This window comes from Girardinichthys multiradiatus, chromosome X, assembly GCF_021462225.1.
Source record: "Girardinichthys multiradiatus isolate DD_20200921_A chromosome X, DD_fGirMul_XY1, whole genome shotgun sequence".
Taxonomy (NCBI): Eukaryota; Metazoa; Chordata; class Actinopteri; order Cyprinodontiformes; family Goodeidae; genus Girardinichthys; species Girardinichthys multiradiatus.
In genome coordinates, this window is record NC_061817.1 from 39285396 (window position 1) to 39420529 (window position 135134).

The following is a 135134-nucleotide window of genomic DNA, read 5'->3' on the forward strand; positions in this document are numbered from 1 at the left end:
AATAATTAATCGTTTTCCTTCAACATCCTGTTGATTTCTGAACCCCAAATCTTTGATGTGGTTTAATCCGGCCATGTTCTACACGTTCTTCCTGACATGGATGTTCTCTGCATACAGAATGTTCTCCTGTCCGGTCCAGGTTTAATCATGTTAGTGCAATTAAAGACTTTAATGGAGGTAAATCCAGAACTATCCTGAAGAGAAAACCCGATGGAGGCTACAGAAGACCTGGGACTAAGGTGAAGGTCCACCTTCAAGAAGGACAACCACCCTGAACATAAAACCAGAGATGCAATGGATGGTTTAGATCAAAGCAGGTTCGTGGGTTAGAATGGCCTAGTTAAAATTCAAATCGAAATCCAAATGAGACTCTGTGGGCAGTCTTGAAAACTGATGTTCTCAGATGTTCTCCATCCATCTGACTGAACTTGAGGTGTTTTACAAAGAATTCAGTCTGTAGATGTTCAAAGCTGGTAGAAACTAACCCCAAAAGATCTTCATCCAGAGATGGTTCTACAGAGTTCTGGCTCGGGGGTTGAGTATGAATGCACACCACAAAGCCATGTCTCAGTTTTCCTGCACCTCATAATTCTGATCTACTGTGTTGGTCTGTGACAGAAGCGTCCAATAAAATATCAGAATCAGCTTTATTGCCAAGTTCGTACATACAAACAAGGAATTTGACTCCGGTACACTTTGCTCTTTTGTTCTGTTTTTGCATTACAGAATATACATATTTACAATGTACACATATCTAATAGAAAAGGTGCATTTGCAACATCTGTATATGGAGGACCGATCCTGACAAAATTAAAAATAAAAGCAGAAATATATATATTTTGTTTTTCCTTTTCCTTACACATGCGTTTTTCATCAAGAACATTTCTTGATTTTTAATTTTGTTCTCTATTAAATGTTCAACAGAGAAACAGCCTGGGGGAAGAAACTGTCTTTGTGGCGGCTGGTTTTAGTGAACAGTAGACGTTTTTGATCGGGATGTGACGAAATGCGACGAGGGGTGTAAATACTTCTGCCAAAGAACGTTGTAGTTCTCGATTTGATCGCTTGGTGGCAGCGTTTTATTTCCCACCTTCTTTTAGAGGTTGTCTCCGGAAACACGTGATTAACGTGAAGAGGAAAAACAGTTCCAGCACATGTGTTGGAAATACCTGCTACAGGCAGAGAATAAGCTGGAAACCAGCGTGTTTCTCCTGCGGGGTTAAAATCCGCTGGTTTCTGTAGGGACTTTGGTGCAGCCTGCGGAGGAGACATGGACGACACGAACGTTATCAAGCTGCCGGTGGCCGACCACAAGAAAACGGCTACGAAGAGAAACAGACCTCCGAGGTTAGACTCGGAGGAAGAGGAGCAATTGCGACAGCAGAACCGGAAGAGGGTGGCGGTTCTGGGAGAAGAGGACGACTCTGTAAAGCGGCTGGAGACGCTGGTGTTCGGGGCAGAGGAGGAGCTGCTGGAGAGGCTGGTGGAGGTGATGCTAGCGCCAGACTTCATTCAGAAATCAGATCTTTTAGAAATGTCGCTCTTTTCCTGAGTAAACAGAAACGGTGGCGGTCATGTTCCTTATTCAGAAATCAGATTATGATACTGAGAGAGATTCTGGTTCTGTTTAAACCACAACCAGTCTTTATTGGACCAGAAACTGTTGGCATTGTTCTCACCAGTTTACATTCAGAAATCCTTTGTTTTTTAGATGCTCACCGGTTTGAGAATTAAAACGGTATTTTACAGCAATTTGTACGTTATTAATAATTTCATTCATTTTGGGAAAATTCGTCTGACTTTTTAAACTCGAAAAAAGAATTTCTTTAACTTGTTGAGAGCCATCTTCAGGTAACATTCCCGTCATTGGAAAAGCTGGAAGTTCAGTTTCCTCCGACAGAGAAGTTATTTTCTTTCTCTGTCTGCAAAATTTCTCAAAAAGTTCTGAATGAATTTGGGTGAAATTTTCACACAAGGTGCATATTAGGACAAGAAACATATGGTTAGATTTAGGTGGAGATCCACCATCTGGATCCAGGATTTGTTTGAAGGATTGTTGATCGTTGCCAGGTCGTAGTGCAATAACTAGGAGTTCCCACAAGGTTCCTCACCCTGTCAGCAGCTCACATGCAGAGGCCAGAAGTCATCCAGAGTAGATCTTGGTGTAGAAGAAAGCTGGCCCTACTGCCTTGGTGGAGGTCTGCGCCTCTATGAAGCTTTTCTAGTTTAATTTACATTCAGTCTCAGAGTTTAAAATCAGAGCTTTACAGCGAAATATTTATCATTTTATTCATTTCAGTTACTGAGGGAACATTCGTCTCACAGCTTCCGCTGTTTGAGGTCCTTTTATTGATTCTTTTTGTACATTTAGGACCAGTTACTGTAATTTTCCATCTTCAGATGTATGTAATAAGATATGTCTTAGGTGATGTTTAGTCTCTATTTCGCATTTTCTGCACACTAAAGTTGATTGTGTTTTTTAGCTATAAAAGTCTGTTTCCTGTTGTTACAGGAGGATGTTGAGGAGCAGAACAGAGGACTGCTGCTGGAGGATGGGGATGAAGACGCTGATGACTCTGAGGAGGAGGAAGGGCCTCGTCAGCAGCTGCAGTCCAGGAAAGCTGCCTGGCTGGACGAAGATGATGAGCTGGAGGAAGAGTTAGTCCCACTGATTAAACATTGTCTTCCAGTTTTTCTGTATAAAGAGTTCAACAGTGTTTGACTCTGTCTGTGTCAGGGTGGACATGAGGCACCGTTACCGTAGAAACCTGATGAAAGGAGAAGCAGAGTCCGTCATGTCCAAACAGAAACTGCAGCAGAGGATGAAGGAGCAGTGAGTCTACCTGCCGGCACCCTGAACACACCTGTTCGATCTGACAAATATGATTCTAACTTTTTAAGTGTTTGCAAAGAAAAATGAAAGCTGACTGGTTTCAGGTTTCAGAAGTCAATGGGAGGAACTCCATCATGGGCTCAGACTAACGTTCATAAGAAGAAGAAGAAAGGTAAATCCAAATAAGACTCTTATAATATTTCTTTAGGTTTCTGGTTCTCAGACTGTCTGTGTGTTCCTGCAGCTCATGATGAGGAGGAGGATGAAGATGAGGACGACCTGCTAAGGCGGACGGGAAACTTTGTGGCGTCTTCAGAAAGTCTTCCCAGCGGCATCCTAAAGGTCAGTGAGTCTGAATGATCATGGATTTATGGAGGTTCTCTCGTTGAAGGCAGATCCGGATCTCGGTGCTGAGTTGATCGTTGCTGCAGAAATGAACACCTGAAGTTAACGAGCTGGTTGTTTGTCCCTCAGATGAAGAAGTGTCTTCACGCTAACAGCGCCCGTCCCTCAGAGGACAAACTGACCACAGTGCAGTTCCACCCCTCGGCTCAGGTCGTCATGACGGCAGGGATCGACCAGTCTGTTTCCCTCTTCCAGGTACAGGCCACCTCCAGCAGCTGAGATGTTAGAGGTGAGCATGTGAATTTAACCCGGTTCCTCTGCAGGTCGACGGTAAGACCAATCCAAAAATCCAGAGCATCCACCTAGAGCGGTTCCCGGTCCACAAGGCCCAGTTTAGCCAGGACGGAGAGACTGTGATTGCCACCAGTCTAAGGAACAAGATGTTCTACCTGTATGACATGATGGAGGGCCGAGTGGTTCCGGTCCAATCCGTCAGGGGTCAGTGTCTCTTCCAACATCCCCCAAACATCTGACACTGTGGCCGCCCTTTCACAATAAAAGCTTTTCCTTGTTGTGCTTAGGCCTGAATGAAGCCAGAGTGAAGGAGTTCTCTGTATGTCCTGATGGGGGCGCTCTTCTGCTGACGGGGACCAACGGATACCTGCACCTTCTAACACTGAAGGTCAGTCTTCTTCTGCTGTTTCTTTTTCACGGTACGATGTTTAAGTCATCTGGTAAAATTCTATGTGAATCTTTGTTGCAGTTCAGACTCCTGGGTCCGGTTCTGACCCGTGCAAAAATACATCAGTGTGCAGCTTGATCAGTACGGGAGGCCTCAAGGGCCATAATCCACTAAAAAACGTGTTTAAAAATATATTTATATAAGCGATCAGTTAAAAAATTATACATTTTCTGTATGTTAGAAACTGAATTAAACTTTCGTTATGACTCACCTATAGACTCTAACATCTGATTGGCTCAGCTGCTCACCAATCACCTTGTCTGACAGATCCAATAAACACAGGTGTATTGATAATCCCAGCCCAGTTTGGACCTCCATATTTCTGCCATCCGTCCCATCAGAACCATCAATAAAGTTTAATCGGGTCACAGAAGGTTGGACTTTACCTGACTCTGAGCCGGGCTTTATTCACTCAGGGGTTTCTTCTTATTGCTGTGGTGGAAAGCTCCTGGTTTCTGTGGTTTCTTCACATCAGCCACTAGACTGCTCTCTACTGCCTCATTCCATTCAGTGGCCAGTCACTGTAACTGCAAGTAAAGTTTCCTCTGAATCCAAGATGGCTGCCAAAATGCCACAGTTGTAATATCCTGTCAGTCCTTCTAGAAGACTCCTACAGATAAAACAAATATGGTACTGCACAGTAACATCTAAGTAATGCTTTAATTCGTTCAGTTTTTATAATGCATCATTTAAATAAGTAGTCATTAGGAATTAACCATGTGTCCAATGAAGTGGAGAACCATGCACAAGTTTGTTGATGATTCCAGTCAAACAGTTGTTAAATCTTTCCTTGTAACCCAGTGGATTTTTGCTATATCTTTCAGCGTTTTTATGCAGATTATGCATCACTTTTAATTTTGTCATATTTTGTAGACTGTGGTTGCAGCACAGAGAGAAGGGAAAGATATAGGATAGTCCTGCATATTCCTTCAGACTCCAGCCATGACGAGTTGCTGCCAGAGAATAGCAGCGGAGGATGATGCTGAAAGAAGGGTCCGCTTCATGGGGGAGCTATGAGAGATGTGCACATGGTACCAGATCACATTCAGACCCGCCAAAATGTCCAAGTCAATTACTCTGATAAAGACTTGTCTCATTTTCTTGGAGACTGAAAAGTAAATGTTGAGGAAGAGATCCAGTAGATTTCTTTAGGCAAGAAGAAGGAATGTTCGTCTTTTTCAGAGACCAACATGGTTGTGGGATACATTCGTTGTCCTAGAACACGGATGTCATGGTTCTAGTGGTTCTGGTTCTAGGGTTGGCCTTAATCTCATGGTATCTGCATACGTCATGTCTGTGAATACGTAGACTAGCGGGTCTGATCTCATTGATCAGAACTTGTTACTGCCAATCCGGCACCCATAGAGAAATATGGACCCAAAGAGTTGTTCTTCTAAGTGGAGACATTAGAAACCTGGAGTTATCAAATATAAACGGGTCACAGCGGTGAGCTGTTCACGGCTTTACCATACATGAGTAAACAACCTTCTAAATTAGGCTATGTTGAGTGTTCAGGAGCATGTAGACATCAGCAGAGGTCACACCTGTAGCCCTGACCCCTAAAAAGTACATTTTCTAAAGAAAATATCTAATATTTGTTTGAGGAAACCATTTTTGACTTTCATAATTCCTGCATCAGAGGGGTTACATGAATCCATCATTAAGTCTCTTCCAACCTCTTACCAGCATCTAGCAGAAGATGGTGATGATCGGTAGATCTTTGGGCTGCAGATAGGTGCTGAAATGCTGATATGAGCCTCAATAATATGTCAGAATTTTTCCTTAATCCTGATCTGCAGTTTTTCTTGGATTTCTGCCTCCTCTGTTCAGACCAATGAGGTCGTCTGCAGCATGAAGATTAACGGCGATGTCAGCGGCGTCGCCTTTTCTCGCGATGGCAGCAAAGTCTTTGTAAACTCAGGTGAGTCTGCGGCACTCTGTGATGTCATCCCCAGTTTTTGTGAGTCATGTGACTCACCTGTATGTGTTTGCAGAGGAAGGTGAGGTGTACGTGTGGGACATGCGCAGCAGTCGATGCCTCCACAGGTTTACAGATGATGGCTGCGTGAAGGGGACATCCATCGCTGCCTCGCTGAATGGCCGTTACCTGGCCTGCGGGTAAACTACGCCAGCTTACCTTTCCTGCTTTCTGATTGGCTCAGAGTAGATTGTTATATAAAAGCCCACATCTTACCAAACTTCACGTGTTCACCTCATTAGGTCACATGATTCTGCCGACCTTTCTCTCTTGTTTCAGTTCTCAGGCAGGCGTGGTCAACATCTACTCCCAGGAGGCGTGTCTGAATTCATCCAATCCGAAGCCTCTTAGAGCAGTGATGAACTTGCTCACCTCAGCCACATCTCTGAGGTTCAACCCAACCTCTGAGATCCTTGCCATCGCCTCGCGGGTGGAAGACGAGGCCGTGCGGCTGGTGAGCTGCTGCTGACGGTTACCGTGGAGATGACCATGAGGCTGATTGATGCTAATCCTCACCTGTCTCTGCTCAGGTCCACCTGTCCAGCCTCACCGTGTTCTCCAACTTCCCCGTTGCTAAGAGGAAGGTTGCTTATCGAGCCAGCTGCCTGGACTTCTCCCCACACAGCGGCTTCTTCTCACTGGCCAACAACAAAGGCCACGCCCCTTTGTTCAGGTGAGACAGCCAATCGTTTCTTCTGATTTACACACAGTGAAGCTGTATACATGCACGGCTGCACCAGCACCCTCTAAAGGCTGCAGATCTTTCGACAACTGCAGAGTAATTTGCTGATCAGAATAAATGTGTTTCCCGTTCTGCTGTGTTCAGGCTTGTTTAAAAAAGTGGGAAAGAATAACACTTAAGATTGATTTAATAGGAACAGGTAATGTTATAATTATCAATGATCTGTTCAAGTTGGTGTGGATCTACAGGGACATCTAGAACAATTTAAATATGAAAAAGTTCAATATTCTTTTCCCTTCTTTCAGAAAGTGAAACTCAGATATTCTATAGATTTATTCCACATGACACGGGTCATCTGCATTTTTGGTTCTGGTGTGTCTCATCATCTTCCTCTTGACAATAGATCACCTATGGAGTTCTGTTCAGGTCAGTTTATTGGCCAATTAAACTCCGTGACACCATAGTCATTGAACCCGCTTTTGGTACTTTTGGCAGAGTGGGCCGGTACCAAGTCCCGCTGGAAAATAAAATCAGCATCTCCATAAAGTTTGTCAGCAGTAGGAAGCATGACGTGCTCTAAAATGTCCTGGTAGATGCTTGCGTTGACTCTGAACTCTGAAAACCCAGTGGACCAGAACCAGTAGATGACATGGCACCCTAGATCATCTCTGACTGTGGAACTTCACACTGGACTTCAAGCAACATCGATTCTGATCCTCTCCACTCCTTCTTCAGACTCTGGGACCTTGATGTCCAGATGAAATGCAAACTTTGCTTTTATCTGAAAAGAGGACATTGGGCAACAGTCTGGTTCTGGGTCTCCTCATCCCAGGTTAGAAACTTGTAGCCCATGTGTAGGATCCATCTGTGTGTAGTGGTTCTGGATGCACTAACTCCAGCCTCAGTCCACTCCTTGTGAATCATTTCCAACTTCTTGATTGGATTTTGCTTGACCGTCATTTCAAGGCTGCAGTTCTCCCTGTAGCCAGAGCACCTTTTCCTAACACATGTTTTCCTTCCACTCAACCTTCTGTTAATGTACTTGGATACATCACACTTTAAACAGCTTCCCTAGCACCTGACCTTTTGTGGCATCCACTATGTGGATGAAGGTGTCCATAAATCTTCTGGACAGCTGTCCAATCAGCAGTCTTCTCCATGATTGTCTCCTACTGACCCAGACTGAGAGACCATCTAGAAGCTCAGGAAACCTTTGTAGGTTTATGGAGTTAATTATCTGATTAGGGTGCTGACACCATGAGTTTCCAATTTTGAGCTTTTTCCCAATATTAAAATTTTGTGAGAAACTGAAATTTGGGTTTTCATTAAGGCTTGAAATATTTCACTCTATGTGGAAAAGATCTACATAATATGAGTTTAATTTGGTGAAATTAGGGACAACAATATTGAACTTTTTCATTATATTGTTTTAAGATGTATAACAAAGAAAAAAGTGGCACCAGAACAGAACCTTGGGGTACCCCACATATTAGTCTGACATGTTGGAGTTAATATGGACACTGGGGCTTCAGCTTGAAAGGTAAGATCTAAAACATCCCAGAGATCTCCAACAAACTACTAAGTTCTGTTAATTAGGATGGTGGACTGATGGTGTTAAAGGCTCCTGAAAAGATGAAAATGGTCAATTTTCCAGAGTCTGCAGCAATCATGATGTCACTAAACACTGTAAGCAAAGCAGCTTCTGTTGATGAATTTTACAGGAGTTTGTTTTGTTCCACTGCAGAACAACACAAGTTCCTACATGGTCAACTTTATGATCACAAACAGCTCCAGGCTCTCAATGTTCTGGCTGCCGACTCCCTGCCCAAGCTATCTGCTTTAGCTGTGATTAAAAACTGTCTTGTTTTTCTGAACCATATGTTGTTCATCCCCCTAAATTCAAGATTCCAGTAGTTTTTATAATCCTGAGGTAAAAGTGTTTCCAACACCCAGACTGGGTTTGGTGGTTTAGGAGAAAATGTTCCTCTTCACTGGTTTATTTCCACTGAGCTCCCTCATGTTTCCCACACAGATGGTCTTTTGTAGCAAGAGTTCTCCCTGTGTTCTTCTTCTGTCTTGTCTTTATTATAAAACAATATTTTTCTCCATTTACAGCCATAGAGTGACTGTCCTCAAGACAGTAGCATTACTGGTGCTTTGAGGTGTTTAGTCTCCTTGAATCTGAAGTACTCTGGGGTTTGATCAGAGTTAGAAAACACTTAAACTGGGTCAATGGGGTTTTATGCCGCTGTGTGACTGACATGTTGTTTATGTTCAGGTTGCTGCATTATAAAGACTTCTGAAAAAATCAGAGTCAGAAACAGGACCTGTGGGAATTCTTGCAGAACGTCTGGATGAACCATCAGAAGGAGCAGAACTGGACTCAATGACCCCTCAACATCTGAAATCTGTTCAGAGTTTGGATCAGTTGAACCAACAAGAGACAGAAGTCTTGTGATTAGGTTTTATGTTTGTATGATGTGACTTTATAAAAGGCTTTATGACAACCAAGTTGATCTGGGTTTTTGTTGTTTTTTCCCAATCGAGAACCAAGAAATCTGTCATCCCTTTCCTGCTGTTTAAATGTAAGTAATTTAATTATAATCATAGTTTCTATCCAATATGGTAAATGGCCTGTACATGTATAGCCCATTCTACTTCTAGAGATTCTAGGAACCACCAGTAAACCTGCAGTCTGAGAACAAAGTGCTCTGTTAGGAACATATGGACCAATCAGATCTCTGATGTATGATGGAGCTAGATCATTAAGGGCTTTATATGTGAGGAGGAGAATTTTAAATTCTATTCTGGATTTAACAGGGAGCCAATGAAGGGAAGCTAAAATAGGAGAAATATGATCTCTCTTTTTAATTTTCATCAGAACTCTTGCTGCAGCATTTTGAATCAGCTGAAGGCTTTTAACTGCATTTTGTGGACATCCTGATAGTAAAGAATTACAATAGTCCAGCCTTGAAGTAACAAATGCATGGACTAGTTTTTCAGCGTCACTCCTGGACAGGATATTTCTAATTTTAGCAATGTTCTGGAGGTGAAAGAAGGAAATCCTAGAAACCTGTTTAATATAGGATTTAAATGACATGTCCTAGTCAAAGTTAACACCAAGGTATTTTTACTTTATTATCGGAGGTCAATTTAATGCCATCCAGGTTAAGTGATTGACTAAGCAGTTTCTTTTTTAAAGACTCCGGTCCAAAGACGACAACTTCTGTCTTGTCTGAATTTAGAAGCAGAACATTTAACGTCATCCAAGTTTTTATATCTTCAAGACATGCTTGTAGTCTATCTAACTGGTTGGGTTCATCAGGATTTATGGATAATTAAAGCTGAGTATCATCAGCGTAACAATGAAAAGTTATCCCATGCTGCCTGATAATTTGACCTATTGGAAGCATATATATAGTAAAGAGAATTGGCCCAAGTACTGAACCCTGTGGTACTCCACAATTAACCCTGGAGTTTAAAGATGATTTATCATTTACATGAACAAACTGGAATCTGTCAGACAGATAAGATTTAAACCAGCCTAGCGCTGTTCCCCTGATCCCTACAGCATATTCCAGCCTTTCTAAGAGAATATTATGGTTGACTGGATCAAATGCAGCACTGAGATCTAACAGAACCAGAACAGACACAAGTCCATTATCTGAGACCATAAGAATATCATTAGTGACTTTCAGCAGAGCTGTTTCAGTGCTATGATGAGCTCTGAAACCTGACTGAAACTCTTCAAACAGGTCATTGCTGTATAAATGTTCACACATTTGATTAGCAACTATTTTCTCAAGAATTTTAGATAAGAATGGAAGATTGGATATAGGTCTGTAATTTATTAAATCATCTCGATCAAGCGAAGGTTTCTTAAGTAAAGGTTTAATTACAGCTAACTTAAAAGCCTGTGGTTCTGATCCATTTACTAAAGATAGATTAATCATATCTAAAATGGGGCTGGTAATCAGAGGGAACACTTCCTTAAATAATTTGGTTGGGATTGGGTCTAACATACAAGTTGAAGGTTTAGATGAAGCTAATATTTCTGATAACTCAGGAAGCTCCACAGGATCAAAACAGTCCAAACACAGATCAGGTTCTGCAGTTATTTCCAATGTTGTCTCACTTGCTGAGGATGAAGTAATCATCTTCAGGAGTATGTCAAAGATTTTAATTTTAATATAATCAATTTTATTTAAGAAGAATCCCATAAAGTCATGGATGCTAAGAGCTAAGGGAATGGATGGCTCAACAGAGCTATGACTCTGTGTAAGTTTAGCAACTGTACTAAAGAGAAACCTAGGATTATTCTTGTTCTCTTCTATTAATGATGAGAAATAAGATGTTCTAGCTTGGTGAAGTGTCTTTTTATACAACAGTAGGCTATTTTTCCAGATTAAGTAGGAATCCTCTAGGTGTGTAGAGCGACATTTTCTCTCCAATTTTCTAACATTGTGCTTTAAATGGACTGGACATATATAGCGCCTGTCCAGTCATACTGACCATTCATTAGTGCAGAGGCATTTTTATGGTCTCAACACATTGGGGGCTTTAGCCCAAATCCAAAATCTTTAGATTTCAATAAGACAATTTATAGGTAATTTAAAGTTAAAATAATATAGGACATATTGTACCAGTTCTCTGTCTCGGCTGGTTTTAGACTGAATGTAAATGATTGTGAATCAAATAAAAAAGGTTTGCAATAATTTAACTTTTTATTTCTTTTAGAAACTGAATGAAGGACAAGGAGAAATATATACAGGTCCTTCTCAAAATATTAGCATATTGTGATAAAGTTCATTATTTTCCATAATGTAATGATGAAAATGTAACATTCATATATTTTAGATTCATTGCACACTAACTGAAATATTTCAGGTCTTTTATTGTCTTAATACGGATGATTTTGGCATACAGCTCATGAAAACCCAAAATTCCTATCTCACAAAATTAGCATATCATTAAAAGGGTCTCTAAACGAGCTATGAACCTAATCATCTGAATCAACGAGTTAACTCTAAATACCTGCAAAAGATTCCTGAGGCCTTTAAAACTCCCAGCCTGGTTCATCACTCAAAACCCCAATCATGGGTAAGACTGCCGACCTGACTGCTGTCCAGAAGGCCACTATTGACATCCTCAAGCAAGAGGGTAAGACACAGAAAGACATTTCTGAACGAATAGGCTGTTCTCAGAGTGCTGTATCAAGGCACCTCAGTGGGAAGTCTGTGGGAAGGAAAAAGTGTGGCAGAAAACGCTGCACAACGAGAAGAGGTGACCGGACCCTGAGGAAGATTGTGGAGAAGGGCCGATTCCAGACCTTGGGGGACCTGCGGAAGCAGTGGACTGAGTCTGGAGTAGAAACATCCAGAGCCACCGTGCACAGGCGTGTGCAGGAAATGGGCTACAGGTGCCGCATTCCCCAGGTCAAGCCACTTTTGAACCAGAAACAGCGGCAGAAGCGCCTGACCTGGGCTACAGAGAAGCAGCACTGGACTGTTGCTCAGTGGTCCAAAGTACTTTTTTCGGATGAAAGCAAATTCTGCATGTCATTCGGAAATCAAGGTGCCAGAGTCTGGAGGAAGACTGGGGAGAAGGAAATGCCAAAATGCCAGAAGTCCAGTGTCAAGTACCCACAGTCAGTGATGGTCTGGGGTGCCGTGTCAGCTGCTGGTGTTGGTCCACTGTGTTTTATCAAGGGCAGGGTCAATGCAGCTAGCTATCAGGAGATTTTGGAGCACTTCATGCTTCCATCTGCTTAAAAGCTTTATGGAGATGAAGATTTCATTTTTCAGCACGACCTAGCACCTGCTCACAGTGCCAAAACCACTGGTAAATGGTTTACTGACCATGGTATCACTGTGCTCAATTGGCCTGCCAACTCTCCTGACCTGAACCCCATAGAGAATCTGTGGGATATTGTGAAGAGAACGTTGAGAGACTCAAGACCCAACACTCTGGATGAGCTAAAGGCCGCTATCGAAGCATCCTGGGCCTCCATAAGACCTCAGCAGTGCCACAGGCTGATTGCCTCCATGCCACGCCGCATTGAAGCAGTCATTTCTGCAAAAGGATTCCCGACCAAGTATTGAGTGCATAACTGTACATGATTATTTGAAGGTTGACGTTTTTTGTATTAAAAACACTTTTCTTTTATTGGTCGGATGAAATATGCTAATTTTGTGAGATAGGAATTTTGGGTTTTCATGAGCTGTATGCCAAAATCATCCGTATTAAGACAATAAAAGACCTGAAATATTTCAGTTAGTGTGCAATGAATCTAAAATATATGAATGTTAAATTTTCATCATGACATTATGGAAAATAATTAACTTTATCACAATATGCTAATATTTTGAGAAGGACCTGTACACGGCCGGGCTGCTATAGCCAAACCTTTGGTCACTCATGCCAATGCCAAACGTTGGTTTCAATGGTGCAAGGAGCACAAATCTTGGGCTGTGGACAATGTGAAACATGTATTGTTCTCTGATGAGTCCACCTTTACTGTTTTCCCCACATCCTGGAGAGTTACGGTGTGGAGAAGCTCCAAAGAAGCGTACCACCCAGACTGTTGCATGCCCAGAGTGAAGCATGGGGGTGGATCAGTGATGGTTTGGGCTGCCATATCATGGCATTCCCTTGATCTAAATCTAAATATTATTGAGCCACTTTGGGGTGTTTTGGAGGAGCGAGTCAGGAAACGTTTTCCTCCACCAGTATCACGTAGTGATCTGACCACTATCCTGCAAGAAGAATGGCTTAAAATCCCTCTGACCACTGTGCAGGACTTGTATATGTCATTCCCAAGATGAATTGATGCTGTATTGGCTGTAAAAGGAGGCCCTACACCATACTAATAAATTATTGTGGTCTAAAACCAGGTGTTTCACTTTCATTGTCCAACCCCTGTAGAACTGGACTATAAGACTGGCTGCAGCAATGAGATCAATGTGATGATCTGAAGGACTTTTTAATGTGTTCAGATACGTTAGGAATAAATGCTTTTATTTTGACGTAAAGGACCAGATATTTTCACATTATGAAGCAAATCCAGCTAGAAGCTCACAGAGAAGGTTGCTACTGTTTTCTATCACAGCGACATCATTTAACTTCACCTGTAGCTCAGGTGAAAGTCCCTCATCATGACCCTGAAGATGCTCATTAGAGTGAACCTCCACCTCATGTCTTGCTGGGTGAATCAGTGATTAGCTGTAACCCATCCTGAGTCAGCATTCAGGTTTTACCGCTATCTTCTCCTGGGTTATACCGCTCTGCTTCCACCTGTTCCTGAACACACCCACCAGCCTCCCTCTCTCCAGTTGGCTCCATGGTTCCTCTGAAATGATCTCTGTTCGAGCCGCTCAGTGTAACTTTTCAGGTAATGAAGGAGGCAGGTCGACCTGGAGTAAACGGCTGTTCTGGACTTCTCCAGAATGGCTGTGCGCGTAGTTTTTTGTCTTCTCCATTTAACTCATTGTCAGGTTAGGTGGGGCGGAAAGTGATTATATGGAACACAGTTGAAAAAGTCTGATTGTTTTTAAATAAAAATGTGAAGTCCAATATCATTTTGTGGCTGCATCTTTTTAATACTTCTAAATTTCTTCTATCAAGAAGTTCAGAAAACATCCGGGGCTTCAGCCCCAGAAGCCCAGGTCTAACTACGCGCCTGCACTAGAGCCACTTTAACCCAGGCACACTCACTAACACATGCAAATACACACACCAATACACAAATTAGTAGGCAATTTGAGGTTAAGTGCCTTGCCCAGGGGCACATTAACATGTGGCAGGAGGAAGCTGGAATCAAACCCACAACTTTCAGATTGCAAGACAAATACTCTGAATACTCTTCCTACTGAGCCACAGTCGCCTTTAAAGTAGGCAGCTCTGAATTAAGCCAGGAAGACATCTTCATACGAATAATTATCTTCTTTTTCAAGGAACAAGAGAATCAATTCATGAAGGGGAAGAAACTAAATTATTGTCCTCCACTGTGTTTCTCTGTGATAATGAGGAAATTAAAAGTGGAACAGATTATTTAAAGGTTGTTACAGCATCGCCTGATAATGATTTACTATAATTAAATTTTCTTTCAGGTGTGGATTACTAGGTTAAATTAAATGGTAAATGGACTGAACCTATATAGCACCTTTCCAGTCATACTGACCACGCAAAGCGCTTTACTCTAGAGGCACATTCACACAGACGCACTCACTAACGCTCACACATTCATACACTGATACACAGATCAGTATGAATTATAAAATCCCCCACTATAATAACCTTATCTATATTTAACACTAAATCAGATAAAAGGTCTGAAAACTGATCTAAAAATTGAGAGTAAGGACCTGGTGGACGGTACAAAACAACAAACAGAAGAGGTTTTAGTGCTTTGTAATTTGGATGAGGAAAACTAAGGATTAAATATTCAAAAGAGTTGTAGCTATTGATTGGTCTGGGACTAATCAATAAATCGGACTGAAAGATGGTTGCTACTCCTCCTCTGTCGTAGTAGTCATTTTCTGCTGTACAAAGCGTTCCCAGGCCAGCCGAGAGACATAGTCCCTCCAGCGTGTCCTGGGCCTCCTCCCGGTGGGACGTGCCTGGAACACCTCCCGAGGAAGGCGTCCAGGAGGCATCCTGGACCAGGAGGTAAAGATGCCCAAACCACCTCAACTGGCTCCTCTCGATGTGGAGGAGCAGCGGCTCTACTCCGAGCCCCTCCCGGATGGCCGACCCTTAATAACGGGGCCAATTTATATATGTTATTTTTGTTTACAAATTATGTTTGTCATAGTTTTCATCAACGGACCTTTATTTCACTATAAAAAATTAATAACTAAATATAAATTACATGATGACGATAAAAACAATGATGAAATGAACTGACACTTTTGTCAATGAATATAAACGAGATGAAAATATTGACAGACACAACATCCAATCAGAACTGATCTTGTTTTGTGGAAGGTAGGAATAAGTTAGGCAAAGAGCCCGTCGTAAGTATTCAAGCGCATGTGGAGAGGCAGGACAATCAGAGCTTAGCTTATCTTATTTTAGCTTAGTTTAGCTTAGTTTAGCTTAGCTTAGCTTAGCTTAGCTTAGCTTAGTTTAGTTTAGCTTAATCTTAGTTTAGTTTAGCTTAGCTTAGCTTAGTTTAGCTTAGCTTATTTTAGCTTAGCTTAGCTTAGTTTAGCTTAGCTTAGTTTAGCTTAGCTTAGCTTAGCTTAGTTTAGCTTAGCTTAGTTTAGCTTAGCTTATCTTAGTTTAGCTTAGTTTAGCTTAGCTTAGTTTAGCTTAGCTTAGCTTAGTTTAGCTTAGCTTAGTTTAGCTTAGCTTATCTTATCTTAGCTTAGCTTATCTTATTTTAGCTTAGCTTAGCTTAGTTTAGCTTAGCTTAGCTTAGCTTAGTTTAGCTTAGCTTAGCTTAGCTTAGCTTAGTTTAGTTTAGCTTAGCTTAATCTTAGTTTAGTTTAGCTTAGTTTAGCTTAGTTTAGCTTAGCTTAGTTTAGCTTAGCTTAGTTTAGCTTATCTTATCTAAAATACAGCTAATCTTAAACAACATCTGCAGACAAGTCACTATTTGCTGTTCGCTGTGAAAATAAGCGCCGCAGTTCATCGATGTTTCCAGGTTGTGGGAGCCGGTGCACCCAGAAACGAACCCACAGCAGGGCAGCATTCCTGACATTTGCAGTCTTTTAAGTCAGTCACATTATCTAAGTTATTATTCTGTTTGGGGTTTTTTATCTGTTTTTTTGTTGGATCTTTTTTGGATTTTTTTTTATTTTGTTTTGTTTTTGCTCTTTTTTATTTTTTTGGGAATGATTTGGCTTTTTTCCTTTTTAATTTTTGTTTGTTTGTTTTTTTCTTTCTTTTTAAAAAAAAGTTTTTTGAGGTTCTGTGTGATTTATTTATTTTTGGTTTCTATGTGTATTTTAGATTTTCAGGTATCAGAGCTTTAAAAGGTTTGAGTGTACGGTATTAATAAGCCAAAATAATGTGTGAATTAAAAGGTTAAGCAATACATCGTTACAAATAATCTGATTTAGTACATACTCAGTGACAGTCATCATGCCACTGATCAAAAGACACTTAATAATAAACATTATAAAATAACTGTGGCAGAGGATCCTTAGTACTTCTAACAAAACATTCACCAGCCTAACAAAATACTTCCTAAATGTTTCTCTGATTTTTGCTTGAGCTGCGTTGACAAAACCTAAAGTTCTGGTTCTGGTTGTCTGAAATGCAGCCACAGTTGTTTGGTGTAAAAATGCTGACATTCTTCTGCAAGTTCTTCCAATAGTAGATCCAGCATATATGAAAAGTCTCCCTGGCCATGTCAAGATCTGATCAGTGAAATGTCTGTTCTGGGGTTCTGTTTTGACTGGACCTTTTGACCTTTGTTGGTTATTGTTTCCAGCACTTTGAGGCTGGTCTGGGCAAAGGGCAATAAACACAAGGGTAGCAAGAGACTTGTTCACCAGCTTCTTTTGTTCCAGATTAGATTTGTTTATCACAGTCGGCCTGTAAATTTGCGGTTGAAGCTCATCCCTCTGGTTTCTAGTCTCTGCTGCAGTTTGTTGGTCCTCCAGTTGTCCAGAATTTCCACCTAATTCAGAAGAAGATGAACTTACCTCCTCTGCATTTGTTTGAGATTTGTAGGTAAGAGCTGGCTTTTTTGTTTGAACCAGATTTGAGAGAGCACTTAATATCCTTCTGACTGTGTTGAAACCAGATGCTAGCCTTGTATGAAACAGATACATAACATGCCCTGTTTTTGTCATGATACCGTGAAAGGCAGCTTCCACATATCTGTAGAACATGCAGGTCTGTCTCTTGATCCAGCCGCAAGGTTCAAAAAGTGAAACGCAGGAAGAACCTGTCTGAGGAGCTTGAGTGCTCCAGTGCTTGGCTTTTTTATGACTTTGAAAGACAACATTTTGTTCCCAGCGGGTGGGAGAACCTTCTTTTTGATTTTGAGTTTCGGAGGTTTGAGAAGTGTTGGTAGCTTCAAAATTTAAAGTCCTACTGGTCGTCGTTGATGGATGATCTTGTTGCATACTGAGAGGACAGGGCATTTCTTTTAAGGTGAAGCAATCATGTTGAACTAGAGCATTCTCGAGGTCTCTGACCGTTTCCTCCTGCTTGGCTGCTGGTAACTCGACCTGGGAAGTTTTCACTTCAGTTTGTTTCAGAGGTGTTCCGCTTTCAACTCCAGTGTTTCTTGTTCTCCATATGACCTGGCCTCCAATTGGGCCTCCTGGGCCAAAGCTAGTACATTTCTCCAATAAGCCCATTCTGCTTGTTGTAGGGCAGTTATCCGACTTTGTTTTACCAAACATAAATCCAGTCTTATCCCCAACGTTTCCTCTTTTCTGTCTGTCCTGTCCTCTCATCAATTCTTCTGGATTAAAATTCCTGAATATCTGAAGTAAATCAGCCTTTGCTTGTTGTAGATCAGCCTGCTGCGTATCAGGAAATACATGGTGACCACCTCCACATCTGGTACAGTTCTGCTGGAACACGTCCCTCCTGCAGGCATTGACCGGGGCGCTGGAGTTCAGTGTGGGATTAAATAATCCCACCCCACGTCCAATAAAGCTTAAGGAGTACATGTTCTCAGATCTTTGGTTTAAATTCAAGTGAACAGTCTTTGCTAGAACAAAGACTTGATCTCTGAAATAAAACGAACAAACGTTTCTTGCTATCTACTGAGAAGGAATAAACTCATATAGTTTTATCTTCACATAAAGGGTGACACTTCAAAGGAGAGGTGATGTCACAGCCTTCAAAGGAGGGATGACGTCACAGAGTGAAAGATCTAGCTGACGTCATCGCCTGTTGCGTAGGTGTAGGTACAGGTACAGAAGGCAGCTGACGTTGCCTAGCAACGGTTGATAGTGTGGAAATTCCTAAGGCGAATCACGTGACAGGTTCAAGATCGAACGTGCGCTACCGCAGTGTCACGTGAGGTGACGCGGACTGTGAGCACACCTGTAGCTTCCTGCTCATCCTAGCAGCCCAGTATGACGGATTCTAAGATATTTTCCTTTCAAAATAAAAGCGCATTAATACACACCTGTCAGCTCCAGCAAGCCGCCAACACTCCTGCTGTTGTAGGGGTGTTCACACTGATGGTGATCAGTTCATCAATTGATCAGAAACTCCTGGATCCATGCTTCCCTCACTGATGTCCATGAGATTCCAACCTGCTTAAAGCTGTAAAGAATGTAGCTGAAATGGTGGAGGAGGAACTCGGTGGCAAATATGGGTCATATATCGGAACCGTTTAGGAACAAAGAGAGGCCCTGGACTGGACATCTACTGTAGATAAAATCATTGATCTTAATGGTCTGATTAATAGTCTGCATTTATTACATATGTATTTATTTTTTATATCTTAAATATTTTCTACAATCTTGTTGTTGTTGAGTGTGAAAGCTGTAAATAAGGATTTTAAGAAATTGATCCAATATTTACAGTTATGTTTTGTCTGTGGCTGCTCATCAGACAGATTTTGATCTGAGTTTGTATTAGGTTATGTTTTTGTGCAAACATATGAACAGTTGCATTTAAATTTATCCACCCCCTCTGCAAATAAGGTTTCTTGGCATAATTCTAAATTGTTCTGGTGTTGTCCATAATGAAATTACATTAGAACAGTTTCACTAGTTTGATAAAAGTAACAAAAAAAGGATTTTCTCCAAATTCCAAACTGAATCCCACTTTTAAGGACTGCTGGAGTTATCAGAGCAAAACTTTCAGTTCAGACCTTTATTGTCCCTCAGGGGCCAATCTGGTTTACAGGAGGAGTCAAAGAACCTTAAAAACACAATGAACAAGACAACATCGAATATAAAGCAGGCAACCTTACCAATGTAGCAATAAAAGTTTGACACTGAGTTTGTTGGTATTGAATTAATTTTTCAGAAGCATTTAAATGTTCAGAAATGGGCCAAAGAACTAAGATCCACATTTAAACTGCGTCATGTATCAGTCAGCCCAGGGTCTGGAGCTCTTGTAGGAGATGAAGGTAAAGCAACATCAAGATGTTTGCTAAGATGTTTTTTTTTTACCTCAGTCTGCCATATTTAAATGTAAATGTTAATATTTGATGCCCTGATAAATAAAGAGCTAAAATAAAATAAGAAAAGGTTAGACTCATCACTTGTTCATGTCTTTAGTTTATTTTGTACTAACCTTCTTCGCCGGGTCGTCAGCCTGTCGGGTTCAACCAGCCTCAGAGCACAGAGCACATATCTGCTGTGCTTGTATGTTTCATGCAAGTCCACATGTGTATGCTAGTTGTTTTGTTTGTGAGGGAGTATGCCTCCGGTTGTCCACCAGAACTCTGTGCCGAACCGGGTTGACTAGAGGTCGCTTATGCGTTACATTTTTCTTTGTGGTGTAGATTATTTGTGTTCTGGTTCTGCTCGTTCTGTTTTCCTTCTGTGTTTGTCATGTTCTATCAATTCCTGCTCAGGTGTCTCCTTCAGCTGTTCTGCGTTCCCCTGATTAGACTCACCTGGTTTCCGTGTTCCTCAGCACTCCTCAGTATTTCAGCTCCCTGCTTCTCACTGTTCTGTGCTGGAGTCTCCTGTTGCTCTCATCCTGGTTCTGTGTCCTGTTCTCCTCACTATACCCATCGTGTCTGCATGTGGTTCCTGCTCAACCACCTTACATGACATGAACTGGCTAAGCCAACTTTATTCATAAAGCACTTTAAACAGCAGGCACTGACCAACAAGCTGAACAAAGAAAGTTATTAAAACTGGTTGCGTCTGGATGGACTTGCTGGGGTTGTGGCCTAAAGCACCGCTTCCAAATATCAAGTCGCTGTGCTGCTAGTAACATGAAACTGCAACATTTGCCTGAAGAAGTTAATATGTTGGGTTTTATGAGGAAGTTCTTGTTCCAGCCATGGCAATAATGAGGACAAGGACTTTCCTGTAATTCGTTGCCACAGGAAAAACCACCAGACTTGCCGACGCCATGTTTGGTGGAGTATGCACTTGGCCTGAAGATGTTATGGTTTGTGAGATATAGGACCCCAGAATGCAGACGAGCAGGCAGCGTGATGGTAAGTGAAAAAAAGGTTTAGTAACAAAAACTCACTCACAGCAGGAGGCAGGAACAAAACAAATGGGCAGGCAAGACAGGCATGGCATGATAAAAAAAACAAGACTTGAGCATGAAAAATGTTTCCGCAAAGAACAACAGAACAGGAGTGTATATATGGAAAGTAAACCAGGTGGAGCTAGGAGACAGATTAGTTTGGGCAGGTGAACCGAATAAACTTAATTGACAGACAGAACAAAACGTGGCTGCGGCAAAAACAGAGACTCTTGAACACAAACTAACAGAAACTAGAAAAAACATGAAGCAAAAGCATAACCAGATCCGAAAACCAAACTTGACAAAACATGAACAAGACGACAAAACTAAAGCATGACCAGGAAAATAAAAAGAAACATGATTCAAAATCTAAGAAGAAGAAGAAGAATAATAAACAAAAGAACGAGTCAAAACCTCAACTGTGAAAAACATAAGAAAAAACCAGAAACCAAAAACCAAACAACCCCAAATCATAACAGAAGAAGAAAATCACCAGTAGACGGAAATGCCAACCCAGTTAGAAGTTTCCTTATCGGTTCCTTCTCTCGTTCTGGTATATACCAAGACTTAGATATTTTGGCTCCAACATTATTTTTGAACGCTTGTCAGCAGACTTTAAAGCACAAAACCTCACAGGAGGATTTCTTTTTCATTTTATTTAGAAAGCTTTTAGAAAGCTGATGTTTCCTTTCTCTCAGCCTTCAAGCATGCTTTGTGATTTGTAAATAGTAAAATTTGATTTTTGTTTGACCCGCTCCGGCCATGTCTTAACATTAACATTAAGACATGGATTACTTTTCACACAAGAAGAAGACCCACCCATGACATTTGGACTAAACAGCATCACCTTGGTCTTATTTGTTGTTGAAATTAAAAAATGTAAAGCTATCCAAGCTTTTAATTGTTCAAGACATTCATTTAAACCTCACATCCAGTATTCATCTTCCTGTTCTATTTCATCCTTACTGACCACCAGAGGCTGATCTTCAAGCACTAAGTGATCATTATTGGGCAGTTCGAGTCTTAATGGCAACAAAGTCACCTGTGACATACTGGTGACCCACTGGTGACTCTCTGAGTGCATGTGTAACACTGGTGTGCACCACTACTTTTCTTGTTGCTTGCTGCTAGTCGCGGTCGAGGTAGGAAAAATTCACTGGCCGTCCGTTAACTCTTACATGACTCCTCACCTCTCATCGACTCTTTTAATTTGACACCCCAAAGGACAATCCTCAGTCAGAGATCAGTTGTAAGTTTCCACAAGTTTATTAAAACCAGTCTGAATTCAGAGAGGAAACATCACACTTACACTGGTACCTGGAAACGTCTGTGTGTTGTCTCACTGGGGGCTGCATTCCATTCCGTTTTATACCCCACTGTGGATGTCTCCCCAGCAACAGCATCAAAGAAACAGACATACATTTCATCATTTAATTAAAGAATTGTTTTGCACACATCTTCTAGAAGTTTCTGGGTGGAATAGTTATCAGAAGTTTCAGTCTCTGAAGAGGAGTGGCACACTGCCCCACAAACATTCCTGGCTCCTCGTGGTACAGACAGAAAACACCTGCAACCCTTAACCTTTAATAATGCACACTCATTATGTTATGATACTAGAAGCTAATGTTAAGGTTTTTTCTAACTATCAAAAGCATAACTAAAACTCCTAATTAAAATCAACCTATAAGCAGCAGAGTCCCAAATATATCTTAGTCTTAGCTACTAATGATAATGCGTTTTTATTTCCATCGCCTTGTGACAGGTTCTGGAAGCTGGTGAGTCTCGCCCTCCAGGGAAACTGGTGCAAACTGCTTTCAGTTTCCGTCAGATTGGTTGTGAAGAGCTGTTAAGCTTTATTTCTACTTACGCTGAGTCTTGCGGCCTCGCCTGTACCGAGGTTACTGTGCCCCGGAGTCCCCAGTAACGTTTTCTGCTCGGCTCGACTCCTTTCATTGTTTTTGTTGGTTGTTCTGAGTGTTCATATTAGTTGCAAAAAAGTCTGTGTGGTGGGTCTTGTTTGGCCCCTCTCCAACCTGAGGACGGACATGACTTGTGTCCCTCCTGCCTTGGAGTGGAGCATCTCAGGGAGGCGATCTCAGAGACCGCATGTTCCAGCTGTAGCAATGTGCCCTGGGCGGTGAGGCTGACTCGGTTGGCTGCATTGGAGCAGCCTACTGAATGGACAGTCATAGCACAGCAGAGTCCATTGGCACCAGGGAAGGCAGCATGCCTGAAGCATATGGGAAGAAACTTGTGCCATCAGAAACTGAATTTGAATTGCTCAGACTGAATCTGTATTTGTGTAATTTGAAATTAAATGCATTGGTTTGAAAATGAATTTCACTAAACTGAAACTGAATACAACGGTTTAAAACTGAATTAGTTTGCTTTGAAAATTGCTTTGCTTTGTATTGAAAATTCAGTTTGATTACTTTCATTTCAGGTCTGAAATTCAATTTCAGTTTTTTTGTGTCACACCTTCGGTTCCTGAAGCCACAGATTAATCAAATACAGATTTGCTGATTCATGGATGTCATTCACTATCGCTGTGTCTAAATTAAGGTCTGAATTCTTTTGAAGGACGCATTTGTAGGCTGATAAGGTCCTGGATGAATGCTGTCCAATCTCCAAGGTTCCAACAAATGGATCCTTCTTATCCCCAGATATGAAGGATGGGTCCGGTCAGTGTTGCCAGGTGAGAAATGTAGGATTATCGTACTAGAGACATAAAATTATCGTATTTCGAGGGTAAAATTATCGTACACTCGTCATAACCAAAATAACAAGTCTGTTGATGTGTTGAATAGCGTCTAACAGGAACTCGCAGCTTTGTGGCGTCAGAACGGAATGGATTTATCAACAGCTGCAGCCCCACAGTACCGGGCGATGCTTCTTCTTCTTTTCTTTCCCTCAATCATGGGCGGGCGCAGTGGACTATTCAGCCAATCGTGGCCGTTGTTCTGAGGCCAACGCATCACGTCACTCGTAGGTCACATTTAGAAAACCCCGATTGGCTGGAATGTCCAGCATTTGTTTCCGAATCCGGATACAGATGCCATCAAGGTTCACAAAAAAAACCTCCGACAGACTTTGGCGATTGGCTGATGACGACTGATTACAACGAAACATTCACGGAATGGTCAAATTATCGTACATTTGGCCTTTTTTTTAGGAATAATGATCGTACATCGTACAGAGAGCAAAATTATCGTACAAATATGATAATTATCGTACACCTGGCAACACTGGGTCCGGTGTATCCTCCATGTCCCACCCTATCCCATGATTCATTGCGAGTCAAAGTAGATTGTTCAAACGGAAGTAGCAAAGGTCGGAGGACAGAAAAGCTGTGAATAAAATTGGATATACTGCGCATTCTGTGAAACAACTGAAGTTTTACAATGTTTTTAGATGAGAAGTAGTTGTGTAAACCTAAAATATCTGATCAGTGTATCAAGATATCGCTTAATTGCACAAATGCACTGATGTGTTCGTCCGCTGCCCCAGCAGCCGCTCGCCTCGCCAGCTGTCAGCTGACCGGGTGGTTGAGGTGCGATGAACCCCCAGAGAACAGCTGACTCCCGGCTCATTGTTTTCAAAATCCCGCTGGGTTTCCCTAATGGATGGATATAATTCAGCCAGATGAAATCTAATATTAATGTTTGGTTTATTTATTATAATAATAATTATTATTATGCTCTGCAAATAAACTCATTTAAACTTTGTTCCTAAAGTTAATATGTTAGTGTTTAAGTTGTTGAAGCTTTACAAATATATTAAACAAATGATATTTGTCATCAACGTATTTTATCTAGTGTTAGATTTTATATCTATGAACACAAACATATTTTCAACATTTTAAATAGCTGAACAAGGTCATAAAACAATAACATTTTAAAACAAAACAGCATTATAAGCCATCAGCAATATGTAAAAGGTAAATAAAAACCATGTAGTTATTTACATTAGAGACAGCGTTAACCTTCAGGGTCCATTTGTTCGGCTTCGCAACACGGTTGCTAGGCAACAGAAGTTGAGGTGAGGGCAGGAAACGCAGACCGACGTAACCCCGGCGCCACACTATGTTAATCTGGCATGTTTAGCTAACAGCTACAGGAAGCATAAATGTTACTGTTTGACCATCATTTGTCTACATGACTTCTTATAGACGTTTATTTGACTTGATGATTGACATCAAACTCATGTAGCTGCACTGCTGCAGCTCAACATGCCGTAAAGGAAGTTTAACCTGATATTAAAACGTAAATCGATGAATCTGTGTTTGATTAATCTGTGGCTATCCTCAAGGACCCGGATGTGTGACACAAAAAACTGAATTTTGGAACTGAAATTGAATTTCAAACCTGAAAGTGAAAGTAGTCAAACTGAATTTTTAATACAACAAAATACATTTTAAAAGTAAATGAATTCATAAAATTCAGTTTTAGTTTAGTGAAATTCATTTTCAAACCAATCCATTTAATTTCAAATTACACAAATACAAATTCAGTCTGAGCAATTCAAATTAAGTTCTGCCGGCCTAAATTTATTCACAGTAACATCATTAGTTACACAGTCAGTCTGAAAATAAATTGGATCTTCCTCACTCATCATTTCTGTCCAGATTAACATCAACATTTTCCTTCTCCAGGACTCCACACTGTTACAGTCATTTTCATTAAAACAAGAAATCAAACAGGCAAACTGTTCTCAGAGAAACCTGCTCCCATCCAACACTGAGCTCACAGAGACACACTGTGCTGCAGGAATGTTGTCTGTCCACTCCGTCCATCCTGAAGCTGAAAAACAAGCGTCACTCCCAAACCTGGAGCTCAGAGTCACTGCTGCCCTCGAGCAAGGCACCAGCCGGAGTTGATCAGGAACAAACATTATTGCATTTTTTTATTTTTTATTTACTTTATTGCTTTTGTTGTATTGCATTGTAAAACATTATAAATTATAGATACCTATATAGATATCTATTTCTATATATAATTTTTAAAAATAATTTTTGTTTTTGTCTCATACATTCTTCAAATATTTGTCATTAAGGTGAATGTAAAGCCTGAATACATTTCCTGAACTGTTTCAGCTCATTTGACTGAAAGGTTGGAGCAAACAGGAGCATTTTTAAATCCTGTCTTTAATCCACGCTGCTGACGGCTGGAGATTTCAGACCCCTGATCTGTGATTAAATTAACTTCAAACAGGTGGAGCAAGTGTCTCCACTCACAGACTCACCTGGCCACTTTCTGCACCCACTAGCCCTGCCTACTGATGACATCACAGACCTGACTTTCAGGGTTTGGGGCAGACACTAGATGAGTGACGGAGGAGAAGGTAAGAAATTCAGAGGTTCTTTGCTGGTTTCTGCCGAGTTTAGTTTTTATTTGTGTAGAATCGTGAAGCAGCTCCGATCTTTGTGTTGGTTTTAGACTTAAACTGAAGGTTTTTCTTGAGGAAGCAGCCTGGTTATGAACTCAGACACATTTCTGTTGTGTTTGCTGGTTAAAATCAGCTCCAGAAGCTTCCAGCTGAACCTCATCATTGGTTCATGTGTGTCACAGGGAGGAAACACCTTGAAGCTGCTGATCTGTGGTGATTCATCAAGATATCTGGAGAGGTTTCCTATCCCTTTGGGTTTTGGTAAAGTTTGCCTCACAAAGTAAAAGAACTGGTAGAAACCTGTAGCTGTGCTGCTTCTGTAGCTTCAGGTCGGGTCTAACTGTTGATGTGAGGGACCTGATCCCCTCTGATCTCGGAGAACTGCTGAAGAACATGAAACAGCAGCAGAGTCACCGTCTCAGGCGGAGCAGGAAGGTTTTCCAGGCAAAATGATGTGATGTGGATGAATTTGTGGAAACTGAGGGCTGTCTGCCCCCTGCGAGTCAGACTAGTTGGACAGGGTTCTGCTCAGCAGCTCCAACTGAATTTAAATGAGTTCAGTTAGCAGCAGCAAAGAGGAGATACTTTTTGGACCTTGGATGCTTTTTCACTTGGTTTTAGTCCAGTCTGCAGAAAACGAGGCATACATCAGATGATCGGCTGGAGGTTGAGGTGGCTCCCAGGTTCTTTATTTTGTCTCTGGTGTATCTCTCAGGTCTGACATGTCCTCTTCAGCCTCAGATCCAACAGTTCTGTCAGATTCAAAGGAGTTGTGAAGAAGTATTTACCACCTTTACAGATTTCTTGTTTCTACTTTTTTGTCATTCTCTTAAATGTTTCAGATCATCAAATTAATTTTGATACCAAAGATAACCAGAATAAACACCAAAAGCAGGTTTCAAACAATGATTTTTATCCAAATCAACCTGGTTCTACACAAGAAATCACCCCCTAAACCCAATTACTGGTTGTTCTACTCTTGGCAGCAACATCTGATAACCGGTCATGAGTCTTTAACACCCCTTTGGAGGAATTCTGACCCGCTCTGCATTGCAAAAACATTTTTTATTTCAGACACATTAGAGGATTTTCTAGCATGAAAATTGCTGCATAGATTGAAGTCTAGACTATGACCAGGCCACTCCAAAATCTCCATTTTGATCTTGTTTTTGAAGCCAAGGTGGACTTGCTGGTGTTCTTTGGATCATTGTTCTGATGCAGAGCCCAAGTGATCTTGAGTTTAAGGTCATGAACTCTTGGTTGGGCATTCAGGATTTTCTGCTAGAGAGCAGAATTTCTGGCTCCTTTGAGTGCAGCAAGTCGACCGGGTCCTGAAGCAGCCCAGACCATCACGCTGCCACCACCATGTCATGATGGGTAAATTGTGAGTCGTGGTTACTCCAGTAAACTCCAGTAGTTTCGGCTTCGTACTGACAGATGTGAATTAATACTTTTTATGTTTTAGTCTCTGGACTAAATTAATAACCTTCAGCTACTGATTGTTTTATTAATATTTAAATGAATAATTGGTGCATTTGAATATTTCTGTTTTTAATTCCTGGTGATTGTGAGGTTCTGTGGATGTTGGGCTTAGCAATTTTCTAAAGCTTTCAGCTGCAGTTTCTGCTTAGTTTACCTATCTGCTCGAAAAGAAAGAAGCCAAAGTACGGTCATCCAGGCCTTTATGACCCAAGGAGGAAAGGTTCTGGTTCTGAGCAGTCCAAGGTCAAACCAAGCTCTCTGTGGCTGTTCTGTTCTAGATTAAAGCATGCTGTATTCCTCTCACAGATTTACTGCAGCTCCCATCCTGGCAGTGCAAACACCTCTGGAGTTCAGTGCAGAACGTGAGAAGTTTCAAGCATCTCTTCTTCTCTAACACAGTTCGTTTTCTGGCGAACTCACTGCGAATGACAGATTAATCCTGCCATGAGGAACCACCTCAGTCAAAATGAAAGGAAATCAAGATGGCTGGAAATACTTGGAGATGATCCCCTTCTTCACATTTTCCACATTCAAAGTGTTTCATTCAGATTTTCTGTGTCAAAGCAAAGTGCAGAATTGTGAAAGGAAAATGATGCATAGTTTTCAACATTTTTACAATAAAAATCTAAATTATATTCGGCCTTCTTTAATCTGATACGCATAAATAAAATCCAGTGCAGCCAATTACCTTCACAAGTCTTCTAATTAGTAACCAGAGTCCTGCCGTGTGTAAATTATTCTCAGTATAAATGCAGATGTTCTGTGAAGGTCTCAGAGGGTGCTACAGAACAACAGAGAAGCTGGTCAGAGTTGATGGGGATGAAAGGAGCCAAATTCAGGACAATGGAGGAACACCTGTTAGAGGCTGAAGAATACTTTGGACTGAGGTGGAGGTTCACCTTCCAGCAGGACTCCTAAACATCTAGCCAGAGACACAATGGGTGGTTTAGATCAAAGCAGATTCATGTGTTCGAATGGACTAGTCAAAGCCCTGACCTAAATCAATAATAAATAAATAAAATCCCAGTAAAGGGTGTGGATGCTTCTGAGGAAACATCAAGCTAAAGTGTTCACTAATCAGGACTTTGTTTCTCTTATTTCTGTCTGTTAGCCTTGGAGTACAGAATGGCTTAATTCAAAGGTCATGTAGGTTAGCTATAATTACATTTAAAAGGGTTTCAGGATTGCAGATATAACTTTTTATGTTGAAGAATGAAATTCCTGAATGTGAGGACGCTGCAGTCAGTTGGGTTTCAGCTTCAGTGGGGGAACCCAGATGGATCTGGAGCTGAAATATTTCCTGTTTACCTGAATCCAGGACAGATCTTCCGTCACGTCTTCATCCTTTTTGATTCGTTTCACTAAAACAAACATTCAGCTCCGGGTTTATCAGGCTATCAGCCTCCAGTGCTTCCAGGCTCACAGCTTCAGAGATGCACCAGCATGAAGCTGGAGGGAACGGTTACCTGCCAGGTGGGCCTGCTGACACCTGTACAGTTCGGTCCAGATGCTGAGTTACAATTTCTATTTGTAAAATAAACCAGCTCTTCTGATTTGTGAATCTCATTCAGTTAAACTGTCTCCACCCAGTTCTTACCTGCTCACACCTGTTCTGAGCAGCTGCAGGAGCCCTGCCCACTGCCAGTCAGTCAGTTCTGTTGTGGTTGTTCCGGTCTCAGTGTGTCAGAGTTCTCAGGTTTTAGGCTGGAATGTGATTGCGTGACTTCAAGAAACAGGTCAGATAATTTTGTGAGTCCAGGTGTGACACTCCCAGTTCTGCTTGCTTGCTAAAACAACAGTCTGCAGGTTGTTTCAGACCCGACCTTCAGGATCTGGACCAGAAGGGATGTTTTATTTCTGAATCCTGACAGTGATTAAGAACAGCCAGTCTGTTTGGGGTTCAGCTGAAGGTTTGGCTGGAATCTGGTCTACAGGAAACTGGGTTCACTCCCTGTTCCATGTGTGACTGAAGCTCCATCACCTCTTTGACTTTTTTCTGAAGTTTGGGCCTGCTGAGTGACTGATTGGTGTTGCTTTCACTTTATTTTAAATCAGTTGACATCAGAAATCATCTGAGCGAGTTCTACAGAAGAATTCAAAAGGTCCAACAGTAATTCAGTCTAACTGAAGGTGATGATCATGATATGTTCATGTTAGGAAGTTGAGGAAGATAAATTTATCTTAGGAAAATGTTCTTTTCTCTAAGAATAGAACAGAACCGCTCGGCCCTGACCCACATGTAATGTTCAGTTGGTCAGCTAAGGTGGGCGGGACAGATTCAATTCAGTTTTATTTAAATGGCGCCAATTCACAACACATGTCGTCTCAAGGCTCTTCACAAAGGGTTAGGAATGGTGCGGCGTTGTTTGGGGAGGTTAGATTAAACTACTGAGTGTTAGTTTGGCCATTTTAGAACAGGCTATGTGTAGGTGTACTAAGTAAAATAATAAACTGATAAAGTTTATCCATCTAAGCCACTGATGATCATTGTTATACTAAAAACCACAAGGATTGGGATACCTCTCTCTGTCAGACTGATTATAACCATTGGAAAAGAGAAGGGGTCATACAGGTAGCAGAAATGGAGGGTGTGTTTGGACCTCAACCATAACTGAGCCGGTTTAGGCTAAACCTGACTCCCCCTTACTCCAACCAACAGGGAGGGAGGAAGGCGGAGGTAAAAAATTATTGAAAGATCCAAAGTACTGGTTGGTTGACATTCATCTGGGTTTCTTTAACATTGTTTGGCCTCTGTCCAGCAGCAGCTGATTGATGATGGCAGAGGCACCAGAACTCTTCTCAGAGCAGGAACTGACCTGCTCCATCTGTTTGGACCTGTTCACTGATCCGGTTTCTACCCCCTGTGGACACAACTTTTGTCAGGTAAGCTTCTTCTGAGGTGGGCTAGAGCATCTGAGAGGTTCTGTCTGACTGATGTTTGACCTTTGTGCCATCTCTGCAGGTGTGTATCGGCGGGTACTGGGCATCCAGCTCGGTCTCCACCTGTCCTCTCTGCAAACGGCAGTTTGACGAGCGACCCCAGCTCAGCATCAACAAGGTCTTTGCTCTGATAGCAGATAAATACAAGCAGACCCATTATGGTGCCACGGGGTTTTCAGCACCACTCCGGAATGGGTCGCTGGACGCCATGGAGGACAGTAGGAGTACGAACCCGTTCTTGTCACCGTCTCTGGCAGCAGTAGCTCCAGAAGATGTGGTGTGGTGTGACGTCTGCTCAGGTGTTAAACAACCAGCCACCAGCTCCTGCCTCACCTGCACCGCCTCATACTGTAACGAGCATGTGCAGCCTCATTACAACACCCCCTTCTATGCCAAACACCCACTTATGGACCCCCGGGAGGCCCTCAGGGGTCGCACCTGCTCCGTACACCGACGCCTGATGGAGGCAAGAGCAAACACATCATCAGAACCAAACAACCCAAATCAGACAGAGTTAAAATGTTCAGAAATTACTGATAGTTTCCTTTGATTTTATGTCACACAGTGATACAAAGACAGGAGGTATCTGCTCCTGAATGCTTGTCTTCTCAGTGTCCATCCATTTCTGCATTTCAGCCTCCAACACCTTCCAGAAATGTTTTGTTTCAGTTCAGATTTTCCCACTTTGTAACGTTCCCGTTCCTTCTCCCAACAATCAAAGCTGTTCCTGCATTAAGGATCCCAGTCCATGAAGACTTCCAGGGATAATTTTCACATATTCTTCCTGCAAACATCCAACTGTCCTCCTGTAAAGGACTCGTCTGCAGGCAGGCCGGTCCAGCAGCAGTGTCCTCCTGTACCTCAGCCAGGACTTTGGAATGTGGTTCTCCATTGTCCTGGAGGAGATGTGGTCCTGAAGGCAGCAGATGTTGCTCTAGAATCTCTGCTTTTTCATCAATGCTGCATCACAGAGGAAATGATCCAAGCCCATACCATTATACAACGTCCTACCATCACAGGACCTGGCTGCAGATTGGATACTGCTCTTCCAACAAACATCTGGAGAACTGGTCCAAATGATCCATGTTCCCACTTAGAGATGGACCATCCCAGAAGCCTCTGGGTCCTTCTTGAAATGCTCCCTGATATTCCTCCAGACTCTTTGGATGGTTTCATGTAATTCTGATTTGGAGAAGGTCACTTTCCAGCCTTTCTTTGTTTTTAAGGTTTGAAGACCAGATCTGCATCATCATTATCATCAATTCAATTCAATTCAGTTTATTTATATAGCGCCAATTCACAACATGTCGTCTCAAGGTTCTTCACAACAGTCAGGTTCATACATTCCAGTTATTCTTAATCATTGAACAGTTCAGTCAGATTCAGTTATTTATTCAAATTGGATGAAATGTTTTTCTGTCTAAGGAAACCCAGCAGATTGCATCCAGTCAGTGACTTGCAGCATTCACTCCTCCTGGATGAGCATGTAGAGACAGTGGACAGTCACTGGTGTTGACTTTGCAGCAATCCCTCATACTGAGCATGCATGTACAGGTCCTTCTCAAAATATTAGCATATTGTGATAAAGTTCATTATTTTCCATAATGTAATGATGAAAATTTAACATTCATATATTTTAGATTCATTGCACACTAACTGAAATATTTCAGGTCTTTTATTGTCTTAATACGGATGATTTTGGCATACAGCTCATGAAAACCCAAAATTCCTATCTCACAAAATTAGCATATTTCATCCGACCAATAAAAGAAAAGTGTTTTTAATACAAAAAACATCAACCTTCAAATAATCATGTACATTTATGCACTCAATACTTGGTCGGGAATCCTTTTGCAGAAATGACTGCTTCAATGCGGCGTGGCATGGAGGCAATCAGCCTGAGACACTGCTGAGGTCTTATGGAGGCCCAGGATGCTTCGATAGCGGCCTTTAGCTCATCCAGAGTGTTGGGTCTTGAGTCTCTCAACGTTCTCTTCACAATATCCCACAGATTCTCTATGGGGTTCAGGTCAGGAGAGTTGGCAGGCCAATTGAGCACAGTGATACCATGGTCAGTAAACCATTTACCAGTGGTTTTGGCACTGTGAGCAGGTGCCAGGTCGTGCTGAAAAATGAAATCTTCATCTCCATAAAGCTTTTCAGCAGATGGAAGCATGAAGTGCTCCAAAATCTCCTGATAGCTAGCTGCATTGACCCTGCCCTTGATAAAACACAGTGGACCAACACCAGCAGCTGACACGGCACCCCAGACCATCACTGACTGTGGGTACTTGACACTGAACTTCTGGCATTTTGGCATTTCCTTCTCCCCAGTCTTCCTCCAGACTCTGGCACCTTGATTTCCGAATGACATGCAGAATTTGCTTTCATCCGAAAAAAGTACTTTGGACCACTGAGCAACAGTCCAGTGCTGCTTCTCTGTAGCCCAGGTCAGGCGCTTCTGCCGCTGTTTCTGGTTCAAAAGTTGCTTGATCTGGGGATTGCGGCACCTGTAGCCCATTTCCTGCACACGCCTGTGCACGGTGGCTCTGGATGTTTCTACTCCAGACTCAGTCCACTGCTTCCGCAGGTCCCCCACGGTCTGGAATCGGCCCTTCTCCACAATCTTCCTCAGGGTCCGGTCACCTCTTCTCGTTGTGCAGCGTTTTCTGCCACACTTTTTCCTTCCCACAGACTTCCCACTGAGGTGCCTTGATACAGCACTCTGGGAACAGCCTATTCGTTCAGACAGAAAATGAAGGTCAAGAGAAAATCATAATGTACTGATGAGGCATAACATTATGACCATGTTCCTGCCAGAGGACTGTTTACAGCAGATCTTTTAAGTCTTTTGACGTAGTCTCCATGAATCAGACTTGTTTTTCCAGCACATCCAACAGATCCCTGATTGGGATCTGTTGGATGTGCTGAGATCTTTGGAATCTGGGGGCCGATTCAACACCTCAAACTCCTTGCTGAGTGGATCAAACCATTCCTGAATCATTGAACCACCCTGTCATCTAGGTGGTTTAAAAGAAAACAGGATTCATCTACCAGATCACCTTCTTCCATCGCTCCATGGTCCACGTCTGATTCTCATGTCCCCATTAATGGTGCGTCTGGCTGTGGGCACAGGTCAGCATGGGCAAACCTGATGGGTCTGGAGCCCCATGCGCAACAAACTCTGATGCTCTGCGTGTTCTTGTACCTTACTATCAGAACCGGCATTAACTTCTGCAACAGTTTGAGCTACAGAATCTCGTTGGTTGGATGTCGCTCAGATCTTTCTAACACACCAACTTTGAGGAAGATGATGATCAGTATTATTTCCTTCACCTGTCTCTTGTCGTAATGTTATGCTGGATTGGTGTTTCCTTTTTGTCTGACCTTCTCATGGTCTTCTACTCTGTTCTGATTTTGAGGTTGAAGTAGCGTTAGCGTTTAACCTACAGGGACCTAATTTCATGCTGTTCTACTGTCGGGTATTTGTAAATTTCTCTGGATGAAGACAGGAGAACCTTCCACCAACTGAACATCTTCTGTTTGTCTTCAGGTTTTCTGTAGGACCTGTCAGCGCTGCATCTGTGCCATCTGCGTCCTGGAGGAACATCGCACTCACAAAACCGTCTCTGTCCAGACTGAGAGACTCGGAAAACAGGTAGAGAGACCAGAACCTACTCCTTGCATCTGGTAACTCTTCTTCATCCCATCTTCACGTTGCTCTTCATCTGTGTGTTCAGAAACAGGTGGCGAGGACGGAGCAGGACCTCCTGAACCACATCAAAGAGAAGGAGATCCGCTTGAGTGACCTGAAGAGGAAGCTGGAAGGCGTGCAGGTCTCTTGGTTTTTTACAGTTTAAACTTCTGTTAGAAGTTCTTAAGGTTCTGTTCTTAAGGTCCAATTTAACATTCCTGATCAAGTCCTCGTTTCTTGTTTTTCTGCCAAGTTGTTGGACTTTCCTGGAATGTTTCACGCTCGTCTCAATTAACTGTTCTTCAGAACTCTGAAGGTCTTTGAAAGTTTTGCTGAGGGCTTTGGCTGGTTATTGAGGACCGGGTCAGAACTTTATCTTGGTTCAGATCGGTGAATGAAAAGGTTCTGTGTGATTTGGTCTCAGAACTACACAGACAAAGAACGAGGTGATGTCGAACACCTTCTGGACGAAGTGTCGGCCATACTGGACAGGATCCGGACTCACGTGGTGGGTGGGATCCAGAACCAGCTGGAGGCTGTGATGTCAAAGGGGGAGGGGCTGGTGGACCGTCTGGAGGCGGAGCTTAGCCAGCTGATGGATCGAAGGGCCACGCTCGAGGCCCAGGCCGTCAGTCAGGATCACATCAGCTTCCTGCAGGTAAAAGTAGAACGTCAGATGTTTGAGGTGTTAAAACAGTTAGATGAATAGAGGAGGCGTCTCTTCTTATTCTTCTTTTAATCTCAGAGCTTTGAGGAGGTCACGGCTCCTCTGAAAGAGGAGCAGAAGGATGGCGTGGATGAGGAGACTGAGTTTACTCTTCACTTCCAGCTGGATGATGTGAAGAGCAGTCTGTCCGATGTGAAGATCAAAATAGATGAAATCTGGATGGGGGAGGTCCGCCCAAAAGGTTCTAGAGACTCCAAAGACTCCTGTAAGTCAAAGGTTCATAGAGCAAGTGTTTCCTGGTGTGAGGTCAGAGTCTGAACGGTCTCTTTGACGGCTGTGTTTCAGTTTCACCCGGTGACCTGATGGCAGCTGAGAGCATGATGAGTCTGAGAGGAAGCAGGGGGACTCTGAGGATGAGTCAGTGGTCTCTGAAAGGTAAAACCAGGTTTATGGTCCACCATCAGGCCTGACCTGACACATAAACTCCTTATAATACTGCAGATGCTTTACTGTGATTTCCTTTCCCCATCAGATCCAAAGAAGATGAAACATGTTTCAGGTATGTAGTTTCAACAAAGTTTGAACTTTTTCAAGTTAAACTTAAGCTTGACTTGGAAAAAAATGTCACATCAACAACCATCCCATCGAGATTACTGGAGCTCTAACTGCAACATCTGGAGCTTCAGCTCATAATCCTGTCTCTCATGGATTTAAACTCTAAACACGAGAAGAACAGTTTTTTTCTCCAAGTCGTCACAGTTTCTCAGTATATTAGGGTTTACATCAGGAGCACGATAAAGAAGAGTCAGATAAGAATGAGCCAGAGTGTAGGCTGGAGTTTATCTTCATTCATATGAGCTGCAGTTAGACTGGGATCATCCCAGTTCAAGTATAAGCAGCAAATAAAAAGCAGAAGGTGAAGAAGACAGTGATTGTAATAATAAACTGGGACAGATGAATTCATATTCCTGTTTGCCACATTTATATTCTGCTTGGATCATCTAAACTAGCAGCACGATAAGAATATAATAAAATATAAAAATAGAATATCATGGAAATGTTTGATATTTCTATTTCAGAAAGAGAAACTCAGGTATGATAAAGATTCATTCCACATAGAGGGAAATATGTCAAGTCTTCAATTCTTGTAACTTTGATTCTGGTTTACAGAGAATGAAAACCCAAAATCAATTGTCTTGGATATTATTATAAAATTACATAATATCAATAAAAAGTACACTTTAAACAGAAATGTCAGGGTTCTAAAAGTTTGTTCAGTTCTATGCACTCAGTTCTGGATCTGGGCTCCTGAATTACTGGATTGATGCGGCATGGCATGGAGGGGATCTGCTTGTGGTCCTGCTGAGGTGTTCTGGAAGCCCAGGGTGCTTTGATAGGAGCCTTCAGGTCATCTGCATTTTTGGTTCTGGTGTCTCTCAAATTCCTCTTGACAATAGAGTCTCTATGGGGTTCTGCTCAGGCCAATTTGTTGGCCAATCAAGCGCAGCAACATGTTCATTGGACCAGATTTTGGTACATCTGGCAGTGTGGGCCGGTACCTAGCCCTGCTGAAAATGAAAACAGTTTCTCCATAAAGCTTGTCAGCAGAAGGAAGCATGAAGTGCTCTAAAACATCCTGATAGATGGCTGTGTTGACTGTGGACTGCAGAAAACCCAGTGGACCAGAACCAGTAGATGACGTGGCACCCCAGATCATCTCTGACTGTGGAAACTTCACACTGGACTTCAAGCAACGTGGATTCTGGTCCTCTCCACTCTTCCTCCAGACTCTGGGAACTTGATCTCCAAATGAAATTGAAACTTTATTTTTAACTGAAAATAGGACTTTGGACCACTGCGTAACAGTCCAGTTCTGGTTTTTCTCAGCCCAGGTAAGACGCTCGTAGCTCATGTGTAGGATACGTCTGTGCACAGTGGTTCTGGATGCGCCGATGTAAGCCTCAGTCCACTCCTTGTGAAGTTCCTCCAAATTCTTGAATTGGATTTTCTTGACCATCCTTTCAAGGTTGCAGTTTTCCCTGTAGCCAGAGCACCTTTTCCTATCACTTGTTTTCCTTCCACTCAACTTTCTGTTAATACATTTGGATACACCATTCTGTGAACAGCCAGCTTCTTCAGCAATGACTTTATGTGGCCTCCCCTCCTTGTGGAGGGTGTCAGCGACTGTCTCCTGGACATCTGTCCAATCAGCAGTCTTCTCCATGGTTGTCTCCTACAGTCCCAGACTCAGAGACCATCTAAAGGCTCAGGAAACCTTTGCTGTTAGGATTTAATTATCTGATTAGGGTGCTGACACCATGAGTTTAAAATATTGAACTTTTTCCAATGTTAAAATTTTGTGAGAGACTGAAATTTTGTCTTTTTTCATAAAGGCTTTAAATATATTTTACTCTATGTGGAATGGATCTATATCAGAGTTTCTCTTTCTGAAATGAGGGACAAAGATATTGAACTGCTTCAACATATTCAAATTCTTTGAGCTGTACTTATATTTATGATCTGTTATCATCCCTATAACCCCTCTGGTGTTAACAGGAATGATGGTCATGTTATGGAAGGGCCCGGAAATCCAAGCATGGTGGCAGTAACTGGTAGCACTGGGCTAATCGGACATCTGCCTGGCTGTCCCTCTCAGGGGTAGTTGTGGTGGATCTAGCAGTTCTGCAGGTCCAAGCAGGAAATCAGTTAACCCTTTTATTGCTGCTGTCCCCAAATAAATTCAATTCATTTAGTCTGGGGGAGTGGGGGCGCTGGTGCCTATCTCCAGCAGTCATTGGGGGAGAGGCAGAGTACACCTTGAACGGGTCGCCAGTCCATCACAGGGACAAACACACTTGGTTCTATAGGCAATTTAGAGCGGTTGAGTGCCTGGAAAGAACCCTGACATGCAGGAGGAGAACAAACGCCATGTACTGGAAAAGGCCCTGGTCAGGATTTGAACCCAGGACCTTCTTGCTCTATGGCTGTGGTGGAAACAACTGCTCCACAATGCAGCCCAGCAGGAAAACTAGAGGGACCTAAACTCATCTTTAAGAGTATGCATGGACCAGAGCAGTGATTGCTATAACAACTCTGCTCAAAATGATCTCTTCACACACTGCTCCCACTTGTTGATTTGGTCATCAAATAATCTGATGATCTACGCAATGCATTGAGGAATAAATCAGGGAAATTCATTTCTAGGTTTGAGTTTTTCTTTTGAATGTTTTTTTTTTTTGTTCTGTTTTAGGACTCAAGAAAGCCCGGGTCTACATTGGTGAGCTTTATTTGGAAATTTGTGTTTTTAGGATTTTGTTACATTATAATTCAATGTTTCCATGTGTTACCTAATGGCTAGAGGGCACAGATATTCCCTGTTGTTATCAGAGTTCAGACATTACTGTTCCTTTGTATTCAGTCAAAAACCTTTGACGTCAAGCAGAGACCTGAATGGTCCTGAATGCATTATCACAGTAGCGATGCCTACAGAACATCTTGCTGTATCATCTTATGCTTCTGTAGAGGATGTGACGCTGAACCCAGTGACGGCGTACCCATTCCTGATCCTGTCAGAAGACAGGAAGCAGGTGAAGAGAGGAGAGAAGCTGCAGTTTTTCAGAAACAGCCATCAGAGGTTCGACGTCTGGTCTTGTGTGATCGCGAAGGAGGGGTTTAACTCTGGACGTCACTACTGGGAGGTGAGGAGCAGAATCCTCAAAGTCAACCTCATCAGGGTCTGACTGGACCCTGATGAGAAGATCAGATCAATCTGGATGTGGACTAGACTGATGGGGTCAAATCCAGTACCAGGCTCAAATCTCTATATGTTGTGAATCTGTGTACAGATCAGATTTTCACTGAAGGCATCAAAACTCGTATGGAATTATGTAGCAAATAAAAAATTTTAAAATAACTATAAATATGTTTTATATTTTAGATTCCTTAAAGTAGCCGCCCTTTGCTGTGACGACTGAAATATTAACCTTTGACCTTCTCTCAATGAACCTCTGGGAGGTTCTTTCAAGACTCTTTGGTAAACCATCTCAGGTGACCTCCTCATGAAGCTCATGGAGAAAATGTTAAGAGAACAGCAGTAATCGGAGCAAAGGGAGGCTGTTTGGAAGAATCTAAAATCTAAAAATGTTTCGAGTTATTTCACACGTTTTGTTTACTGTATAACTCCTTGTGTTCATTCTGGTGAGAATCTACAATGTAGTCATGAACAAAGTGTATCTAAACCTCCTGACTAGTAATTTGTGTTCATTGTTTAAGATCGAGGTAAGGCTGTTCAAACTGGTTGTGGTTTTGTTCTCCTGTTGAGAATTGAGGTGAGGGTCGAAATCCTTGTGAGGAAAGATCATGTCCTGAATAAAGCTTGTTCTGCAGGTAAAGATCTCAGGGAGGTTAAGAAGCCTGCCCTGTACACCAATGTAAGGCTCCTGAAGCAGGTTAGGACCTTCTTAGTCAGGATCTTGTCTTGTAGAATCCAAGTGGTGCTTGCATACAATTGTCGTCACCGGTCCAGTTCTTGTTCAGGATTGGATCTAGATGTTGAGTGGCCTCTTGTTTCCCATAAGAACTGCTCCAGAGTCAGGATGGTGTAAAAGCCATCAGAAGATCCGAGTCTACATGGCTTGTCCTATATTGGGATCTTTTCATGGGCTGAGAGATGGTTGGAGATAAATATCTTGTCTGACTGTGCATCAGGGTGAGGGTCAGCCTCCTGCAGTGAGTCAGGTTCTTGTTTGATTGAACTTTATTTCCGAGTCAGAATCTCTCTGAGGATCAGAATGACTGCGGCTTCTGGGGAGGAGTCTGTGTGGACTAGTTGGAACCAGGACAACGATGTAAAAGTCAGATGTGTTATCTCATCGGTAGGTGAGGGTTACACTCTTGTTGTGGCTCCAACTGTAGTCATGGATAATGGATCTGGTCAAAAACAAAAAAGGCCCGAGTCTACTGGGGTTGTTAAATGCTGAGATCTCATTGTAGATGATTCTTGTCGAGATCCAGTGGAATACTGGATCAGGGTGAGGGTCGGACCCTGAACCTCACCCTGAGTCAGGATCTCTTAGTGTAAAAATGTTAGCTTATAGGAGATCATTTTCAGCCTGCTGGGACCTTGTTGATCCTATTTAGGATCAGGTTTATGTGGTGTTGTATGTTTGGATCTGGTTGAAGATCTGAGTCTCACCGAAGGTTTTATCTTATTTGGAATCTGGGTCAGAATCTGCTTGCAGATCATAATCTTGTCACATGTTTGCATCTTCTTGTGTGCTTTGAATTTGTGGAAGATCAGAATCTGTAAACAGAACCAGAAACGTTTCTCTAAGAGACATTCCTTCACCCTGCGTTTTGTCTTGCAGGTTTCTGTTGGGGAGAACAAGGACTGGAAACTGGGTGTGGTCAGTGAGTCGGCCCAGAAGAAAGGCCTGTTTGACATGAGTCCCGCGAACGGGTACTACGCCATCTGGTGGAGCGGCAGCCAGTTGAAGGCACTGACGGCACCGCCTTTGACCAAGGTCCAGTTATAAGCGAACAATTTAGCTGATAAAATAAAAACTAGATGTTAAAAAAAACAAAACATTTTCTTATCAGATTCCAAGGAAAATACAAACCCTGGATATTTCTGGTTTATATTTGACTATTAAGGCTAAAATTAACATTTTATAATGTATAGAAGCTGTAATAAATAAAAACCTGAATGTTTGACAGCTGAGGACATAAACTCACACTGCTACCTGTTGCTCTCCGTCTCCACCCTGCAGGTGAAAGGTCACCATCCGAAGCTGCGACAGGTGGGCATCTTCCTGGATGTGGAGATGGGTCAGGTCTCCTTCTACAACGTGAAGTCGGGCACAGAGATTTACAGCTTCCACACAAACACCGAGTTCACAGAGAGGATGTTTCCTCTGCTCGGCACCGGAGACAAAGAGGTCCCTCTGATCCTCGCCACCACCCAGCAGCATCCCGCCTGAGGGGAATCAAACCAGGACCAGGTCTAGGACTGAAATGAGGCCCAGATTCAGACCTTTGGGAAGAGGAAAAGAGGTGGTGTGGCACTCCTGCAAAACATTTACTGTGAGGAACACCACTGATGACAGGACCCTCAATTATATGTTGCAAGGGAATCATTGTCTCCTTTCAGATGATGTAAAAAAATGTCCTGGATTGGATCGCTTTGATGAAACACGTCTAGAAATGGATATAAAACAAATAATAAAATCTAAACACTGACATGAATTTAACCAGTGAGAGAAGAACAAGCAGCGAGGATTTTCTTTTTAGTGCCCAAGAAGAACTGATGGCTATTTTTATTTGACATCATAAACACACTAAGAACTGCTGTTCTGTTTAAACCACTAATGCAGTGATTTAAAAGTCAGAGTTTATAGACATAGTTATCATGTAGTTGATGGAAGCTTTTTTGTGCTGAGAAGATGTAAAGATCTTTAGTTTGGAACAAATAGAACTACTTCTGTTGAGTGGATGTTATTTGGGTGGAAATGTGGACTTTTTCTTGCTAAATTAATAAAATATGGAAAGAAAACCAGTGGGGATGTCAAATATTTCTTTAAAACCTTGTTTTAAATTCTTTGCCATATTTTCTGGTTTCATCTACATATTTCTATGAATGAATTTAATCACATATCATTGATAGACTGAAGGAACCAGTTTTTGCAGTAGAGCTGATTTAGGAAACGGATGGATAAAAAGAAAATGAAGCTCAGAGAAGAACTGCTGGAATGGACTCCAGGCTGTTTTACTGCAGTTGACCTGAAGAAAACCTTCATGCACCCCCAGTACTTGCATATAATGTGTCCAACGGTTCCTCAGGGGATCATGAGGGCTTGATTGTTCTTTCCAGGTGTGTTTTCTGAATCAGGTTTCCCACTGTTTAACCAGGACATGTTCTGTTGGTGGTACCAGAGATGCTGTTACACACTACCTGTCCCTGAACCACTGAAGGAAGATCTTTGTTCCTCACACAAAGTTAATGTACAGTCTTTGATTTAAAATGCCACCTTTTTGTGGTCAAATTCCAATCAGAAAGTTAAATTTAATTTGATTTTCTTTCCATTTTTCTATGGAAGCCCATTTTCACCACTCTGAGGAAAAAACCACTTGTATCTTATAATTATGATACAAGTGTTTTTTTTTTTTTTTCATGGGCTTTCATATATTTCAATCTAAAAGACAAACAGAAAATGTTATTTTTGTCATCTAGTTTAACTACTGTAGGTGGCACTGTTTCTACTGTACACTTCAACGCAAAGGCCTGACGTTTATTTTCAGCACAAAACAAACATAAAAAAGAACATAAACACAACTAAAATTTGGAATAGTTTGGATGCAGGCAAATATTTTTTTTATTCATATTGTGAGCCCGATGTAAAAAAAGCTCCATATGTGTGCAGTGACATCATGAGATGAAGCAAAACAGGAAACCTTTTTATTTTCCCATTAAAAAATAAAGCATATTTAAATTTTTGCTCACTCATTTTTGAGCACAAAAATGACTTAACTTTCAGTTTGAAATTTTAAAATGAATATCAAGGAGAAAAGGGATGGAAAATGGCAAACATTTCCAAAACATACACACATATGAAGGTCTGCGTCTAATTTTTTTAGGATTTCATTTGTAACAGAAACGCAACAAATATGATAAATATGTTAATATATCCTTCAGTGACAAACCAGTATTCACTGATTTTATGTATTAAATAATAAGGTTAACAAAATAAGCTTAGATATTTTCTATCTGAAACCTTTCAAAAGAAACATTACATATAATATTGAATAAATTATGAATGTAAACACAAGGAATGTGAGCAGCTTAACCTGACCAGTTACTGGGACCAGACCTGCATTAGGTCCATCCACTGGTTTTGATGGTTGGCAGAACAAATCAATTCATGACTTGTTCCAGCAACAAAACCAGGAAATAACTCAGCAATGTAAGATCTGTTTCCTATGAATAAACTGAAGATATTTTAATGAATAAAGCATTTAATTATGCATTAAAAAAAATATTTATGCATTTATTTCCAAATGAATAAAACCTTTGAAGAATAATTTGACCAGTTATTGAATTGTGTTACTGCAGATCTGCTCTGCGAGGAAATCACAGCTAAGATGAACCGGTTATGAACGCCCGTCATGTTGAAGTTCATGAAGGCTCTTATGACCCTGCTGGGTGGAAAACCTCTGCAGAGAAATAAAAACATCTCAGAGCTGATTTTAGAAGAGATTTAAATGTGGCTATTTTGTGAGTCTGGTAGTAAACCTGAAACAAACTAGTAATTCGTTTAAAGTATCAACTTATAAAGACCACCCTGTAAATATTATTGTAATTAGGTAGTTTCTTTTATCAATTCATTTTTAAACATGTTTTCATGCGTTGGTAAAGCAAACATGGAAATTTGACTCATCTCACAGAAAGAAAGCAATGCCAGTGAATTCCTGAACCCTTTTGACCCTAGAAGCTTTTATCCTGAAAGCAGAGATCAATCCAGACAGATCAGACCCATGATACCCCAACCCTGCCGACATGTTCTTAGCGTGTTTGTGTCGTCCAAAGACACAGTTCAAGTTTTCTCGTCATTCAAGTTCATATTTTATTTAACATAAATCATATTGCAGTCAAAGTGAACAGCTGGGGTTTCAATATACACAATAGAATCGTAACATTTTAAGCGCCTGCCCCTGACCCTACCCTAAAATGAAAATCAAAAAGCCCCCCGAACCCCCCCTCATTTAAACAAGCAGCCACCCTCACTAAGCTATGACCCCACCCACATCATATTATGCCCCGCCCACCAGCGTTTCATGGGATTTATTCAGCAGCAAACTCCAAACAGATCAACTCCTTCATGTCCGTCATGTCGTCTGTTGTCAACTTCCTGCAGGAATAAGCTCCTCCCACCCTGATCGACTTGCCATTCAACAGCTACAAAGACTTTAAGGCATGTTTCCTCCTCCACCAGCTACTCCACCTTTACAAGCCCGTCCCACCTGCTACTTAAATCTACTCTATCAAACCCTCCCCTTAAAACTAGCTCCTCCCCTTTACTGAGATGCCCAGCCTCCCCTCAGTACACCTGTAGGGGGCGTTGCAGCCACTTTAAGCTAAAAAACTAAAATTTTTTAAGAAAAAAACTTAAGGCGCATCTGCTCACTGATGTAAAAGCTTTGCCCCTGTTAGACTTCCTGCAAGAGTAAAGTGAAAAGCTCCACCCCCTTTAAGACCTTCTCACAGGTATAAAGCGAAAAGCTCCACCCTCTTTCTGACTTCATTTAGGAACAAAGTGAGAAACTCCGCCTTCAGACTTCCTTCATGAAGAAAGAGAAACTTTGCTCCTCCATAGGCTTCCAGAGAGAAGATCCAACCCATCAGAGACTTCCTGCAGGAAATAAGTGAGAAGCCCCGCCCCTCTGATTGACTTCCTGTCATTACAAAACAAGAAGCTCCGCCCCCCTCAGAACCTTACTGCAGGAACGAAGCGAGTAGTTTGGAATTTGCTGCTTTCTTTCTGATCTTTAACCAATGAATGAAGGCGGTGACAGGGAAGGGGCGTGTCTTTCTGATCACCTGTGTGATGTCAGGCGTCCTGCCACACACGCAAAATAAAAACAGATAATCTGGTGAGCATCATTTTCATCAGTGCTGTGAAGTTGACCACAGCAACATTCACAAACACACTCCCCCCCCAAATCTGTCCATCCACAGTCCTCCTCCATCTTCATCTTCATCCCCCTCCAGATGTGTGTCGTTTGTTGGTGTCCTCCTGTGGTGTCTAAATGGTGGAACTGAAACAGAAATGTGGAAGGAGAAAGAGGAGATGGGAGGGGACAAGTGAGGAAGAGGAGGAGTGGGAGGTGAAGCTTCTTCTTTTGTGTTAAAACAGGAAAGCGTGTTGCGTCGTGCTGCTTTCCGTCGCTGCGGCTCCTGCGAGCAGAACCAAAGACGAGCTGGAGGAGGAAGGAGAGATCAGGAAGAAGGGGTAAAGGGGAGAAGTGGGAGGAGCTTGGAGGACGGTGGGATGGTGAGCTACTTCAGACATCTCTCAAAGTAGGTGGCGCCCACATAGCCGCCCCTCAGAGAGCGATGGACGTTCTGCTCGAAGAGCCGGCGGTTTGTCTGGAGGACCTCTGCTGCCTCCTTGTTCAACGGGTCCTCTGGGTTTGGCTCCTGCAGTGGGGTGGGGGAAACAGGGATAGGTCTGATTACAACACTGAATGGAGTCAGGTAGGACACCACCTGTAGGCTCAGTGAGCAGCCAACTGGAAGCTGAGGATGCTGCACTGGTTTAACCATGCTTCTGTGCTAAGAAGCTGGATGCTCGTTTGGGCCCCAACTGCTCTGTTCTTGCACTGAATGGGCCTGATGGAACCCATTTCATGACTGTCTCTGTCACCTTTAAGTGAACTACGTTATTGAGCAGGGTGCTGACCTGGAACCTGAGAGGTGCTTCATTCTTTAACTGATTGTTTACTGCAGTAATGACAAGTAGCACCTCAGTAAGGTGTAGGAGGACCTCACCTGCTTCAAATTTAACTTATACTACTAAATGCAGCCCATGTACCATCAGTGGTTCTCGTACCACAGTTTGAGAACCATGGATATACTGTAGGTCAGGCTTTCAGATGACTGGACTGGGTCAGGTTCAAGGACTGGAGTGAGAAAGCAATCTGTAAAGACCAGCAGAACCAAATCTGCCTCCCTGAGCCTGCAGGTTTAAAAAACACAAACACTCAAAGAGTCAGAGCTGAACTCACTAGAAATAGATACTGTAGACCGTAGATGATGGAGTTTACTGTCAAAACAGGCTTCCAGTCCTCTCTGTGGACAAGAGACAACAGTTAAACCAGCGTCTGCACTGAGGAGAAGGTTTCATTTAGGACTTTCAGACTGTTTTAAAGCCATTATGGTTTGTTCTACATGAACTGCAAAGTTTCAGCAGCTAAATGAGATGGTTGAGTTTTTAAGACCCAACAGAACCACTGTATGTGTTAAAATCATATTGGTCCAGTTAGTTTAATCATTTAATGGCTTCTGATCCACATCCACCATGATTTTAAGGTCGGGTTTTGGTCAGAACCTCGAAGCTGGTGACTGACCTTAAAATATTAAGGCAGACGTTTCCCTCAAGGTCGATGTTGGGGTGATAAACCATCGTCTCACACTTTACCTTCGGGGGATCGTGGGGGTAACCCTGTCCCACCTGAAACACACAGACTACATGAAAACATCTGGAAGAACAAAGTTCACAGAATCTGAAGGAAAAAGTCCAGAAGAGTAGAAAATAAATCCAGGCGTGTCCTGATTTACCAGGCAGGTAAACGATCCTGAATGACCTGCGCAGCTCTTCAGCCGCTCGACTCATGGAAACACAACAGCTAAAAAAATCCGTCAACCTACAGGAACATCTCAGAAAATGAGAATACCCTGAAAACGTTCAGCATTTTCCGCCCCTCTTTTCAGAAACAGAAACATTATACAGATTCATTTTACATGGAGGAAAATATTTCAACCATAATGTTTATTTATTGGGATTTTGATGATTCTGGTTTATAGAGAATGAAAAGCACAAAAATCTGTGCCTCAGAAAGTGAGAATATTACATAATATCTATAAGAAGCAGATTTAAAAAATGTCAGACTTCTAGAAACTATATTGAGTTCAATGCACTCAGTTCTGGGTCTGGGCTCAGGGGGGGCGTGGCATGGAGGAGATCAGCCTGAGGTTCTGCTGAAGTGGTTGGGAAGCCCAGGTTGCTTTAATAGCTGCATTGTTGGTTCTGGTGTCTCTCATCTTCCTCTCGACAGAACTTCACAGAGAGGTGGTTGAAGTTAATTAGCTGATTAGGGTTCTGACACCAGGAGTTTTCATTCTCTGTAAACCAAAATCATCAAACTTACAAGAAATAAATGCTTGAAATGTTTCACGCTCTATGTGTGATGATCTATAGAATATAAGACTTTCTCATTCTAAAACGAAGGACGAAAATATTGAACTTTTAAACATATTGGAATCTTTTTGAGTTGCTCCTGTAAGAATTGAAGTATTTCTGGGATATTTCAGGAGTTCAACCACTAAGGAAAAGAAGAATGAGGAACTGTTACCTTAAAGCTGAAGACAAACTTTCCTCCTTTGTAAAAACCCTGAAAGAGACAAAAACAATGAATCTTCAGCATGAGACTCAGTCTGGAAGCTGAACTTCCTCCTATTCATCTGATCCACACTTTCCCTGCTGATCTTCTCTCTACCTGCATCTTAACAATGGAATGGGCACAGCTCTGCTTTGACTTCTCACCTGATGGACTGACATGTTCTACCTGCTGAATTCATGGTTCTGACTCATGTTTGTTGCAGAACCCAGATTTCCAGCAGATAGTTGGACTGTGGTTGTGCTTTTTAAATGTTTTCTGAACATCCCACAAAGAGCTAATCTGACTTCTTGTTTATGCTGAACTTCAGAGTTTTCGTCCCAAACTAAGCAGATTAAAAACAAACTTCAATTATTCAAGGAAGCCAAAAATCTTTGGATCATATTTGAAGGAAAGAATTTCAGGTTTTAAATAAATGATCAAACAGCAACTTTAAGACTACCGTATTTTCTGCACTATAAGGCGCACTTAAAAACCATTAATTTTTTCAAAAATGACAGTGCGCCTTGTAATCCGGAGCGCCTTATATATGGATCAATTGGTTAATTGGTTGATCCATACTGGTTGTACACGGCGCTCTGTCAAAATGTTTCAGTACGACTGGTAAACTACAAAGCCGCACCGCTTGCAGCATTACGGCTACCGTAGTCAGGGGCGTCGCCGAAGTAATAGCGGTAAACACCTGTACTGTGCTTACTCCTAGTACAACACCACTTGTGTGTGTATAACGTTTGAATGTACTGTTGCAGGAATTGCCCCTGAACTATATGTGATTAGAAGCTCAGTGTGTGGGGTGTATGTTTCGTGTGTGTGTATGGAAGATGTTGACATTACTCCTCCGGACAGAGGTGGCGCTGTGTGCTGCCGTAGCTGAGAATCAAGAGTGAAGGAGTGACGTCGGTATTATTGTGTGTGTGGGGTGGGTAGAGACGGCGACCGGAGCAGCGGTGTATGAGTCTGTAAGCCCTGTGTTTTACGTGCTGCAAAGTCATTAAAAAGAACCCCGAATCTCGTCAACAACTCAGTGTTTTGATGCTGTTTCTTCATGTTCAACTCAGCAACGTATGAGTGAGGGAGTTAACCCCGAGGAAACTAGTAACTTCGGCCCTGGAGAAAGCGTCTCCCCTGTGTCATCAGACTACGGTCAGGGGACAGAAACAGGAAAGGTTAACAGTACTAACGTTTGATTTAGTGCATCAAACTGTTTCTTTTACGTGTTTACTGAATCAGGGAAAAGTTCCCTTTCACGTTTTAACTAACGTTTGATTTCAACTTCAACTTCATAGACTCCAATGCATTCCTAACGTGCGGTTGGTTCTATTCAATAGATTTCTATGTAGAGGAGACCTTACCATGAGAGTGAATGGAGTTATCAGAACGCTGGTTTGTAGTGTATTAATAAAGTTTGACTGACTTATCTGACTGTTTTGTTGACATTCTCTTTAACACAGCTCCATCTAGTGGATGCATAACGCAACCCCAGTCAAACGTTTGACTGCAGTAGCTTCTATTCTATGCGCCTTATAATCCGGTGCGCCCTATATATGAAAAAAGTTCTAAAATAGGCCATTCATTGAAGGTGCGCCTTATAATCCGGTGCACCTTATAGTGCGGAAAATACGGTAGTTCCATGTCATTAAAAGGGAACTTGGGTGATGAGATAGAACCGGGTTTACAGTGGTACCGTCACTCATCTACAGCAGGTAAACTTCAAGAACATATTCTTTACTTTATTAGACTCAGTAACAACCCGGAATATTCTGCATTAGTATCAACCTCAGAGCTGCCAGCTTTTCTTCTCCTTAATCCAGAAGAATTGAACATAACACTCCAACGTGCATTGAATGCAGCAGTGTCACTGAGATGCTAGAGTTAAACCTCCTCCTGACCCGAAGGTCTTCCGGAAAAGGGTTCATCATCAGGATCCAAATCAAATCCAGAGCAACCAGAAGGTATCCGACTATAGTTTTCTCTAAACAGCGGCAAAGTGAAAACATGATTTCAGCCATTGTTGCGACTCTAAAAACTGAGTTCAGGTGCATCATGTTTCCACTGATCATCCATCAGATGTTTCTTCAACATGTTTGGGGTCCACCTGTGGTTGGAAAGGAACACAGTTGTCTATAAAAGGTCTCACAGCTGACAGAGCAGAGCAGAAACCAAGGAATGAAGTCAAAGGACTGTGTCAAAGCTCTAATCTGAGGAAGGTCACAAAGATTTTGGCATCAATGAACGTCCTAAAAAGCTGTGTGGTCTCCTGGGAATGGAAGAAGCTTGGAACCACCAGAACCCGTCCTAAATCTGGCTGCCCGACCAAACTGGGTAATCAGAAGAAGGGCCTTGGTCTAAGAGGTGACAGAGAACCCAATGTCTCTAAGGTGGAGCTCTTGTGTTTATTTGTGGACATAGGAGACCCACCCAGAAGGTCAACCACTGTAATGCACTCCACCAATCAGGCCTTATGGTAGAGTGGTCAGAACAAAATGGCAGCTTGCTTGAATTATGCCAAGAAGCTCCTTGAAGATCATCAGAGCAGGAGAAACAAAAACCCTTGGACCAGATGGAACCATAGTAGAAGGTTTTGGTCTGAACTTCAAGTGTCATGTCAGGAGACAACCAGGCACTGCTCATCACCTGGTGAACACCATCCGTACTCTGAAGCATGGGGGTGGCAGCATCATGCTGTGAGGAAGTGGGTGACCAGTTCATACAGAAGGTAAGATGAGAACAACAAGCGTAGTGAGATTCTTCTAGAAAACCTGCTCCAGAGCGCTCTGGACCTCAGGCTGAGGTGAAGATTCATCTTCCAACATGACAATGAGATGAAGTACAAAGCCAAGAAGACCAAGGAGTTGCTTCAGGAGCATTCTGAATGTTCCTGAGCCAGAGATCCTGGCTCTAAATCCAGCTGAACATCGCTGGAAAGACCTAAAGTGTCTGCCTAACAACAAGCCATCCAACCTGACCGAGCCTGAGAAGATCTCCAGAACATCTGCACACAAAACAGGTAAGCCAAGCTTGTAGAGACGAATGCAGAAGATCAGAGGCTGAGACTGTGCTGAGCGAAGGCTGTGGATTCCTCTGTTCAGGTGATTTTTTTCTGTAGTTTTAGTTTTTAATAAACTTGCAAACACTTTAAAGGTCTTTCACTTTGTTATTATGGGATGTTATGAGAAGAATGTGAGGAAAAATTTAAATTTAACCCAGTCAAGAAAAATGCTGTAATATAACAAAATAAGGAAGAAGTGAACCACTGCAGAAACGTCTGGATTCGCTGAAAAAACTACGGATGCACCAAAGGAAAGGTGTCTTATAATAATCTAATAATTTTATTATATAATCAAAAACACAAAGAAACACAGAAAGCATAAAAGCCATTCCTAAGGAGAAATGAGAATATGCAGGTGAGAGCTTTCCTGAACTCCTCTCACCTCATCAGGTGAGATGATGAGTCTAAAGTTGAGGAGGTCGTCGTCATCTGGGAAGCTGATTTCACAAGTCTTTGGCAAGTTTAGTTCATTGATGTCTGCAACACAAACACATCATCATCATCCTGAGTCAGCTGGGACAAACCATTGGATATAAACTGCCGTTTATCATCGCCATGGTTACAGCCTCGCTAATTTAAATGTGTCATAAGGTGTGAGGAGGTAAACACTGTCCTGAGGGAACCCTGCCTTAGAGATGTTTTCAAGAAGCTCCGGAACCACTTCAAGAAGAACCAGCAGGCAGTGGGAACCTGGTGGAACTAAACGTAGCTCAGAGTGAGAGCTCTGAAATGTTGGTAGTCTCAGGACTTGGATGTCATTTTTGGTTTTACAAAAACAACCTCCATAACCTCTGATTACAGAAGGTTAGCTGGTTAAGATCCCCCTTAGCAGGTTAGCTGGTTAAACCTCTGATTACAGAAGGTTAGCTGGTTGAAACCTGTGATTACAGCTGGTTAAGATCCCCCTTAGCAGGATAGCTGGTTAAGAGCCCCCTTAGCAGGATAGCTGGTTGAAACCTCTGATTACAGAAGGTTAGCTGGTTAAGATCCCCCTTAGCAGGTTAGCTGGTTAAGAGCCCCCTTAGCAGGATAGCTGGTTAAGAGCCCCCTTAGCAGGATAGCTGGTTGAAACCTCTGATTACAGAAGGTTAGCTGGTTAAGATCCCCCTTAGCAGGTTAGCTGGTTAAGAGCCCCCTTAGCAGGATAGCTGGTTAAGAGCCCCCTTAGCAGGATAGCTGGTTGAAACCTCTGATTACAGAAGGTTAGCTGGTTAAGACCCCCCTTAGCAGGTTAGCTGGTTGAAACCTCTGATTACAGAAGGTTAGCTGGTTAAGATCCCCCTTAGCAGGATAGCTGGTTGAAACCTCTGATTACAGAAGGATAGCTGGTTGAAACCTGTGATTACAGCTGGTTAAGATCCCCCTTAGCAGGTTAGCTGGTTAAACCTCTGATTACAGAAGGTTAGCTGGTTGAAACCTGTGATTACAGCTGGTTAAGATCCCCCTTAGCAGGTTAGCTGGTTAAGATCCCCCTTAGCAGGTTAGCTGGTTAAGAGCCCCCTTAGCAGGATAGCTGGTTAAGAGCCCCCTTAGCAGGATAGCTGGTTGAAACCTCTGATTACAGAAGGTTAGCCGGTTAAGATCCCCCTTAGCAGGATAGCTGGTTGAAACCTCTGATTACAGAAGGTTAGCTGGTTAAGACCCCCCTTAGCAGGTTAGCTGGTTGAAACCTCTGATTACAGAAGGTTAGATGGTTAAGACCCCCCTTAGCAGGTTAACTGTTTGAAACCTCTGATTACAGCATGTTGGTTGGTTAAGACCCCCCTTAGCAGGTTGAAACATCTGATTACACCAGGTTAAGACCCCCCTTAGCAGGTTAGCTGGTTAAAACATCTGATTACAGAAGGTTAGCTGGTTAAGATCCCCCTTAGCAGGTTAGCTGGTTGAAACCTGTGATTACAGCTGGTTAAGAGCCCCCTTAGCAGGTTAAAACATATTATTACAGAAGGTTAGCTGGTTAAGATCCCCCTTAGCAGGTTAGCTGGTTGAAACATCTGATTACACCAGGTTAAGACCCCCCTTAGCAGATTAAAACATCTTATTACAGAAGGTTAGCTGGTTAAGATCCCCCTTAGCAGGTTAGCTGGTTGAAACTTCTGATTACAGAAGGTTAGCTGGTTAAGATCCCCCTTAGCAGGTTAGCTGGGTGAAACATCTGATTACAGCAGGTTAAGAGCCACCTTAGCAAGTTAGCTGGTTAAAACCTCTGATTACAGAAGGTTAGCTGGTTAAGATCCCCTTTAGCAAGTTAGCTGGTTAAAACCTCTGATTACAGCAGGTTGGATGGTTAAGACCCCCCTTAGCAGGTTAGCTAGTTGAAACATCTGATTACAGCAGGTTAAGACCCCCCCCTTAGCAAGTTAGCTGGTTAAAACCTCTGATTACAGAAAGTTAGCTGGTTAAGATCCCCCTTAGCAGGTTAGCTGGTTGAAACCTCTGATTACAGCAGGTTGGATGGTTAAGATCCCCCTTAGCAGGTTATCTGGTTGAAACCTCTGATTACAGAAGGTTAGCTGGTTGAAACCTGTGATTACAGCTGGTTAAGATCCCCCTTAACAGGTTAGCTGGTTGAAACATCTGATTACACCAGCTTAAGACCCCCCTTAGCAGGTTAGCTGGTTAAAACATCTGATTACAGAAGGTTAGCTGGTTGAAACCTGTAATTATAGCAGGTTAGTTGTTTGAGATCCCTCTTAGCAGGTTAGTTGGTTAAAGATCTGATGACAGCAAGTTAAAATGTATCCAGTTCTTAACAGCTGGTTAAAATCTCTGATTGCAGAAGGTTACCTGGTTGAAACTCTGACTAAAGCAGGTTACCTGGTTGAAACATCTGATTACAGCAGGTTAGCTGGTTGAAACCTGTAATTATAGAAGGTTACTCTGGTAACTGGAATTAGGCAGGTTGTGGTTATAGTTATATCTGTGTGTTAACATTTTAGCTCCGGTTCAGTTTGTTTTTAACTGTGACAGTAGGAGCTAGCCGCCGTTAGCTCCTAGCTGTGGCGCTAACTGTTAGCCTCATTGGGTAACAACAGCCGGCCTGAACGCACTGATCCCCAGGCTGAACTGTTGTTTTTTTTACCCTGTGTTTACTATTCGGTGCCCGGAAAACAAGCCCCGCTGTGGGGCAGGGCAGCTGGGCGAGCCCTGGTAGGGTAACTGACCCACCTTTCTGTATTCGAAGCTGGGCCGCGCTGGCTTTCTTCCCCCCGGCTCCGGCTCTGTTTCCTCCAGCAGATTCCTCGTCTTTTTTCTGCTGCTTCAGGGAGAACAGCTTAATCATCTTCACCTGTTTGTAAGCTGATATCCAAACTCGGCGTCCCTTTACCGGGCGTGAACTTTCAGTTTGGTCGCTCGGAACTGCACCGTACTGTGGATGGAGCCGGTGCGTCTCAAACTAACTAACCACACCGAGAGAACCTGCGAGCCGCCGAGCCAGCTTAGCCTGTTAGCTGCGCAGAGGCCGGGCAAGGAGGAGCCATGGATGCTGATGCGGCGCGTCAGCGCGGCCGCCATATTGGTAGGGTAAATTGGAACCTGGAAAGGTGTTAAAAGAAGAGGGGAGCTGCAGTTTTGTCAGAATTAAAAACTATGAAGGGGTTTATATTGTTTTAACATTGTTGGATGCATTATGTATTTCCGTCCAATTTCCGTGAGAATGGAGGATGAGGAGAGTGAGGTGAATTCAATTTATTTTGGCGATTAATTATTGCTTTGTCCAAAAAATAGAAAATGTCCAAGTTTCATGATGAAGAAATGACCAAAAGTTAATTAAACTCAGGATTACAACTGGGTTTTCTCACCAACCCCAACCTTACAATCAAATATGGCCGCCATGCATTTGAAAAGCATTATATGATATTATTTGCTGTAAAAACTATTTACCTGCATTTCTAGTTGTTTGTGACAAATATATGACAAATATATGTAGAACCTTTCTTTGTGAACATGTTCCTTTAGTGTTTGAATGCAAAACATTCTGAGACAATCATCGTTACTACATCGTATTTCTAACACTATTTAGCATGGTTATTAAGTATAACAATTGGTAAATTCCACTGATTTTACTCTTCACCAGAATATGGTTAATTCTGGTTTCATTTTTCAAATTTTCTTTTCAAAACAATATAAGTTTACACCAGGAATTGTTCTCGTTGGTTCTTGAAATATTTTCACTGAACTTCACCTTTGAGTCGTATCTATTTAAAGCAAGGATCAATGTGCTTGGACTACTTATCCTTTTGGCTGTTTGGACTCATTAACTCTACATAACAGTTAATTTGCTTTGGACAAACATTGTAAATAGTTGATACCAACATTGCCTCTGGGTACCACTCAAGGCAGTCCATGTACCACCAATAGTTCTTGTACCACAGTTTGAGAACCGTCGTTTTATTTTTATTTTTATGTTTATTTTTGTTTGGCTGTTTTGTGTGTACAGTGCCCTTGGGTGTTGTGAAAGACGTAAGATAAAACGTCTAATAAAATTATTTATAACGGGTTTTATAGAATCAATTTATTTCTATTAATGTGGATTGTTTTAAATGTATAATTAGTGACAGACTACCGCATCCTAGTGGCACAAAGAAGCGGTATCCCAGCTCCTTCCTCCCAGCAACAGTTAGACTTTATAACCACCGCTGCTCCCAAAAAGCCCATGAAATGTTTACATCCCTGCTGCTATTTTCCGTTTTTCAATTTTTTCTAAATAGTCTATCGTTGTTTTCATGCACAATTATATATGCATATTTTGTACATTTTTAAAATCACTCAGCTGCACACAATCTAAATATGCCATTTGTAATCACTGTATAGTTTTTCTTTTTTTATGTAGTAAAAACGTCCCTTACTGTTCAGTCTACTCTTACTTTTAGATTATTTTTTTTTACCTGTGTAAGTACCTGCATGCTTCCATTTGCCTTTTACTTTGCTGCTGACACACTTGAATTTCCCGACGGAGGCACAATTGAGGCTAATTTCTCTTCTCTTCTATTCTCTTCTCATTTTGAATCATATTGTTTTGTCAATTAAAAAAAAAAATGTCTTTTTTATCATAATTATAACTTTTGAGTTAAACGTATTTATTTATTGTAAACTGTCTGGTTATGTTTGGGTATATTCTAAAAATTACTCAGCCATAAAAATGTACATCAGTTGTGACGTCATTACGCAAAGGTGCGCAGTTTTCCTGCCCATATTTTATTTACTACATTTGTTCCTTCTCTTATTTATTTATTTTAATCGCTCCAAGAGTGAAGAGGCGCGCTGCATCACCTGTGTGATGGAATCAATGCGGCGGTTAGAAACGTGTCACAGATGACAAGCAGGCTGACAACAACCACGCACGACCCGCAACAAGCAGGCACAATAGACACCAGAACAAAAGCCGTGCTCTGCGCTTCAACTGAGTCATGTTAATGCGCGAGGACTAGTTTTTTGGCGGAGGGTTACACGGGGTTAAGGAAGGCAGCGCCTGGTGAGACCGAGGCGCTAGTGTGTGTGTTTTTGTGTTTTTTGGAGCCTCACAGGAGGAAGAGAAGCAGAGTGTGTTTGGAGTAGAGCGAGGCGGACTCACATTGCGGAGAAAGAGAGAGAGGAGTGAATGGGCTAGTTCCTCAGCAGCGCTGCGCCCTTCACTTTATTCACATTAATCGATTCGCTAATTGAGACACTTCGACCCCCGCGCGGGTCAGTGAGGCTGGCCCGGCTCAGGAGCTCGGCGGAGCGGCGGAACCAGCGTGATGGGACGTGAATGAGGCAGCAGCCTGGAGCACAGAGCAGCTGCAGCAGCCCGGCGGAGGAATAAACAAGGAAGCGCTGAGCTGAAGCTAACGGCTAATAGCTGAAGCTAACGGCTAACTGTTGGCTAATATCGATTCTAATGAGCCAGCGAGGAGCATGCGGGCTAGCAGGAAGAGGTAAGAGGCCGCCGTGTGTATGTATGTGTTCGCACCCGGGGGTTCTCCCCTCTCTACCTGCCCCGCTGCAGGTGATCAATGACGGGTTACTGAAGGAGGAAGCAGCCGCAGGGGGTAAACAACCTGCTAACACGTTAGCATGCCTGTCGTCGGGTTTTCTTGCAGGTATGAGGGGGGTGGGGTCGAACTTTGTGTCAGTACAGGTGTGTTTATAGTTTAATGAACATGACAAAGACGCGTGTAGTCGCTGCAGGTGGCTGAATGGAAGCTGCTGTAAATCGCTAGCGGTTAGCTGGCAACATGGAGCTAGCAGGCTTCCAGATCAATATTCCTTTTATTGGATCAGATCCGGTAATCATTAACGCCCTATTTAAGTAAATCAGAGGAACTGGTTGAAGAAAGACAAAAAAAAAATAACTAATATCGTCAATTTAGTTTTTTACACGACCACTCTGAAGCTGCAGGTTTTTATTACTGTCACTATCAGACATTTTGAAATTAAAACCAGTTTGGCAATGAATAGGTTTGTGAAACAAATGAGACATCAAGGAACATTAAGACATTTCAGAATACACCAAAACCATGCTACAGAGTGATCCAATGTTAAAACATGTTTAAAGGCAGATATTCTGAGCTAATTTACATCCCTCAGTTTTCAATGCTAAAAGTTGTGACCCGAAACCAGAAATTGCTTCATTTCACTTTTCTTTTTAAATAGTGTCATGGCATGTTCACCAAATCATCTCTGAATGTCCTGCATTTTAGTGGTTAAAATAAAGTGCATTAAATGAAAGAAGTCTTATTTAGCAAAAACAATCACGTTTGCATCTACATAAAGCTGTAAAATGAATCAGATTGCAGTCGCCATCATAATTTCAGTGTGTGAAATATGGCAGTCAAAAGGGTCTGCTTAGAGGCAATGTTTGGTAGGCCATAATATTTCAGGGACCAAGCATTTAAATAACTACGTTTTAATATCAAAGATAAAAACTGAGTAAAAACAAAAGGCAGTTTTTAAAGGATGATTTCATGTATCAAAGGAAAGAAAATATATCCAGAACAACCTGGCTCTGTGTGCAAAAAGTAATTCCCCCAAAACCTGATAACTGGTTGTTTCAGCTTTAAGCGTTCATGATAACTAGCAGCAGGTGTTTTATGTGTGGAGGAAATTTGACCCACTTTTTTATTCAGCCACAGTTGAAGGTTTTCCAGCATGAACAGCATTATTAAGGTCATGCCACAGCATCTCAACCGAATTTAAGCTCAGAATCGGACTATCATTGTTCCACTGGAGAACCCAGGTGTGCTTGAGTATAAGGTAACTAACTGATGGCCCGACTTCAGGATCTGCTGCTGGAGACCAGAATTCATGGTTGCATCAATTATAACAAGTGGTCCAGGTCCTCGAGCTGTAAATCAGTACGGATTATCTTACTGCCACCACTGTGATTGACTGCAGGTATGAGGGAATTTTCGGAAATGCTGTTAGTTTTACACCAGATGTAACTGAGCGCACGTCTTCCAGAAAGGTCCACTTTGGTCTTGTCATTCCACAGAAGATGTTTTATTGTGCGCCTGGTCCACCTTGGCAGGTAGTCATCCACTGGTAATGACTATGAACTCTAAGGAGTGTGTCTGCTGACCAGAGACGTCATATCATTCTCTAAAGTCCATCTGATCTGTTATAAAATATGGTTATTAGCAGAATCTGATGAAGATAACATGCAGCACAGCTGCTTTGGCTGCCTTTAAAGCACTGAATGCATGTGGACAGCATGCATCAGGGTCAGAATACACAGAATGATGTTATCAGAGGTCACAGCCTGCATTTGAGGAATGTACTTTTGGTGTAGGCTCATCCAGCCTGGATAGTGTTAGAGATTTTGAAATGGAGCTGTTTTCATTAGGCCCACTAGAAGTTCAAAACTTTCTGGTTCAGCTACGGTTCTTATTTTTGTAGGAAAATCTGAACAAGCAGACTGGTTGCTGGGAAAGGAATGTTGTCCCAGTCCGGTCTGACTGGATTCTGGCTGATCAAAAGTCCAGGGTCTGCATCTTTTTTATTTTGCGTTTAATAAGCAGTTCTGCAGCCAGGTCAATGCGTCACCCTGAATTTGAGATGTTGTGTCAAGATCTCCACGTGAATTAAAGGTTGATTTACCTGTCGAGAGCAGTTTGCTCTTCCACTGTTTAACCAAGCTGTGGTTCAGAGAAGACATTCAGGTCTCTGGTTCAGGCTCAGAGATGTTTTGCTACATGAATCTCAGAGCTTTGGCATTTCCTCACGGTGACTGGTGCTGGTGGTGGTTCCACAGGAGGTTGGGCTGTACCCAACCAGTCTCAATGGATGAAGACCTGGGGCCTCATGTACGAAGCGCACTTACGCACAAAGATCTTCTGGCGCAATGTTTTACGCACAACACAGCATGTACTAAAATGAACATTTCATGAAAATGTGCAGAAGCCATGCAAACGTTTTAAATCGGCAATAATAAACAACAACAAACCAACACTCATCCAAATACACTGAAATATGACTTCATTCAGTTTATTTAATTGATGAAGCATCAAACCTGATGTTTCTTCATGAGTTTGAGCTTTTATGGTTTAAATCAGAGCGATGAAACTGAATCACATTCAGCCTCAATAACGTAACACATCTGAGAAAATGATGGAAACTGAAACTTCCTCTGTTTCTGTCACCTGTAGATGAAAATGCTCACCAGTCTGAGCGCTGAGGAGCAGAAAATGCATGAGAATCATCTGAGGGACACTTTCATTCTCACTGAGAATAAAACGGTGTCGGATCAGCAGATGAACTCCTAACAAGTCAGGTTTGATGGTTCCTAAGGTGGACCAGCTGGAGATAATCACACATGTCCATAAATAGCTGCTAAAGTTGCTCCTAACTGTGGAACGATGGCAGCTTTGGTTCAGCTGGAGGACATCACCAATGGAAGAGGTCAGAGATCCTCCTGACCTGCTGGGACATGATGATGCATGGCTCATCAGCTGGATCAGATTGTCCAGGACAATCATGTTGGAGCTCTGCATGGAGCTGACCTCAGTGGTCCAGAGGGAAACCAGGAGGAACCGTGGGTCTCCGGTACCAGTTCCAGTTCTCACTACCCTGCGGTCCTTTCAACCAGAGCTTCTCAGAGGGAGCTGTCTGAGAGGTCGGGTATTTAACAGTCATCCCAGAACAGGGCCGTGTCAGCCATATGGGTCGGCCTCATCCAGGTGTTGCTCAGATATAGAAAGTTCTCCTAAACTGTGGCTCTCATTGCAGCCAGGAGCTGATTTCTGAATGTAATCAGAGCTACGGACTGGACCCATACTGCTATAAGGGCCCCATCTGGAAGTCGGTGTGCTTTAGAAATTGAATTCAGTATATGTGCAACCTATTTGTGATGCACAGATGCAACTCATGATTCTTTTATACTATCAAAATAATTATAATTAATCTAATAATATTAGTTGTGTTGGGAACAAACCACCTTGTGTGATGGAGGCTTCTCTGTAATTTTCAATGGTTGTAAAGATTTAAAGTTCTTCAAACAGTGTGTGGTGACAGTCTTTCTAATAGAAACAAAGAAGGCATATTAACATCATTATAAAGATTAGCATTTAGCTATGAATGAGCTCAGTGCAGCTGCTAGATGGCGCTGTTTGGTTTAGATACATTGTAGAACTAAACGGGTTCGACCCGACAAACATCTTATTTTCAGTCAGGTTTGAGTCTGATGTCATTGAAGAAGTTCTTGGTTTGCTGTAATTCACTACACACATCCCTCATGGTGTGCAGACGCAGTCTTCCTTAGCGTTTTTCCACCGAAAGGAACCGGTTCTTTGACTGTCACAGCACCGCTGCCACAGTTATTCGGACACGTGATGGGTGCCTTCCGGTTCCTGATACTACTTTGCCTATGTATTTAGGGGCGGGGACTGGGCGGTCCACATGCAGCTACGTCTAATCCACCGCAAATTGAGGTGAATGAAGGCTATGTGTGCGGAGACGTGTCTGTGCAAGGTTTTGTACATCAGATTTTTTTGTGCACTGAAGTTTCAGAATTTCTTTCTACCACAAACCTTTAGTATGAAAGCCGTGCACTCTTTTGTACATGAGGCCCCTGGCCACCAGGCACTCCTTGGCTGACTCCCCCAGGCCTGGCTCCAGGATGAGGCCCCCTCTACTGTGGGGGAGTTGACCACGAACACCTTACCAGGGACATAGATGCAGCGGCAAACATGGTTTCTGAGGACGTTCAGACCATAAAACCTTCTCTGAAGTTCTGAAGTCAGGACAAAGTTAGCTTACAGTGCCTTCAGTAAGTACCGTATTTTCCGCACTATAAGGCGCACCGGATTATAAGGCGCATAGAATAGACGCTACTGCAGTCAAACGTTTGACTGGGGTTGCGTTATGCATCCACTAGATGGAGCTGTGTTAAAGAGAATGTCAACAAAACAGTCAGATAAGTCAGTCAAACTTTATTAATAAACTACAAACCAGCGTTCTGATAACTCCATTCACTCTCATGGTAAGGTCTCCTCTACATAGAATTATATTGAATAGAACCAACCGCACGTTAGGAATGCATTGGAGTCTATGAAGTTGAAGTTGAAATCAAACGTTAGTTAAAACGTGAAATTCAGTAAACACGTAAAAGAAACAGTTTGATGCACTAAATCAAACGTTAGTACTGTTAACCTTTCCTGTTTCTGTCCCCTGACCGTAGTCTGATGACACAGGGGCCGAAGTTACTAGTTTCCTCGGGGTTAACTCCCTCACTCATACGTTGCTGAGTTGAGCATGAAGAAACAGCATCAAAACACTGAGTTGTTGACGAGATTCGGGGTTCTTTTTAATGACTTTGCAGCACGTAAAAACACAGGGCTTACAGACTCATACACCGCTGCTCCGGTCGCCGTCTCTACCCACCCCACACACACAATAATACCGACGTCACTCCTTCACTCTTGATTCTCAGCTACGGCAGCACACAGCGCCACCTCTGTCCGGAGGAGTAATGTCAACATCTTCCATACACACACACGAAACATACACCCCACACACTGAGCTTCTAATCACATATAGTTCAGGCAATTCCTGCAACAGTACATTCAAACATTATACACACACAAGTGGTGTTGGACTAGGAGTAAGCACAGTACAGGTGTTTATCGCTATTACTTCGGCGACGCCCCTGACTACGGTAGCCGTAATGCTGCAAGCGGTGCGGCTTTGTAGTTTACCAGTCGTACTGAAACATTTTGACAGAGCGCCGTGTACAACCAGTATGGATCAACCAATTAACCAATTGATCCATATATAAGGCGCTCCGGATTACAAGGCGCACTGTCATTTTTTGAGAAAATTAATGGTTTTTAAGTGCGCCTTTATAGTGCGACAAATACAGTAAGTAAAAGTTTTATTTAGCACTTTTCACAGACAAGGGATGGTCACAGAGTGTTTTACAGAAAGTAGACAAAAATACATGTTGGTCATACAACCCTGTCACTGCTGCAGTTAAAATGCTTGGAGAAACAAGTGTGTCTTAAGTTTGCTCAACACAGTCAAGGGAACATAATGGAAACAGGAGAGCCTCGGAGCAACGGCCTGGAAGGAGCAATCTCCTCGGGACTTAAAACAGTTGCGAGGGACCGTGAGAAGGTTCTGATCCAATGACCTCAGCCTCTGAGAGGGAGTATAGAGTATAAGATAACATTTGTTCTGATTATGGAGTTTTGATCAAAGGTAAATCAACCTGTCCAGAACACACTTGATCCAAACACTTTAGAGATGAACCTTTATGAACTGGGAGCATCTCCCATGTTCAATTTCTGATCTGATCTCTGAGCTTCATCAGGGGCCACAGTCCTGCAGGTTTTATGTTTCCCTGCTGCTGCACACTTGAATAAATGGGTGATAGTCGGGCTCCTGCAGCACCTGATGGAGGTGAGGCGTGCTGGAGCAGAAACAAGTCTTAGACGTGAAGGTCAGATGGTCCTGAGAAACACTGAGGCAGATCTTCATGACATATGCTGACTTGTCCAATCAGTGATGTTAAAATGAGCTTTTGATGATGTATTTTCTACAGTTTGACAGTGAAGATGTTGTGATTGGTCTGTTAAGTTTGTTCTATCTGATCATGTGTTCTTAAGAAAACCAGGACATGAAGCCAGAGAGGCACACGGTGACAGAGTAGCAACATGTGCAGACCTGCAGAGATCCAGTCTGATCATCTGTGTGTCAGAATGATCTGCATTCACTCATCTATTGGCTCAGTTCAATGCAACGCCAGGAAATCCAGTTTTATTTTAGGTTCTGGGATGTGGGTTTAATTTGCCAGAAGAGTTGGGTTCTGGGAGGCTGAGGAGTGTGATCCCCCTGTAGTTGGAACACACCCTCCGGTCACCCTTCTTATAAAGGGGACCACCACCCCAGTCTGCCAGTCCAGAGGCACTGTCCACGACCGCCACGCAATGTTGAAGAGGCGTGTCAACCATGACAGCCCTACAACATCCAGAGACTTGAGGTACTCAGGGCGGATCTCATCCACCCCCAAAGCCCTGCCACCGCAAAGCTTTTTAACCACCTCGGTGACTTCAGCCTGGGTGATGAAAGAGTCCAACCCCGAGTCCCCAGCCTCTGTTTCCACCAGGGAATGCGTGATGGCAGGATTGAGGAGATCCTCAAAGTACTCCTTCCACCGGCCGATAATGCCTTCAGTCGAGGTCGGCAGTCTCCCACCCCACTATAAACGGTGTTGGCGAAGCACTGCTTCCCCCTCCTGAGGCGCCGGACGGTTTGCCAGAATCGCTTCGAGGCCAACCGGTAGTCCTTCTCCATGGCCTCACCGAACTCCTCCCAGGCCCGAGTTTTTGCCTCTGCCACAGCTCCTCCTCCAGCGGATCCAACTCACCACCAGGTGGTGATCAGTGGACAGCTCAGCCGCTCTCTTCACCCGAGTGTCCAAAACATGCGGCCGAAGGTCTGATGATACGACAACAAAGTCATTCAATGACCTCCTGCCTAGGGTATCCTGGTGCCAAGTGCACTGATGGACACTCTTATGTTTGAACATGGTGTTCATTATGGACAATCCGTGACTAGCACAGAAGTCCAATAACGAAACACCACTCAGATTCAGATCGGGAAGGCCATTCCTCCCGATCACGCCTCTCCAGGTGTCACTGTTGTTTCCCACGTGGGCGTTGAAGTCCCCAGCAGAATAATGGAGTCCCCGGGAGGGGCACTATCCAGCACCCCTGACAGGGATGGCAAGAAGGCCGGGTACTCCACACTACTGCTCGGCCAAAACGACAGTCAGAGACCTATCCCCAACCCGAAGGCGCAGGGATGCGACCCTCTCATCCACTGGGGTAAACCCCAACACGAGACGGCTGAGCTGGGGGGCAACAAGCAAACATGAGCTGCACCAGTAATGACTAGCTCCAACACCAGTAATGACTCTCTCTAACTCCGGTAACGACTCTCTCTAACTCCAGTCTGAGCTGAAGTGTTGATAGTTGTTAAAGAAAACCACCAAAAACAAGTTCAGAAGATAAAACCAGGACTCTGCTCCTCTTTCAGACAAGTCAGATCTTTTCATCTCCGACTGACTGCCTATGTTTTATTACCTTCACCATCCTAAAAAGTAGCACAGAGGTGGGAGTGTCATGATGTGGGTCTGCAGGGTAACCTTTAGAATAAGGTGATTGTTTTGGAAATCTTTAACATCTGAGTCAGCAGTGTGGTGTGACATCCAGGTTTTTCCTGTGGTGGTTCAGCAGGTGAGAGTTTAGATCAGGTGAGCTGCTGCTGACTTTCATCAGCGCTCCACAGCTTGATGCTGGTGCATCTCCAGCTGTGTCAGTAATTTACAGACATGTTGAATTTGTTCAAACAGCAAAAGGTGCAAATGGAGCTCCAAATGCGTCCATGGATGCTTGGACGGTGGTACCTGTTACTTCAGAACCAAGGCTCCAGGTGCTTTGTCTGTGATATATTTTGTGATGCCTGTTGTTTCATTCAGCATAAAAAGTTTTAGAAGGTAAAGAGGTGGTGAAGTCATTAAGAAACTAGAACCAAGTTAATTAGAAGATGGAGATAATGATTTCTTTTCCAGGATCTGGACAGATGTATCATCACCTGAGGTCTATGTTTGCAATGAACCCAAAGCGGAAAGTCAATAAAGACGTTTATATTGTTTTTCACAAGTTATGATTATCATGCAGTAACCAATATTTTATGGAAGCAAATCGTTACCATATTTCAAATGAAAAAGCATTTCCAGAAATGCATTTTCATTTTCAGATTTTACATTTCAAATTGAATTTTTGTATCTATTTGCTGGGGTACATTTTGAAAAATAAATCTCAAATGTCTTTTTCTTTTTAATTTAGTGAAGGAATGAAGAAGTCTTGAAGAAGCAAATGCAAATAGGATGATTGATTACTAATTTCATTTATGAGTCAAACAATGCAGCCACATTCTTAAAATGAAAAAGCATTTCTGGAAATGCTTTTTCATTTGAAATATGGTAACAATTTGCTTCCATAATATTTTTGCGTAACACATTTGTTTCCAATATTGTGCAGCCTCAATGCAGAGGAGGAATCTTCCATTACAATAATGATTTAAAGCAAGCCACAAACAAGAGGTTCTAAGAACCACAAAGCTTTGACCTGAATAAGTTAATCACCTGACTTTACGTCGGTGGAGGGTTTCTTGATGTCTTTGAAGCCAAAAGCAGCAAGAAGCAACCTCTGAGGAATATCACTTCAGAACGCTGCATGAGCAATAAGCAGATCTCATGGTGTGGATGGTAACCTGTGTCTCTGTCTGTGTCCAGCTGACTTGTTCGGGGATGTCGGGCAGTAAGGCGCTGGGCGGAGGGGCTGGCAGCGGGGCAAGGCGCAGGCGGACCCGGTGCCGGCGCTGTCAGGCCTGCATGAGGACGGAGTGTGGAGAGTGTCACTTCTGTAAGGACATGAAGAAGTTTGGAGGGCCAGGGAGGATGAAGCAGTCCTGCCTCCAGAGACAGTGCACGGCGGTGAGAAACACACACACACACACAGCAGGGTGATTTTTCAGGTTGGTCTGTGGTCTTTGTAGTCACCTCGTAGAAGAGGAAATCGGGTAACGTTTAGGGATGAACCAGAGTGGTCCTGACTGAACAACTAATTCCCCAAGAAGCTTTTGGACTTTTAGGGTCTTTTATTTTAACCAGTAGCCTGTCAGGGAGACCCAGTTGGTCCCATCCTTCAGCTGTTTGATAAAGCCTCATCAATGAAGGAGTGGCTGTAAGACATATTCCCAGTGATGGGAGGAGAAGCCATGTTATGACATGGTTTTGTCTGGGCTTCAGGACAGAGGTGCATCTTCATTTCTGATAGAGAACAAGAACCAGGTCTAGGTTCTGATTTAAACCTGCTTTTAGCATCACTGGAATCTCTTGATAAGCATTTAATCAGAACTGTGGTGCTGAACAGCTCATATCTACATGATGACCCAGTCCTCCACTACACCTGCCTCTTGTTTCTGATGTCCCCGGCTGGTTCCGTCCAAAAGTCAGGACCGAACTCAACATCCTCGCAAACATGAAGAATCACTTCCACTCTTTTGCTTTCTGTGTGGAGCTTCTTCAAATAGCATCAGTACGAGCCCGAGCCCAGCAGGTGATGCTGGGTTTCCGTGGCAACCGCAGATGGTTTCTGGCTCCAAGAGTGAGCGAGCGCTGGCTTTGGTCCATCTGTTTTTTTAACACTGAAGAAGGTGCTGGTGCTTGTTTTGTTCTGGAGCTGATTGGGTTATTTGGACCGAGGACACAATGCTGTTGGAGAGGAGGGGTGGCAGCAGAGATGCCCTCTACAGGCTGCTGAGAGGAGTTGCAGGCGCGTGTTCCAGGTTTTTCTGCTTCAGCTCCAGCTTGATTTTTAGGTTCTGTTGGCACCTTAAAACCAGTGTTCCCACCTTAAAACCAGTGTTCCCACCTTAAAGCCAGTGTTCCCACCTTAAAACCAGTGTTCCCACCTTAAAACCAGTGTTAAAACCAGTGTTCCCACCTTAAAGCCAGTGTTCCCACCTTAAAACCAGTGTTCCCACCTTAAAACCAGTGTTAAAACCAGTGTTCCCACCTTAAAACCAGTGTTAAAACCAGTGTTCCCACCTTAAAACCAGTGTTAAAACCAGTGTTCCCACCTTAAAGCCAGTGTTCCCACCTTAAAACCAGTGTTCCCACCTTAAAACCAGTGTTCCCACCTTAAAACCAGTGTTCCCACCTTAAAACCAGTGTTAAAACCAGTGTTCCCACCTTAAAGCCAGTGTTCCCACCTTAAAACCAGTGTTCCCACCTTAAAACCAGTGTTCCCACCTTAAAACCAGTGTTAAAGCCAGTGTTCCCACCTTAAAGCCAGTGTTCCCACCTTAAAACCAGTGTTCCCACCTTAAAACCAGTGTTCCCACCTTAAAGCCAGTGTTCCCACCTTAAAACCAGTGTTCCCACCTTAAAACCAGTGTTCCCACCTTAAAACCAGTGTTCCCACCTTAAAACCAGTGTTCCCACCTTAAAGCCAGTGTTCCCACCTTAAAGCCAGTGTTCCCACCTTAAAGCCAGTGTTCCCACCTTAAAGCCAGTGTTCCCACCTTAAAACCAGTGTTCCCACCTTAAAACCAGTGTTCCCACCTTAAAACCAGTGTTCCCACCTTAAAGCCAGTGTTCCCACCTTAAAACCAGTCAATTGGTGTTGCCGTATTTCAGAGTTGGATGCAGACTAGGATAGATGGAAATGTTGCTTCATGGTTTTACCTAGCAGCTCAAAACTGCTGTTTTAAATAAAATTCTGAAGAATTGGACCCTTTTCTTGAAGCCTTTTAAAAAAGTTTAGATTTTTTTATTTATTTTTTATTTGTAGTTTAAATTTTTGCTCATTTAAATGAATTCAGATGTTTTTTATCCAGGTTTTTGTTTCTCAGGGATTTGTTTTTATTATATTAAATTATTTTAACTATGTGGTTATTTTTACTTTTGCCGTTTATGTTTCATGTCTTCTTTTTAAGAAAGATTATTTATTTTAATTGCTTTTTACATTTCTTTGATCTTATATACATTTTTTTTATTTTAGCCATTTTTGACACTTTATGACACTTGGGTCAATAATATCTACCAACAAATATTTGGCTAGATTTTAATTCATTAGTTAAAGTTTAAAACCTTTGAAATTATTGTTTTGGAACAATTTTAGTTATATTTAAAATTTTTCGCCACAATTTAGTCTACTGGAGCATTTTCTTTCTATATAATTTTTCAGTGCTTTAGTTATATTTATTTTATCGTTTCAATTTAAAGACAAGAATTCATAGGACTTTAAATTCTTTAAATATTCTTTAACTGGACATTAAATGCATGTTGCTTTAAAGCTTTTTTAATCACATATTGGTTTATTTTGATGGGGTTTTCCTAAAGCCACAAGGAATTATTTTACACTGTTTCTTGGGCATATTTAGTGATTATTCATGGATCACGTCCTTTGAACTGATTGAAATATTAAATCTTTCCTGAAGTCTGGAGCCAAGAGGAGTAAAAGAGATAAAATGGTCGTCAGTTTTGTTTAAAATCTGATGTTTGGTTTAAGGAGCAGAGAAGCCTACCAACATCATGTCCTCACACCTGATCCATCTGTTACCAACTGCCAGACTTACTGTGTTTGTGTCTGCAGCCCGTGTTGCCTCACACTGCGGTGTGTTTTGCGTGTGGAGAGGCAGGGAAGGAGGACACGGTGGACTCTGAAGAGGAGAAGTTCAGCCTCTGTCTGATGGAGTGTACCATCTGTAATGAGATCATCCACCCCAGCTGCCTCAAGGTAAGTCAGTAGATCTGATTTGGTGCCTGTGACAAACATAGAAAGAAAAGTGAAACATTAATGGTTATAGCTCCTATAGAGGCTTCATCTAGGAGATAAAGACAGCCAAGCAGATAAACTCTGAACCAGTTTTCAAGGTTAGAGTCTGAAAGAGAGAACATAGAGTTAGTTACAGTAGAAGCTCAGTCAGTAGCCATGTCTAGGAGAGAGAAAGGGTTAAACACTGAAAGACAGGACCATGTGGATCATCTGTAGAAGGTGAGCATTAAGTTGTTGCCAGCAGAAGCTCGGATGATGCCCCTCTCCAGAAAGGTGTCACAGGTAGACACAGAGCCAGGCCAGGTGTAGCTTCTAGGAAGAGAAAAGAGAGAACAAAGTTAAAAGCTGAAATAACAGCAAATAATGCAAAATTAGCAAGTAGTATGAGAATGTACAGGTCCTTCTCAAAATATTAGCATATTGTGATAAAGTTCATTATTTTCCATAATGTCATGATGAAAATGTATCATTTATATATTTTAGATTCATTGCACACTAACTGAAATATTTCAGGTCTTTTATTGTCTTAATACAGATGATTTTGGCATACAGCTCATGAAAACCCAAAATTCCTATCTCACAAAATTAGCATATCATTAAAAGGGTCTCTAAACGAGCTATGAACCTAATCATCTGAATCAACGAGTTAACTCTAAACACCTGCAAAAGATTCCTGAGGCCTTTAAAACTCCCAGCCTGGTTCATCACTCAAAACCCCAATCATGGGTAAGACTGCCGACCTGACTGCTGTCCAGAAGGCCACTATTGACACCCTCAAGCAAGAGGGTAAGACACAGAAAGACATTTCTGAACAAATAGGCTGTTCCTAGAGTGCTGTATCAAGGCACCTCAGTGGGAAGTCTGTGGGAAGGAAAAAGTGTGGCAGAAAACGCTGCACAACGAGAAGAGGTGACCGGACCCTGAGGAAGATTGTGGAGAAGGGCCGATTCCAGACCTTGGGGGACCTGCGGAAGCAGTGGACTGAGTCTGGAGTAGAAACATCCAGAGCCACCGTGCACAGGCGTGTGCAGGAAATGGGCTACAGGTGCCGCATTCCCCAGGTCAAGCCACTTTTGAACCAGAAACAGCGGCAGAAGCGCCTGACCTGGGCTACAGAGAAGCAGCACTGGACTGTTGCTCAGTGGTCCAAAGTACTTTTTTCAGATGAAAGCAAATTCTGCATGTCATTCAGAAATCAAGGTGCCAGAGTCTGGAGGAAGACTGGGGAGAAGGAAATGCCAAAATGCCAGAAGTCCAGTGTCAAGTACCCACAGTCAGTGATGGTCTGGGGTGCCGTGTCAGCTGCTGGTGTTGGTCCACTGTGTTTTATCAAGGGCAGGGTCAATGCAGCTAGCTATCAGGAGATTTTGGAGCACTTCATGCTTCCATCTGCTGAAAAGCTTTATGGAGATGAAGATTTCATTTTTCAACACGACCTGGCACCTGCTCACAGTGCCAAAACCACTGGTAAATGGTTTACTGACCATGGTATCACTGTGCTCAATTGGCCTGCCAACTCTCCTGACCTGAACCCCATAGAGAATCTGTGGGATATTGTGAAGAGAACGTTGAGAGACTCAAGACCCAACACTCTGGATGAGCTAAAGGCCGCTATCGAAGCATCCTGTGCCTCCATAAGACCTCAGCAGTGCCACAGGCTGATTGCCTCCATGCCACGCCGCATTGAAGCAGTCATTTCTGCCAAAGGATTCCTGACCAAGTATTGAGTGCATAACTGTACATGATTATTTGAAGGTTGACGTTTTTTGTATTAAAAACACTTTTCTTTTATTGGTCGGATGAAATATGCTAATTTTGTGAGATAGGAATTTTGGGTTTTCATGAGCTGTATGCCAAAATCATCCGTATTAAGACAATAAAAGACCTGAAATATTTCAGTTAGTGTGCAATGAATCTAAAATATATGAATGTTAAATTTTCATCATGACATTATAGAAAATAATGAACTTTATCACAATATGCTAATATTTTGAGAAGGACCTGTAGCAGAGAGGGTGAAAGTGGTCATTATGTCCTCCAGCAGCCTAAGCCTATAGCAGCATAACTACACAGATAGCTCAGGATAACCTAAGCCACTCTAACTATAAGCTTTATCCAAAAGGAAAGTTTTAAGCCTAGCCTTAAAAGTAGACAGGGTGTCTGCTTCACGGACTAAAACTGGGAGCTGGTTCCACAGGAGAGGAGCCTGATAACTAAAGGATCTGGGAACCAGCAGTACTCTGGGAGTGAAGGGTTCTGTTCAACATGAAACTGGGACATTTTTTACTTTTTACTAACATGTATTTTTTGACAGAAGAAGACACTGAGAAAATGTCCAACTCCTGCTGATTTAATGCTTTAGAATGTCTGACAATATGGTGGAACCATTGTTCTGTGGGGTTCAGGTCAGACCAGTTTGCTGTTGTTACCATGGTGATTAAAGCAGGTATTGGTACCTTTGGTAGCGTGGGCCGGTACCAGCGCCTCAATAAAGCTTGGGAGCATGAAGTGCTCTAAAATGTTCTGGTAGATGGCTGTGTTGACTTTGGACCCAAACCCTGAGTCGGTTGCAGCAGATGACCGCTCACATAAAGCCATATAATTCTGGTTCTGTTGGAGAACCCCACATTTGTTGAGAATCGGCGCTATTTAATTAAACTGAAGTGAGATAACTCTTAACTAAAAAGAGGACTTTGGACCGCTGAGTAGTAGTGCGGTTCTTTTTCTGCTTAGCCCAGGTAGGATGGTTATGATGTTGTCTCTGGTACAGGAGTGTCTAAATGCCAGGATGTTTAGGATACATCTGTGTGGCGGATCTTAAAGTTCTGACTCCAGCTGCAGTCCAACCCTTGTAATTCTCTAATCGCAGCTGCTTCGGCACCTTTGCTTACAGGACTTTTTCCTTCTACTCAACTTTCTGTTAGTGTCCCTGAACAAACAGCATCTTTAGCATGACCTGTTATCTCCTCCCCTCCCGACTGAGGGAGTCAGTTACTGCCTGCTGGACATCTGTCGGGTCAGCGCTCAGCCAGGATGTGACCAGAACAGAACATTTCTTTTTAGAAATCTTTTTATTTGTCTGATATATATTCACATTTTGTAAGAAACTAAAATGTCTTTAGTAGTTTATCGGTCTCTGTGCTACTTATTAGTTTCAGTTTGAAATGGTTTACCTTTCTGATGATGTTCTAGATGATTGAGGCGAACCTGTAAATGTTCTGCAGCATCAGATGTGAATTGGTTCCCTGCTCAGTCCAGAAATCAGGACAGCTGTGCTTTCAGTGGCTGAGGTGAACCAGTTGCTGATTCTTCCAGCTGCTTGTTGACCATAAAATCCTCCTGATGTCAGGTTGATATGATTAGAACCACAGTGGTTCTGTCTGTGTAGACTAAAACCTGTGATTGGGTCTAGAGTACTTCAGATGCTCCTCTCAGAGGAACCTGCTGACAGCTGATGTGTTTTCTTTTATCTTCAGATGGGAAAAGCTGATGGAATCATCAACGATGAGATCCCAAACTGCTGGGAGTGTCCAAAGTGCCACAAGGAGGGTAAAACCAGTAAGGTGAGTCGGACCAGTACCGTCAGGAGGACTCTGAGGTTTCTACAATCTGATTGGCCTCAGGGAGACGGTGTTGGTTCTAGTTGGAGATGTTTGATTTGTTTTTACATTGGCGTTCATTTATTAAACCAAAACTCTCTCAGGGGTTTAACTTCCTGTTTGTATTTTAAAGGAAGCCCTATAGATGTCCTGAAAGGACACGTCGGCATGAGTAGGACAATTTCTGACCCTGTTCTGTCTTTTGGACCAGGACCAGGCGGACGGATCGGGGAAACGCAGGCTGGATAATGGGGAGGTAGGCCGTTGGAAGCTCACGGACGACCCTCCTCCTAAAAAGAAAGCCCCTCCCTCATTGGAGGAGGCAGCCAGGGGGGAGGGGGGGCACAAGAGGAAGAAGGAAAAGGAGCAGCCTCTGGACAGCGGGCCGAAGAAGAAGGTGAGCCCAGTCAGGAACAGCGGTTCCGTTGCTTTCTCCTCATCCTGTTTGTTCTTAATGACCCACTGATGATGGTTCTGATGATGATCTGCTCTGTTCTGCAGGTTAAAGGCGCGCACGAGAAACGCCTCAAAAAGGTGCGTCACACCTTCATGTCTCTGAAAACTTGATGCTGTTTGAAAATGTTTTATGTTTATAAATAATTTAAGAAAATAATTTAACATTAGTCCATGATGTAAAGATGTCGATTAAAACCATTCAGCTCAGGAGAAACAAGACTCACACAGACCCACTACAGGTTCTGTTCTGATTGTGATGAGTGACCAGCGAAAACTTAAGCCCAGGTTCATAATGTTGGTTCGGTCATTCCAGCTTCAGCTTATTGAGGGTTCTCCTCAGCGTTCTGAACATCCCACCACAGCATTTCAGTCAGGCTGGCCTCTGGCCTTTGACTAGACCATTTTAACGCCTTGATGCTAGCTATTCTATTGTAGATTTGCAGCTGTGTTCGGGATCAATGTTCTGTTGATGACACAGTTTGGACCTAGCTTCAGCTGTTGGACAGATTGGCTCTAGAATACTTGAGGAGTTCACGGTCCCCTCCCAGGTCATCAGCCCTCCACCACCGTGCTCAGCAGCTAGAATGACGTGTTGGTTTTCTCCGACTGCTCTTCACATTAAGCCACAGATGCACCATGACCAAACATCTCTACTTTGGTCTCTTCGGCCCAGAGGACATGACTCTAGAAGTCATGAGCTAAAAGTCCTGCTGCTATCTTGTTTTTAAAGAGAAGACACATTCTCCTTCAAACCGTCCAAACAGCCATACTGGTTCAGTGTTTTTCTAATATTCCTGCCATGACCTTTAACCTGCCAACCAAAGCCTGTAGAGTTTCAGATGTCTAACCCTAGGAAACGTTTTCCACTTGGGAATAGGCTTTCTCTCTGAAGAATCATGGACTTCAGATAGTTTAGACATGGACTTAAAACCATTCCCAGATTAACGGGCAGCTTCAGCTTCCTTTAAGGTCATTGCTGATGTCTTTCCAACTTGGCGTTGTGTTAATTCACAGGAAGAAGAAAAAAGTTTCTGTATGTAAAAGGTATTATTGCCAAGAATAGAAATGTGAAATGCTGCCCTAAATATCAGCTACCTATGTTCAACCTTCAGAGGTCCTCCGTCCATCATGTGACTTTTAAATAAAGATAAATTAATCTGTGACTCCAGGTCCGTTCTACTACTTCTTACCTCAATGCTACCTCTGTGCAGCCATAGTAATAAAGTACGTTTCTGTTCTCTGATCAGAAACCCAAACAGGAAGTGGGGGAGTCAAATGGACCCACTTCTTCCTCTGGAGGAGCTGCTGGAGGTCAGCAGGGCTCCTCCTCCTCCTCTCAACCTGTAGGGGGCAGCGCAGGATCAGCAGGAGCGCCATCCAGTGCAGAACAGCGCTCCCATCACAGAGAGAAACTGGAACGATTTAAGAGGATGTGTCTGCTGGAGCGCCGGCCCGAGTCGTCCTCCTCCTCTTCCTCCAGTTCCGAGTCCGACTCGGAGTCTGATTCGGACGACTCAATAAGGGGGGAGCATGGGGGAGGGTCCTCTCCTTCATCATCCTCCCCAGCTCCGCCTCCTCCTGTCGTCTATGGCAACAGCAGCGGGAGCCGGGTGGACAGAGAGCGGAGTCGCAGCGAGCGAGAGAGGGCACGGCGGCTGGCCGAGCTCGGATTCAGCGCCAGCGAGGAGTCGGAGGGCGAGGGAGGCAGGGGGGAGGAGGACAGGGAGGAGGAGCAGGCTGGGGGAGCTGGGGACAAGCCCCGGAAACGTGGAGGAGGAGACGTTTCTTCACGAGGACGGAAATCAGGTCTGATGGACACAGAGGAGGAGGACGTGCCTACTTCAGAAAGGACCAGGAAGACCTCTACCTCCCTCCCTCCGCCCTCACCCCTTTCCTCCAATCAGATCCCTCCGTCCTCGCTACACGACGGCTTCACGGGGAAGCAGCGCAGCAACGGACAGGAGGCGCGCAACGGACGGACCCGGGGAGGGACAGGAGGCGGGGAGAAGGAGAACGCCAGTGGACTTCTGACCAATCACAGACACGGTGGAGGGGGCGGGGTCAAAGGCAGCCGTGGCAACAAAGTCCGCAACAACAGCAAGAACCAGAATCAGAGAAACAGCGTCTCCTCCTCCTCTACCCCCACCTCTAACGGGGGAGGGGTAGCCAGCAGCGGCCTCTTGATGTCAGCCATGGCGGCGTCCCCCTGCTCGCAGCCATCCCGTCTGGCTCCGCGCTCTCAGATGATGAAACGCAGCCCGCCGGCTGTCCCCTCGCCTCCTCGGCCCGTCCAGATGGAGAGGCACTTGGTGCGGCCCCCTCCTGCCTGCCCTGAGCCCAGCTGCCTCCTTCTGGACTGCGGCTCTGCCCACATTATGACCCGTGATGTCTGGCTGCGAGTCTTTACCTACCTGAGTCAACGGGAGCTCTGTCTCTGCATGAGGGTGTGTCGCACCTGGAGCCGCTGGTCAGTGACGGGGTTATTGGTCAGATTAGCCGACTTCCTGTTTTCCTGCTGCGCTTCCCACTGATCACCTGTTCCCTCGTTTCCGTCCAGGTGCTGCGACAAGAGGCTGTGGACACAGATCGACCTGAGCCGCCAGCGCTCCATCACCCCGCCCATGCTTAGTGGGATCATCCGCCGACTGCCCGTCTCCCTTAACCTGGGTTACACCAACATCTCCAAGAAGCAGCTCATGTGGCTCATCAACCGTTTACCAGGTGAGACTGAGTGACAGACTCACCTCCCTGCCCCTCTGTCTACCCCTTCTCTCATCCATCTCACTCCTCTCTCTCACCCCCTCAGGTCTGCTGGAGCTCAACGTGTCTGGCTGCGTGTGGCCGGCGGTCTCGGCTCTCTGTCAGGCTGTCTGTCCCTGTCTGAAGCTGCTGGACCTCAGCAGAGTGGAAGACCTTAAAGATTCACACCTGAGGGAGCTGCTGGCTCCCCCACCTGAATCCCGGACAGGTGAGGCACCCACCCACACACACAAAACCTTTATCCCACAGTTTAGAGTGGACTCTGGGTGACTGTGCTCTGATTGGTCCATCAGCTCACAGCGAGAGCAGAGCAGGGCGTTTCCAGAATGTGACAGAGCTGCGATTGGCGGGTTTGGACCTGACGGACACGTCGTCCCGGCTTCTGGTGCGCCACACCCCCCACCTGACCCGTCTGGACCTGAACCACTGCGTGAACATCACCGACCAGACGGTGCGGAACCTAACGGTCTCCCCCCTGAGGGAGAGCCTCACCCACATCAACCTAGCAGGTAAGGAGGGGTCTGAGCACGCTCCTCCTCCTCTTTGCTTACTGTCAATCACACTGTGTGTGTGTGTGTGTGTGTGTGTGTGTGTGTGTGTGTGTGTGTGTGTTCGTTCGTTCTGCAGGTTGTGTGAAGCTGACCGAGCAGTGCGTCCAGCTGTTACAATGCTGCTCTGCCCTGCAAACGGTTGACCTCCGCTTCTGCTCCCTCCTCCCTGCTGAGTCTGGACAGCTGCTCTCCTTCCCCTTCCACTCCTCTTCCTCCACCATCTCCTCTTGTACGACCTCTTCTTCCTCTGCCAGCACCACCACCATCGCTGCTCTCTCCTCCTCCTCCGTTATTCCTGAAGACAGAACTCTGCTGAAGAACAGCTAAGCCCTCTGGGTCGTTTGACACCTGAGTCCAGCCTCTGAGTCCCACCTCCGTCCTTATTACACTACAAAGAGGTGAGGAAGAGGAGGAGCAGCTCTCCTCCTGCTGCAGAGGAGGAAGAGGAGGATACCTTTTGGTGATAGTGAAACATAGCAACCCTGAGCATGTACATATTTGTTCTCTGTACATTTATGGGTGTGTGTATATATCTGTAGTTTACTGTAAATGACCTTTCACCTCCCTGAACACTTTCCCTTCTCTCCTGTCCTTCCTCCCTTCGACCAATCATGGCGCCACATTGGCCCACCTGTCAGCTGCTGTTGAATGATGAAAAGAAAGATGTCGATGTTCACCTGCTGCCAACCTCTCTCACACACACTGCAGCATCACACACTCCTCACACTGACCTGACGTCAGTCTGCTCCGGTGGCAGTAAAGCTCTCACCCAGAACATCAGAAAGCTCCAGAATCCTGAGCTGCATCCTAAAATGTTCCATCTGCAACTCCAGGACCTGTTCCTGCTCCCAGTATTCCTCCCATGTTCCCATCGCAACATCTGCAGATGAGTCCAGATTCAGGACAAGAATCTGGAAGCGGCAAAATGGGGATTATTAGTCAGGTCAGCAGGTTGTTTTCCTGATCCTGACTCTGTCCTTCGTTCCAGGTTTCAGATTTCGATGTTTGACCTGAACACCTGATTGCTGTGCTTCAGGTGTTTATGTCCCCTGTGTGTGTGTGTGTGTGTGTGTGTGTGTGTGTGTGTGTGTGTGTGTGTGTGTGTGTGTGTGTGTTAATCTGAACCTCATCAGCCCTTCTTCTTTGCTTTGGTGTCCCAGACTCACTGATCACGTGTTTTTCTCAGGAGTATTTTTTGTTGACTTTTATTTATTCGGCGCCACAGCAGCACTTCCCGACCCGGCCTGAGTTGAGCCGATCCTGTCGGAGTCCTCTCCTCTCCGTCCTATGCGACACTTCCTGTCTCCGCTGCCATGTTCTGGTCCGATTCAGATTTCTTCTGCGGCATGTTTCAGGAGAAAGAGAACAGAGAAAGTCCACAGAGTGACTCATCGGCTTTGTTTAGGGGATCTCTGTTTCACATATCGCTGCTTAGCCATGTGACTTTGGGTCAGTGTTCCAGACAGGTTCTTTGGATATTAAAGGAGATCCAGATCTGATTTATAATCTGGATTTATTTTGTGAAAATATTGAAATGTTTGTCACTTCAAACCTTTATCTTGTTTAGATCATATCAGAATCTTGATGTCTTTATTTTACATTTTTTCAGTTTTCAGTATCTGGAAAAAAGAAAAAACTGCATTTTATTACGGCACCGAACGGACCCGGCCACCCACATTGTGCTTGATCTCTCAGTGGTTCTGGTCAGTATTTCTCCAGGCTAAAAAACAACCTTGAACATGATTCTTGAATCTGAACAGATTAGTGATCCAGACCTAAAACCATTTTCAGATTCTGGATGGATTCTTGGTTCTGAACTCCTTCCTACCTTTAAACAGACGAGTGTCTCTGTTTAAAGGTCTATAAATCTCAATGAGACATTTTCCACCTGGATAAATAAGCGACATATTGAAAAATAAAAATCATTCATTTTCTGAACAGATTTGTTTCTCTGTTGAAACTGAATGAAAAAGCAGAAAAACATTCAGAAAGACCTTTAGAGAGGAACTGCTGATCAGAACCACTTTAGAAGCTGGATCTCAGGGCGGAGAACTGAAAGGACCTGGATCTGCATCAGGAAGCATTTACCGGTCTTTAGAAACTCTGATCCTGAAGCTGATCTCTGGGTGTTGGAACCAGAGCTGCTGCCTTCACTCACATTTATGTACTTTACAAACAGATCAGTTAATGATCTTGTCGGGTTTTGGTTCTGCTAGTTTTTAATTGAGGTTCTCCTGGTTCAGTGGAACTCCCTAGTGGTTTTGGGTAGGACCAGTTTATGTGTTGTTTTCTGGAGACCTGCCTTCAGCCAGGTTTTAGTCTTTAATGCAGTTTAGAACCAGAACCTCCTTGTTTCTGATAGCTTCAGGTGTTTGAAGAAGATTCTGATGCTTTTGAAACCTGAAACCTTCAAAGCAAAAGCTTCGGTTCTTCCTCTGCTCCTCCAACTTCATGTTTTCATCAGAACTTGTATTCCCTCCAGGAAAAGTGGAAATTACTGGACTTTACAAACATATTGGACTGAAGTAGAACTCCCATCATCTCAGGTTCTCCCTTTTTATCCTGAGATTTTATCTGATATATGTTCTGATCCAGTAACTGTGCTCCTGTGGTTTAATGAACCAGGAGCAGATATGTGTTTGCAAAGGTACTACATGTTCTGACTCCACCTGTCCACCAGGTGGCATCTTTGACTGCAGGTTCAGGTTCACTTTCTCTTCACTCATTTGCCCGATGCTGTTCTTCTGGGCTGAAACGGGCCTCCTGTGGTGCGTTCAGGGTCCGCTCAGGCTGTGGGAGCTTTGTGCTTCGTCTTGTTCGGCTGCCGGTCAGGTGAGGTAGCAGCACTGAAGGGTGGGGTTTGTCAGATTTTAATGTTTCATGTTTAAAAACGAGTGCAAACAGCCGAACCTTAATCCTGAGAGAAAATGAAAACCGGCCTGGTGGTTCTGATTCTGCTGCTTCTCTTTGTGAACAGAAACGTGCCGGCTGCTCGGCCCGGCTCTGCAGGGTTGTGAATGAATGTTGGTGCCGCCGCACTCGTTGTGCCATAAACGCAGCAGCTCAGCTCACTTTTTAGAGCTGCGTTTTAAGTTGTTTTTACAATGGTAGGGGGGGGGGGGCACTTTGTGGGCTTCACCTAGCAACAGGTGAGCAGATCAAAGCTGATTGGATGAACGTATCAGTTTTGGGTCTTGGTATAATCTCGATGCACTGGATCAACCCCAACGTTCCTATTTCACATTTTCTTGTTTATTTCTTTGTGTTTTTATATTTTGTCCATGACTCTTCCAATGTGTTGATGGAAAATGAGGAAGAAGTTGGAATAAACAGTGAAAACAGACAAAAACAAAATACCAACTCAAGGCAGCTACGTATGAATGACTACTGTACAATGACAAATAAAGAAGCAATCGGTTTGTTTTTACATCATTTCTGTCTCTTTGTGCTTTTTTTCTGAAGATCTAAGTTTTATCATTAAAGTGCTGGAAAAAAAAGTAGGTTCCCATCACTCCAGAGGTCTGGATCTGTCACATGGTCTCCTTCCCATGGGATGGACCCAGAAAACCTTCACAGGGAGGGATCCTGATCAGATGAAACCTCTTTGTTGACTTGTCTGAATGCAGAGGATCAGCTCTACTACAACCCCCCCCTGATGATGGCAGTCGGATCTCCTTTCAGTCTTGAAAAAAGATCCAGATCATCACCTTTCTACTCAGCTCCTTCTGGATCACCTGGACTACAGCAGAGGATGCACCAAACCCCACACCCGATCGCTCCGTAGTCACCTAAAATGGTTTTCCAACAGTCTTGAAGGAGTTCCCAGAGATGCTTAGCACTTGTTGGCCCTTTTGCCTTCACTCTGCGGTCCAGCTCACCCCAAACCATCTCGATTGGGTTCAGATCTGGTGACTGTGTAGGCCAGGTCGTCTGACGCAGCACCCCATCACTTTCAAAGTTTTCCCAATTGTTTGGACTGACTGACCTTCATTTCTTAAAGTAATGATGGCCACTCGTTTTTCTTTACTTAGCTGCTTTTTTCTTGCCATAATACAAATTCTAACAGTCTATTCAGTAGGACTATCAGCTGTGTACTGTATCCACCTCCTGCACAACACAACTGATGGTCCCAACCCCATTTATAAGGCTTGAAATCCCACTTATTAAACCTGACAGGGCACACCTGTGAAGTGAAAACCATTTCAGGTGATGACCTCTTGAAGCTCATCAACAGAATGCCAAGAGTGTGTGGAGCAGTAATCAAAGCAAAAGGTGGCTACTTTGAAGAACCTAGAACATAAGACATATTTTCAGTTGTTTCACACTTTTTTGTTCAGTATATAATTCCACATGATTTAATTCACAGTTTTGATGCCTTCAGTGTGAAGCTAGAATATTCATAGTCATGAAAATAAAGAAAACTCTTTGAATGAGAAGGTGTGTCCAAACTTTTGGTCTGTACTGTATATATATATATATACATACAAGACAGACTCCTGTCATCTGCAGAAATATTCGGATGATTCTGCAGTCGTTGGTGGATCAGAGATGGACAAGAAGCTGAGTACAGGAAGGTGGTGGACCACATTGTGGCATGGTGTGGAAACAATCATCTCATCTTGAACGTGACTAAAACAAAGGAGATGATTATAGATTTTAAGAGAAACAGGAATAAGTCAAAAACTATTTCCATCATGGGAGACGAAGTGGAGGTGGTGGAGGAGTATAAATACCTCGGTGTTCACCTGGACAACAGACTAGAGTGGAGATGCAACTGTGAAGCCATCTACAAGAAGGGACAGAGCAGACTGTACTTCTTGAGGAAGCTTAGGTCCTTTGGTGTTTGCAGCAAGATGCTGCATATCTTCTATAAGTCTGTTGTGGAGAGTGTGATCTCTTCTACCATCATCTGCTGGGGAAGCAGCATCAGAGCCAGGGACTTAAAAAAGCTCAACAAGCTGATAAAGAAGGTTGGCTCTGTTCTGGAGACTCCTCTGGAACCTCTGGAGATCATTGTGGAAAGAAGGATTTTTCATAAAATGAAGAACATTATGGAGAACCCTGAGCATCCTCTTCATCAGACTGTCCTACAACAACAGAGTGTCTTCAGTCAGAGGCTTCTTCAGATCTGCTGTAAGACGGAGCTCTACAGGAGATCCTTCCTGCCCACAGCCATCAGCATCTACAACGACTCTTTGAAGAAACCTTCATAATATGAGCTACAACAACATTTAATTTCCCTTTGGGATTAATAAAGTAGTTTTGAATTGAATTGAATATATATAGTTATTTCCTTGTTAACAGATGGTAAATGACCACAGGGTTGTGTTCTCTCTCCCTTATTGGAACAGCCTGTACACCAACAGCTGCAGCAATCACTATACAGGATGGCATATTTTAAAGTTTGCACATGACACAGTTATTGACAGCCTGTTACAGGAAGAGGATGACTCACCTGCTCAGGTAGTGGAGGATTTGTGGTGTGACAACTCCTATTACCAAAGATCTGTATATAGATTTTAGGAAAAAGTCCAGTCCCACCACCTTTAGTTCTTATTAACGGAGTGGTGTGTGTTCAGGGCTCTAAGTACCTGGGTGGTGTCATCGGTAATAAGCTGATATTCAGTGACAAGTCATCAAAAAAGCACATAAAAGACTGCTCCTACTTCCTAAGTGAAATCAATTTAGTATTTGTAAAAAGTTGAGGACCATCTTTTATAGCTCTACGATACAATCTGGCCTTACATTGTCCTTCATCACTTGGTTCGGCAGCTTATCAGTATGAAACAAAAACAGCATGAAGCAAGTAATAAAATCGGCTGGTAAAATGATTGGCTCTAAATTACCTGATCTAACAGAAACATTTTTATAAAGGGTTAGACAATAGGCAAAAGCTATTCTTCACTGTCCTCGTCATCCGCTTCATGATGTACCTGAGCTCCTACCATCTGGAAACAGATTCAGGCAGCCTAAATCTAGGACCAACAGAAGGAAAAACTCTTATTACTCAGGCCATTGTTTAGACAAATTTAAAAAGTGATGGTTGTGTTATTCTTAGTTGGATTGTTAGTTGTGAAGTTGTAGAGTGACCATGTCCGTGTTTTGTTTTCTATGGTTTCCACCAGGCCGCTTCACTGCTTCTGTACCTGGACGATATGATGTACTTAAAGAAACCATGAGTTCTGCTCTCTGGCAGAAGATCCTGCACGTTTTAAGACATAAAATCACAAAGTGTTTCAAAATAAACTAATACGCCACAAAAAGCAACAATGGATAAAAAACTAAAGAAATGAATAAAAGCATATTTTAAAAGATATGTTCTTAATTGACGTTTAATAGAAACCAATAAGTCCACCGAGTCTGGGCTGAACAGAAAGTTTTGTCTCCTTTTATTTTTATATTAGTATGGGGAACCATCAGCAGGCCCTGGTCACAGGACCTCTGGGACCTGCCAGAGACATGTGGGTGAAGAGGCCTGCTTACATAACCTGGTGCCTATCCTTGAAGCCCTCTCCAAGTCAGTAGAAGAATCTTAACTTGCACTCTAAAATAAACCTGACGCCAGCGTAACTACATCAAGATTGGAGCCACATGTGAAAACTTGGAGGATTTTGTCAGAAGCCTGGCAGCAGCATGTTAAACGATTGTTGACCTTAGATTCAAGCTCAGTGGGGTTATGCTGCAGAACAATGATTCGAAGCACATTGTCATCTTGGAATGGTTTAAAAATAAAATAAAAACAAAATGAAGGTGGTGCAGTTAGTAGCACTGTTGCCTTGCAGCAAGAAGGTCCTGAGTTTGACTCCTGACTTGGGAGTTTGCATGTTCTCAGGGTACTCTAGCTTCCTCCAATAATCCAAAAATATGAGTGTTAGGTTAACTGGTCTCTCTGGATGGGTTTTGCACATGGTTGTTTGTCCTGTGTGTCTCTATGTTGCCCTGCGATGGATTGGCGACTTGTCTAGGATGCACCTCACGTCTCGCCCATAGACTGCTGGAGATAGGCACCAGCTTCCCTGCTGGTGCCTATCTCCTAAAATCCTAAAATGGATGGATGAAGTTTTTGGAGAGGCCTAGTCAAAGTCTGGACATCCATTTGATAGAGATGCTGTGGCATGACCTTAAACAGGTCGTTTATGCACGAAAACCCTCCAGTGATGCTGAATTAAAACAATTCTTCAAAGCAGAGTTGGTCAGAATTCCTCCACAGTAATAGAAAAGACTCATAAATAACTAGTTATTATGGTTAGGGAACAGTTACTTTTTCACATAGGGTCATGTTGGTCTGGATTGAGTTTTTAAATGAAATTTTTTTTTTTGTATCTACTCAGATTATCTGACAATAGTTTCAGGAAAATTTATCTTCTTCAAATTTCCGTTTGTATCTTGTCAAATCTTTCTCACTCTAACACACAGACTACATATATACTACTAAACAGACTCATTTAATCAGCAGGTAGCTGCAGTGTTTGAAAGCACAAAATACAGAAACATGTGTGATTAGCTTGTTTTAGTATAGCATATATCTGAGTACAGATCAATGATCAAGAGCTCCACACGGCAGTCCCAGTGATACCACTTCTGTTGGATGATACACCCTCCGCAGCGGGAGGTGGCGCTAATGTTCTCATCCTGCTATATGAGTCCGCGACTAAAGAAGTGATTGTGACGCCGTACTTACGTCAGTGCGTGATATCCCTCCGCGTGAGAGAACCGCGCGCTCCTTTCCCTCGCGAACGGGCGGCGTTTCTGCGAGCTGCGGCCGTCAACGTTTCCTGCATCGTCCGAGTAAATCCCAAACGAATCTAACCGAGCCCAGCCGAACCTGCTCTGTGGCTGCCTCAGACTGGGCTCCAAGGAACCAGATCCTTCGTTGTTATCAAACCTGACGAAGTGAAGAGCGTCGGCAGCAGCAGCAGTAGGAGCAGCCGGGCCACAGGATGGAGCTCATCACTATCCTGGAAAAAACCGTCTCTCCGGGTAAGTACCAGGTTGGATCGGTTTATCCAGTCGGCCCTGGGGCTCTCTGTTCGGTACCGACGGAGGGGTGGTGGTGGAGTAGCGAGAGAAGGCTTATCTAAGGGCGGAAGGAGCTATTAGCTCCTAATGCTAAGTGAGCTAACTGAGGCCTGTCGCGGCGAGTGACTCCGCACTCTGGTCGGACTTTAGGCACTATCTTAGGATAATATAAACCAACCAGGGTGTTCTGACCCAGTCTGAAAATAACAAGAGAGCATAATTATGGTGTCCAGGTCACTCGAGGGGTGATGTGGCAGGTGGGGGAGGCTGAACCGGACCCCGACCCTGCCCATGCCCAGTGCAGCCTCTCTGTTAGCCTATTAGCGCGGCTGACTTACACCGTCGGCCTCCTTCTCCGGTTCAGTGTCCAGAACTGAAACAGAAAGGAAGAACTGTTCTAGGTTAATGTGTTGGATGTTCTGGGTTGTTAACGCTAAACTTAGAGCCGTTTTTTCCAGTTGTACCGACTCCCGTCCCCGGAACCGTTCGTGTTCCGGTCAGCGGCTAGCTTTAGCAGCTAACACACATGTTAGATCCTCGGCGGGTTTCTACTGCAGAGCGGGCTGTTCCTGCGTGGAAACGTGACGGCGTGGAAATGGACCACTCAAATGTGGATCCGCTGCTGAGCCGTTTCACGAGAGTTTAGACTGCATCGAAGCTGGCATCTGATTCTTAACTGCGGATTAAAAGGCTGTTTGACTGTTTTTAGGGAGTCTGCACAAACTTAGAGTAGCTTTGGCTCCAAATCCACAAGAAATTAATCAAATCTGGACTGAGTTATTGTACAATAAATGTTTTTTAAAACACAGCTTCTCAGCTGCAGCTGTAAAGGCTTTAACTAGACCACCTTGGGTCAGGTAAGAAGTAAATACATGAACCTTGGGCTGGTCCATTCCAAACAAACACATCAGGTAGAAATCAGTTTGTTAGAATGTTAACTCCGTGTACCACATTCTAGTCTCAGTTTTTTCTTTGTAAACTTTTAATAAGTTTGAATTCTGTGTTGTTGTGTTTTTGCATTCAAACCAGAAGTCCATTTAGATGGCGTCCATCTTGAAAAAAGAAATATTTAAACTGATCAAACCTAGACTCAATTATTAAATCAATGACCTGTAAAACTGCTGAGAATGGTAACTTCATCACTTGTTTGGCATGTAGACCACCTTGGATCATGTCACATGTGAAAACGTTGCACTGTTCAGAACCTTTTGACATTATGGGCAGATTCTGGAAAACTCAGTTCTGTAGTATTTTAGAGGCTGTTAATTCACCATAAAACAATCCAATCTAGAGATACGATTAATAAACCCTTTATGCTCTTTGCAAAATGAGAGATGGCGTGTATTTTTTCTCCATGGGGTCTGAAAATTACATCACTGAAACGGATCAAACCTGGGCTAAAGTATTGTTTTACACTGATTATCACAGATTTATTGTTATTACAACATGACTACATATTATATTAGTATTGCACAGAACTGCTTGAGCTGCAATTAATATTAGCAGCCATGCATTTAAGCTCTAATGCCATCAGACTGTAGTTAAACAGTTTGTGTTGAGATGGAAATGAGTTCTTCCAGTAGCTGAATAAATCAAACGCTATCTGGGGTCTGTGTTTGCATTGAACTCAAAGCAAAAAGATGTTAACACTGTTTTATGTATGCGTATATTTATTGTAAATCACATTGTTCTTACATTTGCATTATTGCATTTCTCTAAAAGGTTATGAGCCTATTTTACACCGAATAGATGCTTTTGTTTCAGGGTTTGTGTCAACTTTACTGGTGAAAACACAGAAGTGTAACTTCAGTTCACATAATACAAAAATCTCCTTTCATCAATCATCTTCCACTAATATAAGGCAGGGTCACATGTCAAGGAGGGAAATCCAGAATCTGCACTGCTTGGCCCACATGTCCCTCTCTGCTACTGCTTCTCCATGTTTTCCTCACCACTCAGTGAACATTAGCACCTCTCTGGTCTTCAGTTGGGCAGCATCTCCAAACGATGAACCCGATCTGAACCTGTCTACAAGGACCTGCTACGGTCCAAGAGCACAGTTAGATATCAACTGCTCCTCAAGAATAACTTCTTCCTCTCTGTCCTCAGATCGGCATGAACTGGAGGCGGCGCAGAAGTTTCTGGAGCAGGCGGCGATAGAGAACCTGGTTAGTACTAGGGCGCTTTGTGGAGGAGGTGGAGGTCCTGCAGGTAGAGGGCGAGGAGCTCTGGGAAGCTGAAACTAGACCTGCATCTCTCTCTCCTGTAACACACATCTACACACTCATTTAGCCACAGTGAGCCCAGTTACACTAACAGGGACCAGCATCTTATTACACACACTGTTTGAAAGTCAATTAGTGGGTTTCGATCATTCTAAAGAATCATCCAACAAATCCCAGCGGATTAAAAACAGGTTTGTGAATGATCTTAGCAATCTCTCCTAACAATTACACCAGGTTTCTTCACAGTCTCAAAGTACAGGAAAAACATGGAATTTGCTTTAATTGGTCCAAGTTTTACATATGAGAATCCAGGTTCCTCGTCTTATCTTCTTGAAGCTAAAAATAAACCTTCCGTAGGTCCAGAAGGTTATCAGGCTCTGCTAGTAAGTTTGTTGTCTAAGTGAATAATTTAACAGCAAAAGTAACTCCAATAGAACTATTATTAGTATCTCATGGATGTGATGATGGAGGAGGTGACATAACTCTGCTCTTAGCTGGTCCAGAACCCTGCACAGATCTAAATGGATCACTGAAATCTTTAGTCACACTGAGACGTTTACAGTGAGATGATTGGGTGGCCTGATTGGCTCTATTGTCCAGGCTGTGACTTTATTCATCTTAAATTGGCACCGTTTCCTTTTAGTGTGCTTCCTTTGGCCAGCAGGTGGCGCCTCCTGCAGAGAAAGTAAAGTTCAGTCCCAGAATGCTGCTGGGATATTTGAGTTTATATGCGGTGTGCATTATGACAGGAGATAAAGCATGTGGGGATTTATGGCTTAATGCTCACTGACTGCTTTTCTTCATGTGTCGCCTGCTTCGTGTAGTCTACAGCAGTAAGGACTCCATCAGGCTTCAATCATGTTCTGACCAGCAGACGTTTAGTTTCTGTGTGAATAGTTGAAGGTTACCAGTCGTCTTACTGACTAAACGCTACAAATGTACGTTATGTTTATAGAGTGGAGGACTTCAGGTAGTTGGGATCAGAAATCCTAACATCTCCAGCAGCTTCAGAGTTGATTCGTGGAAGAAAATCACACAAAATCTGGCTTATTGGATGAAACCTGCCAGCAGTCACTACAGACCTGATTAAAACAAAGCTGCAAATATGCTGCCCTCTGGTGCTGATAATCAGGGCTAAAGATCTCTGTCTCCATCCTGCTGTTTGAACATTAAAGGTTTTAGTTTCTGCTTCAGGCTCCTGTGGACTCATTGATTTCAGTTTCTGGTGTTTAGAACAAGACTCGACCTCCAGTTGGGTCACACTGTTGAACTGTTGTATGATCTGAGGGTGTGGAGCAGATTCAGGAAGGATTAGGACTGCTTGACATGCTAGCACAAACATGAAGTCAGAAATTCCCAGTGCATTGTGGGTCACTGAGTATTTTCAAAGCACAGTTGGCCAGAGATCAGAGTCTACCAACTTTCCAAGGATCAACTTTGATCAGTGATAAGCAGGTTAGATGCTTTCCTCGCTGTTCATTAAACTATCATTGATCTATGAACTCCCACCATCTTCTGGCTGTAAACGCACCAACCAGCAGCATGCAGTGTGATGCACTTCACAGTTCAATAAAAATCAGGCTAAACTACTCTATTTTTGGCAGAACCTGCAGCTGTACATTGTTGAACTCATAATCGGTGCAGATCAGACCTCAGAGAAAACCAGAAACTCTCTGCTTAACTCTGACTAAAGTTTTAAATAATCACAGATTATATACTAGAGTAAAAGGAAGGTGCTGAATTGTTCTATTTCAGTGGTTTATTTGCAAAAAAAAAAAAAAAGTCTTAAGAATGTGTTCAAATTCACGTCTTAAAACGTTCGACGTTATTTAGGGAAGGCCTTTTTGCATTTTGAACACAGAATAAAAACCAACATGAGTGAAACACTCATTCTGACAAACTGACCCAGCGGGTTAACATGCTGTGACACATTTATTCAAGGATATTTTCCTTGCTCTGACATTTAAAGGTCATTTAGGAAGCAGAACATGTTGACTCAGCTGGTTCCCTCTGTTTCTCCTCCAGCCCACCTTCCTGGTGGAGCTGTCCAAGGTGCTAGCAAACCCCGGCAACACGCAGGTGGCTCGAGTGGCTGCAGGTCTGCAGGTGAAGAACTCTCTGACCTCCAAAGACCCTGATGTGAAATCGCAGTACCAGCAGAGATGGCTGGCTATAGACACCAACGCTCGCCGCGAGATCAAGAACTACGTAAGTACTCGCCGACCCTCTTCAGATCTGCTGGAAGTTCTCCCACTAACCCTGATCTATGTCCGGCAGGTTCTACAAACTCTGGGCACAGAGACGTACCGGCCCAGCTCGGCTTCGCAGTGTGTTGCTGGCATCGCCTGTGCAGAGATTCCCGTAAACCAGTGGCCCGAGCTGATCCCGCAGCTGGTAGCCAACGTCACGGACCCATCCAGCACCGAGCACATGAAGGAGTCCACGCTGGAGGCCATTGGATACATCTGCCAGGACATTGTGAGTGGTAGCACACATTGAGATCACATCAGGCAGCTGTTGGTTCCTGGTGGTCTTTTCCTTACTGGCACTAACTGGATCCCACCATCATGTTGCTTCAAGGAAACATCATTTCCATGACTGCAATGTTTTATTAATGAAGCTGTTTTTGGCATAATAAAACTTGACCACCTCTTTACCTTCTCAGGTTAATGTGTTACAGGTACAGAGACCCTGAAGGCAGGACCTTTCAATAACTGAGCTGACCCAGAAGAGAAGCTAGATGCGTTAGCAACATCTTTTCTGCAGAACCAGTTTCCTCAGGTTTAGGGAGTGTTTGATGGGTCCACTGTGATTATGTAGATGATTGGTTTATATCTGCAATCCTCTAAGATTGAGGATGCACCGCCGTCACCTGAAGGTCACGGTTTCTGCAACGTCTCAAACTGTTGAGGTTTTAGGCCTTAAAAATGAGAGTCACAGAAACCTTGGTGATGTATTTGAAAGTTGAATCTGGGTTTGTGCTGTTTGGTGGCATATGTCAGACTGAGGTCAGAAGCAGCCATCCGGTCCTGATCGTTCTGGCGGTTCTGAACGGATCCAATGTCTGAATGTTGCTGTGATGTATTTCCGTAGGATCCCGAGCAGCTGCAGGAGACCGCCAATCAGATCCTGACGGCCATCATCCAGGGCATGAGGAAGGAGGAGCCCAGCAACAATGTGAAGCTGGCCGCCACCAACGCGCTGCTCAACTCGCTGGAGTTCACCAGAGCCAACTTCGACAAAGAGGTGCAGAACCAGAACCAGCGATCAGGGACACGGCTGATTTTCAGTGTAGAGGTGTATGAGCAGCAAAGCAGGATGCTGAGTTGACCTGTGTGTGTTTTCAGACGGAGAGACACTTCATCATGCAGGTGGTCTGTGAAGCGACCCAGTGTCCCGACACCAGAGTGAGTCCTATCACGACCCGGTAAAGCTCCTGTTCAGCTGATCCGTCTTTAACTCCTCCCATCTCCTCTTCCTGTACTCAGGTGCGCGTGGCAGCCCTGCAGAACCTGGTGAAGATCATGTCCCTGTATTATCAGTACATGGAGACGTACATGGGCCCCGCCTTGTTTGCGGTAAGAAACCTCGACAGATCTGGTCCGAAACTCTTCGTCCTCTGGCTTTTTAAAACAGGCGCTGATTAAGAGAGGAACTAGAATAAACCAAATACAAGGATTGATTGGTTTGGGTCAAACTTCAGGATTATGTTGTTAAGCGTTAACTGGACAGGATGAGAGATCGGATCTGGATGAGAAAGCAGCAGCCAGACTGAAACAGTAACATCCCTGCAGGATGCCTCCATCCAACCACAAACTTCAGGGTGTTTGATTAAGATTTCATGTCCAACACAAAGTAGTGGAAGGAGAAAGATTCCTAGTTGTCCTGCTGGAAGGTCCACTCCAGTCGGAGGTCTTCTGCAGCCTCTAACAGGGTTTCCTCCAGGATTGACCAGGATTTGGCTCCATCCATCGTCCTCTGACTAGATTTTCTGTCCCACATCATGATGCTGCCACCACCATGGTTCACTGTAGGACTGATGTATTCAGGTCTGTTGTTCATAGTTCAGAACCTTTCATCATATCTGGTTTTTGTAGAATTCAGCAACATTACATGTTTCTTTCAGGAATGTGCAGATTTGACTTTTGACATCCCTCAGCTCTGTTCTTTAGTTTGACCTGAGCTTTAATTGAAGGACACTGACTCATGACTGTCCCCTGCTGAGAGGGATGATCTGGGTTCACGTGACCACTCAGGAGATGGAGATGTGTGGGCTTCTGCTGGAGAACCTTTGAGTAATCTGCTGGTTACTGTGTTGAAGAGTCCTGGTAAATAATTATGGATAATCGGGTGTCTCCAAAAACATTGGAGCTGATTTAGGAAGCATGAACTTCTGCCTGGCGTTACCAGAATAAGGTCCAGTCTACAGCTCTGTCTGCTCATTAAATATTACAGTAAATGAGAGAAATTATTACCTCTGGTTTAGTCCTTCAGCGTTGAACCTGTGGCTGAGTTCTGGATCTGCCAACTCCTCCTGGTGTGAACCCATGTTTCCACTAGGGGTGCTGTTTTTGACATACTGAAGACCTGCTTTTATCAATAAAAATAAACCTTGTTGGCATCACAGATGAGGCCCCCTGCAGTCTGGAGAACTCTGGAGTTTCATTTCAGTATTTATCGGGTCCAGATAAATTGGAAAAGGAAATATCGGACTGTATTACTGGACTTAATATTGTCTAAACATCATCTCCTTCCTGTCCCTCCAGCTTATATATTTAAAGTCTGACCACTGCAGAAACATCTCCCATAAACTCATAATGATGGTTTGAATTTGACAAAAGTCTGAGAACAGAGAAAATCTGTTGTCTTTGCAACATTGTGGACGCCTGCTAGATGTGTTTAAGTTGGAAGAAAATTCAGGATCTGTCGGTCAGACATTATTCAAGTAATTCGTTGTTTGCTCCTGAGATGGTTGACGCCCCTCCTCAGGTTTAATGTTGGAGCCACAGCAGCAGTTAGCTCTGGTGGTTCGGAGCAGAAACATTTCTAAATGAGGTTAAGTTGACCTCTGATGTGCTCTTCTGGTTCAGATCACCATCGAGGCGATGAAGAGCGACATCGATGAGGTGGCTCTGCAGGGTATCGAGTTCTGGTCGAACGTCTGTGATGAGGAGATGGACCTGGCCATCGAGGCCTCAGAGGTGTGTTTCAGGTCTTTTTTGGACACTCTGTCAATTTCCGTTTCTCTGATCATCTCTTCCTGTTTCCTCTTGGCCAATGGCAGGCCTCGGAGCAGGGACGCCCCCCTGAGCACACCAGTAAGTTCTACGCGAAAGGAGCGCTGCAGTACCTAGTCCCCATCCTGACCCAGACCCTGGCCAAACAGGTGCTGTACCCGTTGCTCTGTCTGCACGCGCTCAGTGCGAGTCTGTGTGTGACCGTTCATGTGTCTGCAGGACGAGAACGATGACGACGATGACTGGAACCCCTGCAAGGCTGCAGGCGTGTGTCTGATGCTGCTGGCCACCTGTTGCGAAGACGATGTGGTTCCCCACGTTCTGCCCTTCATCAAGGAGAACATCAAAAACCCAGACTGGCGGTACCGAGACGCCTCCATCATGGCCTTTGGCTCCATTCTGGAAGGGCCCGACCTGAATCAGCTCAAACCACTTGTCATACAGGTGAGCCGCTGTTGCAAGAAGTTCACCTGATCTTGTAGAAGCGAGTCTCTGACCACGCTGCTCCCTACAGGCTATGCCCACACTGATTGAGCTGATGAAAGACCCCAGCGTGGTGGTGAGGGACACCACGGCGTGGACCATGGGCCGGATCTGCGAGCTGCAGCCAGAAGCTGCCATCAACGAAGTCTACCTGGCCCCCCTGCTGCAGTGTCTGATTGAGGGCCTGGGTGCCGAGCCCAGGGTGGCCTCCAACGTCTGCTGGGTGAGGTGAAGGGCCTGTGCACGGGCGGGTTCTGATCCAATCTCCAAGCTAACATGTTTTTCTTTAACAGCGGTCCAACAGTGTGGTTCAGGGAAAAATAATTTACATACATTCCCACAGAGAGCTGCAGACCCTACAGGGTTGCTGGGAACCTTTTAGTTTCTGTGCTGCTGATCCGAAATCGGGACCAGAATCTTTATTTGATTAAAAACTGAGCTGACAAACCTTTTGGTTCTGGACCTGCTGGAGGTTCTGATGGTGGAATAATCTGCAGTAAAAGTCCCACCGTACAGCATTAACACAGATGTTCAAAATAATCTTAATTAGTTTGCTTTAAACCAGAAAAGCAACATTCCTTGTGAGAGCCGGGAATCAGGGACTATTTAACAGTTTAATATCAACCTAAAATCATTTTTGGAATAAATTCATCTAAAAAATAAAACGTTCCCTTCATCAAACGGCCAGTTTCAGTCCACCAGTTACATTCAGCAGAGCCGTTCTGTCTGGCTTCAGAGACCAGTGGATCATCAGCAGCGCAGTGGGAGGATAACTGGTGCTGAGCTACAACAGCTCCAAGCTGCAACAAATAGAGAAACTAAAGGAGGGGACAAGAATCGAGCCTTGCTGGACCCCACATGACAGAGGAGCACTAGAAAAGATAAAAAGAGAAAGTTCTGCCCGATGAGAAGGGAAGGTCCACACAGCTAGAAGACAACTCGAGTCACTCTGGCATTTCATCTGGAAACTTCAGCAGTAGGAACAGGAAACACCTGGAAAAGCACCACATGCTTGGTTCACACAGAAATGATTATTCAGCTTGAAGCTGAAGCAGGAGGACAAAGCTTCTTCAGAAGACCTGATGCTGGGTTTATCTTCTGCCATGAACACTCCATAATTAACTGAAACACACTGTCCTCCATCAGGCCTTCTCGTCTCTGGCTGAGGCGGCGTATGAAGCAACCGATGCTGCAGAGGACCAGGAGGAGCCCAGCACCTACTGCCTGTCCTCGTCCTTTGAAATCATTGTCCAGAAGCTCCTGGAGACCACCGACAGGTAGGAACCGGCTCTGCTCCAGGTTTCAGCTGACTGTATATCTGCTCTGTGGCCACTTCCTGTTTCTGAAGATACAGTAAGTTTTATCTTACTGCCTTTAGTTCTGAGAACCTGAACAGAACTGTGGGTTCAGAGCTTCAGCAGAATGAAGAAGTGTGGGAATACAGACAGTCCATGGAATCTGGGGTGTTTTCAGTCTGAAGACACATCTTCTAGCGTTCTGATGATATATGGAGCAGGACAGGACTGACAGCATCCATCCCTGGTTGGGTTTGGGTTCTTTAATGCAGGAAATGTGACTGAATTTGTTCTATAGATTAATTCTCCATGGAGACTTTCTGCAGCAGAAAGTCCACATGAAGCCTGTCAGAGCAGCTAAGCTCACAAGTTTAGAAGGGGATTCTCCTTTAAGGTGTCTCTCTGCCGTGCTTCCGCCCCCTCAGGCCCGACGGCCACCAGAACAACCTGCGTTCAGCTGCCTATGAAGCTCTGATGGAGATCGTGAAGAACAGTGCCAAAGACTGCTACCCTGCAGTCCAGAAGACCACGCTGGTGATCATGGAGCGGCTGCAGCAGGTCCTGCAGATGGAGGTGAGTCACCATGATTGGAACACCAGAGGCATTCAACACTGCAGCTTTTAATTTGAAAGGATGTCCTGGGTGATGCTGTCTTCCTGTGTGCAGTCTCATATCCAGAGCACCTCGGACCGGATCCAGTTCAATGACCTGCAGTCGCTGCTTTGCGCCACACTTCAGGTGAGACTTCACCCCTGAACTCATACAGTCACGCTTTTATTTTGAAGGTCTACTGAACATTTCCGGTTCCCCTGCAGAACGTTCTCCGGAAGGTTCAGCACCAGGACGCCCTGCAGATCTCGGATGTGGTGATGGCATCTCTGCTGAGGATGTTCCAGAGCACCGCGGGGTCCGGAGGCGTTCAGGAGGACGCTCTGATGGCCGTCTCCACGCTGGTAGAAGGTACGAACCCGCTGGGTCGTTGCAGCGTCTTGTTTTTCCAGGTGGCTTTGGTTGGAGCTCACCGTGTCTCTGATGCTCGTTTCAGTTCTGGGAAGCGACTTCCAGAAATACATGGATGCCTTCAAGCCTTTCCTGGCCATCGGACTGAAGAACTACGCCGAGTATCAGGTCTGTTTTTATTTTCCCATCTGGGTGGAGACTTTATAAAGTCATAAAGATTAGATTTAATTACATCCTTTATTTGATGCGTCACATTTTACCCTCCGAGATGTTTAAAACTGGACCTGCTGTGTCTATAAAGCGCTAATCTAAATGAAGAACTCAGACACGAACAAAAATGAGTAGATCCATCAGAACATGAAGGAATTGGCAGATTGTCTCCATTTATGCATCAAAGCTTTTGTCTCCAAGTTTTACTGAACTCAAAGTAAATTCTGATGGTTTAATTCATACGTTGTTAATTAATTGTTTTCTTAGTCTTGATGCATTTAATGACTGGGAAGAAAATTGGGTTTTCCAGGATCTGAAACCAGTTGCTTTCAGTCTCTGGTTGATTGACGCGGTGTGGAAACAGTTGTTGAATTGTTACAATGTGTGTGTGTTGCTGCAGGTGTGTCTCGCTGCGGTGGGTCTGGTGTGTGACCTCTGCAGAGCTCTTCAATCCAACATCCTGCCTTACTGTGACGAGATCATGCAGCTTCTCCTGGAGAACCTGGGGGTGAGGAACACCAGGATCTTCCTGGTTTTTTACTGATGCACTGATAGCTGGTCTGTGATGATAAACCATGCACCACTCTGACTGTGATGTAAACCTACCACATTTATCTGAGACCTCCACACTGTTCCTGCAGCTCCTGCATCAACAGAACTTCCTCAAAGGTCTGTTTTTTTTACGGGTTTTAGATTGAAACCTGCAGCTTGTTGATGCTCGAAGCTGAAGATCATTTTCAGATGATCTTACAGACCTGGTCTAACTGGGTATTTTCAGCACACACCATGTGGTCTGCTCTCTGTGCTCTCTCATTGCTGTAAAACCTTCTCTGTCCTGAAGAACCCGGCTCATTCCATGTGTCTGTTTTCAGAACGAGAACGTCCACCGCTCAGTGAAGCCTCAGATCCTCTGTGCGTTCGGAGATATCGCTCTGGCCATTGGAGGAGAGTTTAAGAAGTACCTGGACATTGTTCTGGACACCCTGCAGCAGGCCTCCCAGGCTCAGGTGGACAAGGTAAGCTCAGGAGGTTCTTCCTCACAAGTGACCCTGTCTCAGATTGTGAGTTCATACCTGCAGGACCACGGTGAAGTGGAACTCTTCTTTAAACCCAAGTCTCTACTGGGTCCATCACTATTCTGCCTTCAACATGTCCTCCAGCAGCTTTTATTTAGTCTTTCTATGGCGTCTCCTACAGCTGGTTTATGCTGATGACATTCAGTGGTTTAATTGCTGCACTCGTGGTAACATGAGACGGACTCTACAACCCACACAAGTGGCTCAGGTAGTGCAGCTCATCCAGGATGGCACATCAATGCCAGCTGTGGCAAGAAGGTTTGCTGTGTCTGTCAGCGTAGTGTCCAGAGCCTGGAGGCGCTACCAGGAGACAGGCCAGTACACCAGGAGACGTGGAGGAGGCCGTAGGAGGGCAACAACCCAGCAGCAGGACCGCTACCTCCACCTTTGTGCAAGGAGGATCAGGAGGAGTACTGCCAGAGCCCTGCAAAATGACCTCCAGCAGGCCACAAATGTGCATGTGTCTGCACAAACGGTTAGAAACCGACTCCATGAGGATGGTATGAGGGCCTGACGTCCACAAATGGGGGTTGTGTTCACAGCCCAACACCGTGCAGGACGCTTGGCATTTGCCAGAGAACACCAGGATTGGTAAATTCTCCACTGGCGCCCTGTGGTCTTCACAGATGAAAGCAGGTTCACACTGAGCACATGTGACAGACATGACAGAGTCTGGAGACACCGTGGAGAGAGATCTGCTGCCTGCAACATCCTTCAGCATGACTGGTTTGGTAGTGGGTCAGTAATGGTGTGGGGTGACATTTCTTTGGAGGGCCAGGTCTGGGAGGAGATCCCTCAGGAGACCATCCACCGTCTCATCAGGAGCATCTCCAGATGTTGTAGGGAGGTCATACAGACACATGGAGGTCACACACAATACTGAGCCTCATTTTGACTTGTTTTAAGGACATTACATCAAAGTTGGATCAGCCTGTAGTGAGTTTTTACACTTTAATTTTGTGTGTGACTCCAAATCCAGGTCTCCTTTGGTTCATAAATTTGATTTCCATTGATGATTTTTGTGTGATTTTGTTGTCAGAACATTTAACTTTATACAGAACAAAGTATTTAATGAGAATATTTCATTCATTCAGATCTAGGATGTTATTTGAGTGTTTCCTTTAGTTTTTAGAGCAGTGTATTTTATACTGACGTGTTTTTGTCTGCGGTGTTGTGGCTGAATGTGAAGAGCTCTTTCTTAAAATAATCTGAAAGACTCAGACCGGGTGGTTCTGTGAACTCTTCCAGACAGACTACGACATGGTGGACTACCTGAACGAGCTGAGAGAAGGCTGCCTGGAGGCCTACACCGGGATCATCCAGGGTCTGAAGGGAGACCAGGAGAACGTCCACCGTAAGACAAACACTTCCTCTGTCTCTGATCAGTGGCGACGTCGGTTCCTCCTCCTGTCTGCAGGCCAACAGGAGGATTTTACGACGTCGCAGAGAAACCTGGGTCTTTATCACCCAGGAAGCTTCTGGCTCCGGCCAAAATAAAACGGCTTCCTGGTTTTGCGGGACCCAACAGACGAATTTTAACCTGAGTTTAACTTTGAAAACCCAGTCTGCCTCCTCATGCTTACCTGTTTCTCCTCTACAGCTGATGTGATGCTGGTCCAGCCTCGCGTGGAGTTCATCCTCTCTTTCATCCACCACATCGCTGAGGATGAGGACCACTCTGATGGAGTGGTGGCCAACGCTGCTGGACTCATCGGGTAAGAATGGCCCTGCTTCAGGTTTCTCACAGCTAGAGCAGAAAAACGACATGATCCTCCTAATGTGTGAGTTTGGTCCATGAGGAGAAATCATGCACCACGCTGACTTTGTGATGCACAACTTAACCACAGCTTCTGAGACCAGTAACCTTCTGCAGCTCAGGCCCACTGCTCCTGCTTTCAGTGTGTTTATGTGTGTTCATATGTGTCTGCAGAGACCTTTGCACCGCCTTCGGTAAGGATATGAATCAGCTGGTGGAGATGCGTCCGCTCATTAACGATCTTCTGACAGAGGGCAGACGCTCCAAAATCGTCAAGACCAAGACGCTGGCCACCTGGGCAACCAAGGAGCTGCGCAAGCTCAAGAGCCAAGCCTGGTGAGGTCCAACACCCTGATCTCTGAGCGATGTCAAACCCTAACCCTAACCCTCAGCACATAGGAACAGTTGGACCATTCTGCAGGGACATGTTGGAAAGATCTCAGTCACCTTTTAACTATCTGCCATGAAGCTGGAAGTCTCGTTGTTTAAATGGGCCGACTAACTAAAGATCGGCCCAAACTATTTACTCCTGTTGTTGAGTCAATCTATCTGCAGTTGCTGCTGTATCTAAAACAGCTGTAAAAAGATTTCAGAACCGCTCTTCAAGCCTAAAGTTCTGACAATGCCCAGATACTCTGCACCAGCATCTTACATCTCTACTTTGGTTCATTTTTTTCAATCTTCATTAATTCACTGGCAGCTTTTGTCCTGCTTGAGGAATTCTGGTTTTATTGAGACAAAACTACAAGGCCCATGATGCACTGCAGCAAGAAATTGCTAAAGTGCCAACTGCATTTGTTCAGGGAATTAAGATCCAAATGTTCTGCTTAGATGGTCCACAACCATCTCTGTCCTCTGTGGGTGCAGTTCATTACTGTTACCACAGGGGGAGCCAGACGGAATAGAATATGACAACAGATTCTGACCCGTGAACCAGAAGAACCACGTTTCTATACAGCAGTCTAAGTTCAGGGGAACTGGTCCAAACAGGGATGTGGTGTGATAAAACCAACAGAATAAAATCCACGTTGAAATTAGGCTCCATGTTTATTTTTCTACTACTGTGATGTGCTGGGGTCAAAGTTCATGGTGACTGAAGTTGAAAGGGGTGTTCTGAGTTCAGCTGTGTTTCTATTGGACCTCTGGCCTGATTGGCTGCACATCATGGACCAGCCTGTCCTCTTGTTTCCTGATTCTGGTTTTGTTGTTTGCAGATCGCTGCGGTCCGGACTCAGAGCGACGTGAGATCAGTGAATCGTCTGGAATGAACTCTTCTGTCTGTCGCGGCGTTGGCTGTAGCAGAAGAAGTGAAGTGAGATGAGTGTCTGTGTGAGCGCGAGAGATGATGACATCACACCACCTTCAGTTCCAGCTGGCGACCCCCTCTTCCTCCTCCTCCTCCTCCTCCTTCCTCCTGGACGCCTGTGGACTAGACTGACTCCCCCTTAAAGAAACAAACCCCTTCTTCACCCTCTCGCCGTATAGCTGGCCCCTCGTATGACATCACGATGACGTCACAGACCCTCCACCTCCCCCAACATTTGGGGAGGGGGAGGGGGGGAATCTGAAGACTTTTGTGGAATCAGATTAACGAGCGACTTTGTGGACTTCTTCTGTGGAAAACTTTAGATTTTTGTTGCTCTTATTTTTCTTCTTCCGAGCACTAAAACGGAGACACGCCGGCCGAACGGCTCCGCCCGCTCCGGCAGCAGCAGCACTGAAGCCCTTCAGAGTAAAAGCTCGGTGCTGCGGAGCGAGTGCCAAATGGGAATAGTTATAGCTGAAGGTCTGGAAGCGCGTGCTGTGAGCTGCTTCACGTTGATTTCCCCGCTGCACTTGGGTTGGGAACGGGTCACTCACCGTTTTTGCTTGTTTCAAAGATTTCAGGAAATTGAAGACGTTTGTAAAAGGTTCTATTTTTCCATTACTATGATGAGAAAATAAAGTTAAAAACAATAAAATGATATGAAACATTCCCCGAGCAGTTCTGGTGATTTCGCTCTTCTTCTGGACTCAAATCGTTCTGGACTCTGATAGGAATGAACTCTGGCGCCTCCTGCTGTCTGTCTGTTTACTCAACACCACAAAGAACCATGATTTCTCCTGTTTTTTTTGTTTTTTTTTGTAAGTTCACGGCTTGGTGTGCGTTCTGGGTTCGTTGGCTGCTGTGAGCGCGCTCAGTGCAGCCTGACTGCATCACATCGCTTTCAGCCCGATAATCAACGCTGAGAGGGAGTTTCCAGCTCTTATTTTGTAAAGATGCAGCAGCTGTAGGGAGGATGGACTTCCTGTGTTAAATGATGAACCTGGAATATCGATTATTACTGAATTGTGAATGATTTAAAGCCAATCTGCTTTTTATTTCATATTAAACTTTAGTGAACTAATAAAGTCTATATTGTACTGAACCTGCTGCTTGTTCTGATGATGAAATCTGATCTGAGAGCAGCTGCAGATTTCAAAACCTCCACAGAAGAGAGCCGGGGAGGAAGAGAAAGTCCTGCAGTGGTAAGAAGTTACCAGTGAACAGTTGGGTTTGGTCTGAGCTTTAGTCCAGAACCTCCTGCTGTCAGATGGATCAACATGGCTCCCAGATTAAACCTACAGTAGATGTCTGCAGCGCTTCATTTTATCTGCAGCTACTGGGAAGTGTTGAAACCAGCTATTGTATGTCTAATGCTTTGGTGCTCAGGCTCATCCTGTCATGAATTGGTGAAGATCTGTCCACATGTAGGGATGTTGAGGTCCAGTCTTCTTGAGCTGCCACCCTGCAGATTTTAGATGCATCCCTTCATCTTCACCTCCTCAGCACACCATCAGCTCTGCAGAAGCCTGTAATCAAGGCATTCATCTGACTCAGGTGTTGGAGAACACTTTGCTGTCATAAAGAGTCTTAATTATTTTAGTTTTTAAGTCTTGTATTAAGTTTTAGTTGTGCTGCCTGGATGTTTACAGGCGAAGATTTCTCTGCTTTTATTGTCGTTGGTCCATCAGGGCAATTTTAAATATTTTATTTATAATTCCCTTTTCTCAAAGGTCTATAAATGGGCCAAGCAGTTAAGATTTAAGGAGATGTGTTGCTGAGTGAAGCAGAAATGTTGGTAAAAAGAAAAGGACATCAGAAACTGACACGTTGACCTTCAGTCGAACATCAGAAACTGACACGTTGACCTTCAGTCGAACCTGCTAACAGATGGGCGCTGATTGACTGGTTGAAGGAGTCGTTTTTAATTTGTGGCTCATGGAGTAAAGAACAGAACAGTTTCAGGTTGGAAAATGTGAGATTTCTCATCTGTTCTGATGGTTTATTTCATCAAATGTTGGAGACCTCATGCTGATGGACCAGAAAATAAATTTAAACAGCTGAGTCATGAAGGGCTGGTTAGTAGGATTAATGAGATCATATCTAATAAACAGGAGAAAGTGGCTCATTATAATATGAAATACCGCTTCATGGTACTATGAGGTATTGTCCAATTAGAAAGTAGCTCATAATGAGCTACTGTCTCATAATACTATAAGAAAGTAACTCAAGTAATTTTCATCGGGTGAAAATATTCTAAAGGTTTGAATATGAGGATAAAAACAGCTTTCTGTGTTTACTCAGGTCTTTTCTGATCTGATGAAAACAAACTAGATTCATCTGGAAGGGAGCACATACTTATTTACAGCACAGTAAGCAATAAAGTCACATGTTAAATAAAACCAGTATTTTATGCATTATTCACTAACTTAATTAAGGGGCCATTAGTCACTTCTAAAAGGTGTTAATTGAACTTCCTGAAACTGAGAAATCATGAATATAATTCCACTGCTAGTGTTTTTATAAAGTCTAAAGGTCTCATGTTAACAGATTTATTTGTATATTTACACCATTTTGCATGACCATAAATTATGAACACACTGGAAGTAGATCAGAAGACCACCATAACAACTGGGCTCATTGATGGGTCTGTGTGCACAATAAGGCAACATTGAGCTCGCTGATGCCTCCTGGCATGGAGGAAATGTTAACCTAGATCTGCTCTTATTCATCATATTCAAGATTTCACCTTTGGGTCAAGCAGCACACAAGAACCTCAGTCCAGAATGTCAAATTCTGACGGATAAAAAGTCGACATCAATCAGTTTGTTTCTGATCGCACTGTTAGGAACTCTAAACTGATTCTGACTGACAGAATCCAGAGACTCCAGAAATGTAGGGCCAGTGGTTGCTACGGCGCTGGGGTGTGGTGAGCCCACAGCACCACAGACAAAAAACAGACATCAGAACCAACTGTGCAGATGACCTGAACAAAAGCAACCTGGGTGTACTGACCACCTCAGCAGAACCACAAGCTGATCTCTTCCATGCCATGCTGCACTGATGCAGAAAGTAATGCAAAAGGAGCCCAGACCAAGTACTGGGTGCAGATACTGTCCAGAACGTGGGCAGCTTCATTGTTCTGATCCAACAACGGATGAATGGATTCATGTGGTTCCTCTTGGACCAGCAAAGTGATTTATAATTTCTGAAAGTTGACAGGAGACATGTCTCCACTCATGGCTCCGTTCATCTAGACAAGAATCATGAGTTAAGAAGGTTGGAAAGTTGAGAGACATAATCTAACTCTGAAACTCGTTGATTTAATACAGATGAAAACCTAAAGTCAGAATAGACTAACCCTACAGTGCAGCTGTTGAGGTCTACCTCCACACACACTCTAAAAGCCTGGTATGCAGACACCTGAGACAGAACCCGTCCCTGACGTCCCATTAGCTGCAGAGTATCTCCTGAATTATCAATCATCTCTTCATATCTGCTCTCTGGATCTGAGATTTGTCTCCCTCTGGTGGAGACGTGCTTAAGTTACAACATTGTTGAAAGCAGCAGCCAGACGTTTTCAGCGCTGAACAGGACTAAATATGAACGACTGTTAATCAAATAAAAAATCTTTATAGCGATGAATTAGTAAAACACTGACCTCTCCAGTGGACGTTACAACTAATAAGTAGACCACGTGACCCATTTAGTGTTACGCGGCTGTGATGGCCGAGTGGTTAAGGCGTTGGACTTGAAATCCAATGGGGTCTCCCCGCGCAGGTTCGAACCCTGCTCACAGCGAAGCTTTATTTATTTATTAATTTATTTATTATTATCTGTGAATATTCTGCCTTTTGGATGAACACATCTGTGTTTAATTTCACTGCATTTTTGATCATTTAATAATGAAACGAACTCACCATAAAAGGGAACACGGAAGCGGAACTTGTTCTGAGTTCCCGCAGTAAACCAAAGCTATCGTGAGAATAAACCTGGATCCACAGCTATGAATGAACCAAAACACAACTTGATCTCATATCTTTATTCTTTAAGAAACCGAAAACTATCCCACAGGGAACCGAGTTGGAACTCAAGATGATCTGGATGGATGGATCATCAACAGGTCAATTATTATTCCTAACAAATTCGTAACATGGTCCTAACATATCCTCTCAAAGTCCTAACATATCCTAACAAAGTCCTACCGATTCCTAACAAAGTCCTAACATATCCTAACAAAGTCCTAACATATCCTAACAAAGTCCTACCGATTCCTAACAAAGTCCTAACATATCCTCTCAAAGTCCTAACATATCCTAACAAAGTCCTAACATATCCTAACAAAGTCCTAACATATCCTAACAAAGTCCTAACATATCCTAACAAAGTCCTAACATATCCTAACAAAGTCCTAACATATCCTAACAAAGTCCTAACATATCCTAACAAAGTCCTAACATATCCTAACAAAGTCCTAACATATCCTAACAAAGTCCTAACATATCCTCTCAAAGTCCTAACATATCCTCTCAAAGTCCTAACATATCCTAACAAAGTCCTAACATATCCTCTCAAAGTCCTAACATATCCTAACAAAGTCCTAACATATCCTAACAAAGTCCTAACATATCCTCTCAAAGTCCTAACATATCCTAACAAAGTCCTAACATATCCTAACAAAGTCCTAACATATCCTAACAAAGTCCTAACATATCCTCTCAAAGTCCTAACATATCCTAACAAAGTCCTAACATATCCTAACAAAGTCCTAACATATCCTAACAAAGTCCTAACATATCCTAACAAAGTCCTAACATATCCTAACAAAGTCCTAACATATCCTAACAAAGTCCTAACATATCCTCTCAAAGTCCTAACATATCCTAACAAAGTCCTAACATATCCTAACAAAGTCCTAACATATCCTAACAAAGTCCTAACATATCCTAACAAAGTCCTAACATATCCTAACAAAGTCCTAACATATCCTCTCAAAGTCCTAACATATCCTAACAAAGTCCTAACATATCCTAACAAAGTCCTAACATATCCTAACAAAGTCCTAACATATCCTAACAAAGTCCTAACATATCCTAACAAAGTCCTAACATATCCTAACAAAGTCCTAACATATCCTAACAAAGTCCTAACATATCCTAACAAAGTCCTAACATATCCTAACAAAGTCCTAACATATCCTAACAAAGTCCTAACATATCCTAACAAAGTCCTAACATATCCTAACAAAGTCCTAACATATCCTAACAAAGTCCTACCGATTCCTAACATATCCTAACAAAGTCCTACCGATTCCTAACAAAGTCCTAACATATCCTAACAAAGTCCTAACATATCCTAACAAAGTCCTAACATATCCTAACAAAGTCCTAACATATCCTCTCAAAGTCCTAACATATCCTAACAAAGTCCTAACATATCCTAACAAAGTCCTAACATATCCTAACAAAGTCCTAACATATCCTCTCAAAGTCCTAACATATCCTCTCAAAGTCCTAACATATCCTAACAAAGTCCTAACATATCCTAACAAAGTCCTAACATATCCTAACAAAGTCCTAACATATCCTCTCAAAGTCCTAACATATCCTCTCAAAGTCCTAACATATCCTAACAAAGTCCTAACATATCCTAACAAAGTCCTAACATATCCTAACAAAGTCCTAACATATCCTAACAAAGTCCTAACATATCCTCTCAAAGTCCTAACATATCCTAACAAAGTCCTAACATATCCTAACAAAGTCCTAACATATCCTAACAAAGTCCTACCGATTCCTAACAAAGTCCTAACATCTTACGTTTTACGTATCACGTAGGTCATGCGCAGTGGGTGGAAAACTCCCCCGTTCTCTTTTTGTTTTGGCTCCTTTTTTAAAGTCGTGAAAAAATTGGTATGTATGATCGATAGTTTATCAGTTTGACGTGGGTCTGCTACAAATAAACATCTCACTTTACATTATTATTTTTTACGTATTGTTCATTGTATCATTCAGGTAAGGAGCGACTTTTGCTTGAAATATTATGATATATGTGGCATCTGCTGTGATATTAAAGGTTTAATAGTAACTAGGTATTTTTTAAGTCATTCATTATTGACACACCTGCCTGACTTATTATTGTAAATTTAAAAATGGTCTTCGGATAATAATTTATGAAAACTAACTCTTCTTTGTATTTACTATTCAGAATTTTTTATCTATAATTTCTGAAAAGAAATGCAAACAAAGAAGAGTTAGTTTTATCATTTCATAAATGCACCCAATCTTTGTAATGCCTTTTAAACATTGTTTTTTAAGGATGGAGAAGCAATGCTGTGCACACTCAAATGTATATACTTGAGGGTGGATTCAGATGGAACATGAAAAGAGCTCAAGATGCTTTACATATGAGTTGTAGATCACACACTAAACTCTATGATGTTCGTCTGATGTCCAACATCAACACCCTTAGCAACAGAGTGCTGGGTCATGCAGTTTTGCCAGAGATGCAAGCTGAAGTTCTGGAGGAGGAAAGTCCTGATGTCACCATCAGTGAGGTCACTGACATCCTCATCAACAGCCCTCTGAAGGTGCCACAGTATGATGACCAGTTGGAGATGTCACCCCCTAATACTCCTTTTCTCCAGGAAGGGTCATCTTCCACTTCATCTCAGGTAATGTGATCATTTCATTATAATGAGTTGATTTATTTTTAAAGACAAAGGTTCATTTGTATGTATTGTGACTAATTTGGGATTTTCATATTAACAGAACCAATTAAACTCATTTGTTGGATGCTTATACATGAATGTTTCCCCTTCCAATGTATTTGTCTAATTAACCAGATTATGATAATTGGATACGCTATCATCAGGCACTGAATATGGCTATTGATGGACAGTTTGATGATCTGAAACTTTTATGTTAGAAAGGCCTTGGCATCAGGGACTAAAACATAAATGGAGATCATGAATATGGAGGATAAGCTTCTTTCCTATCCAAGCATATGTTACCTCTGCTGTCTCTCCTGCACAATTCTCAGGAAACCAGTTTTGATGCAAGCCCTGTCTCTCACACTCATACTGTTGGTCCAGTCAGAGGTGCGCTTACTGATGACAACTCCTTTAGTGGACCAAGCAGTGCTTCAACCCAGGTAATATGTGACCCCTGTGGGTTTGGAGCGTGCACCACTTCGTAGCTGACTTATGTTGTATGCAAAATGTGGGGATGAGGTTTGTCTTGTTATGAAATCACATTTCCATCTTAGCCTCTGTTTTGGCTCTATCCACAGGTACAGTATTCTGCCTCTTTTATGTGCTGGGTTAGTGTTGGTTGGTTTGCTTACATTTCTCAATATATACCCCTGCATACTTCATTCATACACAGCATGAATAAATCAGAAACAGATTTCAGTGCCTGATGTTATGCTTTAATTTGGTTTATTAAGACTAAACAAGTTAATTCTTTATTTTTTTCCTGTGGTATGTGGGCATTTTTCCTTGGTACAAATGTGGATTATCCAGTCTGAGACCAGCGGGGAACTTACAGAAGATGACACCTCCAGCAGTCCAAGGAAAATGTTTCAGGTAACGTAAATAAATGCTTAATTTTATATGATTTAGTGTGTATGTATGTCTGTATATCAATTGTTTTTATTCTTTTAAGGATACTACCCGGTGTGATTCCAGAGGTTTTCCTGGATGGGAGGCTATTGACAATTTGGCGGAGTATCTTTTAAGCCTCAATCGTACGATAACTGCGCTGTCAACCACAGAGTTGGCAGAAATCATGCAACTGTATTCTGCTTTACATGCCATGGACAAGCGGCCCTCCAAATACACCCTAAAAAGTAAGGAGAACATTGCCAGGACCATGGAGAGCTTCCCGGAAACGCAGTGGCTCTGCACCGGGTCAACAGGCAGCTGAAAGGTGACATGTTATTTGACACAATGCAAAATTTGCTTGCATATTAACTAAAGAAAGCCAAGTCATGTTTTGCAAATCCTATTTGTAATTTAAAGTTTTAAGACTAGAAGATTAAGCTGATCAAACTGAGGAGAGTAATTCAATTACATTTCATTACTGCTTCATTCAAATAACTGTTAATGAATTTGCAATTTTTCTGCAACTTTAATAACCTGTTTTCCACACAGGCTGTTCATGACCCATGGCCAGGCTGCCCAGAGACCTGACACCACTAGAATCACTGAGTGCATTTGCCTCAAGCTACTAAAAGAATACCAACAAGCGAGGAACCGACCAAAAGACTGCAAGGGAAAAGTTCTGCCCATTCCACAGTCAATTGTGCAAACCTACTGCCATGTTAAACAGCTGCTTGAAGACTGCCAGCCCATACAAGATAAGACCAACTTGTTGTTAGTCACCATCAACAACACCACAGTATGTGCCTGGTAAGATGACTTTTATTTCTAAGAAATATTGCCGTTTAGAGATGTGCTTGTCCTAAAAAGTCAACAATTTGTATTGTACTATTTTTCAGGCTACATGGGCGACAGAAAAGAACAGACCGAGACACTCTCCTGCGAGGAGTACAGCTTCCACAGAAGGTGTCTGTGGCTGAAAATTCCCTGCCAGATCCAAGACAGCTCCCCTCTATTCCTGTTGAACATGGACATAAATGCATGGAGTTTCAGGAACCTGAAAATTGTGAAGGCGAGGCAGTGATACGTCCACGCGTTGGTGGTAAAACTGGCTCTTCAAAGCATTGTCCTCCTTATTCTAAGACTGCTTTGTCATTATCATGCCAGCAAGGTCACTCTTCACCAGGCCCAGCTCCTACCTGCTTCTTGTATGCACAGAGTCAGCAGCCACAATCACCTGCTTGGCCTTATTATGAGCAGAATCAGATGCCAAAACCCCAATCTGCTTCCAGTTTCTGCTACAGTCCATCAGGCCCAGTGTGGACCTCATCTGGACAAGGACAGTTCCCACCGCTGGCTATTCCTCTATCTTCATTGCATCAGTGCTGTACACCACCACTTCATGCATCAGCTCTGGCACCTGCTGCTGATGTAGCAGCATCTTCATCATCAAATCAGCTTTCAGCAAACATAAATCGTCACAGGAGATGGAGACAGAATAGGGCAGAACTAGAAGACCAGGAACGTCTGGCAAGGGGGGAACCTCCCAAAAAGCGGCAATGGAAACAGGACTACCACTATCAATGTTCAGTTTGTGGTCAGGCCAAAAACAAAACGACTGGTCATACACAGATTAGGGGAAAGTGGTACTGTCCAGTCTCTGGACAGACTATTTTGCAATGGAAGGAAACTTTCAGCAAGCAGTGAAAGCTAAGAAAGATTTTCTTTGTATAATGGTTAGTTTGTTACTCTGATGTTCTGATGCAAAATGTTTTTAGGCATTTGATTGACACTGTCTTTTGTTTAAACAATTTTATTTACGCTTGATGTGCTCAGTCTAGTGCTGAAAATGTGTGAAATCTAGAATAATTTCACAGTTGGGCCTGTATGTTTTAGTCAGCCTTTGGACAGTGCTTAACACATGTCCAGTTATAGTGACAGATCAGTGTACGTGGTTGTGTAAGAACAGGTTTAATAAATGTCGCTGATCATAATTTGATTGTGTGTTGTGTGACCTAAATGATGTTGGACCTCAATAGTAGTAGTGACAGAAAACAACCAAAATAGAGATAATTCCAATGGTTTACCAGATAGAACAAAATCTTGAGGGTAAAAAATGTTGAACAGATAGTTTTAACAATAGTAGTTAGAAATGAAAAGTCTGATTATATTATATTATCATTTTTCCTTTCCCCCCTTCTAGCAGTCCCTTGCCCCCATAAGTGGTTAAGGCGTTGGACTTGAAATCCAATGGGGTCTCCCCGCGCAGGTTCGAACCCTGCTCACAGCGAAGCTTTATTTATTAATTTATTATTATCTGTGAATATTCTGCCTTTTGGATGAACACATCTGTGTTTAATTTCACTGCATTTTTGATCATTTAATAATGAAACGAACTCACCATAAAAGGGAACACGGAAGCGGAACTTGTTCTGAGTTCCCGCAGTAAACCAAAGCTATCGTGAGAATAAACCTGGATCCACAGCTATGAATGAACCAAAACACAACTTGATCTCATATCTTTATTCTTTAAGAAACCGAAAACTATCCCACAGGGAACCGAGTTGGAACTCAAGATGATCTGGATGGATGGATCATCAACAGGTCAATTATTACTGCGGTCAGAGAAAGTTCCAACAGAGCCTTCAGTAAAACTTAATTTTTATAATAAAGTTCCATCTGAAATGTATCAAATTATTAAAATAAAAACCAATTAGACAAAATACTGTTTATGAATTATTTTATTGGTGGTGATCCTACACACCCCTGTCCACAGCTCCTCCAGGAGGATTTACAGTCCCACAGAGTTCTGGGTCTGAAGGGGTCTCCTCCCAGTGGGATGTTCCTATAACCTCCAGAAGTCTGATCCACTTCACCTGCCTTCTAGTTTTCTACTGGTAAATAATTTATATCTTCAACATATTTAACCCATCAATAAAGACATTTAGTAAACCAGTGCAATGTAAAGAAAAAAAAAAGGTGAGAAAATCAAATTAAAATAAAATAAAAGGGTAAAGTAAAATAAATAAAATCCAGTTTTACTTCTGTTCAGAAATTTTAAGCAAACTCCTAAAAATAATTCATATTTAAAATTTTAAATAATGTTTGTAACTTATTTAAAAACCATAAATTAATACAATGAAATGAAACAATAAAATTACGACTATGATAATAATAATTCGGTGCATTCCCTACCTAAAAATAAATAAATTTATATATATATATAATTTTTTTGTTTGAAATAAAATATACAACAGAATAATAATAATAATAATAATAATAATAACAATAATAGCAGCTGCTGATCGCGTCTTTATTTTCCGCTGATCGATCGGCTCTGATCGATCACTGAAGCCGCCTGCGCAGCTCCGCTCCCCGCCCTCCTCTTCATCATATCCCGTTGTCTCACTGGAGGATGACTCGGTTGGAGGCTAGCAGCTAACCGGGCGGGTGTCTCATGCCCCTTGTTGTTTCGTGGTGGTCCCGTGGAGCCGTTCCCGTCTCGACCCGGTCCGGACTGCAGGTGTGCGCTGCCCGGAGCGGCCCGGAGCTCGGCGCGGAGATGCAGCAGCTGTTATGTAAGAGCGGAGCCGCTAACGTTAGCCCGCCGCCATGAATGACGCGCAGCAAGAAATGTCTCCGGACTTTGTCCTGATGCGGCTCGTCTCTGCCGCGGAGTACGACCGGCTGGACGAGCCCGACGACCTGATCCGGTCCGCAGGCGGCGGGTTCGGACCGGTGAAAGCCGCGCTGGGACACCGCGGTGGCGGGTTTGATGTGGACCCCAGCGGCCCCTCTGCAGGCCTCGGATCCGCATCCCCGCACTATAGTTCGCCCCTCCCCGGGAAGGGTGAGCTGGACGGCGGCCTGGGGTTGTCGCAGGTCCCGCCGAGGTCCGAGGCGAAGCTGTCCCCGCCGCCTGAGGATTTTGCCGCAGCAGCACAGCGGTTCGTGGACAGTTCGGGTGGACACGGATCCAGGGCACAGCTGATGGTGTTGCAGAACCTGCTGCGGTCCGGATTGGAGCAGCCGCCAGCAGGGTTCCTGCAAGAGGAAACAGAGAGACAGAAGCTAGACTCGGGACCAGGGACAGGTTCTGCTAGCACAACATCTGGTCCCAGAACTGGAGGAGGGAAAGAGCAGAACTCTGGCTGTGTACCATCCCCGGAGGAAAACCTACAGTGGCACCCAGTCGTTAGACTGTCCAAAGGATCTGATGGGCCACAGAACCCTCAGCAGGTCCCATCTTTGGCCTCTGAATCCATTCCAGTCCTGTGCCACAGACACCAACTGGCAAAGTGGCCACCGGGTCTGTTGGACCAGGCTCTGCGCCTGGGTCTGTTAGAGTCTAGGAAAGATGAAGATCCAGTTCTGGTTCTGGCCCAGAAACTGGGTCAGCTGGGTGAGTGCAGAGAGGGAGTGGGAGGCAGTGGCGAAGATGTGGTACTCCCCCTTCCTCGCTGCTCCTGCCACAGCATCTTGGCCACGGGGCCAGGTGTGCCCGGTGAGGACCCGGGTGACACCAGCGATGCCCTGCTGGTTCTGGAAGGTCTGGGCTCTGAGCAGGTTGGGGAACTGTCTCAGGGGGGATGCAGAGATGGAGAGTACACTAAGAAAGAAGAGGAGGTGGGGGGAGTTGGTGCAGGGGGGACACCTGGGGGAGCGGCAACTGTCTTCTGTGCTGGGACACTGAGCGGTCTGATGCGGCAGGTCCACAGACTGGCTGAGGAGGCAGGGGTCTGCACCGAGCAGAATTGCCGCTCCACCGTGTCCCCCCCAATTAGCAGCAGCACCACTTGCCCGTACCCTGCTGTCCCCCCACAGGGCCCTCCAGATGCAGCAGTCATCAGCAGCACCCACATCCCTCCTGACCCAGGCCCTCGCCCACAGCATCAGCATCAGTCCCGATCTCAGCCGCAGAGCCGTGCCGCCACCCCAAAGCTCGGTGTGGCCTCAGGGGGACCAGGGCGACCTGCCTCACCCCTGGTGGTTCTGGAGGGGGAGGGGGAGAAGACATCACGGGGAAAGTCAAGGAAGGCAGGATCCCTTAAAGTCCGACTCAGCAAGCTGTTTAGAACCAAGAGCTCCAGTGGGGGGTCGGGTGGTCTGCTGGACAAAAGACCGTCGCTGGCGTCGTCCACCTCATCAGGGGGGAGTCTGCTGGATGTGTGGGGGTCAACCTGCAGCAGTACGGACCAGGACAGCAGCAGGTAAGATCTCTTGGATACAGGTCTAAAAGCTTGCTTCAAACCGCTGCAATCAGAATGCTTATCGCCATGACGATGGCAACTTTCAGAAATATATGGATGTTGATTGACGGTGTTGGAAATCTTTGATGTTCTGATGTTTCCTAACATCCTGACTTTAAAAGTCCTGCTGTTCCTCTGTAACTTCTTAAACACATCAGAATTTAAGAAAACACCCAGGAGCTCAGTCTCAGACTCTATAGACCTCCGTCAGCAGTTTACAGGTCAAATGTCAAGACATGACAGTTAGAAAAGCACTAACCCAGTCTGGCTGCTAAGGAGAAGGCCGGTCAGTCAGTCATCTTCTATACCATCTCTTCCATAGTGGGTCGCAGGGAAGCTGGTGCCTATCTCCAGCAGTCTATGGGTGGGAGGCGGGGTTCACCCTGAACAGGTCGCCAGTCCATCGCTGGCGACCTGTCAAGGAGAAAGCCTGTTCCTAAAAACAAGATGGCAGCAGGACTTTGCAAAAACTGAGTTTAAATGAAGGAGAAGACCTATGAGACAATGTCCTCTGAACAGATGAGACAAGATGTTGGACCATGGTGCACAGAACCATGACGCAGCAGATCAGCACAAACCCCTGATATCAGCTGTCAGTCACGGAGGTGCAGGGGGATGGTTTGGGCCTTTTTTCATTCTGCAGTCATTAAATGGACCCTGAACTCTTCTGTGTACCAAGGAACCGTCGTCCGATGTGAGTCCATCTGTTGGACAGCTAAAGTTCGGTCCAAACAGAACCCTGATCCCAAACAGCAGCATCAGATCTGCGACAGAATACTGAAGAAGACTACAATCAAGGTGCTGCAATGGTCCAGTCAAAGTCCAGATTTCCACCTTATTAAAATGGTGTGCTGGACCGGTTAGAAATTCTCATGCCGGTAAAAATACTTTGGGTTCATAAAGAGTTTTAAATGTAAAACAAGATCTGATTGGCTTTAAAACAACCTACTGCTTGTGTTTATGATGCTAGGAGTTGAATCGTAAATGTGACAGAAATTTCGTACCCTTCTTTCAGTCACCTGAGTGGCAGTGTGCAGCAACAGACAGGGAAGGATTGCTTAATCACTATATTGGAAAACCGAAGTTGCCCTGGCTTTCTGTTTGGCATTACAGGAACGTCATGACAGAACATTTCTGTGGTTCTGAAACCATAGCATTAAAAAACCTCAGTATATCCTATTATGAAACTGATTATGTCAGACAGAACCACTTCTGCTGGAGGAGGTTCTACAGGCTGCTGTATCAGGGTCAGATGAAATCCTGTTAGGTGTTTACTAACCAGAAGTTCTAAGCAGAACCGGACCATGTGAGGAAGACCTGCTGTATTCATGTTTGTTCTGTTTACATTATCAGAGTATTTATACTTCTGACCTCCTGTCTTCATCAGAAGCTGCTGCTCTCAGATCAGCTGTGAACCAACCGAACTTTATATGGCTCCCGCGCAACTTTTCCCTGCAGCTGTTGCTATGGTGATCAGCACCCTCGCTGCTCAGCAGAGAGAGGGAGAGATGGGGCGTTACCATGGCGACAGCATCCGTCTCTCAGACCTCAGATAAAACTTGTTTCCATGGCAGCAGTTTGGGGCTCCCAACAACGAGGGGTGGGGAGGGCTTGGGTTAGGAACATGCTCAGGTGTGGGCCAGGTGTGACTGTGATGTCACACCCGCAACCATGGCATTTTTAAAGATGGCGCCCCGATAGTGGCAGCTAGTCACTGTTGCTCCTTTTCTTTTCATCCCTCTCTATAACCTGCAGAATAATGGGTTCTGCCTGTTTTAACCAGTTAATGGTGGACCTCCTGATTGGATGGGTGTCAGGTTGTCCACCCTCTCCTGGGTTGCTGCTTACCTGTCTCAGTGTGTTGACAGGGGGGATCAGAAATGCAGGAGCCCAATCAGGAACCATCCTGTCTCCATTTCTCTTCACCTCAGGCTTTAAACATCTGTAGTCTGGAGTGTTTGAGTGAACAATGGACTGGAGTCTTAGTGGTCTGCTCTGGCTGGAATCATCTGCTTCTCAATATCGCCTAGACCAAGGAGGTGGTAGTGGTCCTTAGGAGGAAAAAAATCTGCATTTAAGGCCATGAACATAATGGGAGAAGTGGATCTGGTTGATGGCTACAGGTACTTGGTTCTGATCCCTAACACAGACTGGACCGGAGGACCAACACTGATGCTCTGTACAAGAAAAGGACGAGCAGACTCATCTTCGGGTCCACCAGTCTGTTTTGGCAGGTGCCATCTACTCTGCTGTGGTCTGTTGGGGGACCAGTAGATAAAATCAAGGAACAGAACCTGGAGACGTTTGAGTCTGTGAGGGACAGGAGGACAGAGAACATCATGTCCATCATGACCTCCTGTAAAGACAGTTGAGCTCTTCCCCAAGAGACTCACTCAGCTCTGCTGTCATGAAGACCACCACAGAGAATCCTTCATCTTGTTCACCATCTCACAGCTCTCTTCTGTTTAACCGCAGATCTTCATCCACTGTACTTTAGATCTGAAGGTCCAGTTTATAGATCCTGTTTATAAACATCCTGCTATTTATAATCCAACCATCTACTGTCCTGCATCGTGTACAAACGGCTTCAAACTTGTGACTAAGTCATTTCTTTGACCAGTGGTTCTGCTTGTCTCCACCAGGCTGCAGGTATCCAGACCTCACAGTGCCTTCTCCCCGGTGCCGTTCACTCCTGCTTTCACCGGTGAGTTCCCGTCTCTGCAGCAAGACCACTCTGTCATCCTGTTCCAACTCGATGCATAACAATCATGGAGGCATGCTTTTATGATTCTGTTGGACCAGATCTTTGTAGATGAGTGTTTGGGTGAAGATCAGCTAGATGTGAATGAGCTGCTGCAGCTGACAGGAAACTGTAACACAGTCAGCTGAAACAGGAGGCCAGGTGAGGCATGACGGGTTCATGTGCTCTGCAGCGTTCATGCACACACGCTCCAACATACTGGACCTAATCCAGATTTTAGGTTCTGCTTTGACAGGAATGTCTTAATTCTGACTAAGATGTCTTTAATGCCACTGCATGCAGGACAACACAGTTACTGTTAGCCTGTTACAGGGAGAAGATGATCACCTGGTCAGGTGGTGGAGGATTTTATTATGTGGTGTGGCAACTCCTAAATGTCACCAAACCCAGGGATGTGTGTACATGTTCCAGGGAGAGGTCCAGTCCACCACCTCTGGGTAGTGTCCTTGACAAGAAGCTGACATTCAGTGAGAATTCAGATAAGGTCAGCAAAGATTGAATTTCCTCCACAAATTAACCCAGTTTGGTGTGTAACAAGTTGATGACCCGTATATGATCCATTTTCTTTCATCACCTGGTTCCCAATCCTGTCAAGAGACAAAAACAGGACGAAACTAATAGTAAAAGAAGCCAGCAAAATTATTGGGAGTAAATTCTGCTATATTAGCAGAAACTTGTGTGACAGAGAGTCACACAAACAGCCAAAGGCATTCATCCACTCCTCTTCATCACCCACTTCATGGCAAAACTGAGCTCCTAGTGTCTGGAAGAAGATCCAGATCCTAAATCAGGGACCAACAGATGGAAAAACTATTTCATTACTTGGGTTGTGATTTTAGTCAGATTATCGTTTTTTTATTGATGTTTGTTCCAATGTTTTCCCTGGAGTGTCTTCTGTTTTTGCCAACGCTGTAGAGTGATTGTGTTTTATGTTTTTCTCCTATGTGACCTCTGTCCTTTAAGTCACTGACGGTGTGTTCGGGATTTTAATGTATCAGTATACACACACACAGTTAACACAATGTCAGTGACAGCAACCGACTGAGGTCACAGGATAACAGAAAAATAAAGCTGTGTGTTCCGAGAAGGGAGCCCTGAGGAACCCCATAAGGGATCTTTCTTTTCCTTAATTGCCAAATCACAATGGAGCCCAACTCTGCCAGATGTTATTCCTTCAACATAGTTTAGCACAGCTGGTTGGGATATATGCTGGATTTCCCCCTCAGCTGGGTCTGAGAGCAGAACCAGTGAGCTGCTAGGAATTAGCTGAAGGAAGTCATATTTAGGTCCAGAAAAGCGAAACTAGAACCTTCATGAAGAGCTATGGTCATACATGATGGAGCTGTCAGGTGAAGAAGCAGGACACATCAATGATTACCTCATCAGGAAATCACTTTGTGGAGAACGTCTGATTCCATCAGTAGAGAGAAGGTTCCTGGTGTTGTTCCTCAGGGACGGCAAAGTGGAGCAGGAGATGGATAGATGGTTTTCAGCTCCTCTGATCAGGATGTTGATCCAGTCTGTCATGTAAAGAAGGAGCTGGGCTGAAAGGTGAAGCTTTGGATTTACTGCTTCACCTGGTATGTTACATCCCTCACCTATGGTCCTGAGATATGGACCCTGGCTAAAAGAATCAGATCCTGGTTGCAAGCAGCTGAAATGAGCTTCCTCTGTTGGCCGACCAGGCTCTACCTTGGGAGGAGCTCTACCATCTGACGGGAGGTTGGAGCTGAGATGGTCCATCTCATTAGGATTCCTCCTGGACACCTCCAGCACCACCAACACACCATACTGTCTGTATCGGTGGAAGGGATCAGTATCAGTATGATGCCAGTATTAGATCAGTTCGGCTGCTTTTTCTTGTTCAAGGTATTCTGTAGGAGGTGCAGATCATCTCAATGACATGTCCAGCAGAAAGGGCCGATCTCAGTTTATTGAGAAGTTTGGAAAAACTGCTCCATGACGATGATCCATCCTGGAACGCTGATCTGTCAGCGGCTGAATGATAAAGTTCTGAGCTGACTGGGAGTATTGATTGATTGACTGGGAGGTTTATGAGTCCAGAAGTTTCTCCAGGATGTGAACTGAAGAACATCAGTTAGAACAGGTCCATCAGCTGCTTCACTGTTGGTTGTGACACCTCATCATCATCTTCATCATGAGGCTCTTCCTCTCTGCTCACTAACCCCTCCCTCCTTCCTCTAACCTTCTGTCCAGGTGAGACGGTCTCTCTGGTCGATGTGGATATCTCTCACAGGGGGGGGAGCTGTCACCACCCCCCCACCCCTCCCCCCCCACCCAGACGGAGCCTCAGCCTGCTTGGTACTTTTACTTCCTCTTCTGTCACTTTCTGTTCTGTCTCCTGCTCTGTGTGCTTGCGTTGTCATGCCTTCGCTCTCAGGTAGGATTCTTGTCTAACTGTTTTATTCAGGCCCGGTCCAGTTCTGATTAATGATTCTGGATTCTTTCTGATGTGTGGCTGAGGTTCTTTGGTTACATTCAGCATCAAAAACAAGTCTGAGCTGTAAGAATCGGGTTCTTTATTCTCTGGGTTTAAGAAGGAACCAGCAGATTCATTTCATTAGTTACTGACCCGAACTTGAGCGATGATGAGAAAGAAGCTGGAAAGTTGTGGAATCGATGTTCTCAGAGGAACCTGGGACCTTTGACTTTTGATTCTTTTAGATTCTTGACACAATTTCAGTTTGTCCCATTTTATAAAATATTTATTTATTGCTGCATTTCAGGCTGCAACCTGTTCTAAATAAGGTGCATTTATAGTGAAGCTCAGTCTGACTTTGCTCAAACTGGACCAATCAGGAGGTTCAGCTGGTGAATCCAGATGTTTCAGAACCAGTGGACCTCCTCTCAGTTGTATTGTTGTCTCTGCAGATGATTTCGGGGGTCCTCCTCAGCATCACGGACCCTTCATGGAACGGAACGTGGGAGCATCGATGCAGTCTCTGCCCCCACGACCCATGGCCCTGCACCCCACACTGAGCACCATCCAACACAGCCTGAGCCTCAACGGTAAGACACCAGCTCGCCGTGGTTCTGGTTCCAGCAGCTCAGAAACCAGCAGAGCTTTGAGGTTTTAATGAGTCCAAAGCAAAACCGTTGATGCGGACCAGTTTAAAACATCTGCATCACAGGAGGGGAAAAACCCAAAAGGTCCGATGAGCCACGAGGAGCTTCAGCTGTTTTTACTTTACAAGGTCTGGGTAAATATAGAAAACTAATTTTTACAGACTTTAGTACCTCTCACATTGTCTGAAAGCTGGATCAATCTGTCCGTTTGCAGAAACATCAGAATATTTGTGTTTTTACTTTAAGAAACTCGGAATTCTGTTTGGAAAAGAAATTTCATGAAGGAATCTTGAACCAGGTCTGATCCTAACTGATCTCTGGTTTATTCTCCTGCCCAGACACGTTCCTGCAAGGTTTACCCTGCCCAGTACCACTTCGGCCAGATGGTCAGAACCCCCCACCCCGACTCGCCCCTCGCTGCCCCCTGAGCCGACCCGACGCCGGCAGCTTCGCCACCAGCCTCAGGGAGCTGGAGAAGGTGGGTGTGTCTCTGCACTCTGATTGGATGACAGTGGTGGTGAAGGGCCGGGGCTTCACCGTTTGAGTGTGTGTTTGCAGTGTGGCTGGTACTGGGGCCCGATGAACTGGGAAGATGCTGAGATGAAGTTAAAAGGGAAACCGGACGGATCGTTTCTGGTTCGGGACAGTTCGGATCCTCGATACATCCTGAGCCTGAGCTTCCGGTCGCAGGGAGTCACACACCACACACGCATGGAGCACTATAGAGGTACCACACACACACACACACACACACACACACACACACACACACAGCTGTTCATGTGTGACCCGATGCGGCCCTGACATCTCTGTCTCCGTCCTGCAGGAACCTTCAGTCTGTGGTGCCATCCGAAGTTCGAGGACCGCTGTCACTCCGTGGTCGAGTTTATTGAGAGAGCCATCATGCACTCCAAGAATGGAAAGTTCCTCTACTTCCTGCGCTCCAGAGTCCCAGGTAGGAACTGACCAATCAGCTTGTGCTGTACGGTCTCACCTGCAGAACCTATGCATCCCGTTTTTTTCATTCAAAAAGTAGAACAAAAGTCAATGAAAAGTTTCAAAAGATGATCCGTTTTACAGACGGAGAATGAGATTTCTCCTCCAACAATCATGATTTGTAAAGAATCTGCAACCATAAACATTTTAAGGGTTCTGACCCAAATATTCCTGTCAGTTTTCTCCCAGGTTCTGTTCCATCATCTTGTGTTTGACTCTGTGTGTTTTCAGGTCTGCCTCCGACTCCGGTCCAGCTCCTGTATCCGGTCTCCAGGTTCAGCAGCGTCAAGTCTCTGCAGCATCTGTGTCGGTTCTGCATCAGACAGCTGGTCCGGATAGACCACATTCAGGAGCTGCCGCTGCCCACGTAAGTACCTGCTCCTGCTGACACACCTGGGAGAAGCCCCGCCCCCCGACTGATTAACCTGTTGCTTGATGAGACAGCCAGAATGATGGGAGACCACAGGGACAGTCAGTGAGATGACTCGGCAGGTTTCAGACCGTTTCTGCTGAAAGATTCCAGGAAACAGGAAGTGGGGGAGGAAGTAGCTGATTAGAGCAGAAAGAAGAAGTGAAAGTATCCAAACATGAGCTGTTAGCATCAGCGTTCAGCTTGGTGCTCCTGCAGTTAGAGGAAGCTGCAGATTCAGCTGCTGATTGATTTGTTGGATGAAGCATGTCTGATTGACAGCAGAACATCTAAAACTGCGTTTCCTCCTCTGTCCTCCAGGCCTCTGATCGCTTACCTGAGGAAGTTCTACTACTACGACCCTGAGGAGGAGATTAGTCCCATGCTGCAGGACGGGAAGGAGGCCAAGGAGCGAGGCTCGGAGCCTAGCAGCCAGCCGGGAGTCGAGTCCCAAACGTAGCACTGGAGCCGGGGCACATCGTGAGTCCATCCACAGGTAGAACTTGCTTGGATCACAAGGTGTCTGTTTTTGGGACATTTCTGCTGCAGGAACCTTTTTCACAAAACCAGGGTCGTTTTCTGGAGCGCCACTGCGTCTCCCAGGGTTTAAAACCAGAACTCTACCCCAGAAAACAGCCCTAATGCTATTACCCTGAACCTTTAGGGTGGAGCTTTGTGTAGCGAGCCTTAAACTGTAACAGATTTAGAAACATTGACCTCTGCTTTAGGTGGAAACAGAGAGAAGCTCCTGGGCTACTATTGTTTAGTAGCCCAGGAGCTTAGTTAAATAACTGGCTGCTTGACCCCAGCAGGCTGCTTGACCCCAGCAGGCTGCTTGACCCCAGCAGGCTACATGACCCCAGCAGGCTGCTTGACCCCAGCAGGCTACATGACCCCAGCAGGCTGCTTGACCCCAGCAGGCTGCTTGACCCCAGCAGGCTACATGACCCCAGCAGGCTGCTTGACCCCAGCAGGCTACATGACCCCAGCAGGCTGCTTGACCCCAGCAGGCTGCTTGACCCCAGCAGGCTGCTTGACCCCAGCAGGCTGCTTGACCCCAGCAGGCTACATGACCCCAGCAGGCTGCTTGACCCCAGCAGGCTGCTTGACCCCAGCAGGCTGCTTGACCCCAGCAGGCTGCTTGACCCCAGCAGGCTACATGACCCCAGCAGGCTGCTTGACCCCAGCAGGCTACATGACCCCAGCAGGCTACATGACCCCAGCAGGCTGCTTGACCCCAGCAGGCTACATGACCCCAGCAGGCTACATGACCCCAGCAGGCTACATGACCCCAGCAGGCTACATGACCCCAGCAGGCTACATGACCCCAGCAGGCTGCTTGACCCCAGCAGGCTGCTTGACCCCAGCAGGCTACATGACCCCAGCAGGCTGCTTGACCCCAGCAGGCTACATGACCCCAGCAGGCTGCATGACCCCAGCAGGCTGCTTGACCCCAGCAGGCTGCTTGACCCCAGCAGGCTACATGACCCCAGCAGGCTGCTTGACCCCAGCAGGCTACATGACCCCAGCAGGCTGCTTGACCCCAGCAGGCTGCTTGACCCCAGCAGGCTGCTTGACCCCAGCAGGCTGCTTGACCCCAGCAGGCTACATGACCCCAGCAGGCTGCTTGACCCCAGCAGGCTGCTTGACCCCAGCAGGCTGCTTGACCCCAGCAGGCTGCTTGACCCCAGCAGGCTGCTTGACCCCAGCAGGCTACATGACCCCAGCAGGCTGCTTGACCCCAGCAGGCTACATGACCCCAGCAGGCTACATGACCCCAGCAGGCTGCTTGACCCCAGCAGGCTACATGACCCCAGCAGGCTACATGACCCCAGCAGGCTACATGACCCCAGCAGGCTACATGACCCCAGCAGGCTACATGACCCCAGCAGGCTACATGACCCCAGCAGGCTGCTTGACCCCAGCAGGCTGCTTGACCCCAGCAGGCTACATGACCCCAGCAGGCTGCTTGACCCCAGCAGGCTACATGACCCCAGCAGGCTACATGACCCCAGCAGGCTACATGACCCCAGCAGGCTACATGACCCCAGCAGGCTACATGACCCCAGCAGGCTGCTTGACCCCAGCAGGCTGCTTGACCCCAGCAGGCTACATGACCCCAGCAGGCTGCTTGACCCCAGCAGGCTACATGACCCCAGCAGGCTACATGACCCCAGCAGGCTACATGACCCCAGCAGGCTACATGACCCCAGCAGGCTGCTTGACCCCAGCAGGCTGCTTGACCCCAGCAGGCTACATGACCCCAGCAGGCTACATGACCCCAGCAGGCTGCTTGACCCCAGCAGGCTGCTTGACCCCAGCAGGCTGCTTGACCCCAGCAGGCTACATGACCCCAGCAGGCTGCTTGACCCCAGCAGGCTGCTTGACCCCAGCAGGCTGCTTGACCCCAGCAGGCTGCTTGACCCCAGCAGGCTACATGACCCCAGCAGGCTGCTTGACCCCAGCAGGCTGCTTGACCCCAGCAGGCTGCTTGACCCCAGCAGGCTACATGACCCCAGCAGGCTGCTTGACCCCAGCAGGCTACATGACCCCAGCAGGCTACATGACCCCAGCAGGCTGCTTGACCCCAGCAGGCTACATGACCCCAGCAGGCTACATGACCCCAGCAGGCTACATGACCCCAGCAGGCTACATGACCCCAGCAGGCTACATGACCCCAGCAGGCTGCTTGACCCCAGCAGGCTGCTTGACCCCAGCAGGCTACATGACCCCAGCAGGCTGCTTGACCCCAGCAGGCTACATGACCCCAGCAGGCTACATGACCCCAGCAGGCTACATGACCCCAGCAGGCTACATGACCCCAGCAGGCTACATGACCCCAGCAGGCTGCTTGACCCCAGCAGGCTGCTTGACCCCAGCAGGCTACATGACCCCAGCAGGCTGCTTGACCCCAGCAGGCTACATGACCCCAGCAGGCTACATGACCCCAGCAGGCTACATGACCCCAGCAGGCTACATGACCCCAGCAGGCTGCTTGACCCCAGCAGGCTGCTTGACCCCAGCAGGCTGCTTGACCCCAGCAGGCTGCTTGACCCCAGCAGGCTACATGACCCCAGCAGGCTGCTTGACCCCAGCAGGCTGCTTGACCCCAGCAGGCTACATGACCCCAGCAGGCTACATGACCCCAGCAGGCTGCTTGACCCCAGCAGGCTGCTTGACCCCAGCAGGCTGCTTGACCCCAGCAGGCTACATGACCCCAGCAGGCTGCTTGACCCCAGCAGGCTGCTTGACCCCAGCAGGCTACATGACCCCAGCAGGCTGCTTGACCCCAGCAGGCTGCTTGACCCCAGCAGGCTATTTTACATCCTGGATCTCTTTATTGGGAGCAAAACGATGCTGAATTTGACCGAAAGGTTTTTCAGTCCACATAATGATATCTAGCAGAAGATTTGAGGTGGGCAGGAGAGCAGGAAGTCTTGGTACTGGTCGGTTCTAGCTCCAAACCATGAGTTTTCTTGCTTTAAATGGGAACTGTTCCTTTAACTGTCGCTTTTCTTCCTGCAGGTCTTTTCTTTCTCTGTTTCTGGACTCGATCACTGAAGGACGTTCAAATATTCAAACTGGACTCTGACTGCAGCCAATGGGCTCCCTTCGCTCAGTCTCGTATCCAGGCGGGTTTCAGATGATCCTCCCTCATCTGATTGGCTCACAGGGAGCTGACAGGAGAGGGACAGGGGATAAGGAGACTCCGCCTCCTTTTTGATGTCATCACTGATCAGCTGGACTGAAGCGAACGTGACGTCACCGTCGGGAAAACGCTGAAAACTCGACGAGGAGAGAAACTGTTGGTCGTCTCCAGGATCCATAAACTTCCAAAAGCCCGAGTCGGAGAACGCTGTGGAGTTTAACGTTGTGTCAGGAACCTTGGATGTTTTCATCGGTTCTACAAGAATCATCTCTGTTTACTTTTCCTTTTGCTGGAGACCTTGTTGAAGTGTCAAGGGACGTCAGCAGGGGGCGCTGTTTTGTGGTACAACACGGTTATTTTGGGACCCATCTGAGGAGATGAAGTCCGGATCAGTGGAATCAGCTGCTCCGATAATCAATATTCAGCTTTTAAATCAAACTAATATTCACAACGCTTCATTTCAGATTTCAGTTTTTAAACTTCTCTGTTTTCAGCTGAACAAAAGAAAATAAAAAATCAGCTGCAGCTTTAAACTGTGATGATGAATTTCAGCCATCAGTACATTGGATGCAACGGTTCTAATGGATCCGGGTCCATAACATGGTTATATCGTTCATCAGTTAAGGGGGGAGGGGGAGGAGGCCGTTCTGGTTCTGGTTCTGGACCGGGTCCTTTTAGTTTTAAACGCTCCATTAATCCCACCCATGAGCAGCAGATAGTCCACTGATACCAGTTTGTAAAAGCTACCAGTACCGGTCCGTTTGGCTTCAGGAACTCTGACAGTCTGAGGTTAATGCTGGCTGGGACATTTGGGTTGTAAATGTAGAGGAAAATGACTGGTTCTGAAATTATATTCAGTCATCTGGTAAAAGTAAACGTTTAAAAGAAGACAGTTGGGTTTAGAATGATGTTCAGAACCATCTATGGGCCGGGTGTCAGTGGGAGGGAATATTATTTACACTGGAGTTTAATCACATGGAAATCCCTGCAACACAAAGGCTGCAGTTCTGACCTCTGACCTGTTCTGCCCTGATGTCTGCTCCTGGTTCTGGTAGGTCAGAACATCTGTCTGGTGTCTCCATCTTCATGCTGTTGCAATGAGTGGGTTGCCACGACAACCAGTTAATTACAGGAGCTAAGGTAGCTCACATGGGACAACAGTGATGATCTTCATCCATCATCATCATCCATCCTGATCCTGCCCAGCATTCCAGAACCATCCTACTGTTGGTAGATCCCTAAACTCAGAACTTCTGACCCGACCCAGTCCCTAAATGAACCATATGGATTGGTATTTATGGCCCGGTCCATCCCTAAGCTGAGCCTTCAGAACCCACAGTAAATGTCTTGGTGCTGGTCAGAACCGAGCTGCAGCCTTCAGGAACTCAATGGGCAGCTTTTAAAATCTGATGAATGTTTGATGTCTTGAAATGTAAGAAAATCAGATTTTTGTTCTGATCTGATGTTTAAATTATTCATTATTAATTTCATTATTAATTATTTTATGATTCAGGAATGTCAGATTCTGAAGAACTGAGTTATACTTTGGCTGATAATAGGACTGGACCTGGTGACGGAACCCAAACAGAACCTTGTATTTTTGTGTGAATGTGGACTGATGAAGGTCTGCCGCTGTTGAAGGTCAAGAAGAAAGTTTGGTCTTTTGGTGTTTCTTCATCCTGCTGTTCGTCTTCACACTGGATCATTGTTGATATTAATGAACTTTTGAATGAATGAGCGCTGATCCCATTTTTTATTGTCGGGTCTGGTTCCGGTACGAATGTGAATGACAGTTTATTGAGAACTTTGTGATGATATTTGGAATATGATTACTGTAAAAATTGCTGCAACTTTTGGTTCCAGGAACAGAACGCTGGAATGTTCCTGGGAACCAGAAGTTCCTCCTGAAGGAGAATATTTCAGAGTGACGGCTGGGTTTTCTCATTTTTCATAAAGTTTCCAGAAATGTTGTTCTGATCCGCTCAGTTTTTTAGCACTTTGTTGCAGTTTAGCTGCTTTTGGTTTAGTGGACACATTTTTAAATTTGAAATGTCTAATTTTAAATTTTTGTCAAAATCTTCTGAAAATATCTTGAATGGGAATTATTAAGGTATGAAATCTATTCTAGATATGAAATTCTAGAGGAATTCTGGTGAAAATCCAAATTTCCTTTTATTTGAAACAATTTGAGAGAAATTCCCATTTTTAGATTTGATTGGATTTTATCTGGTTTCTGTAAAAATGTTGATAAAAAGTTTTCTGGAACTTCTTGTTGAACAGAACAAATCTGGTTCTGGTCATCATGCAGAGAACAACTTTGTGTTTGGACTTGGTTCCTCCATGTAGCACCCTTCGTTAACTTGGATCATGTTAGAAAAGCTTTCTCCAGGTTCCTCTGGAGAAACGTGGAGATTTGTCTCACCTGTGGATCTTGAAGCAGCAACAGATGAATGATGTACAGCTCTTCAGAACATTTCCATCTGGGTTTTTCATTTAGTTTCTGAGATGTTTGGGATTCTACAAGTTGGGAATAACGTCCAGATCCTGGAGGCGACCGCCGCGCCACGATGGCAACCTTACCAAAAAACTTAGAGCAGGGTTACTATGACGACTACTGAGCTACAACCATGCCAACATCTTGATGTTTCACTGGAACCAGCCTGTTTGGGAGGTCAAACACTGGGAACTCTGGGAGAGCTGGAGGCGGGACCTGGGCATCCTGCAGGGACGCTTCCATGATGTCAAACCGTTGTAAATGTGCACTCTGAAGGACTGCAGACGTGCTGACATGTTGTTGTTGGTGTGGAGGAGCAGTAATGTGTCGTTGTTGTGCAGTCACCTGTTAATAAAACATGGTGGGACTGAAGTCTGTCCGTCTTTAATTGGACCAAAACGTCTCATCCAGAATCCCAACGTTTGGTTTTATTTTCTTTGAGTTTTAAGTTTGTTTATTGGATCGTAAAATACAAAATTCAACACAGACAGAGATGATTATTGACCTCAGAACTTTTAATGAGCTTACAAACAGTCCCAAACAAATTGCTCCATTATTAGAGAACCCTCCCTTCAGGTCAAAGGTCACTCTTTGCCGTAAACAGATTGGTTCCCATGTTCCTGAGTGAAGGCAGGACACAGCAGAAGATGGACCAGAGCTTCGTCTGCAGTGATGAGGGCGTTACTTCGGTCTGTGGTGGAGAAGAAGCTGAGTTGAAAGGTGAAGCTCTGGTCTTGATGGTCCATCGATGGTCCAACCCTCACCTATGGTTCTGACATCTGGATCATAACTGAAAGAACCAGATCCTGCATCCAAGCAGCTAAAAAGAGCTTGCCTTGGAGATGAGGAGAGGACCTCCGAGTGGAGCGGCTGCTCCAACTAAAATTCCCTAAAACAATATTTTATTAAACTTATTAACTGTTTGAAATTAAACTTCGTGGAATTACTCAGATATTACAGTCTATGACACTTAATTTAAGATAAAGTAACCCTCAACAAAAAAATTATTCAAAACAGCTTTAAGCTCTATTTAAATTCCAGTATTCGGTCTCATTTACAAGTTTAATATCAAATCATTAATTTTCATAATAGATTTGGAAAAATAACTAATAATCTCACTAGTTTCCTCGATGAAGATGAATCATCTGTGACGTTTCAGGATTCAGGATTATATTAAGACACACACAGCATATCGACCTTGTCACAAATATTAGAAACATGCAGAGTAAATGGCATCTGCAGCAGCTTCTAACAGAGAAATAATTTCTTATTTCTGTCTCATTTAAAGCAGGAGTGTCCAACGTTTGGCCCAGGGGCCATTTGTGGCCCTAGGAACAATTTAATTAGGACCCCGACCTCAGTTCAAGAAAGGTCCACATTGGCCATCCAGCAGATGGACTTTTCTCACCTATAAATTTCTATCTCCTGAAATGGAAAATGTTTGGTGCAAAACAAAATATTTTTGTTTCATTAATCATTATTAGCCATTATTTTAATGATAGGAAGTCGGGCCACAAACATCCAGAGACCTTTTACTCAGACGGGCTTGGGCACCACGGTTGGTCAAATAAAGGTTTAAAACACCGAAACTTTTAGAATAAAATTCTCTTTTGTTGCTGATAATAAACTAAAAATGATTTTCTAGAGCAAAAAGTTAGAAAACCTCAAACCTTCCTTTCATCAACGAATCAATTTGTTCTTTTCTAGTTTGTTTCTTTAAAATTCAGCATGTTTCATTTATGAAACACAATTTATTAAAATGATGGCCCCTGTGGTCCTTCAGCGTGGTGATTTTGGCCCATGGTGCTAAAAGTTTGGACACCCCTGGTTTAAAACTTTAAGCTACTCTGGAATTAAAATGAATTGTGAGTAAAGGAGAACGGCTCAGTGAGATTTACATCATGACTTAAATCAGTTTATTGTAACTCTTGAAGGTTTTTATCTGCAATATTACACAAATGGAGCTTAGAAGACCTGGTTCTGATTTTAATGGACTCAACAGTTTCAGGTGTTTTGCTTAGTTCTTACATGGAGTCGAAGGTTTTCTTTGAGAACCTTCAGCTTTAATGTTTCTGGCTCCAGAGAAACCTCAGGCTGAGGAAAACCTTGTCAATACTAGGAGATAAATTAACGTGCAGCGTCAGTAAATCATCCTGACAGCTGCAATAGATGTATTAGCTAACGGACATAGAACAAATTAGAACCAGAACTGTTCTGGAGCAATTCACTGTAAGTACACTAAGTCTTTTCCATTTGTTCTGATTCCTCTGTCTGATTGGTTCTTGCAAGCTGCTGTTTTAACCGCCTCGGATCATCAGAACGTGGGTCAATCTTCTTTCGGCAGAACCACCATCCTCTTCACTATCATCTGTGCAAAGATCACTTCCATCTGCAGAGGGAAGAGCAAAGGCCAGTGAGAGGGGATCTCTGATGGATTTTTGTGAAGTTTGACACAAAGTTATTTTTCAGTTTCACACACAGAGGAGCATGATGTGAAAACACTGTAAAAGTGAGAAGAAATAGCTGAAAAATCCACCTGCTGATCTATGGACTTATTTTACTCAAACCCAGAGATGACAGCCAGACAGACAAGGATGAAAGCAGCGCAGATTACCAGGGTTAAACTTTATAAGCTTGTCAAGTTGTTTTTCAAACTTGTGCTAATTCATTGTTGTGGACTAACAGGTAAAGCATGTGTTGATGAATGTAATGTGAGATCTTTGTTAAATTAAAATATATGAAGTCATTATACTGTTGGTAATGTGTCCCACAATGTCCCTCATAAGCATCCTTGTCGTCCCGCATTCAGTTTTTGATATCTAGTCACCCTATGAAGAACTGTTTCCAGCCTCTCCATCTTCAGCTGCCAGCCACTGGGTTGACCCTCACCTGAGCCTGTGCAGTCTGGATTGTTTGCTCTCCACAAGATCCAACAGGTCCTTTACATCTGAATCCTGGAGGTTGTTGTGTCTCAGGTCCAGACATTTCAGAGAAGAGGGGTTGGTCTTCAGGGCTGAGACTAGAGAAGCACAGCTGATCCCTGACAGCCTGCAGCCCCACAGACTGAAAAACAACAATGCATACAACAGGTTTTCAGATACAACTTCCATCCACCAGCTGACCTGGTGGTGGCCAGCAAGACATCAGTTTTGTCGAGAACTTTTCATCCAATCATCATCATAATGAATCTCATATTTAAACTTGGACCTTTTTCATGTTTTTCTAACTGTTCTTTTTCCAGAGTGAAAAAATGATGTAAAATACAACAAGAACATGTAGAGCTTGCTGTGCAAGGTTGAATTTATTGAGGATTTTATGGAATCCATTTTTTCATGTTAGCGAGATTCATCCATTCTAAAACCAGTTTGTTCTGTCAAACACCAGTTTCATTGTCCCCAGTAAAGCCAGTTTTACATTGCCAGGGACTGAATGGGTGCAGACCAAGAAAGAAGCCCCTGCTCCAAGATCAAGACCTTCAAGCTTGGCTGAAATGTGCAGCTGCCCACGTGGAGAAGCCAAATGACTTAAGGAAAATGTTTCATGGTTAGATTATATAAAGCTTGTGGTGTTTGACTACAAGAACAGAGAATGGCAACAAAAATGTTTGGAGGAGTCAAGATGAGGCTTTCAGACCTAAGATAACTATACCAACGGTCAAGCATGGTGTTGGCAGCATTATGATGTGGGGCCTTTCAATGACAGTAAAAAAAACACACATTCTTTTTTTCTTTCCCATTTTATCTAACAGTGGAAGTTACAACAAATGTGGAAAAAGTCTTTTATGAGCAAACGGAAATCTGATTCTTTATGGACAGAAGTTCTGTAGAACATCAGCTGTCAACATCTAGAACAATGAGAGGGTGAACTTACCTCATTTTCTCTAGTCTACAGTGAGGACTCTCCATAAAAGAACAAAGCTGCTCTACTCCTGAATCCTCGAGGTTGTTTCCACCCATGTCAAGAAATGTCAGACGGGAGGGGTTGCACTTCAGAGCTGAGGCCAAATAAGCACAGCTGATGCCTGATAAACTACATTCTAGCAATCTAAACAAACAAAAAAAAGAAAATGGTTTTCTCAGTCGAACTAGATCAGAGTTTTCAGCCTCCAATTTACAAATGACAGGATGGACAATGAAATTAATTTAACCTGAGCGTCTTGAGTCTACTCTGTGAATTTGCTAGGAACGCACAGAGCAGCTTCATGCCTGAATCCTGTAGCTTGTTGTTGAGACCCATGTCCAGATGTTTTAGATAAAAAGGATTTGACAGGAGAGCGGAAATGAGAGAATCACAGCTGATCTCTGACAGGCGGCAGCCTCTCAGTCTGGATAGAGAATAAAACTAATCAGATAACGCAACATGATTTATGGTGTGAACCTAATTATTAATATGTACCAGTATATCAGAGATTGCTGTTCACATGGACCGTGACAAACGGTTAAAAACACATCTTGGTATTTTGTAAGAAAGGATTTTATAAGTTTAACCAGGACAAAAACGACACTGATCCAACATCTAACAAAGTTCTTTCCCTCAGTTGCTGTCTGTAAAACGGCACCATGCCCAATAGATTTAAAAGTTCACAAAGGTCAAATTGTATATTTTACTCACAGTAACATGTTCAGGGAACTGACCTTAGTGTCTCCAGTTTACAGTGTGGACTTGCAAGTCCAGCACACAGATGCTTCACTCCTGGGTCGGGCAGGACGTTTCCAGTTAGGTCCAGTTTTTTCAGATGGGAGTGGCTGGACAGCAGAGCCGAGGCCACAACTTCACAGTGAGTCTCTGAGAGTCGACAGCCAACGAGTCTTTAATGTCACATACAGGATGATGCATATAATGAGATCTGGTTAGACATCCCCCATCTTATCTAGCTTAAACACATTATAAGTTGGTAGTCTGCAGAGCTCAGTAGGACAAGCTGGAACATCATGCACAGGTGCTCTTAAATCATGGTGCAGCCAGTTCTAACTCAGTGTGTTACTGCTTATGGTCCTCTGCTACTCTCCTCTGTCAAACATCTCTTGAATACATGCAACCAGTGCATCAGATCTTAAAAATGAGCCCTCATCAGGCTCTCCAACAGCTGCAGATATTAATTAGATGAACTCACCGAGCCTTTCTGCAGTTCCTCACTGCTGGAATTAGTCTCATTTTCCCTTCTTTTGATGTGTTGTACATAGCCAGGTCCAACTGATCCAGAACATCCTCCAGCATCTGCAGCATGTAGGCCAAAGCTGAGCAGTGGATCTCTGAGAGTTCCATTTCTGTTTGGTTCTCCGACCTCAGAAACTCTTGGATCTCCTGATGAATTGAGAGATCATTCATCTCCATCAGACAGTAGAAGATGTAGATGCTTCTGTCTGGAGACATTTTATTAGTGTTCATCTTCTTCAGGTTGCTGATGACTCTATAGATGTTTTCTGGACTGTTCCCTGTCTGACCAACAAGGGGTCCCAAGAGCTTCTGATTTGACTCCAGAACAAGGCCATGAAGGAAGCGAACAAACAGGTCCAGATAGCCAATTTTACTTTGGAGAGATTTCATCATGACTCTCATCAGGAAACCATCTACAGTGGAGTTACTGTCTCCCATTTTTAGGTCTTTTCTAACTTGGGTATTAGGTAAACCATCCAGGAAGTTGTCCATCACCTCTGTGTTCCTGTTGGTGAAACAGTGGAACATGTAGACTGCAGCCAGAAACTCTTGAATACTCAGATGAACAAAGCAGTAGACTGGTTTCTGGAAGATCATACTCTCCTCTTTAAAGATCTCTGTACAAACTCCAGAGTACACCAATGCCTCTCTGACATCAAGACCACACTGCTCCAGGTCCTCATCATAAAACACAATGTTCCCTTTCTCCAGATGCTCAAACGCCAGCCTCCCCAGCTTCAGGAGAACTTCCATGTCAGCTTCTATCAGCTCCTGTGGACTCATCCCATGTCCTTCATGGTACTTGTTCTTCTTTCTCTTCATCTGAACCAGCAGGAAGTGTGAGTACATGTCAGTCATGGTCTTGGGCAGTTCTCCTCTCTGCTCTGTGGTCAACATGTTCTCCAGAACTGTAGCAGTGATCCAGCAGAAGACTGGGATTCCACACATGATGTGGAGGCTCCTGGAGGTCTTGATGTGGGAGATGATTCTGCTGGACAGCTCTTCATCACTGAACCTCCTCCTGAAGTACTCCTCCTTCTGGACGTCAGTGAAACCTCGTACTTCTGTTACCCTGGCAACACATGAAGGAGGGATCTGATTGGCCGCTGCAGGTCTGGAAGTTATCCAGACGAGAGCCGAGGGCAGCAGGTTCCCCTTGATGAGGTTTGTCAGCAGAACGTTAACTGATGACTTCTGGGTGACATCAGAAACAAGCCGACTGTCGTTGAAGTCCAGAGAAAGTCTGCTTTCATCCAGGCCGTCAAAGATGAAGAGAAGTTTACAGACAGCCAGCTTCTCTGCTGGGAGCCTCTGGAGTGTTGGATGGAAAACATGGAGCAGCGTGAGAAGACTGTGCTGCTCCTCTCTGATCAAGTTCAGCTCCCTGAATGAAAGGAGAACCACCACACTGACATATTGGTTCTCCAAGCCCTCTGCCCAGTCCAGAGTGAACTTCTGCACTGAGAAGGTTTTTCCAACACCAGCGACACCGTTGGTCAGAACCACTCTGATGGCTCCATGCTGGTCAGGTAAGGGTTTGAAGATGTCGTGGCACCTGATTGGTGAGTCACTGAGAGCCATGGATGCTGTCTCCAGCTGCCGAACTTCATGCTGAGTTCTAACTTCACCCTGTCCGTCTATGATGTAGAGCTCAGTGTAGATGCTGTTGAGGAGAGTTCTGCCTCCTATTTCATCAGTTCCTTCTGTTACATATTTATATCTCCTCCTCAGTCTGATTTTATGTTTGTCTAAAACCTTCTGAAGACCAACACCTGCTGAAAACAAAAGAAAAAAGGTATTAAAGAAAAATCAGCACAGACATCAGTGATACTCCATCATTCTATAAATCCCTCTGTGGGTGTCACGTGTTGATAGCTCAGACTCTGTGGACCGAACACGCCAACAACATATAAGCCTGGATTCATCTGATACAGAACAACAAACAGTAGAACCAATGGAAGAACTGGAGACTCATCATTATCCACACCTTGACAATTCATCACTGAATGAGTTGATTGCTTTGGTGCTGTTGAAGCATGAAGAGCAGCTGTGTGTCGATCAGGTAGGTCCATGTACTCACCCTGACCCTCTACAGAGCTTCTCCAATTAGCTGTCAGCTGTCCAGTTAGGGACTGGAACCTTTCTCCACACTGGGGACAGGAGGATTGTCCTGATGAAGCAGATTGGTCCCAGTATGAGACCATGCACTGTCTGCAGGACCAGTGTCCACAGCTGGTAAAGACTGGATCCCTCAGGAGCTCGTGACAAGAGCAGCAGGACAGCTGATTCACCGCAGAAACATGGCTGCTGCTTCTCTCTCTGAGGACACAAAGAAAATGACTCATGAAACACAGCAAGCAGTAAGAGTACTGGTGTCTTACTGGACTCTTATCTTCAGCACCAGCGGACTCATTGTCTCGTACTCGTACTTGTCGTGTTCCGCTTATCCGGGACTGGATCGCAGGGGCAGCAGACTCAGCAGAGACACCCAGACGTCTCTCTCCCTAGACACCTCCTCCAGCTCCTCCAGGGGAAGTCCAAGGCGTTCCCAGGCCAGCCGAAAGACATAGTCCCTCCAGCGTGTCCTGGGCCATCCCCTGGGCCTCCTCCCGGTGGGACGTGCTTGGAACACCTCCCGAGGAAGGCGTCCAGGAGGCATCCGGTAAAGATGCCCGAGCCACCTCAACTGGCTCCTCTCGATGTGGAGGAGCAGCGGCTCTACTCCGAGCTCCTCCTGGACGGCCGAGCTCCTCACCCTATCTCTAAGGGAGTGCCCGGCCACCCTACGGAGGAAGCTCATTTCAGCCACTTGTGTCCAGGATCTCTTTTTTTCGGTCATGACCCAAACTTCATGCCCATAGGTGAGGGTAGGAACATAGACCGACCGGTAAATCGAGAGCTTCGCTTTTCGGCTCAGCTCTCTCTTCACCACAATGGACCAGCACAGCGCCCCCATTAATGCGGCAGCCGCACCGATCCGTTTGTCGATCTCCTGCTCCATTCTTCCCTCACTTGTGAACAAGATCCAGAGATACTTGAACTCCTCCACTTGAGGCAGCAACTCCCCTCCAACCTAAAGAGGACAAGCCACCTTTTTCCGGTCGGGAACCATGACCTTGGACTTGGAGGTCCTGATCTTCATCCCAGCAGATTCACACTCGGCTGTGAACCACCACAGCGCATGCTGTAGGTCTTGGCTAGAGGGGGCCAGCAGGACCACGTCATCTGCAAAAAGAAGAGACAAAATCCACTGGTCCCCAAACCAGACGCCCTTCGTCCCTTGGCTGCGCCTAGAAGTCCATAAACGTTATGAACAGGACCGGTGGCAAAGGGTAGCCTGCCGGAGTCCAACATGCATCAGGAACAGGTCCCATGTTAGTGCTGGGAATGCAGATCAAACTCCTGCTCTCCTTGTAAAGAGACCGGGTGGCCCCAAAACACATGTCCACAAAACACATGTCAACCGGTTGGGTAAACTCCCATGAACCCTCGAGCACCCTGTAGAGGGTATAGAGCTGGTCCAGTTTTCCACGACTGGGACAAAAACTACACTGCTCCTCCTGAAGCCGAGGTTCGACTATCGGTCGGACTCTCCTCTCCAATACCCTGGCGTAGGCCTTACCAGGGAGGCTGAGGAGTGTGATCCCCCTGTAGTTGGAACACACCCACCGGTCCCCCTTCTTATAAAGGGGGACCACCACCCCAGTCTGCCAGTCCAGAGGCACTGTCCCCGTCCGCCACACAATGTGTGAAGAGGCGTGTCAACCATGACAGCCCTACAACATCCAGAGATTTGAGGTACTCAGGGCGGATCTCATCCACCCCAAAGCTCTGCCACCGCTGAGCTTTTTAACCACCTCGGTGACTTCCGCCTGGGTGATGACAGAGTCTAACCCTGAGTCCCCAGCCTTTGTTTCCACCAGGGAATGTGTGATGGCAGGATTGAGGAGATCCTCAAAGTACTCCTTCCACCACCCGATAATGTCCCTATTCGAGGTCAGCAGCCTCCCATCCCCATCCCGAAGCGCCGGACGGTTTGCCAGAATCGTTTCGATGCCAACCGGTAGTCCCTCTCCATGGCCTCACCGAACTCCTCCAAGGCCCGAGTTTTTGTCTTTGCCACCGCCCGGCCACGGGACGCTTGGCCTCACAGTACCCATCAGCTGCCTCAGGAGTCCCACAAGCCAACCACAGCCACTAGGACTCCTTCTTCAGCTTGACAGCATCCCTTACTGCCGGTGTCCACCACCGGGTTCAGGGATTGACGCCGCAACAGGCACCGCAGACCTTATGGCCGCAGCTACGGGCAGCAGCATCGACAATAGATGCAGAGAACATGGTCCACTCGGACTCTATGTCTCCAACGTCCCTCGGAATCTGGTTGAAGCTCTCCCGGAGGTGGGAGTTGAATACATCCCTGGCCGAGGGCTCCACCAGGCGTTCCCAGCAGACCCTCACTATGCGCTTGGGCCTGCCGAGTCTGTCCGGCTTTCTCCTCCTCCAGTGGATCCAAAAACCACCAGGTGGTGATCAGTAGACAGATCAGCTCCTCTCTTCACCCGAGTGTCCAAAACATGCGGCCGAAGGTCTGATGATACGACAACAAAGTCAATAACGAAACACCACTTGGATTCAGATCGGGGAGGCCATTCCTCCCGATCACGCCTCTCCAGGTGTCACTGTCGTTTCCTACGTGGGCGTTGAAGTCCCCCAGCAGAATAATGAATAGTGGGCACTATCCAGCACCCCCGACAGGGACGCCAAGGAGGCCGGGTATTCCGCACTACCGCTCGGCCCGTAGGCCAAAACGACAGTCAGAGACCTGTCCCCAACCCGAAGGCACAGGGATGCGACCCTCTCATCCACTGGGGTAAACCCCAACACAAGACGGCTGCACCGGGGGGCAACAAGCAAACCCACCCCAGCCCGCCGCCTCTCCCTGTGGGCCACTCCAGAGTAGAAGAGAGTCCAGCCCCTCTCATGGAGATGGGTTCCAGAGCCCACACTGTGTGTAGAGGCGAGCCCGACTATTTCTTGTCGATATCTAGTCGCCCTCCCGCACAAGCTCAGGCTTCTTCCCCCCCAGCAAGGTGACATTCCACATCCCTAGAGCCAGCCTAAGCATCTGGGGATCGGGCCGCCGAGGTCTCCACCCTCGTCTGCCGCCCAATCCTCTTTGCACCGGTCCCTCACGGTTCCCCCTGCAGGTGGTGGGCCCACTGGGGGATGGCCTAGCATCTCTCGTCCGATCTTGGCCTGGCCGGGTCCTGCAAGGAGCAAACCAGCCACCAGGCGCTCTCTGACGAGTCCCGACCCCAGGCATGGGTCCAGGGTGGGGCCCCGGCTCTGCTGTACCGGGCAACGTCACACCTCGATATAATGGTCCTCTTGAACTGTCTTGGACTCAATTTCTCTTTGTCATAGTTGAGTCTCAGGAGGTCCATTTTGCTGGAAAATTACTCAGAAACTGGAAATTGATATAAAATATGGTTTTAAGCATCGGACGTAATAGAGCTCATGCCTGTAGATATGCATGCAATGTATAACAGGAAACGTGGTGAACTGTCTCATAATGCTAGAAGGTCCTGGCTCATAACCAGAACAATCATTAACTGGGTCACTCTGTGGATACTGGAAGCTCGGAAGCATCCCAAATGTGTCTGTTTCCTGCTCATGTTGTTCTTCTGTTTAACTCATGACGAACATTGGCACGGAAGCTCAGGTGTGTTGGTGGTAAATAAATGAAACCAAAAAGAGAAAAGAAACATCTCCAGCTTGGTTTCCTGCAAAAACAGTTTCTTACTCAGTGTCTGAGGGTCCAGGTTTATCACTGAAGAGAGGAGGAAGAATGTTGGAGTGGTCACTCTTCATGGACA

The 135134-nt window shown here is 44.4% G+C and overlaps 8 protein-coding genes, 2 long non-coding RNA genes and 2 other non-coding genes across 18 annotated transcripts; 8 read left to right on the top strand and 4 right to left on the bottom strand.

Moving 5' to 3' along the window:
* The first annotated feature begins 1120 nt into the window (after positions 1–1120).
* Positions 1121–9091, top strand: LOC124862354 (U3 small nucleolar RNA-associated protein 18 homolog). Its single transcript, XM_047356218.1, has 13 exons — positions 1121–1489; positions 2513–2658; positions 2738–2833; positions 2938–3005; positions 3078–3175; positions 3308–3433; positions 3502–3676; positions 3760–3860; positions 5751–5841; positions 5915–6038; positions 6178–6352; positions 6429–6571; positions 8859–9091. Exons 1-13 carry the CDS (start codon positions 1271–1273, stop codon positions 8881–8883), a joined length of 1587 nt encoding a protein of 528 aa, XP_047212174.1. The 5' UTR covers positions 1121–1270; the 3' UTR covers positions 8884–9091.
* A 16831-nt stretch (positions 9092–25922) lies between these two features.
* LOC124862307 (E3 ubiquitin/ISG15 ligase TRIM25-like) lies at positions 25923–41434 on the top strand. 4 transcript variants are annotated; one of them, XM_047356139.1, is made up of 14 exons: positions 25936–26053; positions 26281–26359; positions 30340–30463; positions 30543–30986; positions 34074–34178; positions 34261–34356; positions 34639–34872; positions 34960–35146; positions 35227–35316; positions 35414–35440; positions 38132–38158; positions 38404–38579; positions 40248–40403; positions 40650–41434. In XM_047356139.1, exons 3-14 carry the CDS (start codon positions 30353–30355, stop codon positions 40857–40859), a joined length of 1863 nt encoding a protein of 620 aa, XP_047212095.1. In that variant the 5' UTR covers positions 25936–26053; positions 26281–26359; positions 30340–30352; the 3' UTR covers positions 40860–41434. The 4 variants fall into 4 exon arrangements, with proteins under 4 accessions (XP_047212091.1, XP_047212095.1, XP_047212090.1 ...); XM_047356134.1 differs by having other exon boundaries at positions 30343–30463; XM_047356135.1 differs by lacking the exon at positions 26281–26359 and having other exon boundaries at positions 25923–26053; positions 30343–30463.
* Positions 41435–43474: 2040 nt separating this feature from the next.
* On the bottom strand, positions 43475–53581 carry LOC124862991 (NEDD8-conjugating enzyme Ubc12). 2 transcript variants are annotated; one of them, XM_047357219.1, is made up of 7 exons: positions 53270–53581; positions 52919–52960; positions 50484–50578; positions 47008–47046; positions 46003–46106; positions 45661–45724; positions 43475–45073 (listed from the first exon to the last, which is right to left on the bottom strand). In XM_047357219.1, the coding sequence occupies exons 1-7, from the start codon at positions 53382–53384 to the stop codon at positions 44933–44935; spliced, it is 600 nt and encodes a 199-aa protein (XP_047213175.1). In that variant the 5' UTR covers positions 53385–53581; the 3' UTR covers positions 43475–44932. The 2 variants fall into 2 exon arrangements, with proteins under 2 accessions (XP_047213175.1, XP_047213176.1); XM_047357220.1 differs by lacking the exon at positions 52919–52960 and having other exon boundaries at positions 53270–53575.
* A 1825-nt stretch (positions 53582–55406) lies between these two features.
* Positions 55407–78724, top strand: LOC124862989 (F-box/LRR-repeat protein 19-like). Its single transcript, XM_047357217.1, has 11 exons — positions 55407–56019; positions 64878–65078; positions 67744–67887; positions 71403–71489; positions 71737–71922; positions 72027–72059; positions 73229–74448; positions 74539–74702; positions 74788–74949; positions 75035–75250; positions 75369–78724. Exons 2-11 carry the CDS (start codon positions 64893–64895, stop codon positions 75617–75619), a joined length of 2649 nt encoding a protein of 882 aa, XP_047213173.1. The 5' UTR covers positions 55407–56019; positions 64878–64892; the 3' UTR covers positions 75620–78724.
* Positions 66088–66370, bottom strand: LOC124862993. The gene is made up of 3 exons (XR_007037048.1): positions 66339–66370; positions 66227–66306; positions 66088–66130 (listed from the first exon to the last, which is right to left on the bottom strand). It is a non-coding gene; the product is annotated as an uncharacterized LOC124862993 (long non-coding RNA).
* A 4295-nt stretch (positions 78725–83019) lies between the features above and the next one.
* LOC124862990 (importin subunit beta-1) lies at positions 83020–98529 on the top strand. Its single transcript, XM_047357218.1, has 22 exons — positions 83020–83272; positions 85421–85479; positions 87562–87744; positions 87814–88014; positions 88630–88782; positions 88884–88943; positions 89025–89114; positions 90627–90737; positions 90821–90922; positions 90993–91217; positions 91288–91479; positions 92403–92533; positions 92977–93124; positions 93218–93289; positions 93367–93511; positions 93597–93679; positions 94122–94229; positions 94594–94737; positions 96046–96151; positions 96398–96512; positions 96728–96889; positions 97768–98529. Coding segments are annotated over exons 1-22 (2631 nt in total). The 5' UTR covers positions 83020–83232; the 3' UTR covers positions 97769–98529.
* LOC124863620 lies at positions 96187–96327 on the top strand. The gene has a single exon (XR_007037176.1). It is a non-coding gene; the product is annotated as a small nucleolar RNA SNORA79 (small nucleolar RNA).
* LOC124862992 lies at positions 98199–100223 on the bottom strand. The gene is made up of 2 exons (XR_007037047.1): positions 99725–100223; positions 98199–99691 (listed from the first exon to the last, which is right to left on the bottom strand). It is a non-coding gene; the product is annotated as an uncharacterized LOC124862992 (long non-coding RNA).
* A 1352-nt stretch (positions 100224–101575) lies between these two features.
* On the top strand, positions 101576–101657 carry trnas-uga. The gene has a single exon. It is a non-coding gene; the product is annotated as a tRNA-Ser (tRNA).
* Positions 101658–105030: 3373 nt separating this feature from the next.
* LOC124862502 lies at positions 105031–107163 on the top strand. Its single transcript, XM_047356456.1, has 4 exons — positions 105031–105441; positions 105521–105784; positions 106009–106266; positions 106356–107163. Exons 3-4 carry the CDS (start codon positions 106016–106018, stop codon positions 107161–107163), a joined length of 1059 nt encoding a protein of 352 aa, XP_047212412.1. The 5' UTR covers positions 105031–105441; positions 105521–105784; positions 106009–106015.
* Positions 107164–108661: 1498 nt separating this feature from the next.
* Positions 108662–122144, top strand: LOC124863242 (suppressor of cytokine signaling 7-like). 3 transcript variants are annotated; one of them, XM_047357545.1, is made up of 10 exons: positions 108662–110666; positions 113348–113409; positions 115684–115788; positions 116359–116496; positions 116892–117031; positions 117112–117280; positions 117380–117508; positions 117781–117916; positions 118280–118438; positions 121484–122144. In XM_047357545.1, exons 1-9 carry the CDS (start codon positions 109069–109071, stop codon positions 118416–118418), a joined length of 2616 nt encoding a protein of 871 aa, XP_047213501.1. In that variant the 5' UTR covers positions 108662–109068; the 3' UTR covers positions 118419–118438; positions 121484–122144. The 3 variants fall into 3 exon arrangements, with proteins under 3 accessions (XP_047213501.1, XP_047213500.1, XP_047213502.1); XM_047357544.1 differs by having other exon boundaries at positions 108665–110666; positions 118280–118454; XM_047357546.1 differs by lacking the exon at positions 115684–115788 and having other exon boundaries at positions 108670–110666; positions 118280–118454.
* A 3845-nt stretch (positions 122145–125989) lies between these two features.
* LOC124863250 (NACHT, LRR and PYD domains-containing protein 3-like) lies at positions 125990–131661 on the bottom strand. Its single transcript, XM_047357556.1, has 7 exons — positions 131339–131661; positions 129215–131030; positions 128736–128909; positions 128249–128425; positions 127972–128145; positions 126991–127164; positions 125990–126490 (listed from the first exon to the last, which is right to left on the bottom strand). Exons 1-7 carry the CDS (start codon positions 131601–131603, stop codon positions 126481–126483), a joined length of 2790 nt encoding a protein of 929 aa, XP_047213512.1. The 5' UTR covers positions 131604–131661; the 3' UTR covers positions 125990–126480.
* Positions 131662–135134: the final 3473 nt, after the last annotated feature.

Coding starts and splice junctions, on each gene's coding strand:
- LOC124862991 (XM_047357219.1), bottom strand. CDS start 53,384: ATGATTAAGCTGTTCTCCCTGAAGCAGCAGAAAAAAGACGAGGAATCT. Junction 50,579..52,918: donor TAATCAGATGTTTCAACCAG/GTAACCTGCTTT, acceptor TTTGTGTTGCAG/ACATCAATGAACTAAACTTG. Junction 46,107..47,007: donor AGTTTGTCTTCAGCTTTAAG/GTAACAGTTCCT, acceptor TGTGTGTTTCAG/GTGGGACAGGGTTACCCCCA.
- LOC124863250 (XM_047357556.1), bottom strand. CDS start 131,603: ATGAGTCATTTTCTTTGTGTCCTCAGAGAGAGAAGCAGCAGCCATGTT. Junction 128,426..128,735: donor TGTAAACTGGAGACACTAAG/GTCAGTTCCCTG, acceptor TTCTCTATCCAG/ACTGAGAGGCTGCCGCCTGT. Junction 127,165..127,971: donor TGTAGACTAGAGAAAATGAG/GTAAGTTCACCC, acceptor GTTGTTTTTCAG/TCTGTGGGGCTGCAGGCTGT.
- LOC124863242 (XM_047357545.1), top strand. CDS start 109,069: ATGAATGACGCGCAGCAAGAAATGTCTCCGGACTTTGTCCTGATGCGG. Junction 116,497..116,891: donor ACACAGCCTGAGCCTCAACG/GTAAGACACCAG, acceptor TCTCCTGCCCAG/ACACGTTCCTGCAAGGTTTA. Junction 117,032..117,111: donor GCCTCAGGGAGCTGGAGAAG/GTGGGTGTGTCT, acceptor GTGTGTTTGCAG/TGTGGCTGGTACTGGGGCCC.
- LOC124862502 (XM_047356456.1), top strand. CDS start 106,016: ATGACCCATGGCCAGGCTGCCCAGAGACCTGACACCACTAGAATCACT. Junction 106,267..106,355: donor AACACCACAGTATGTGCCTG/GTAAGATGACTT, acceptor ACTATTTTTCAG/GCTACATGGGCGACAGAAAA.
- LOC124862307 (XM_047356135.1), top strand. CDS start 30,353: ATGATGGCAGAGGCACCAGAACTCTTCTCAGAGCAGGAACTGACCTGC. Junction 34,357..34,638: donor GGAAGCTGGAAGGCGTGCAG/GTCTCTTGGTTT, acceptor ATTTGGTCTCAG/AACTACACAGACAAAGAACG. Junction 34,873..34,959: donor ATCACATCAGCTTCCTGCAG/GTAAAAGTAGAA, acceptor TTTTAATCTCAG/AGCTTTGAGGAGGTCACGGC.
- LOC124862990 (XM_047357218.1), top strand. CDS start 83,233: ATGGAGCTCATCACTATCCTGGAAAAAACCGTCTCTCCGG. Junction 88,015..88,629: donor GATACATCTGCCAGGACATT/GTGAGTGGTAGC, acceptor GTATTTCCGTAG/GATCCCGAGCAGCTGCAGGA. Junction 88,783..88,883: donor GAGCCAACTTCGACAAAGAG/GTGCAGAACCAG, acceptor GTGTGTTTTCAG/ACGGAGAGACACTTCATCAT.
- LOC124862989 (XM_047357217.1), top strand. CDS start 64,893: ATGTCGGGCAGTAAGGCGCTGGGCGGAGGGGCTGGCAGCGGGGCAAGG. Junction 67,888..71,402: donor TCCACCCCAGCTGCCTCAAG/GTAAGTCAGTAG, acceptor TTTTATCTTCAG/ATGGGAAAAGCTGATGGAAT. Junction 74,449..74,538: donor TGTCGCACCTGGAGCCGCTG/GTCAGTGACGGG, acceptor GTTTCCGTCCAG/GTGCTGCGACAAGAGGCTGT.
- LOC124862354 (XM_047356218.1), top strand. CDS start 1,271: ATGGACGACACGAACGTTATCAAGCTGCCGGTGGCCGACCACAAGAAA. Junction 3,176..3,307: donor TTCCCAGCGGCATCCTAAAG/GTCAGTGAGTCT, acceptor TTTGTCCCTCAG/ATGAAGAAGTGTCTTCACGC. Junction 6,039..6,177: donor GGCCGTTACCTGGCCTGCGG/GTAAACTACGCC, acceptor CTCTTGTTTCAG/TTCTCAGGCAGGCGTGGTCA.